Below are 107,199 nucleotides of genomic sequence, written 5' to 3' on the forward strand. Positions count from 1 at the left end.
CAAACATTGTGATTGCAATCATAAAAAATATTCAGTAGGAACAAAAAATAACCTAATGACAATACACACACACACACACACAATCAACAGTTTTATAGAGGATCATGGATAACTTTCTATTACATTTTGAAAACACTGTATAAAGTAGTTATATAAATTTACTTTCAATTTTATCTATTTATAATAATGTGATTTGAACACAAGACTTTGCACATGCAAAGCTTTATTCTATCAGCCTAGTTAAAAAAAATCTAAAAAGGTGATTTTTTAAAGGCTATTTAGTAATAAGGAAAGCTGTTCATGTAACACTCAAAAACTAGAATAAAAGTAATAATTTTATGTGTCTGCAATAATATAAAATAGAAATATCAGCAGATATGATGGTACACGTCTTTGATTCCAGCACTTTAGTGGTAGAGCAAAGAGTATCTCTGTGAGTTCTAGGCCAGCCTGGTTCACATAGTGAGTTTTAGGCCTGCCAGGGCTACATACTGTGCCAAAATGATCATAGTCTGATTCAACTAGGAAGCAGACTCCAAGAGAGTGGGTCAGATGGCCAAGGAACATCCCTGCTTGGGAGGAAGGGAAATCAGGACCACACAGGGTTATCCCCTATGGCACTGGGACACACAGACAGTAGTACTAAGCCAGTCAGTGAGCCCCTGGGTGCAGCCACACAGGTAGAGGAGCCAGCTGCCGTCTGGCAGGGTCTGCCCTCTAGTGGTAAACCTGACAAGACTCCTGTAGCTGAGGCTACAGGTCCTTTCTTGATAAGTCACATATCCATAGCTTAGATAAATATGCAAATAGTATGTATAGAATAACAAGATAAAGTATCATCCAAAAGCTGTTTCAAGATACTTCTAATTTTGCTGCATCTTTTTATTCTAATTTTACAGCACTGTTGTGAAGATTAAATGGGACAACAGAAAGCAATAGCGATTGTCACAAAGTACTCAATAATAGGGCTTGTGTGTCACAAAGTACTCAGTGGTTTCCCTGGTCTTTGTTTTCAACTGTTTCCTAACATGCTCCCCTCTAAGAGCTACACCATCTCTTCACTTCCTGTGTTTCATTACCCTCTCCCACTGCAGCACGAGCTCTTGTATTCCTGCTTGCTGGCATTGGAAGTCACCTAAGGACAGGCTGCTGGGATCTGAAGCTTGAGAATTAATCATGACAAGCAAGAAGATGACAGACCAAGCCTGTAAGGAAGAGGGGATGATAACGGATCCTGAGACTCCTTGATAAGTAAGCAGTAAGTACCTTCCTGATATAAGCCTCTTACTTGGGCCTTGCTACTGAAGGCCACAAACGCTGCTGACTAACATAGTGGGAGGTCAAGAGAGACAGAAGACAGGGAAGGAAGTATCACATGAAGCAGATAAATTAGCTTGAGTTCCATAAGATACAGGGGCTGTGTAAATATAAGAACATAATATCTAATGATAACTAATGATGTAGTCAATGTGATGATGTCTTTTGTCTAACTGATTCACAGTTTAATCTTCGGGCTCTCTCCTTTCCTGGGAAAGAAAGGAAATGAACCTCTCCTTTGCTGCCAAGCTGGAGCAGGACTGTGGGAAAAGGAGAGAATTTTAATGAGATTTCTTGTTTACTACTGTCTACCAAGGTGACTGAAGAAAATGAACAGCAGCCAAATAGCACCTTAATTCAGTGAACCATGGCTCCTACCACTTCTGCAAGAAGGCATGAACTCTGAAAATCTCTAGTATTACCAATGACTGAAAAATATAAATGACTCTTCCTCTTTTATTATTTAGCAAGTAGGATCCCCATGGAGCCACAGGAAGGCGAATCTATCTCTATTTCCAATAGAAGCTTTGGGCACATGACACACCCACTGACTGGCTCTGGATCACAGGGACAGATGTGTAGTGACTGGTGTGAATATCCCTCTCTGGGATCCTCCCAGTGAGAACTGGGAAGAGGGAAGCCTGCAGTGCATCTGAACTCCTGTCCTTCATCTTAGCTCCCAGTGAGTACTTGACGGAGGTAAAGCTGGGCTCTCTATTGTCTGTCTTGTATATTAAAAGAAGCAGTGTCAGAAACGAGAGAGTTTACAAATTCTCAGTGTAGGAGCATTTGGAGAACTCCAGGGCTTTGCATTGGAACTGTACGAAAGCTGCTGCTGGACACGGCTTCTAAGAATGGGCAGACACAGCTCATGCTGTTTGTACCACAAACTCAGTGAGGCACACAGGGTTGGAGCATCAAGGTGTGCCTTAAATCAAGAGCTGCCAATCGCGGAAGGCATCTAAAATACAAATCAACAGTGGCAAAAGCTCTGCCTTCCTCTCATCTCCTCCAACACCTCTGCCTACGTCAGACTTTGTAAACAACTATTATAAGATGAATTTTTAGACCATTTATGTCCCTGTTGTGGTTTTAGGTATGTGTGTATCTAAACTTTACATGTTATGCAAAAGCTGTACAGTTAAAGGCATAAATTCAACACATTCAAAGTAACACAATATGCATCGTATCTGGACTCTTGACATAAAAAACAGCCAAGGAAATTCTCTTGATGTTTCTGCATCAAGCATCATTCATCATTCAGATGAGAAGCTGTTGTGTGAACCCCTGTTCTATGTCTATTTACTATGATTGAAGAAGCATCTTGTTATTGTGCCCATGAGATGTACTCGTGTTAGGAAACGAGTCTCTTTATGGTAACTAGCACCATTCCATAGCTTTGCAAGAAGGCTACAGTTATGCTTGTTTCTTCAGTACAGTAGATTCATTGTGATATTGAGCTAAAGGCTCACATTTTTTTCTTTGAATCAAAAGTAGAGACTGAGGTGCTGTGTGGAAGCCTTCAGTGCAGTTCTGCAGTGGAATGCTGCTAACAGTGACTGGTTTCTTCATATGTTCAGTGCGTGTGTGTCCTCTCTGGATTATACAAGTATGCACCTCAGAAGAACACTTTGCCAAGATGGTGGCATATAAAGTAGAATTGTTATTGCTGGCAACCTTTCTAAGACTTGTGCTCACAGGATCCCAACTGTATCATGATCACTTTCTTTAAGATCATCAGACTTGCCCTAATACTCCAAGCCATGCTTGCTAATAAGTGAAAGATGTTGGACACTGGATGCGTGTCCAACAGAGCTTGCTGGAGTCCAAGTTCTGACCCCAATAGCTCTGCTAATCCAGCCATCCATGTTCCTGTTGGTAAACTCCTTAGTTCTTTGCTCTCTCAGCAGCTTGCCCCTTCGTATACAAATTGCCAAATGTCATCTGTGCAGTTACGAAGAGAGGCAGAGTCAGTTGCTGAGGTGTGTGGACTGCTCAGTTCACCATCCATTGGCAAATGCAGTGATCTTTCCCCAGTCTTGCTAATGATTGCCCATTCTTAGTGACTTTGAGTCAGTGGTACACAAAATATGATGAGAAAACACATATGAGACTTAATGATTTTTTTTCCCACAGTGGCTGGGCCCTATCTCTAGGGCATAATAATTCTGGAGATTTCCTAGGCTTCTGGTGATTTTATAAGATGATTGTTCCTTTATTCCCTGCTCTGAAGAAGAACATTCTCCTCATTAACATCCCATAAAAAATTAAGCACATCTGTACTCCAGGTTCTGTAGCTTCAAGGGAAAAAAGAAAGGTTTGCAACTGAATTAGAAATGATTTGACATGTCTGTTGAGATAATGTGACTAGCTCAAATGTGTAACAATCACCTGCATCTCTTACACAGATGTTAGCCATAGATTACAGACCGATAACAGACAGCCTAGTCACGGGGACTTCACAGTGTCTGAAGAGAGTGTACGAGGTTGCAAGGATTAGTTGGTCATTTTAAGTAGGGTAAGTTACCTAGCATACATGACTTACAGTATAATTCAGAGACGTTTATTCCCAGTATTAACTTATTTTCTTATTACCTTTCTCAGTTTTGTTTTTGTAAATACTGCCCTTGGGAGGATGAGTTATTTTTAGCTTACCAACTGCCAAATAATTGTTTGTAAGGTAGTTGTTTTGTTTGTCCAGATGTGGAAGACTTTTCTAGGTAGGCTTTCTGTGTCAAGATGCAGACAAGTGAGACTCGGGAGGGAGGGATGAAGCTAACAAGCAGGCACTCAGCTCCAGGGGCTGCTCACTGGCATCGTCAGTTCCTGGCAGAGAGGCTACAGCCTTGGACTCCCACCTGCCCTGGGTCTGAAAGGCTTCTAAGGTCAGCCAGCCAAGCTGTGCTAACTTATCTATGAGTGTAATGGGCATTCATAAGGATGCCACTATGTGCAGGTGCCATTCTAATCACTTACCTAAGTCTCCCTGGCTTAGTTCTCAACAATAGCCCGTTTGCACCGACAGCTTCAGAGCCTTCCTTAAGCTCATCCATGTAGGAGGCAGTCGGTAGCCATGAGCCTCTTCTCTTCCTCCTACCTCATGCTGCTTCCAGGAAAAGCCCTCAAGACATGATGGGCCATACCGTGGACCATAGCAGAGTCTGGGAAGATCAGATGTAGAAAGTCAAGATGGGTAGAACAAAAGGTATGTGGGAGGGGACCACAAGGCGGCTGCAGGCAACCCAGTGTCACTTCAGGAATTATCTACCGAACTAGACATGGCTCCTGACATGGTGCATGCTGGGAGTCTCTTTATTTCTCACTTATCATATAAGTATACAGCAGAATTTGTTCTTTTAAGTAAGAATCCAACTGCTCATTATTCTTCATGTGTATTGCCAGTTAGTTGTTTAACACACATATTTTTAAATAAGTTTTTTCATATAATTCATTTTGATCATGTTTCCCCTTTTAATAATAATAATAATAATAGGCCACAACATATTTGAAATTATCTGAAAATGTTCATCTGCATAAGACCCAGCATAGTAAACTGCATCGTCTTTTATCATCTCTCATGATCTAGAAAGCGGGCACGTGGCTTCTACTGCTTCTTCATCTCATTTGCATTTTGGCGAGGACTTTTTTCTTCTTATAGGTTAGAAAACGCTATTTTGCCAGTTATCACGTTCTTCAGCATTCATGAGAAATCAGACTGTGGGAAATTGTGACAGCCGATTGTTGAAGCCACTTCCACTGGAAAACTAGGAGGGGCAGAGAGTCAGCTATTGATCAGCTCAGCAGACCTTTCCCTGAGGGACTAAATGTAATGCTCTGGGGCCATCAGAAAAGAAAACACATATACATACATATATACATACATACACACACACATACAAACACACACATGCATACATACATACACACATACATATGCACACACACATACAGACACATACATTCGGATGATGAATCAAGGCTCCAACAAGCTCCAACGTCTTTATTTCTTCTCCTATAGCTAATATGTCCCAGAAATATCAAGCAATATAAAAATTACAATGTGGTTCTGTTCCATTTTTCTTTAAGTGAACAATTACAAATATTATGTATGTGTGTGTAGAGAGAGAGAGAGAAAGAGAGAGACATATTCCCAATACTGTTACATGATCAAACATTTTGCATATTACAAATGAAAAAACAAATTTTCCCAAGAACCTAGGTACATTTGTGTTTAAGTAACTTGCTATTGATTAGCAAAGTGTAAGCAAGTAAGGTATTTTTTCTCAGCCATTTCTGTTACTGGTAGGCTGCAATTTACAGTTACAAAGAAAGGATCAATTATTTTATTATTTATATTGAAATGTAATCTTAAGAAAATCACAAATCTAAACTTTTATGCAAAAAACAATCAGTTCTTTTTACTTTAAATCTTCAGGGTACATATTTCCTCATCTACAACTTTTTATTAAATCATATCAGGAATCTGAGAGCAAAAATGGGTACAATAAATTGTCACTTGACCCCACCTCGACCCAGCTTAAGCAAGAAAGGCTCACCAGCTACTGCCCTTGTTCTCTGACTTCAAAAAATCCCTCACTCAGCTATCAAAAGTGTGCCTTTCTGAACTTTAAATTGTTCTCCAAGCTTTTCTACATCAAAGCCATTAAAAAAATCTTAATCTAACTTTATTAACAATCTACATCTCCAAGTTCTTTCTGAGGGTGGCTGTTGAATCATTCATTTGCTCCAGAAGCAATGCTTGAAAAAGATCAAACCCTATCATTGTCAGTGCCAATGACACTGCCCAGTGAAGGTGAAAACCCCTCAGAGCTTTCAGAAGACATCTTAGATGGGGTGGGACAGACACGATGGCTGTGGGGGCAACAAGCAGAACAGAACTCCAGAGCAGCATGTAGCCCTCGGGACACACAGTCCTCAGGGCTGTGCCTCTCCAAGGCACACCCATCTTGATTGTGCTAACCGGTAGGCCTGGCCACATCCCATGAGTTCTAAAGCTAGTTTGCTATTCCTCTTGCATGGCTCCCAACAGTCAATACTGTCAACAAGATCTAGAGTCGTCTAGGAGAGAAGCCTCCATGCGTCCCTGTGAGAGATGTTGTGGATTACTCAGCTGTGGGAAGTAACATTCAATAGGGACTGTACTAAAAGGAGGTGGAGAGCATTAGAGTTCATTGCTCTGCACCCCGACTGCAGGTACAGTGTGACCAGCAGCCTAATGTTCCCACCGTGCCCGTGCGTGGTCTTCTGCTTAAACTGTAAGTCAAACCAAACACTTCCTTCCTTCAAATTGCTTTTTAAAAGATATATTTTGATTATGCATATAAGTGTGTGTACAGGAGTGCAGGTGCCCACAGAGGCTAGAAGAGTGTGTTGACTCCCCTGAAGCTGGAGTCACAGGCAGTTATAAGTCACCTGTAGTGGGTGCGAGAAACCAGACTCAGGTCTTCTGCAGGAACAGCAAGTGCGCTTAACTGTTGAGTTATTTCTTCAGCTGTTAAACTGTTATTCTGAAGTTACTTTGTTGCAACAAAGAAAATGAATATAAGGAAGATACCAAAATGGGAAATCTCAGGCTCTGCTCCCAACTCAAAGCTTACTTAGCTACTAGCCACATGTTGGATATTTTATTTGAAAGCCTTATACTTAGGAACAAGGCTGAGACACCAATGTATGTTAATCATGGTTCTCTAGTGGAACAGAACCCATAGAATAACTCTATATATTGGGAATTTGTTAGAGTGTCCTGCAGGCTATAGTATGGCTAGCCCCAAAATGCCTGTCTCCCACTAGAACATCCAAGAATACAATCGTGGTTCAGTCCACAATTCTAGATCTCTCAGTTGGTCTTCACTATATGCCAGAATCACAAAGAAGTAAGCTCTGATACCAGTGAAGGGGGCATCTCAGTGGGGGGATTGCTAACCTGGCCAGTGAGAATGAGGGCAAGCAGGCAAAAAGCCAAAGATGTCCTTCTCCATCTTTTTATATAGCCTGTCCTCAGAAGGTGTGTTTTTGATTTAGGGAAGGCTTCCCACCTCAAATGATGCACTTAAGAAAACAATTATCAAGATTGTTCTAACTTCTCAGGTTTTACTTGATTCCAAATCTAGTCAAGTTGACAGCCAAGATTACCTATCACACCACGGATGTAAATGAACATCTCTCTGAAGAAGAATTTTATTTACAAGAACTCTAAATATAAGAAAATAATTAGGAATAAGTTAACCACAGAGTTGAAAGACTTAAATACTGAAAACTATAAAAAGCACTGAAGAACAAATAAAAGATGTTCTATGATCACAGTCTGGAAGAATTAATGTTGTTAAAATGTTCATAGGATCCATTGTGACCTAAAGATTACATGCAATTCCTTTCAAAATCCCAATGTCACATTTCATAGAAAATAGACAAGGCAGTGGCTGGAATGGGAAGCTCTGAATTCAAAACACAACACCAAAAACAAATTCTAAAATTCATATGGAGACTTTCATAACTCCCTGCCTTGCCCCCATCCACATGGCAAAAAACCAAAACCAACCAAACAAACAAAAACACAAGGAAATATAGAGGTGCTCTCTAACTTCAAACTGTTCTACCCATACACTGTACACACACACACATACACATGCACACACACACACATACGCACACACACACTCACACACACACATATACACACATGCACACACACATGCTCATAATGTCAAAACTAAAACCAGAAATCAGAAATGAACCAACACATACAGATGAGTAATCTTTTGATTTTTGACAAGGCTCACAAAACACGCTGCCACAAAGGGCAGTTCCTTCAATAAACAGAGCTGAGGAACTCGATAATCATACATTAGGAATGAAACTGCAACCTCATTATCATCACTATACTAAAAACATTAACTCAAAATGGACTAAAGGCTTCATAGACCAGAAACCATCATTTACTATAAGAAAACAAAGAGAAATTATGTAGCATTGGTCTGGGCAATTCTCTCCCTTCTTTTTCTTCTGTTGTTGTTTGTTGATAGGACTCTCTGCTGAGGAAAGGAACCAACTGAAGCTTTATCAGAAGTTAAAGGGTAGATTTATCTAAAGGCAGCTCTCAGGCCATCACTGATCTCACAGGCGGAGGTCAGGGAAGTCACAAGCCAGGGCTAAAGCCAGGGGGTTTATGGGTCTTTGGCACAGGGTGATGATGTATAAGCTAATGCCCATATAAGGTAAAGAAGCTAAGCCACGAGGTGGATACTCTTGGTTGGTGACCAGGAGAAATGATATGTTAGCCCCGAGTTTCCTTCTTGTGGTGAGTAGGGAGTGCGGAGAAGAGTAAATGAGTCTCTTAGCTTGTGCAGGGAATGAGCGGGGGTTCCAACCAAAAATTTGTTTTGTTTTATTTTTGAATTGATTCCTAAAGTATAGAAAACAAGAGAAAACTAAGCAAATGGAATTGCATCAGAATACAAAGACTTTATTTAGCAAAGGGAGCAAGACAGTAAATACTGGAGGAAGTGTTTCTAAGCCACAGATCGTCATGTTAATAAGGAAAATATATGAGGCGCCAGAGCAAGCTAATAGTAAGTGTGGTGGTTAGCGTTCTGACACTGTGACAAAGACAGTCAGATGGGAAAGACAAGGGCTTATATTTCCCCCGATTTCAGAGGTTTTAGTCCCTGATTAGTTGGCCCTGTTGCTTAGATCTGGGGTCACACACCCGAGTTGTAGTGTGTGGTAGAGAAAAATCTCACACACGGGGATAGGATCTAAAATAAGGAGGGAAAGGGTGTGCCCCACAAATCCTGGGAACAAGGCTTCCATGACCTACACACCTCCCATTAGTGTGCTATACTGGCTGGCTTTGTGTCAACTTGACACAAGCTGGAGTTATCACAGAGAAAGGAGCCTCCCTTGAGGAAATGCCTCCATGAGATCCAGCTGTAAGACATTTTCTCAATTAGTGAAGGGGAGGGCATTGTGGGTGGTGCCATCCCTGGGCTAGTGGTCCTGAGTTCTACTAGAAAGCAAGCTGAGCAAGGCAGGGGAAGCAAGCCAGTAAGCAGCACTCCTCCATGGCCTCTGCATCAGCTCCTGACTCCAAGTTCCTGCCCTGTTTGAGTTCCTATCCTGACTTCCTTTGGTGATGAACAGTAATGTGGAAGTGGAAGCTGAGTAAACACTTTCCTCACCAACTTGCTTCTTGGTCATGATGTTTCGTGCAGGAATAGAAACCCTGACTAAGACAGGTGCCTAATGGGTGCTTCATAAGGTTTCACTTCCTCTAAATGGTGCTAACCTGGAGGCCATGCCTTTGGGGGGACATTTAAGGTTTATACTGTTAAAAAAAATTAACTCAATGTAAAAAATAGACAGGACTCTCAGTAGCACATTTTCAAAAGAAGATATGCAAATGACCAAGAGATTTTAAAAAGTCCCCAACAAGACAAGCACACTGGAAATACAGATTAAAACTACAAGGAGTTACTGTCTCACACCCGCCAGAGGGTGAGGATATAGGACACCCAGTTACTATTAGCCAGTTTCCGACTATTTCAGCCATCATGGAAAGACCTCAAGAATCTGAGAATAAATCTGCCCTAGGATCCAGCAATGCCACAGCTTAGCATTTACCTAAAAGGTTTGACATCTTGTTACTGAAGAGATGTCTTGACTCTTGTGTTCATTTCAGCATAAGTCATAACTGCTGAATTATGTAATCAAACTCAGTGTCCCCTGCAGATAAGTAGATAGAAACAATATGGTAGTTATATACATTGGATGAAATTCTGTCATTTGTGACAATGTGGACAGGGGCAGAGAACATTCTCATAATAGAAATAAGCCAGGTATGCACACATATGTACTCGCTTGTAGTGAGAATGTCAAACAAAACAGAGAACAGACTGCTGGTCTCCAGAGGCTGGGCCTGGAGAGAAGGCCAGAGTGCCCACTGTGGGTAGATTGAGTTGGGTGGTGGGTGGTGAGTATGAGTTAGCATAAAGCTAACACCAGCATCATGAACATTTTGACCTGAGTTTGGATCCCAGCACCACGGGAAAGCTGAGTGCAGCAGCGCAGGCCTAGAACTGCAGCACTAGGAGAGCAGAGACGGGCAGTCCCAGGGGCTCGATGGCCAAACAGCCTCACCAGAACGGCAAATTCTAGGTAAGGTCAGGGACACTGAGGCACATAGTGGAGATGAATAGCAGTAGAGAAATATATCCACTGTCGACCTTTGGCCTTTACAAGAGTATGTATGGACACACACACATATGCCTGTGTACACATACACACACACCCCTGCACACACCCCAACATGGAAATTGTTCAGAGTAAGTTTCAACTGTTTTCAAAACAAAAATGGTAAAAAGGTAAGGTGATGATGCATTTATTAGCTCATTTGATTTATTTCATATTAATTAACACAACATCACCATCTCCTTAGTCATATATACTAAAAATCACCCCTTCAAACAATTTCATATGTTGTGCATATGTGTGGTGAAATATCACATATGCGATTCTGCACATAGAGCCCAGATGACAGCATTGGGTATGTGTTCGTTGGGTTTGTCCACTTATCTTTTTAAGAGAGAGGCAGATCTTAGAGCCTGGAACACTATTCAGGCTAGGCCAGCTGGTCAGCAAGCCTCAAGTATCTGTCTGTTTCCATTTCCACACAAAGGCTGGTTGCACCATGGTATGCTATATATAGTGAGGGTGAACAGGACCAGGCAGATGGGATAAACTTGTCTGCAAGTCTTTTGGGAGGGAGAACTTACTCATGCTAATCAGAACTTGCAAAGGCAGATATGAATGCCCAAGCACGACTGCTTCAATTTAATCTTCTGAAAGAACCATAACGGTCCACTGGCATATCATTGAGTTCTCTTGCAAATCACAGAGACAATTTGAGTAAAGCAATTATAGGTGAATAGAAGGCCAGAGCTGAAGCAAGTACAGGCTCAGCTCTGTCATATCATAGACGGGAAAATCGGGCTCCAGCCCTGTGGGGAGGGCTCCCCGAGTGTGTGTGTGTGTGTGTGTGTGTGTGTGGTGAGAGTCATCTGGGAAAGAGAATGAGGTTGAACTCTTACTTTTAGGAGTCCTGACCTTGACAGACGACAACGATGACAATGCCAATGTCTTACTCTCCTCTCCACCTGTCCCTATTCTCTTACCAAACCCCGCTGTGAGCGGCTCACCACAGGCTCCAGCCTGCTGTTACCCTGGTGCACAGCAAGATCCCTGCTTCCTTCTGAAACACCATCTCATTCTTCTATGACCTGTGACTAAGTCTCAGGGCAGAGGTACATCTGTGCCTGTGCTTATTAGTGTCAATTTCAGAGGGGAAAAAAAAATTTCATTTCCCGGCTCTTGTGTACAGGCACTGCTGAATCTGTTGTTGATTCCTTTTCTTTTCTGAAACAGATTCTCTGGATGCAACTGGCTGTGTCACTGAAGATGACCTTTAAATTCCGGTCTTCCTGCTTCCGCATCACAAGTGCTAGGGTCACACATTCATACTAGGGTTGAGCTCAGGGCATTGTGCATGCTGGGAGGGAGGCACTGTGTCCTCTGAGCTACAACCCAACCTGTACTTCCTGTCTCTGTGGCCTTGCTGTAAAGTTCCCCACTGGAAAGAAATAAACACAGATACTTTGTTCTATTTGTTGCCCCTCCCACCCAAAAATTAAGTCATTGCTTAAGTCTACAAAATGTAAAGCAAAATAGTACTATGGAATGTGGCTGATTTGTTATCTCAAAGCTCTTGGAAACAGCTGGAGTCTGAACTAGGTTTATCCAGAAGAATGCAGGAGTGGAGGGCTGTATGTAAGACAGGGAGGAAGGCAGGGGAGAGAGAGAGAGAGACAGAGAGACAGAGAGACAGAGAGACAGAGAGAGACAGAGACAGAGAGAGACAGAGACACAGAGTCAGAGACACAGAGACAGAGACAGAAAGACAGAAAGACACACAGAGAGACAGACAGACAGACAGACACACACACACAGATTCTTCATTCACAGCAGACCACCCTGGGCTCCATAGCTTTTCCGAAGTCCTGACCATTACAATCTTTCATTCTAACAAAGGTTATCTCAAATATTAAACCTGCTAGAAATATTTTTCAATTCTCATAATCTAAAATGACCCCCCAACCCAGAGAATAGTTTCCTCACTATCTGTAGAAGCTCCTCCTGCCTGACAGGTGGCTCTCACAGGTGCTCTCTGCCTTCCAGAAGAGAACACAGTTAGGACATCCTCAGAGCAGGCCAAAATGCTTCCTCATGTCACACAGCCCGGGAACTGGGAAGCCAGAGGAGTCCTCAAAATCACCAAACGGCTTGGAGAGTAAGTTTTAACTTAAAAAGCACTTGCCACTGACAGAGCCCATTAGTAGGTGGGGCAGATCTTAGGGGGCTAGCTTTCCAGCCTCTCCCTCACTCCCATAGGGCAAAATAAGGGGTTAGCTTCCCTCAGTTACTCAGTTGTGGGTAGGGGAAGCAGTGTGGGCTCTCAAGTCCGAAGATCTGCTATGATTCTGACTGCCAGCCTCACCCAAGCCCAGACGCTCTGCAGTCTCCGACAGTATCTACCCACCTGAACATAGCGTGTGAATAGCTAACACAGTGGGTGCAGCCGTGGGAATTAGTGGAGCATAGGTGATACATGTTTTGCAGCTCAGGGTTCCGTTAGCTCTCTGGTGCTTTTGAGACTACATCACCCATCTGCCACAGCAGCCAAAGTGCCTCAGAGTCACATAGGATGAAGGAGCAGGTCTCGCCATATACATAGGGGTTTTCTTTTTCCAGGGTACTAGCCTCGAAGCTACTTTTGAAACAGAGCGTTCTTTCAGTAGAATGTGTAGGTTTCCTGCTTTGAAGCGCCTCCGGCAGGTCATCGAGCTAATCAGCTAGCGTGGCTCTCATGTCCTGGAGTCACGGTTCTCAATCTGCAGCTCTTGAGAATCAAGAATCAAACGACCTTTTCACAGGAGCCACCTAACACAACTCTGAGAAAACGCAGATCTTTACATTAAGATTCCTAACAGTAACAAAAGTACAGTGATGCAGTAGCAATGGAAATCATTTTGTGTTTGGAGGTCGCCACAGCATAAGGAACCGCATTGACGGGCTGCAGCACTAGGCAGGTTGAGAACCACTGTCCTAGAGCCTGTCCTTTTCTGACTCACTCGGCCCGGGTCTGTCTCCAACCTCCTGCTCTGTACCCGTGGGGTTCCTGCCTAGAAATGATGAAGAGGTGAGGTCAGTCAAGGAAATGGTTTAGATGTGGAGAGAAATCAAAATCACTGCTCTGTGAGCACAGGTGGGAAGGAGGCCAGGCAGGGGAGGGAGCGGGTGCTAATGCTTGCAACAGGTCGGAATGAGGGAGGCTGTGGGATTTTGCACAGAGGTGAGAGCTAAGAGCTGGATGTGCATCTTTATGCTGGAGAGCACCACTGACATTCAATTAAAATACTCACCAGGGTGCTCCTTCTTGTCCTCCCCTGCCCCAGAATGTTCTAGAGAATGAGAATTCTGGCTCCCACGCGCGTGGGCCTGGCCTCACTGCCTCCACAGAGCCCTAACCAGCATCTTTCCTCTCTGGCCAAGCTCCCCTTACCCATTCTGAAAGTTTTCCGTTTGCCTCAGAATCCAAGCTTCAATTCCTCCTCCAGGGCCTTGGTAGACATGCTGATTGCATGTTCTGCTTTACCACCCTCTTTATGTGTGCCTAATTTAATACTTATTATCTTGCACCCAAATGGATGCTCTACTTATTTATGTGCCTTGTTGGCCAGGGGGGCTTCTTTTAAAATAGAATTGGCATTGGAAAAGGGGATGGTTTTCACAAAGACATTTTCATACAGGTGTATCGCGTATTTTAACCATATTCTTGATTAAAACGGAGAGGCTCCATTACACAGGGATAGAGACATCAGCTCAGAGTCTGGTCACTAAAGGGACCAAATTGGTGGGTGATGGTAATGACAAAACAGTCCTTCCGGTCTGTTTGTGCACGCAAACGCTGGAGACAGGGAAACCCTGCTCTCACTTGTGTGAGATGTGACAACAGCACGACAGCTCACGGTGGCTTGTTAGGGAACAGTTAGGGAGCATGGTAGATGCGGAATGAACCCCTCTGCCTTCCAAAAGTGACTTATACAGAAATGACTCAGCGTTCTTCTCTTCTCCTTCATCCGCTGTGCCGTGCTGTAGCATCCGCAAGGTAAGTCAGGGCATTTAAAGAAAACAGAAAATCCTTTTCCTCTTGCCCCGATGTTGCATAGAAATTTGCTATGCAATAAAAAAGTAATATTCCCTTAAGGTATTCCCCTAGAACATAGCTTGTAGGACTGTCCAAATAGCACACACACACACACACACACACACACACGTACATGCACATGCACGCATACACACACACACACACAAAATTGAAACACTTTTTCTTGAGGGGCAGGAGAGACAGCTCAGTGGTTAAATGCACTGGATGTTCTTCCAGAGGATCTGGGTTTGACCCCCAGCACCCATAGGGCATCTCAGGACCACCTGGAATTCCAGTTCCAGGGGATCAGATACCCTCTTCTGGCCTCTGTGGATAAAGTATGGACACAGCACACTGAAATACATACAGGTAAAAGGGCCACACACAGAAAGTAAACTAAAATGAGAAAAAAAATAGAACAAAACAGCTTGAGTCCAGCCCTTCCCAGAGGAAATGACACCCTCTGTTTTCCTGAGCTTAATCTTAATTCAAATATATTACACATTCTTTCTCCCCCTCTTATCCTTCTCTGGGAGAACAGGAGTCCTTTGAGCAGCCACAGTTGGTAGAAAATAACAGCAAAGGAATGAGGGGAATACTTTAAAGTTCCGACAGAGCCAGAGATCAGGTCTTCAAAAACCACGAACATCAATGCAGATGGGAAAGAGGATGGGTCAAATTCCTACTAGCTGCGTAGTACTCCATTGTGTAAATGAACCACATTTTCTGTACCCTTTCTTCTGTTGTGGGACATCTGGGTTTTTTCCAGCCTCTGGTTATCACAAAGAAGGTCTCTGTGAACATAATGGAATACATTCCCCTGTGGCATGGTGGGGCATCTTTTGGGTATATGCCCAAGAGTGTCATAGCTGGGTCTCCTAGTAGCTCTATTTCCAATTTTCTGAGGAACCTGCAGATTGATTTCCAGAGTGGTTGTACTGGTTTGCACTCCTACCAGCAATGGAGGAGTGTTCCTCTTGCTCCACATTCTCAACAACACATGCTGTCATGAGTTTTTGATCTTAGCCATTCTGATTGGTGGAAGGTGGAATCTCAGGGTCGTTTTGATTTGCATTTCCCTGATGACTAAGGACTTTGCACATTTCTTTAAGTGCTTCTTGGCCATTTGCGATTCCTCTGTTGTGAATTCTCTATTTAGTTCAATACCCCATTTTTTGATTGGGTTTTTTGGTTTTATAGGATGTTAGCTTCTGAAAGGAGGTCCAGTGACTGGCACAAATTGGGATCCAGCTCAAGGGGAAGCTCCAAGGCCTGACACTATTATGGTGTGCTTACAGGCAGGAGCCTAGCATGGCTGCCCTCCGAAAGGCCCAACACACAGCTGAAAGAGCCAGATGCAGATACTTTACCCAACCAATGGACAGAAGCAGGGGAACCCTGTGGTCCAATTAGGGAAAGGCTGGAAGAAGCTGAGGAGGAGGGCGACCCCACAGGAGGACCAGCAGTCTCAACTAACCTGGACTCCCGAGATCCCTTAGGTACTGAGCCGCCAACCAGGCAGCATACACCAGCTGATATGAGGTCTCCAACACATATACAGCAGACCTGGTGGCAGACCTAACCCTCAAGAGGCTTGAGGCCCCAGGGAGTGGGGAGGTCTGGTGGAGTGGGGCTGGGGTGGAGACATCTTCTTGGAGACTGGAGGGAGTCAGGGGGAGGAGGAATGGGATGAGGAACTGTCAGAGGGTGGACCAGGAGGGAGTTAAGGACTGGACTATAAAAAAATGATTAAATAATAATAATAATAACAACGATGATGAAAAAAGAAAGAGAGAATGGGTCAAATGGCCTCAGCTGCCTGGAGGCCACACTACAGCCAAAATATCAGCAAACAGACACAATGGGAGCAACAACACAGCTGCTCTGTGTGTGTGTGTGTGTGTGTGTGTGTGTGTGTGTGTGTGTGTGTATACATGTATTTCTGTCATTCTGGGGGTTGAACCCAGGGCCTTTCACCTTGTTAGGTAAGAACTCTACTACTGAGTTACATTCTTGGCCCTTAAAAATAAGAAAATACTTTTAATAATTTCCCTCAGTTCATTAGAAAGGTGAGATGAAACAAATCATTTTCTAAATAAATAATACCTTAGCAAAACTGACTCAAAAGTAGAAAATGCAAAACCACACAAAACCAGATAGACTTTAAATATTAAAGAAAATAAATCAAGGTTTAAAAATATTGATGAAATAGTTATTTAGGTGATATTCACTAGCTACTAAGGAACAAGCAGATCTCTGTTGGAAGAACTATATCATAAATAGAAGTAGACAATTACACACCCAAAAATACATGTCATGTAGCCGATATGACTTTGGTATCAAAATCAGGTTAGGGTGGTAAAAGAAAGAAAATAACATTCAGGCCACTTTACTGTACATTAAGAAAAAAATAATAGTAAATAACTCAAATGCTAAAACTTCTTCATGGTAGTATTTGCATCCTCCTGAGTTTATTCAATATACATTATATTAGATACACACATACACACATACACACACACATATATAAATACACATACACGCATACATACATACAGGCATGGCCTGATTTAGAACAATCAATTTTATGTGTTTTACTTATTAGCATATTAGATTCATGAAGGAGGAAGAGCTCAGCACACACACACACACACACACACACACATACACACATAAAAACCTCCTTCATAGATTGGAGATGTCATCCACTTGTCTGCCTATCTCTGCTGTTAGCTGCTTGCCGGTGCCTGTCTCTCTGCCTGCCTGCTAAAGACCCGTTGAAAACGGTTTTCCTAATCAAAAAGAATTACATAAACACTAGCTGTTATTAAATATTCCACAGGCAGGAGGAGCAAGAGTGGGCTGTTCAGTCTGAACCCTGCTCCCACCCACAGGAATACTATGCCGTATCTCTGGGAGGCTGTGTGCACATACATGATGTCTTTCCTGTTTGAAGGAAACTGTCATTTTTGTGTGCTTGGGCATGGTCACGTGGGCCAGTGTCCCTTCAGTGTGCTTCCCCAGACGCCCATGGGTGCTAGGACCTCTGGCTGGGGAATTCTTCCTTCCCTCTGGCCTGGCCATGAGCCATCGCAGCTTCTTCTGCTGATTTGTGTACAGATGCTCCCACCCCACGTGTAGCTTGGAATAATAAATCCTAGGTTTTAAAACATAAGTGTACGTGTTAATAAAACACGGAATGTAGCAGTGCGAAGAAGCCTAGGTGCTCTGCTGGGATTTTCTGATTTGTTTCTCAAGGCTAGCCTTCAAACTGCCTGCTGAAGGTTTTGTACAATAAAATATTAACTTGCTCAGAATGTGGGGAGTCTTTATCATGACAAGCACCTGAATGTGCTTCACTGAAAAATTCAGAAGGCCTTTCCTGCAGACTCATTTAAACAGCCATTGTGAAACAGAAAAAACTGCTCTTCACAGCATGTTCTAAATGGGAGGAAACAGACTTGTAAAGGGGTCCACATAGGCCGCCTCCGAAGACACAATAAACACAGGAGAATGAACACACTCCCCCACTGTCTAATCCCCGTAGATTAACACAGCCAATGACAGCATCTAGAAACAGAGCACAGCTCTGTGATGGGGACAACATTGTTAGCTGGCTCTTTCTCAGGCTCACCTCCAAGTCCCCAGTGATTCCAAAATAATGGACAAAAAGTACAGTGTTGACATGGTCTGTTCCTCCTTCAGAGCCATGCGCACACAAAGCTTCAAGGTTTTTATTTGCTTTTGTGCTGAGAACTATAACGTCTACGATTTCGCCTGTATTTCACTAAACCACATGAAAGTGTCTACACATTCATAACCCTGTGTGTGTCATTAACCACCTGCTTAGCCCCCTCTAAGACGTCTTTATTTAAAGGATAAAGAATATATGGGATAAAAATTCACAAAACTGAATTCTCTTCATTCACGAAGCTCACCATTTTGGTTCCTATGAGTCCAATGGTTAGACTCCATGGCGTGGTATGCTCCGAGTTTGCTTATGACTACATGGGTAGGAGCATGAACTATGGTAGGTATCCTGTCTACTGTATCAGAAATAGAGATATTCACAGGGAACTGGCTTAGTGATCAAAACTATGGATTTGAATGTTCACAAACCATATTTTGTTCTAATTGAATGCTTGAACATTGTATTAAAGCCCTAAAGCTATCAGGAGCCATGTTAGTAAATTCACTTTAGGTCACAGATAATCAAAGTGAACTTGTTATGCAGCTCTGTCTGTGAGAAGATAGACTTTCCTAGTGTGGTACACACCTGCAATCTCAGCCCTCTGCATGCAAGGGCTTGAAGATGGAGCATCTGAATGCAGCCTGGGCTACAAAGTAAGGGAGTGAAATCTGCTGCCCCTTTGTGCATGCATGCACGAATGATCTTTGTGCACCTGTGTATCATTGTTGTTTAATTTGTATGAGTTCTTGTCTTTAACTCTTATCTCCCACCCTCTGGGATGGGAACATCTGTAGTTTTTGCTTCTGTTTTTGTCTAAGTAACTGTGTCTGCAAAGGTTCTCATGTATTCTGTTGGAAAGTTAAAGTATGGCCTTATAATAAATCCCATATAAGTATGGGTTTATCTAAAGAGCTAGATTAACCCTGAACAATGAGTGACTGTTGCAGTAGTTGTTTAATCTACTCAAACTTCGTTTCTTGCTACCCACCCCAATGTTCTAGATTCCCCAATGAAAGTCTCTCTCTCTCTCTCTCTCTCTCTCTCTCTCTCTCTCTCTCACACACACACACACACACACACACACACACACACACACAGAGGCACAAGCCCTTATATATTTATGCCTTAATCAGCTCACTGGCTGGGCCACTCCCAAACTTCCATGTGGCTCACCCCTTCCCTCTGATACTCCTGAGTTATTTCTTACTAAAATCTATATTCTATCCTTGCTACCCTAGATCCAATTAGGGATGCCCCCTGGGGCCACTCTTCCCTGCTCCTATATGATTAGTATCTCTCTCATTCAGTTCCCAAGCCTGGGTCTTATTCCTTTCCTGGCTTGGTGATTCTCTTTCTTCCTTCCTTGGTTCCCTTGCCCACAAATCCTAAGTCTCTCCTCTGCCTCCCTACACAGACATTAGCCACCAGCAACTTTATTTACCAATCAGAACCATGGGCAAGGACCCTCAGTGTCTTACATACAGATTCTCATGCAATTTTGGGAACCCAAATAACATAATGCAAGCATTAAACTAAATCCACAAGTGACTGCAGTTTTTCAAAGCAAGATTGTGATTAAAAGGGTAGCATGCGATCTGACTTCCAAGAGACAACTCACTTTTAGGGCAGACTCCTGTAAGTGTAGCTGGTCAAGGTATATCTCTGCTCACCTGAGGCCCTTCTCCCTGTAACAACCCCAGATGGCCTCTCTGTTGTATGGTTAACTAACACAGAGAAAGAACACTTCATTTCTACTAGTGACCCAAGTCAGAGTTGGCACGCTGGAGTAAGAAACAAGCCCAGTCCTCTACAGAGCTTATTTTCATTGTGTGGCCAAACCTCATGGAGACAGGATACACATGGCTTAAAGTCAGTAATCTTATTAGGAAGCAGGGGTGAGGGTGTGTGACTCACGTGAGCTTGGAAAGTGCCCAGTTCTTATCCATCCCAGTGACTTTGAGGAGGGGCAAGATTAGAACCTCGGAGATCAGCAGACATGTTAGTCCTTAAGACGTGCCTTAGGAAGACAATGGAGGGACTCTGGCCAGCTCAAGTATGGCTAGCATGGCCCTGGCAGGCTTTGCCCTCCTCTCCCATGTCCCTGCCTTGCTAAAAACCTTTAAATTATATTCCTAAAGCTAGCCCGGAAAGTCTACTCCCTTATTTGGCCACTTCCTCCTTGTCCCTCTGGGGCAAATAAATCTCTTTTGTGCTGAGATCTTGAGTCTTGGGAGTCCTGAGCTGATTCTTTTGCTGTCAGGCAGTTACACAGGTGATTTATGAACTAAGTAATTTGGCAGAGCTGGCCTTAAGAACTGGGGAATAGTGGAGTCTGTCTTGACAGTAGGGTTTGGGTAAATCCTAAATAGAACTTTTAAGTTTACTTAGTCTTGAAAGAAAAATAACCAGCCCAGACTGGTCCTTAGGAACAGATGAAGTAGGTGAATAGCTGTGGTGCCTGTTATTTATTTGAAAATTGGTCTAATGCCTTCTCAGAGTAACACCTGGGGATCTATACTCACGCCTCTGGACTCTTTCCAGAACTTTGTTGGTATATCAGTCGAGGTTCTTTAAAGGAATAGAACTGATGGGACACACACACACACACACACACAGAGAGAGAGAGAGAGAGAGACAGAGACAGAGAGACAGAGAGAGAGAGACAGAGACAGGGAGAGAGACACAGAGAGAGACAAGATAAGAACTTACTAAGTCAATTTTAAGTTAAGTAACAGCTGAGTTATACCTGAGAGGCCAGCAGTTGCTTAGTCCTTGAAGCTGGTCTCCAGCACTGGAGTTGTCTGTCCCACAGCAGCTGTCTGTCACTCTGCAGAGAAGGCCAAGAGCCTGGTAGTCACTCAATCCACAAGGCTGGGTGTGTCAGCAGTCTCAGTCTGTCACTGAAAACCTGGAAGTTTCCTGGAGACCCAAAGATCTTGAGTTTCTTCCTTGCTTCCTTACTTCTCTCTTTCATTCATTTATTTAATGTATATGAGTACACTGTCACTGTCTTCAGACACACCAGAAGAGGATGTCAGATCACACTGCAGATGGTTGTGAGCCACCCTGTGGTTGCTGGGAAATGAACTCCGGACCTTCAGAAGAGCAGCCAATGCTCTTAACCCCTGAGCCATTTCACCAGCCCTGATCTTGAGTTTCAACATGCTGGTTTGGACATTAGCAAAAAAGCTCACTGCAGCAACGTGGCAAACCAATTCTATGTGTGGGACAAGCTGGACTGCTGAAAGGTGCCACCTACACCCAGAGGGCCTTGGGCAAGAGATGAGGCGGTCAGGACAGGTCTTCTGGTGAGGGGCCAATTCAGAAGATTCTAATTTATGGCAAGTTGGCATTAAAACCAGCTGTAATGCTTTGGTTTTATTTAGTTCCGCACAGATCATCACTATCACCAGCAGCAGCAGCAGCAGCAGTGGCAGCACCTTGAGCAAGGTCTGTGTAGCCCAGGCTGGCCTGAAACTCACTAGGCATTTCAAGATGGCCTTGCACTCATGAGCCTCCCAGAGCTGAAATTATTGATGTGTCCCATCAATAATTCAATTGCTTAGATTATTTTTGAATATTTTCTCTCAGGTCTGACACTGGTTAAAGCTGAAGGCATATACACTGGGAGCCAGGACGCCCTGCTCCTGCCCTAGAGAGCCTCTCTTAGGGACCCCTGTACATAGATGCTCTTTGCCCTGAAAATCTCCCCTTGGTCCATAAATACTTGTTTTCGGAGTTAACAGTCTTTAGGTGAAGAAGTGATTGCCCCCAAGAGCCAGTGTCAGCTATGGAGATAAGCCAGTGGGTAGAGGCACTTGCCACCAAGCTTGAGTTCAAGCCCCAGCCCCACATGTTGAAAGTGAGACAGACTCCTACAAGTTATCCTCCTGGCTGCAAGCACACATCTACCTGCGTGAGTGTGAATGTGCACACATTTGCACACACATATGCACACACATAAAGTTTGAGTGAAGCAGTGCTGTGGACCCTTGATTACAGTCTTCTCAGATTTTTAATAAAAACTCACAAAGTTGAACAACAATTTGATGGAAAAGAACTGGTTTTAATCTACTTCAGTAGGTAGATTGGGAAGGTATTATGGGAAATAGAGGCTGAGACTAAAAGATATTTTAAAAACCGGATCTACCTCATTCCACATGCTCAAAATCACAATATCAACTACCACAGGAATTGCTGACGAGTTTCTTTTTAAAGGCATCATTCCTTCCTTGTTCGACTGAATGAGATGTCTAGTTCAGACTGGCCTTGAGCTCTATGGAGTAAAGGATGGGCCTGATGCTCTCAGCTCCTGCGTGCAGAGACAACAGACATGTGTCACCATGCGTGCTGTTTCTATGCTGCTGAGGACGGAACCCAGGCCCTGCATCTGCTAGGCTGGCGCTCTACCAACGGCACTACAACCCTAGCGCCGTGCTCCCTCACTCATCTTCAGGTTACCCTCCTGTGTCTGGCCTCAGTCCCTCAGGGTTAATGCACCCACAGCCTGTGTTTGAATGCTGCAATCTTTATCTAATCGTCCTCTTGTAGGTGCCTTAGGGGAGGCTTCTGGAAACAGGGTCGGTCCATGTTCCCCTCACTCCAGCTTTCCCTCACTTCCAGCAAGAAGTGTTTTCCTGTGGTTCTGATGGGTACATTTCCTTTTTCCAAAAACTGTTTTCTGCTGCTGTCTTCCCATGTGCTGTGTGGTGCTGGGGATCAAACCCAAGCAACGCCTCGTCCATGCTAGGTGGAGACTCTTCCACAGAGCTGCAGCTACTGAAAAGCCCAACGGGATGACGATCCCGTTTCTTTCGCCTCAAGTCAGGAGCTTTAGGTAACTTTTATTTTCATGGCTGAGTAAAGCTTCTCCAGCGTTCGTCATTCTCCCGAACCTTGGTGCTGCTCCTTCAAGGTTCACTTCAGTATTTTGGTTGTTAATTTATGAAGCTTTCTTGCTTGCAGTCTATCGTTTTCCGTGCTTATTGTTTTTACGTGACTGTCACTCTCTGGTAGACATTCTTCACTGTCTTCAGGGTTTACTTCTTTGACCTTTAGATCGTAAAGACTTTCTTCATTTTCTCTTTAAGAACACTTTAAAAAAGTTTTGTCCACTCTTATTTTCTTTCTAGTTTAGTTTATTAAAAGCATTCCTTCTTGAGATGTAGTTCTCATACTATTCAATTTGTCTACTTAAATTTGAGCCCATATTCACAAATATGTCAACTTTAGAAAACTTGCATCAAGACTAAAACAACCTAATACGTTTCATCTTCTGCTCTTGTACTCCATGACAGCCATGGCCCCTCCAGCTCCATAGATCTGCCTTCCTAGAGCTCCATGTCAAAGAATAATAGAGGTGACAAGCTGCAGGAGCTGGTTCTCTGTCAGCCTACACTCAGCATGTGGTAAGGCTCATCCGGTACTTCCTTCCTTTTTATGGCTAAATGTTTCATTATACATATATTATCTTTTTATCAATACATCCACAGGTGAGTATCTGGGTTGTTTCCACCATTTGGCTTTATGAATAAGCACTTTACCCTCACCTGACTATACATCCACCAAATATATTCCTTCTCCCTTATATTTTTTAGAAAACAGTGAATGTATAGAATATACAGTTTATTTTAAAAAAAAAAAAAAGCACCTGATGAACAAATGATCCAATCAACAAGTTGGCAAAAATCTATAATAGTCATCAAAATCTATCGATGGACCAATTCTCAAATTAGACTACAACTTGGGAACGAAGATGTAAACTAATATGTGCACAGAGATTATTCAAAGGGTGCTTCTGGGTTTTCTTTTGCTCTTAAATACAAAGGAGGAGGAGGAGGAGGAGGAGGAGGAGGAGGAGGAGGAGGAGGAGGAGGAGGAGGAGGAGGAGGAGGAGCAAAGAAGAGATATAAGGACAGAGGGAAACTGCTTGAAGTAACCAGAACAGGACTGGAGGAGAAAGAAACAAGCTTTTCATGTAAAAATAATACTATTCATGTAAGTTAATCAACATATTACCAATGAATTACTGAAAATAATTAAAAAGACACACCTCCTCCCAGTAGAAAAAGATGGCAGGGAGTTGGGGGGGGGGGGCATGTAGTTGAAGTCCTGTGAGCAGCAGGGCTGCAGGTGGACAGCTAGAGTCCCACCTCAGAAAAGGGAGACACAGCAACACTGGGTGTTCAAGCAGTCATTTGCCAGCAGAGGCTTCAGAAGCTGCGTGCTGGTCTTTGGAAAATGCTAATGCTGCACCAGAGTTAGTTGGGCCAGGCCAGTCTTTCTAGGACAGGGTAGCTATTTACAAAACCATGCGTGGACTCCACCCCATTCTGTCTGAGTAAACACTGCTGCTGGATGGATTAGGACAGAATAATCCTGTAGGTGCTTCAGCAACCTCTGCTATTAACATACCCTTCAGAAAAGCAGCTCTTGATAGCTCTGCTGAATTCTAGGTTTACAGGGATTGAAAGCTGCCTGCACCAGCGCTCCCCACTGATCTGCCAGCTGCTGGGGAGGCAGCCAGAGTAGAAAGACACCTTCAGGACACAATGGTCCTCTCTTCCAGCTGGTGTGGAAGGCCTGCAGAAGGACTAATTATCTCAGGCCCTGGGCTAGATGCCACACTTCAATCTTTGCTAATACCTTTGGTCTGGACTGATAGTTGCTAGTGTTTCTGCAATATCTTTAAACACACCTAGTCCCAGTCTGCAAGTGTGAAGAATTTCTAATACTTTTTTATTGGTATCATAAAAATTTTAGAGATAATATTTCTCTAGTGCCTGTGTTTGTGTGTTGGTGCACCACCACCATGTGCATGTCGAGAATATCTTGCAGAGTCAGATCTCTTCTTCCACCTTCTGGAGATTGGAAATTGAACTCTACTGGTGTCTTTAAATTTTCCTTTAAGTTCAGGTATGGTAGCACACACCTGTAATCCCAACCCCTGAAAGTAGAAGCAGGAAGTCTAGGCCAGCCTGGTGTGTGTGTGTGTGTGTGTGTGTGTGTATGTATATAATTTCAGTCTAACCAAAGTTATGAAGTGAGACTAAAAAAATAATTAGTACATAAATAAAATTCCCTTTAAGATAACCACTCTAGGTGTTACCTTCAGCCACACGTCCACCACAGGGAGTAAAAAGTATGGAAGTATAGTTTTATTCTATCTGTATCAATGCCATGGACACCCACAACACTGGACCACCAATAGTTACAGCATTCCGTGTTTTAAGATTAATAAGGACATATACCATCAATTCCTGAGTAAACAGTGCAGTGTAAAATTTAATCTGTATTGCTCAGAAGATATCTTGCAGCATAAAAAGTGACCAAAATGATTGCTTAATTTATCATGTCATAAAATACAAGTGTTTCCTGAAGAACAGTGATACAGTTTCAGTGGCGAGGAGACCTGCAGCTCCTAACAAGGCTCCTGTGCACATACTGCCATGACTGACGGGCCAGGGCAGGCGACAGCAGGAAGTAAGTCCTGGTCAACATGAACTGAAGACACAAGACTTCACTCCAGAAACCGAAGCCTGGATTCTAATTAATCTTCTGTACATACAAAAATTCTTTTAAAAAATCCTAGGCAATCACAAATACAAACTAGTTGAGTAAAAGACACTGGTAGCTTTTTCTTATGCTGTAAAACCGTGAATCTCATCATCAGAAAAGTTAAGATCATGCAGCAACCTGAAAAACACAACATATATGACTTTTAGGGAAGATGTTTACAAATAAAGTCATGAGATCAAAGCTTACAAACATACCCTCCTCATTTTCTCAAGTCATGTTTGTTAAGAACACAATAACCAGACCAGAAACTTACTTACTAAACAGCATCAGCTATTTAGTCACTGTTCAATTTTTTTTAACAGTTTCATAAATGCCACTAATTTTAAATGATTTGAGTTCAGATAGATTATGATTCACTTCTTGTAAATGGCAGACACGCTCTTAGATACATTTGCTAAGATTCTTCTTTCCCTTTTGCTCCCATCTCTGCCATGTTCTGCAGTTTATCTGCTGAAAACCACAATATTTTTATTTTGGACTATTCCACAGTCCTCTCTGCTGCAGTCCTATGACATTCTTCAATAGCATGGCCCTGTAACCTCTATCCCTCACACTAAATTAAATGTATGGCGTCTAGGGCTTTATTACATATAGATTGAATTCTCTGTCTCCCTCATACAGAGCCTTACTACTGTATGGTAATGCATGGCTGCCTCTTTTATTAGATGCCAGCAACCACTGGTGACCTATGAAATCTGAGATTCTACTTCCATCATTCCTTCCTCACTGATCAACTGAAGGGTTCTATAAAGAAAGCCTGCTCCGTGTTACGTGACTAGCCAGCATCTAGCTCATACAGAAAAGGCAGAGCAAATGCTTTATTTTCCCACCTTTACTCACCAGTTTTTAAAGTGAGGGATAGGAAAACACACGGCTGAAATACATTTCTGCTTGGAAAACCATACAGAGCCTGAGACCACAGACATGGCTGCTGAAGATGATCATTCAGCACCATCTGTCCAGAGCAGACATTCAGAGCACGGGCTCGTGTGGCACAGCGTTAGGACACAGCAGGCAAGCCTCTCACTCTGGGGTCCTCTCCTACTTTGGTAGACATGTATACTGTCTCCCCCAGGGAAGGGCCACTGTAAGCAGCCTACTCATCTGTAACACACCCAGTTCTCTCTGCCCTTCTACTCGTTCTGACTGGATTGCGTGTGTTGCTTTAAGTGAGCCCTGGACCGTACATATGAGAAGCAGACATCCTAACCCTGAGCCGCATCCCGAGCCTTTCTTCCATCTGTATATAGAGCTCAGACTGTCCTGGAATCCCCATCTTCCCGCTCTGCCTCCAGAAGACTGGGCTATGGGTGTTCACATCACACACAGCTCGGAACCGTGGCAGTCTACATTCATAACTTCATAGGTCCTTTATGGCCACATGACTGGTGTCCTCGAAACACACCCCTAGGTGACAGTACCTGACTATCTATGGTGCTCCAAGCTATATTTCAGTCACTTGTCTCATCACAGGACAGCGTGAACCTCCGAAGTTGAGCCTACTTATCCATGGCACACGGTAGTGAGTAGATCAAAGTATCACTATCAGCTGTTTGTTTTTAAAGTACAGGCTTCTAAACCTTTATTACACAAATTGACAAGTACTCATGAAAGGAGGAGGGCATGCTTGGATATAGCTAGTTACTAGCTAGTACTGGGAGAGCTTGGATCTAGGCCTACCCATGGGCACCACAGTCTGTAGACCCTTCTGACCCTCATAAAATGGAAGTGTATATGTGTCGTATGTATGTACATCTCCCAAGACACTTTAAATTACCTTAGACTAGCTACAATACAGCAGTTACGTTGTTACATCAAACAACGTAACTGCTGTATAGCTATGCTGTGCTGCCCAGGAAGTGATGACTGTGCAGTGCCAGGGCAGTGTCTTAGAGTATTCTTGAGCCACAGCTTGATGAGGAAGTAGAAGAAATGGAGAACTGACTTTTGTGCAGCATGCAGCAGACATGAGATTAAATCTGGAGGTCTTTGTAATGAGGATGGCAAAGGCCTTTATTTTACAGAACACAACTATGATAAAATAAGAGCCTCTTGTCACTTCTGATATGAAAGGCACATTAACTGGACACGATGCCTTAACCACAGCACCCAGGAGGTAGAGGCAGGCAGATTTCTAAGTCTGAGGTCAGCCAGGGATACATACTGAGACCTGGTCACAAACAGAAAGACACATTCCATGAAGATGGTAATGACAGGAAATCAAGGAAATGAGTCACAAGGGAGATGCTATGAAGTGCCAATACTGATCTGGGTCAAGTCACCTTGACAGGCAGATCCATCAGCTTGTTAGGGGAGGTAATCTCAGGAAGACATGGGAATGGCTAGCATCCCTTCTGAGCTTCCTAGTCAAGCAAGCTCAGTATTGGAAAATTAGTTTTGAGGCAAAGTTGAGAAATTGTAGAGATTACAGTTGCTTTATAGCATGTGAAGATCCTACAGTCAGGACAACCTACTACTTAACGAGCAGATCAAGTGGCTCCAGTCTACACCCAGTGGCTAAGAGGTGCAGAACCAAATGAATGAAAATGAAGAAGACATGGCCCCAGCTCCAGCAGACCACAGTCGTCGGGGAGGAATGGAGTTCTGCTAGGATGGGTGTGCGGTCTTTCCATGCTAAGGTTTGAAGTCTCCACTGCCTACAGTATCACTGCAGCCTAAAGACGTCCCAGACACTTGGGCCACTCAGCCTTCGCTTCCAATACAAAAGAATGCGTCTTTAAAACTGGGAGTCAGAGTTTCTGTAAATAAATTTTATAATAAAATTAAACTCAAATTATGTAGAAAATGTTAGGTTTATAGAAAACAAACTTAAGGAGTTTCTAATCTAGAAATCCAGTACATACTACATTTAACCAAATATTTTAAAGTATCAGATATGGTGGTTTCATTGTGTAGTCTGGCATGGGTCTTGCTTGCTTATGTAGCAATCTAGCATCTTCCTTTGACTTGCTGCTTGACTTGGGGTCACTGTTTTATTTACCAACTCCTACACAGCTGCAGAGAATAAAGACCACACTGAAATGAAAATGGCTTACTTGTAATTATTTACATTGGACGTGGTAAAGATGAGATGGAGAGCCCCACATTCCACATAAGACTCTTGACAGCCACGGAGAGATGACAGTGACTGCGGCATGTAATGCTAAGCACAGCCAAGCCCCAACCTCTGCCCCTAGGATGGAGACTAGCACTCCCCGACTCTCACGGCAACCATGGATTTTAGTGTGTGATGGCACGGCAGAGGAGCCAAAGGCTGGCCACATGCTCCCTGTGTGAGCTCCCGCTGCAGGGCTTCTGCTCCCCTACTGCCACTCACCTTATCCCCTCCTCTGTAAATGGTGTTGGTCCACAGATGCAAAGGAAGACCCTAGAGTTTTCTAAACTTCTTTGCAAAAATTCAGAGAGAAGAGCTCGTGACACGTGTCCCTGTTTGCCATTCCATTCTGGAGAAGGTGCCGAGAGAACAAATTCAACATGAAATCTAGGACAAGAAAACAGTTTTCAAAGTCTGTCATTTCAAATCCATTATTGTCACATTTCAAGGTCAGTAAGACTCCTTTCCCAAAGGACAGCTTTTAAAGTCTGGTTAGGTTCTAAGTAAACATTTAACAAAGACACACAAATGAATAGAAATTCACTGAGGATTGGTTTTGCCATGGGTAGGGGCAATGCTAGGATTAGCCTTGCTATGAAGAGAGCAGTGATTTGATTGCTTTATGTTTTGTTTTGTTTTCTTGAATGCATTAGCAAGAGGCCTCCATGGGATCTCAGAGGCTGTTATACTGGCATTAATAACTGCCTGTGTGAGCCTCAGGAAAGTGCAATTCCAGAGACAGGTTTTTTTAATCCCTGCTTAAATCTGCACCACAAATTTCAATATGGACAATATGGTTAGGAAGCCTATGTGACTTCTTACCCCTAAGTGTAGTTTCGAATCAGGGAGAGATCTGTAGTCTCCATGTCCAGAGCCCGGTACCAGCCCTGTGAATGGCACTTGTTCACCTGGTTGTGTGAGGCAGAAGCTTAGCCCTCCTCTCGGAAGCCTCTCCTTCCCCCCTTCATATACTGCCCTGGCTCCAGCCTTCAGTCTCCGCCACATGACACTGGCTACTCAGTCTTCCTGCCATGATGCTACTCCGGGCCCCACTCTTCTGGTCTTAGCTCAAGCCTCATGTCCATCAGCAAGTTCCATGACCAGCCCTACTTACTGGTCTTGGCTCCTTCACCCTGTGGCTGTGGAAATGGTAGCTTTGTCTTTTCTTCACAGCCCTTACTTCAGGTTGCAAGCGTGTAGTCCCCGAGGTAACTACTTCACTGTCCACTTCCCCTTCAAACCCTAAACTCCACGAAGGCAGGGATGAGGTGAGCTTTGGCTACGGTATCCCTAGTGACCAAAATACAGGAGTACTAACGTCATGGAACCAGAAACACAGAAACTAAAGAAAGAGCACACAATTTAGTGAACTACCAAGTGAACTGCTGGCCAAAAGCCAGAAAACCAAAGTGATGGCACCTGGCACACTGCCATCTGGACAGCACCAGGTCACTGGGCTCTTAACAGCCTATCCCTTTCTGAAGAGCAGCAGGCCCTGCTCACACATCAGCCTAAGCCTGTCTGGGGATGCTCCGAGAGGATTATGGGGTGACTAGACTACAGCTGGTGCTGTAGCCTTAATGTGGCTGTGTTGGCGGCTGAGACTCCCAAGAACTGACAGGCCAGGTGCAGCTGCAGACCAAGTAAGGGCACCAGCCAGTCAGCAGCCAGAGGACTAGCCCAGCTCTGCCCATAGGCCCTGCCTCACTGGTTTCCTAGTGCATTCACTGGACTTGGTGAGGAAACTTGAGGATCAATCACATTTCTCAAAATACCTGAGAATCGGGTAGTTTTTCCCATCAAGATTCCCATTTAAGTCTACACAGCAAGTCTAACCTGTGCTTAGAACTGCCTCCCCAAACCCAGGGGACGAACACTCCAAAACTGCAACTCAAAACGTTCAAACATCACAAACTTTGAGTGACCACAGGACACTTATCATGTTCTACTGGATTCTGGAGCACTAGGATTTCACCCAGTTGGTGAAGTCTATGCAAACCCTGGGGAACTCTCAAACTCTGAATCTGGAAGGACTTCTGGTTCCTGGCATTCTGGATAATGGATCCTCAACCTGTACTTTGTTTCACTAAATCTTTTACCGAATGTCTTTCTACCATGGTGAACCAAAAGCCACAGATGGCCTTTTATGGCTCTATTTCCAATGGACCTTTTACTAAAATAAAACTGCTAAGATATAAAGTAAAGAGCCAATTGGCCAAAAGCTGCAATGGATACTTGTTCTTAACCTTCCTTTACTGGTATGCTTTTAAAGAAGGCTAACCATTTCTACGAACATCTACTTAGACAACGATGAGACCCTGAGCACTCTACACTTTTCACGCCTTTTGTACCCAGTCACATACTGGTTCCTTGCCTAAAGTCTGGTACTCAATGGACAGAGTGAAAAGGCAACACAGATCATTTAAGGTTACTGTGAAGATGCGGCTGTCCTAGCTGAGAGAAGGGCTTGACCCAGAATGGGGGCAAGTCTACAGTAAGATAGAATGAATGATGTCATGTCTCAAATCACTGTGGTGTCTTCTCTGGGAATCTTCAGTTGACACAATTACAGCACTAAGCCCCTCAAGGCTGAAGAGGTCATCTTTAAACCCTGACCCAATGAAAAAATTAAGATCCTTGAAAGGTTTACTTGAAAACAAATTCAGACAACCCACAAGAGGCAAAGTGACAAGGAGAGAAGAGCATGGGTAGGGACCTGGACATGTTCCTTCAGAGTTCACATGTGGTGAGACCACAACAGAAGACTATCCCTTACAGGTTAACAGCTCTGTTTGCAGTTAGAAGAGGTTCCCAGTTATGCTGTTTGACCCAGAAGCACTGGATGTGTTTGCTCACATGTGGCTGGAGGCACACAGGCAGGAAAGACGCCAGGATGTGTGCTTGCTTCACACTGCACCTGGGAAATGTGGGGAATTCTAGGCTGTGCCTTCATAAGTCCCTGCAGAAACAGGACTCGTGGCCATTTTCTGGGAACCCAGAGATCCATCCTCCCAGTATTAATTTGAAGTTTGCTTTAAACTTGACTTAAGATTGTAGTAGTGGTCTTTTTCTCAGCTGGTGGGATTAACAGTGGACCAAAAAGTCACTGGGAATAAACAAATCTATTGAAAAAATTTAAAGTGGACAACAGTGTTCACTCTAACATATACAGAGTCCATCTATCTAGCAACTAATTTCTTTCTCCTGCTTTCAAAATAGCTTTCAAAACATATCTCCTCCTTCCTGTTTCTCACTCTTGTCCACGCCACTTCCCTATCTACTGCCACAGCTTCATGTAGGACCCTCAAACTTAGATCTGTCTGATACATCACAGTCATATTAACTCTCCTAAAACCTGGGAGGGTCTCTCTTGTCTACAGATTAGCAATTCAAAGTCCTTGGTGTCCCAGGTGTATGTGTCATACAGAAAAATATGCTTCTTTATTGAAGTACTGGAACATTCTGGGCTTGAAGTATCTAGTTACTAGAGTTTTATTCACAGAAATGCTGATTTGTTTCCTAAAATCCAGGTCATAATCCCGTGCTCCTGGAAGCCCTGCATCCCTTCTCCCAAGAATGGGATCGATGGCCAGGTGTGCTGGAGCAATTTTCAGACATCACAGCAATGCAGTAATGCAGATGTTCCTCTACATTTGTGATCCAGTCCTGAGCTGCCAGGATTCTTTTCTTTCTCTATTCTAGTGGAAAACTATTAAATGATGTTGCTGACTGGCTGGGGTCGGGGGTGGGGGGGAGTAGTGACTTTCGCCAACAGCTTCACAGCCCAAGAACATTTTCATCTGTGACTCTTCAGTACTTTAATCCTGAGTACTTAGGGGAGTACAGAAGAAATTCTCACCATGCCATACAACACAGGCTAGTTAAATAAACCATGGTATCTTCACATCACAGAACTCAGTGCTATTATTAAAAATCACGGTATAATACATGGCTTTCCAGCCCACACTTCTGGCATTTTGAGCCATTCCTGGCTGTGATGGTTTGTATATACTTAGCCCAGGGAGTGGCACTGTTAGGAAGTATTGCCTTGTTGGAGGAACTGTGTCACTGTGGCTTGGGCTTTAAGACCCTTGTTCTACTTCCACTAGCAGTCTTCAGATGAAGATGTAGAACTCTCGGCTCAGGCTGCATCATGTCTATCTGGATGCTGTCCTGCTCCCACCTTGATGGTAATGGACTGAACCTCTGAACCTGTAAGCCAGCCCCAATTAAATGTTGTCCTTATAAGAGTTGCCTTGGTCATGATGTCTGCTCACGGCAGTAAAACCCTAAGACACTGGCCTTTAATAACTACATGTCAGTAGCCCCTCCTTCTCCAGTTGTGACCATCAAAAAAAACCCCACAAACAAACAAACAAATAAGCAAACAAACCCTCCAGGGGCTAGAGATGGCTCAGCAGTTAAGAACTGCTTTCTGCTTTTACACAGAACCCCATTCTTTTCCCAGCACCTACACAGTACTTAACAACCATCTATAACCCTATTCCTAGGGAATCTAATGCCTTCTGGCCTCTTTGTGCACCAGGTAATGCATGTGGCACACTTACATATATAAAAGGAAAACACTTATACATATAAAATAAATAAATATTTTAAAATGTAACAACAAAACCCATCTCCAAACAGAAGCATCCCTGAGGATGATTGATGGGGAGACCCGGGTTGACAGAATATATTCTATGATAAGATACACCAAAGAGAAGATACAGTTATAAAAAGTACAGTCAGTATGACTATATTTTCTTCAATATAAAGGGTTGTGTGCACACATATACATGACAGAGTATAAAGATATAGGTTATAAAGTTTATTGCTCTTTGGAGAGTAGAAACTTTAGCAATTTTGTTCACTATTCTCTGCTATACTTTCTATGTAAGCATGCACCAACTTCATAAATATAAGGAAAAAAAATCACACCAAGTGGTACTTATAGAAAGAATGTATCACCCATTCTCTCTAAAGCAGGGCTTCTCAACCTAATGCTGTGACCCTATAATTCAGTGACTCAAGTTGTGGTGACCCCCATCCAAAAAATTATTTTCATTGCTACTTCATAACTGTGATTTTGCTACTGTTATGAACTGTAATATAAATATCTGTTATGTAGAATGGTCTTGGGTGACCACTTGTAAAAGGGTCATTCAACTCCCAAAGCAGTCAAGACCCACATGTTAAGAACTGTTCTAAAGAAAAGTATTGACACCAAAGATGAGTGCTTTGAAGGGGAAGGAAATACTTGTACTATAAGCACATTCCAGAGTGGTGACCAGAAACTAACCTGCCATCACTAACTGCCCCACTCCTGAGATCTCACGCTATGGAGGCAGCAGCAGAACCCCAGAGTCAGTGCATTTTGCTAGTGATGGGGAGGACAGGGCCACGCTACAGCAGAGGCACACAGTTCACAATGACACACACTGGAGAAACGGTAACATTCAACTTGGGTTCCAGTAATCAGCTAATTTACTTCTGTTATTTGCCTACTGCTGTTCTTTTTTCCAGATCGCCACTAAGAGAGACAGAGAGTCAGATAGACAGATAGACAGGCAGATAGACAGAGAGAGAGAGAGAGAGAGAGAGAGGGGGGGGGGGAGAGAGAGAGCGCAAAGGTCATCTTTCTGAGGAAACTGAAGCCTTGGAGAAATGGTGCAGGCAGAGGAGGGTCAGAGGTGGTCAAAGCCGCACCTGACACCCCAGCACAGTCCTGAGCAAACTGAGAGGCTCACTCAGCTGCTGAGTAGTCATGGCAGCAAAAAACCAAATCCTCAGTACTGTAGTCTAAGCAACCAGCAACCCAATCAGGAAGAGCGAACTAAAAAGCAAGGCACTTCATGTGCACAGGTACAGTGTTCCTTCATGACAGCTGATCCAAATGAACTCCTAATAAAGACTGAGCTGGTGCCTGATCATTGAAATAAATCTCTTCAATTTTATAAAATTTCTCTTTAAGGAATTTAAAACTTCTGCCAAAATTTACTAGAAACTAGTCAGTTTTTTGCTACTTTGTAAGTTCTTTTTCTTCAACCCATTTAACCCCTTAACACTAGATAAGAGAGAAAAAATGTTAGAGAGGAAAGGAAAGAGTCCCTGAATCAAGTCAGGGGTTGGGAATAGGGTGGCGTTATCATTAGAGTATTTCCTGCAGATTAGGGGCATTGAGCTCCCTTGGGACAAGTTTGATTTTCACCATCAGGATATCTAACTTCTTGTTTCTTCTTTAAGCATGAATGATTACTTAACAAACCACAACCAAAATCCCATCCCACCTTTGGGGCCCTAGCAGTTATCTACCCTCTTAAACATCCCCAGAATTCCAAATATCACACAATTTCAGAAACTATCTGTGGCTGGCAAAATCACACCCCTGCTAGAGCAACAGGTAAATCACAGTCAGCTGCTGTGGATGCTCTGAAGCAGCCCCACATCTCATACCTGGGATTAACATGAAATCATATTCTTATATTTCTGTTTTAAAGACACCAAAACTCCTAAATTGTCACCACACCTACCCGTCTGTTTAAAATCTTTTAAAGGTTTGTGAAATAGGAACTCTAATAAAACAAACCATTCTCTCCTCCAGAAGGCCTCTAACCGAGTCTAAACACCCCAGAGACGGCTCCCTAGTTCCCAAAGTGTTTACATGGCCTTCCCCAAACCTCCCAGCTGCCGTTTAGTGAAGCAAGCAGAATAAGCACCACTGTTTGACTCTGAATATAGAGACACCGACCCATGAAGGTGAGCAATTTTTAAAGAGTTCAAGCGATAAGCCTTTTTTTTTTATTCAAAAATTTTAAGATTTTTTTTTCTATAAATGAGTGTTTTGCCTGTGTGCACACATATCTATCATGTGCATGTCTGGTGCCTGTGAAGGTCAGAAGAGGACACTGGGAACCCTGGAAGCAGAATTACAGATGAGTCCTCTGCAACAGCCACCAGAGCTCTTACTGAATCACTAAAGCTGAGGACACGGGAACTAGGGTTTGCTCTACACTATTCCTGCTCAATGTTTGCCAGCGCAAAAGCTCGGAACTCGGCCACCTGTGTTTCTTGAACTCATCCTCTGCTGCCTCAGTAGAATGAATATGCCCCAGTGGAGGCTTCAGCCAGGTTAAGAACAGTAGTGCTTCAAGGGTAAGCATGCTAGGTCACAGCGTTGACTTATGAGTCACTCACTGAAGGAGACAGGATGTAGGAAGTGACAGAGAGCAGAGCAAAGAGCCCTTTATTACTGTCAGTCCAGGACCCGTGCGTGAGCCCGTAGGGATGGTGGCATCTAAGAGTGTTCAGGTTTTTCAAGGACTGGCCATTTTTGATTGATGAGACTATATAAACATAAGTAACCACCTCAGATAGTCTATGCAACTTAGAAAGTCCTAGCAATCTTAGAAATAGATGACTACAGAAATGTTCTAGAAAGTATGGTAGCCCATCTAGCTCAATATTCCTGAATTTGTACTGCTTTCAGCTGACTGCTACACTGTTGTTCTTTTTAATGGCAAGCTCTTGCTCTGCTACTCTTTCTCCCTGAGTTCATCTTGATAAGATTTGTTTTCTATTGGTAATACCAGCCTAAGAAGAAAACCAGCAAGAGGGCTATTAATACGCATTAACTCAGTCAACCGAGAATGGAGCCAGTGTGCTGCACACGGAGACACGCCTCTCCCAGACAGCACACAGGCAGACTCACTAGGGGCCTGAGACACGCAGCCATTGACCTGCGCGTCAGCTGTCCACAGGACAGTATGCACAAACACTTCGATTTGAGTTTGCAGGTGCAATACCTTTTATCTTTTGATGCCAATTTCTCTAGCTGACATCTCCAAATTATATCGTCCTCTGTTTTATTGAAGAACATCAACTTCACCTTCCTTAAAAGGAAAAAAAAAGGAAAGCTTATATTACGTAAGCCACTCTGACATTTTCAATACGCACAGGTGGAAATGCTCAAGTGACCCTGGTGGATGCTCCTAGGAAACCCGCATTATGAAACCTGAACCGAGAGCGAGGTACTAAGCTCTGGGTGGGCAGGCGAGGAGGAGGCAAGGAGCTCGGCGCTCAGCTTCAGTGAACTGCCCGTGTACGAAGGGCGCCTTGTACTCAAAGCCTCCCAAATAACAGTCAGCAGAAACAAGGGAACATACCTGAGGCTGGACACATGAGCCAAAGCGTAATTCAGTACAGTAACCATGGGTGTGAAGCCTGTTCCAGCTGCCAATAAAAAGAGATCTTCTACTTCCTGAAGTTTGGATACTTTAAAATTTCCCTCAGGACCACTTACAGAAATTAAATCTCCTAAAGAAATAAACAAAATAAATAAAATCAGAAAACAAATGAAATGAGAAGCCTAGAAGGGACACGGGGACAGAGCACTGGGTGGGACAGGGTGGACCTGGGACTGCCACACCCATCTCTACAGTAGGAGAGGAGCAGCAGAGGCAGTCATCAGATACTAACTACGTCAGATTAATGGGTAAGTGATACAAGGTTAGTAGAGAATAGGCATTAGTAACCACAGGGTCAGGCTTAGCAGGAGAGAAATTCGGAACAAATGTATTGTGAAGCCGTACACTGGGAAGTGTCATAAACTTCTCTAGTAATATTTGAAAAGATGGACCAACTGAAACCAGATGAGCCATTGTGAGTTTAGTTCCTAGGAAAACAGCAGCTGTAAAATGAGTGCCCAGTTTCTGTGGTGACGGGCTGACAGACAGTACACACCGCTCTCATAAAGACACTGCCACCAGGCTACATTCAGAAATCTCCAATGCAACTTGAAAAATAAAAGACCAAACCTATTCGTTACTTTGAACTTACTTCAAATACTGTAATTTAATATGCTTGAGTGCTTATAATTTCCTATGTTTTCCACCACAGGCTAGTAATGGTAGTTTAAGGGACAATCATACTATATATAGGTGGATGTCTAAGTTAACTTTCAGAAGTCACATAAAGACGTCCGTGAGAGGCTGCCCTGCTGCCCCGGTGTGAGTTGATGTTGATGCAGGCAGAGGAAGGACACTTCTGCCAGTAAGAGAAAAAAATCACAATGAGATGGAGAAAATGAGAAAACACAGAGAAAGGATTAGAAACAAGATGGAAAGTTTTTGAACCTTCAGAGACATTATAATATGTTACCCAGTCTTTCAAGGTCCATGTTCTGATAGCCTAGTATGTATGTGCCAAATAAGGTGAACACGACAGTCTCTACCTGTAAGTGGCCATCTTACAAACAAGCTGGGCGCTTACAACCCTCATCACAGAGCACAAGGAACTGTTATAAGTGATTCAGAGGAGAAGGGGGCTTTGTAACTAAAGTGCCATTTCATCGAGTCTGTACAGGAAGGAATATAGCACAGGAAGGGCTGATGGGCATCCAGATGAGGCTCTGACAGGAACCTAAGAATGAGGATAACAAACCGGTTTCAAGGAGCACAAAAGCTATTGAGCCTCCCGGGTCCTGGTAAGCCTTGTGGGGGGAGTGGTCAGCACAGCTAAAGCAGATCTGCCCAGAGGCTTCAAAACTGGGGAGCAACGAAAGTAAATCTACCTTCAGAGATGCTTGGAGAAGTTCCTGGACAATGCAGATGAAGAGAAAGACACCAGGTAGAGTCATGTGTGAGAGATTGTTAGAGGACAAAACAGAAAGGATGAAGGCTTGCTTTCAGGGCATAGGAGGAAAAATGACATCAAACACGTACGTGGCTGACTAGATTCAGGGACTGAACAAGTCTCCAGAGAAGGGCACAAATGAATAGAGATGCTGCAAATAATAAAGATGGAGGACATGGAGCACAAGACAAAGAGAGGATGACTTCTACTGCTGAGATACTTAATGGGCTCCCACATGGGGAGGGATACCAGAGGGTGTCTATCCAGTCTATAGCACAAACAAGGCTACAAACGCAACTTTACTAACCAATCTGAAGACGATCAAGCTCTGGTGTGAAGAGTCCAGCAGGATAGATTTTGATCAAAAAGTAGATGTATTTATTTGGGGAAAGAGCTGGTTCCTTAAAATCTGAGAGTAAGGAATCAGACACGGGTGTATATGGCTTTACTATTTCTGCACCTGGAAAAAAGATCAAAACAAAGAAAAGTATAATATTTAAGAGCTCTTAATAAAGATAAGAATACAAACCTTAGGATGCTATTAGTGTGTGCACACAAGTAATATACACACACCTCTAAAGAGATGTCCTACACCCATATTTTACTTACACTTACATATATCTCAAGGCTATAATTTTAGCAAACTAATGGTTATTATGTAAAGTACTTTTTTATTATTTATTAAGTATGGTCTATAACAATAAATCTAGAAAAGTGTATGAGCTTTGTAATGTGCTACAATAAAATGACATCAAAATTTTTCCATGGAAATGTAATAATAGAGAAAATTCCAATTATAAGCCACATATTTATCAACAGTAAGTGGTCACCAATGTGATCACTAGAGAAAGAATGGAGACATCTCACCATTAATTTTATATATTTTGAACTGTTTTAATGTTCTAAATTATTATTTTGGCAGCTAAATAAAAGGAACAATAATCCTATTATCTCATAGGATATATTATTTTTTAAAAGTAAAATGAAAGCATGTGATACAGATTTTACCAGATTCCAGAGGAAAAAAGCCACCAAATATTTGGAAGACCAAAATTTTATACATGGCTCTACTTAGCTCATATGGATCCTAAAACTCAGTGTTTAAAAACTATGCTGAGGAAGATGGCAGCTCATGCACATCGGTCTGGTGTCAGTGAAGATGGAGAGACATAACGGTGCCATTGCAGAACACTGCCTCTACCAAATCTCAGAAGGGAGGAGTCTACAAGATGGAGCACGGCAACACAGGCTGAGGTAAGGATTCTGCAGCTTCAGAGGCCAAGAAAATGGTGACTCTCAATAAAAAACGGGAGCAATTTAAATGAGTAGAAGAAAATTAGGATGAAATAACGGGGAAAACGTGCTCACATAGCAAGGGACACAGTGCTGTGCTCCGTGTACTAAGTACCGTTACCCGCTCCCTCTGCGTGTTACTGCCTCACTCTCACGCTGGCGGCAGCCCCATTGGTAGGAGACGCCAACACCCCGTGTCTGTTTCCATGTGCGCCTTCTCTACACCCGAGGCAAGCTGCTCCACGTGGTCAGCAGCACAGACGTAGTCCCACACTCGCTCCATCCGCAAGCCCAGTGGCTTCCGTCTCCCTTACCTGTGACACTGAGCTTGAGGTAAACATGTTGCCCAACTGGCACCTGAAGGTGAGTACTTGGAGGCAGCTTCAGACAGAAAAGCCTCGTATCATGAGTAACATCTTCCTTGGCAATTAGCTGGCACTGTCTGTAGTGCAAGCCTGGAAGGCAGGGCAGGGAAGTCACTAGGAGGAAGCTCGAACTCTTTTAGAACTTCAACTTCACTACTAACAGCTCTAAAACTCATTAATTTTACAAGGTTACTTTCTATTTCATTTCCTAAGATATTTTATAAACATATAAACACAGCTATAATTTGAAAAAAGAGTAGTATTATAATTTAATGAGTATTATTTCTTCACACCTGTTTAAAAAGATGTCTCAAGACACTAATATCCAATTTCTTCTTAAACTTACTTTGTAAGAAACTCTATTTTAAGGTTTATATTTACAATGGCATTAATTTTACATGTGAAAAATATTTGATAAACATACTAAGGTTTTTTCTTTTCCAGTGAAAAAGTTTTGAAAGCTGAGTACTTGGAATTTAACAATATTATCAATGTTAAACAGGCTTAGCAACACACTCTAATAAAAGAAAGAAAAATTGTATTATGTCTGTTTGTATATATGAATTATACATGCATATGAATAACAAGACATCTTAACTCTCTAAATTATTAAACAAAAAAACTTTATTTTAGCTGAAGGCAATAGGTTTATGGTGTACACTATATGCCACTTTTTCTTTCAGTAAAAGAAATCAAGTATTTCTATAAATACTGAAAATATTTAAATAGCCATGCTTCTAAAATACTTTATACTACACAAAACAGTTAACATTAAAGACTTGTTATAAGAATTCTAAAAACAGTGTCAGTTATAAATTCTCTTTTGACTACAAATAGTTTACTCCTAAAGACTGATCATCATTTATCTCCTCTCTCAGGAAATAGTATTTACAGAAACAGAACTGATCAGTAACACATTCATCCTGATTATTATTTTCTCTCTTTTCCCCTCTCTCATCTAATAGCATTTAACTTGGTATGGAAAGATTTACTCCAGATCATAGGAAGCGAAAGCTGCCCAAACCAACAATCACTGGTTAATAGAAAACTAGAATTCACACACAACTTTCAGAAATAATTTTGGCCACAATTAAATCAAGTTCTCATTTTCCCGTGGCCCCCAAAGACCTTGTCAGCCAAACTTTCTACCTGTTACCCTGGTAACTCAGGAGGTACACAAAGGTACAGCCACCTAACTATAGCACCAGGGAATTTGGTTTGGTTACAGCTAGGAATATCACTCTAAAGTTATCCTGGAAGGCCTAACTAGTTCTGGACTAATGACAGGTTCAAATGACAAAGCTCACCAACAGGTAAAATGAAAGTTCAAACTGTCTCTTTTTCCCTTTCTCTAGACCAGTGGCTCTCAGCCTATGTTATCAACCCATTTGGGGTTGGAAAGACCCTTCCTTCCTTCATAAGGGCTACCTACAATAATCAGAAAACAGTTATTTAGACTATAGTTCATAATGGCAGCAAATTAGTTATGAAGTAGCAAAGAAAATAATTTTATGGTTGGGGTCACCATAACGTAAGTAGCTGTATTAAAGGGTCACAGCATTAAGAAGGTTGAGAACCACTGCTCTAGACCTTTCTTGACCCCAAAGAGAGAATACAACCAAAGGCTCAGATGTCTAAATAGTCGAAAATTATACATCAGACAGAAACTGTCACATGTAATAGTTCTGTGTTGCATCTTGAAAACACATGACTTTATAAAGTTTAGTGGGCTCCAGGTCAGCATTCTTTAGCTTCTCAGAGCATGACACGGGGAGATAGCTGAGGCCTACAGCCCAAGTCTGCTCTCTTTTCTTTTTTCATCGTCATTTGTCACCAAGTAGGTTTATACAGCAATGTATGCATGAACCTGTATGTTCAAGCTCATCCAAGTTCTTCCATCAACAGTCCTGGGCACTCTTTGGATACAACTGGATTTGGGACCATTGGGCAGGCAATTTTAAGGTTTCAGATCCTAGGAGAATGGTGATGAAGAACAGAAAGCAAAGTCCAGGGACCCATATCTTAGCCTTGCCCATTCCTGCTATGTGGGAATGGTATGATTAAATGGACGACAGCCCTATGGGCTCCCCAAGTGAGGAGCGCCAAGGGCAGGTGACTTCCTTTTTTGCCCAGGCATAAAAGCCACAGTGTTTGATGAAAACTATCCATCTTGAACTTGCCAGTTTCTACACTGGCCACATGAATTTGCTATAGTAAGTGTACCTTTCTTCATCTGTGTGGAACCTACTAGGGAATGTGGGTTACTGTGACTTACAGACTTCCATGTGAACAGCATGGGTACAGTATTCTTGCCATTTGACCCTATTAAGATAACCAACAACCAGCAGGCACAATTTCACATGAACTTCCTCAATATAGGTCCTACAACTTAAAAGAGAAACTCAGACTTCATCTTGCAGTAGTCCTGTGGGCCGGCCAGACAGGATGAAGAGATTGGAGCCGTGGAGGAGTGAGATGCAGGCAGAGCAAATGGTCCAAACTATGTCTGTGGGGCAACAGCGTTTCTCACCTGTCAAGCTCCTGGCTTCGTAAGAACAGATGCTGACTTAAGAAAATGTGCAGCTGAAACTCATGTAAGATAGTAAAACAAAAACTTCTGTTCCAAGTACCTAACCTCTTTTTACAAAATACATATAATGTTGACATATTCAAGGTAAACTAAAGTATGAAAAATAAGATAACTAAAGATTTTTTTGTCTAACATTGAAAATAAATTATATTTTTCATTCTTAAAAATAGGATTTCACAAAACTAAAACAGAAAACACCAACAAGTCTTCAATAGAGGACAAACAGAAGCAACTTTGGACTAAGGGTCTGCACTACCTTGGTCAAGGCCAGCTTCTTACCCTTCACAGACTTTTATTCCCTCAGGTCAATCTTATTTTCCCTGATGGGAACAAAGCCCAATGTAAGTTTAAAAGTTTGCCTAAAGTCACCAGGCAGCTGGCAAAGATGGGAGACATGAGATGGAACATGAAGTTATTAGCTATCCCAACTTGATAGGCCTTTGCAAGATGCTTGTGACCAGAGCAGATGGTTCTTAGTGTCTTCCCAAGTGTAACAAGGTACAGATTTACAGATTGTCCTCCAGTCTGTGACTTCATCCTGACCACACTGTCCCAAAGCATTCTTTGTCCAGTTACCTAAATACTTTCTCATCTCCTAATTTATAATCTTGATCATTCATTCCTAACAAGAACTTCTTGAACCAATGTAGGACTTCTGATTATTACACATTTAAAAATAAAGTTTATAGAAAATAACTCAAAATATACTGACATAAACTTTAAAACCTAAGCATGCGCATGCCCCAACACCCATATTCCTACAGCATGCAGCACAAGAAGACGCTCCTGTCAGAACTCGTCCCATCCTACAGTGGTCAGGCCAGCTTCGCCTTCTAGTCTGTGTCTAAGGAAGTGACCAATGAGAAGTGAGCCTGACTGCAGGGCACAGAGTCCTGAACCTATGAGAACAAACTAATCACATGTCATGAATGCTTATTAGAATTTGGAGACTGATAAAACAACTCACTCATGAGGTCATCAGCATGTTATTGCATACTAAAGAAACAAAGGTTGAAGTCTTTATATACACTTTCACAAAAATTAAATTACTGAATATATTCTGCTATTAATTATTCAACTTATGAATTATTCACTAATTTTCAAAAGTCTTCATTTAACTTCTTGTAGTAGTACAGTGTCAGTACATTATATCAAATCTCTCACAAATGATAGGAATCTAATCACAATACATCTTTAAGCACAAAGAATGAAGGCACATACCAATTAACATATCGGGATAAAACATGATGAAAAAGGATGTTCAAGAGTGAAATTTTTCATATATAATTTAAAAATTAGCACTATTAAATTGATTCTTCTTTGTTTTAACTAGTATTGTTTAAAAAATATACCTGTCTGGTTTTCTAAAGGGCAGTGACAAACCATGTCTTAAAAAATACTCCTAAAGCCTACTAAAATGTTTTATTACTGTAAATGGATGGATAAGAACTGATTCCTTCAGTTATGGCTTTATATTTAAATACTGGTCTCAAACCACGGGGCTGAGGGTGTCTTTCTTGAAGGCTTGATTTAATAGGACCTCAGCAGCAGAACTCTGTAACAAGACTGGCAGGAATCTGAGTCCTTCTATGTCCTCCATGCCAACACCACTGTACTAAACTGCTAAGTCCTTTCAGTCCTACCTGTTTAAACTCTTGTTTCACACTATAATATAGTAGAGATTTTTAATTTACACACAGTCTCATCCGTTTGAATTGTGCTGATTTCATATTTGGGAAATTCTCACAGAAAGGGAAACAGGCTGGCAAGATCCAAAAGCAGATCCACGTTTCCTTGCAAAGAAGAGCTCTCAGCTAAGCTGAGCAGCTCAGACAGCTCAGACAGTACAGCACAGGGAAACGGCTCAGACTGTACTCATTTCTAGTAACTGTGAATGTTTTTCAAGGCGGTAGGAAAACGTGGATGATTAGGCAAGGGCTGGGGGAGGTCCAGGGTCCAGGCCCAAGAGAAAGGATGCTCACTATGTTCCAGCAAGCATCTTCACAGGTGCACCTCCATGGTGCACACGTGTGTCCGCCATTAAGAAGCCCTGGTGAAACTATATGAACTATATGAAAATACCAGCAATTTCATATAGTTCAACCTGAATTTAAGGTATGTGTGTGTGTGTGCATGTGAGCGCGCGCGCGCGCGCGCGCGCACACACACACACACACACACGCATGCATACACATGCATACACATGCATAGGTTAATCTAAAGGCTCACAATGCTGTTGACATATCAAAATTATGACATGATTAAAAATATTTTTTGCTTAATACCAATTTTATGGGTTGTTTATTGACATCTTTATTATAGGAAAAAGCAAATAAAACGAGATTACATAAATAAAATAGTTAATGTGTCCATGTATACACTCACATATACATACATACACATACATACAACTATTCATTCATTCAAAATCTTCATTCTGGGGAAGAAAAATACAGTTAGAAGTACCACACAATTGAAACTGTTAACAACTGCATTGGATTAAAGGTAAACAATGGAATACTTTTCCTTCTCCGAGTCATGTGTTTGACTACATCTGAATCTTTGATGGCCAAAAATATTTGACATGACAACACATTGTACTACAGATTTTTAACTGACATGATTGTTTTCAGACTAAAATTATTTTACCTAAGAAACATACTAATCTTAAAAAGTCAATAATTTTAATTAATACATAACAAAACCTAGGAACCATATGGTGATTGCCTTGTCAATGCAAGGTGGACTGACAGCAAGTCAATAATGCACAGGTAAGATAAGAATTCAGCTCTACTACAGTTTCAATCATGATTTAAGGAAAGGAAAGGCAGAAGCAGAAATTGTCTTTGCTCATTTGTCAAAGAAAATGGCCACTTAACCACTGAGCTATCTCCAAAGCAGTAAATCTACCATGCACCTCCCCCAGTTCCAGTGTCATACAAGAACATGGCTGAAGCTTTCCTGCTTGATTTTCCTCTCCTTCCCTTCCTCCCACGTCCCCCTTCCTTTCTTCCTTTTTAAAAATTCCAGCTTTTCTTTTTTCTGTTTTTGTTTTTGTTTTTTTGAGACAGGGTTTCTCTGTGTAGCTCTGGCTATCTTGGAACTCACTCTGTAGACCATGCTGGCCTCAAACTCAGAAATCCACCTGCCTCTGCCTCCCAAGTGCTGGGATTAAAGGCATGCGCCCACCACTGCCTAGCTGAACTTTCTTCTTTTTAATGGTGGCTCAGAACTAAAAGAAACTTATAGTGGGGATAAGAGAGCTCACAGAATGCCTCAGAAAATTACAGGGAAAACCAGTTAAATGACAGTCATTCATCTCCAGAGGCCAGCCTTGATTTTCAGTACCACTGATTTGACTAAGCTTGTATCTGGCTGGCTAGGCCTCTTCCATACTAAGTAGCCAGGTACTCCTGGGCAATAGGCTTCATCCTCTTAGTCGAGCTTTTCACTCACAGTGACTGACTCCTAGTTTCTGTTGGTTTGCTGGATCAGGCCATGTTGCCATGCCACGTTTTCTTCTTACCTTACACTACAAGGCTCATACCACACCTCCGGAAATGGCAAAATCAATTGGCTTAAATATCCCCAAATATTGCTCACCCTTTGTTTCCTCTACGACCTGTAAAACAGCTGGTACAGGACAGGCAGAGATGATGTAGAGCTCTCCACCAAAGTTCTCTGAAGACTGTTGCTTTTGTGAAAGCTATGGATCCTGCTGTCAAAATACTTGAGTCTACTTTCTTCACGTAGTCATTTAAGACCAAATCCACTGTCAGATCACGTGAGGCTCCCTTACAATGTGCTGTGTTTGGACTACATAGCTCACCTTTGTTGGCTTATTTCTTCATAAGAGTTTATCTTATTCTTATATAGGTTCTCGGTCCTTCCTTGGAATATAATTTCTGCTTCTGTTTCATAGCATGGTGGCTAAAAGAAATAGTATTTCTTTCCAGTAAGAGTGCTGCCCTTTGAAGATGAGAAAAGCTAAGATACACACAAACACAGGACTGTCACTCAGGCCAAGGAGGGAGGCCTCAGAAGTGTCTAATCCTGCCAATTCTATGGATGGACTTAAAAATCCCACGAGTAAGATAAAAACAAATTTCTGATCTTAAGTCACATGGTTAGCAGTCATTACAGTATCTTAACTGTATTCTAGAGAAGGAAATAGTATTCTAGAGAAGGAAAAGAAATACAAAACAAAACAATGAAAACTTCTTGAGTTCTTTATATATATTGGATATTAGCCCTCTATCTGATGTAGGATTGGTGAAGATCTTTTCCCAATTTGTTGGTTGCCGATCTGTCCTCTTGATGGTGTCCTTTGCCTTACAGAAACTCTGTAACCTTATGAGGTCCCATTTGTCAATTCTTGCTCTTAGAGCATACGCTATTGGTGTTCTGTTCAGAAACTTTCTCCCTGTACCGATGTCCTCAAGGGTCTTCCCCAGTTTCTTTTCTATTAGCTTCAGAGTGTCTGGCTTTATGTGGAGGTCCTTGATCCATTTGGATTTGAGCTTAGTACAAGGAGACAAGGATGGATCAATTCGCATTCTTCTGCATGCTGACCTCCAGTTGAACCAGCACCATTTGTTGAAAAGGCTATCTTTTTTCCATTGGATGTTTTCAGCCTCTTTGTCGAGGATCAAGTGGCCATAGGTGTGTGGGTTCATTTCTGGATCTTCAATCCTGTTCCATTGATCCTCCTGCCTGTCACTGTACCAATACCATGCAGATAGAGGGCTAATATCCAATATATATAAAGAACTCAAGAAGTTAGACTCCAGAAAACCGAACAACCCTATTAAAAAATGGGGTACAGAGTTAAACAAAGAATTCTCACCTGAAGAACTTCGGATGGCGGAGAAGCATCTTAAAAAATGCTCAACTTCATTAGTCATTAGGGAAATGCAAATCAAAACAACCCTAAGATTTCATCTTACACCAGTCAGAATGGCTAAGATTAAAAATTCAGGAGACAGCAGGTGTTGGAGAGGGTGCGGAGAAAGAGGAACCCTCCTCCACTGCTGGTGGGGTTGCAAATGGGTACAACCACTCTGGAAAGCAGTCTGGCGGTTCCTCCGAAAACTGGGCACCTCACTTCCAGAAGATCCTGCTATACCACTCCTGGGCATATACCCAGAGGATTCCCCACCATGTAATAAGGATACATGCTCTACTATGTTCATAGCAGCCCTATTTATAATTGCCAGATGCTGGAAAGAACCCAGGTATCCCTCAACAGAAGAGTGGATGCAAAAAATGTGGTATATCTACACAATGGAGTACTATTCAGCCATTAGAAACAATGAATTCATGAAATTCTTAGGCAAATGGATGGAGCTAGAGAACATCATACTAAGTGAGGTAACCCAGACTCAAAAGGTGAATCATGGTATGCACTCACTAATAAGTGGATATTAACCTAGAAAACTGGAATACCCAAAACATAATCCACACATCAAATGAGATACAAGAAGAAAGGAGGAGTGGCCCTTGGTTCTGGAAAGACTCAGTGAAACATTATTCAGCAAAACCAGAACGGGGAACTGGGAAGGGGTGGGAGGGAGGACAGGGGAAGAGAAGGGGGCTTACGGGACTTTCGGGGAGTGGGGGGGCTAGAAAAGGGAAAATCATTTGAAATGTAAATAAATTATATCGAATAAAAAAAAAAAACAATGAAAACAAAAACGGGAAAGAAAAGGATGAGGCTAAGTCACATTTAGAGAACTGCGGCTTTCTTTGCATACAAAGCTTGAATACTGTTCCCTCCAGAGGCTCACAAATCCTGGCATCAGACGTCTCCTTAGAGAAAACACTCAACTGTACAGGGGATACACTGGCAACAAACCCAACCTTTCATGTACAGCTGCTAATCAGCTGAAACATGAGCAGACACTTGAGAATCAGAAATATCAAAGACAGCATCTGGTATGAAACATCAAAACAAAGGACAAACAAGACTGTAAGACAGACAAGTCACAGAGGGGAAAAAAGAAACCCCTAGAATCCCATCTGTCATTCTGTAAAAAGATGGGCTAGTGGGATAGCCCAGTGGTTAAAGGTGCTTGCAGCCAAACCTGACAACCTGCATTTGATCCCCAGTACTTAAGGGCAGAAGAGAAGCAGCTCATGCAAACTGTCCCCTCACTTCTACATATAAGCCAGCCACCTGGCACACACACACACACACACACACACACACACACACACACACCAAACGAACAAACAATCAATCAAAAACCTTTAAAAGAAAACACGAGGAACAAGAGTACTGCATACCTGTATCTTTCTTTGGAATAAAGGAATTGTGTTTCTCCAGGGGATCACCAAGATATTTCCAAGAAACATTTTCTTTCTTTTGTAGGACAATCTCTATTTTTCCAACATTTTCAATTACCCGTACTGAAATGAAGAGGAATTCCATTTGTTTCAGTAACATTAAATGTGAGATTTTATTTTAAAATTAACCTTTTTCATACATGCAGTATGCTATTATTACATAGTGATGCTGATAATTAGTAGAAAAATAAGATTTTGTTCACTTAGTAAAATTGATTTTTATTTTATCTGATGTTAAATCAGTTTATTTTTAGATTCAGATTGGCTTTTTTCAAACCAACTTATCAAGGCCAGATACTGTATATGTGGCTTTCAAAGGGCACAGATCCAGTCGTGGACACAGATCTAGCCAACAACTTGAAACACATCACACTGAATGGACCCACAAAACCAAATCTGGTGTGCTCCCTTTTCATATTCTTAGCTAAAGCTCAGAAGCCTATATATGTGAATTCAGAACAACACTGAGCCTAAAAATGTACGAACAGACTCAGAAGACTCAGCACCTAGGCAGAACACGAGAGCCCTCGGGAGTCTCTGGTCACTGAAAACCGTCTTCTTGGTGACTGCAAGAACTCCACATGTGGGTCAGTAATAAACGTGGGTCTGATGAGGTGAACATGCTTTTACAGTTGTAGCACACTCTACTTCCCTCTGCAGCTCACTGTCTGAGTGAGTCTGTGGAACGTGTTCCCGTCTGTGTGCCAATGAGCTGCATGTAAGGAACAGGCAGAGAGGAGGCACACAAAGGAGACAGGAAGACTTTTTAAAAGGAAATAAAAATAAAAGAAGAAAGAAAAAAAGAGAGATAAGAAGACTAAGGAAAAAGAAAACAGGAAAACATAGAAACGAGAGCATCTTTTAAAATTAATGTATTTTATGACATGAAAATAAATATAATGTAAGAAAAATAAAATAAAGGCCTGGATTTCTTTCTTCCTATGAGTGTGTGTGTATCTATTCATCTATATCTATATATACATAATTCATTTCTGGTTTTTGGTACTTACCAGAAAAATTTTCTTGAACTTCATGGCTTAGCCCTGAGATTATTTAAGAAAAAAAAAGTTTATCATTACCACTAAAATTCAATTCACAAAATTCTATCTGTAAGGTCATTTTTAATGTACTATTTCAAAATTATCAGGACTAGAAAAATGAGAGACTAAAAGAAAATGAATGTTCCAAATTACTTAAAGTTCTTCCATTTTCCCCTATCTCTTTCTGCTAACTGAGGAGTAAACATCTAAGCATCACAAGCTGGTAACCCACTCTCCACACCGACAGTCCTACAGTGAAGGGAGCAGAGCAGGTGAGAGAGAAAGCGACACTGGGATTCCGGCCTCATTGTGCAGTCTGGGCCCTGTTCACACAGGCAGGCAGCCAACTTAGCTGCCCCACCTCTTTCTTATAGTTAAACATCCATTCAGTGCCCTAAAACAATTTGTGGGGGGGATCTATAAGCAACCACACACTTTCCAGGTATTATGGACATAATGGTTAACATGAGACAGACTTTGCACTTGGTAACATCTATTCTAGAAAAGGAAAATGCAAGGTGTGGCTTTACCAGTCTGCTCTAAATCTCATGTTAATGTGATTATCTGGCATATGAATTCTACAGTGCTTCAGTATTTCCCATATAGCACTGGCATCCGAGCATTGCTTACTTTTTATTAATTTTGTTCTTTGACAATGTTATACGTATATAAATGTACTGAGTACCTGTACCTTCTCTCCCTCTCCTCCCTTCCCTGTCCACCTGTCCTCTCCCCTCTCAGCTCTTTCTCACATTCATGTCTTTTGTTTGTATCTCTCTGGGTTGGATCATAGTCGTCTATGCGATCTTTCCACTGGAACAATCCACTGGAGTCTGGTGGGTTCACTCGTGTGCACACAACTCAAGATAGTGGCTCCCTCTTGCCCAGGCCCTATCAGAAGCCTATACTTCAGTAGCAAGGGATAGGGTCCCACGGCCCCTCCCTTACCTCCATGTCCCACCCATGAATGCCTGTTGAGAAAGCCTATGCTGTGTAGATCCAAACCAAGTTAACTGCAGTGGCTGTGAGTTCATAATTAGATGGGTTATATCAATTAGAGAATGAATTTCACTCCACGTATTCTTAAATTTCCTCTGTCCCCCTTCCACAGGGTTCCCTGAGCCTCAGGAGGAGTAATAAAAATGACTTCTTTAGGGCTAATCCTGTATCTGTCACTTACACTCATCATCTTGGATAGCCAAATGTCTCTGTATTCACCACCATTCACTAGGAATGGACATTCACTACGAATGGAAGCTTTTCTAGTCAGAGCTGACATTTGCCTATCTATAAGATTATGAACATAAATATTTAGAAGGCACTGGGACTTTATGCCTACTTAGCTGAACAGGTAGTAATTTCACCACAGGCCTATGACATATGTCGTTTTGGGACAGCTTTACAGCACCAGGTGTGGTGTCCCTTCTATGGACCCAATCCAATCAGGGACAGGTTGATTATCCCTATCAGAGTTATACCACTATTCCTGGCAGGTTGAAGCTTGTGTGTGGTTCATAGAGTTCACTGCTAGGGAAAACCCTTGCTCCTTTCTCCCTCCGCAGCCCACATAACACTTCTGGTACTCTGAAAGCTAGAAAGAAGGGAAGAGGTTTCCAGCTCAATTCTACCTTGAATGTATATGTTGAATTGCATAATTCTTTACTGGGAATTTTTGCTTTTTATATGTGTGCAAGTGAGACCCCCTCCAATACAAATCCAGTTTCTCCAACCTCATCTGTCCTGTAGTATATAAAGTACCTTGATGACCATGGAATCCAGCCAGTGACATGTTTTCCTTTATGGTCTTGAAGTCAATCAGTCTCAATACTCTGAAAGATGCTGCTGTCCCACGGGCCAAAACATCTTAAAGTAGCTATAGCCCTGAGCCACGTTTCCCAAATCCTCATATAAGCTCCTCAATTTGACTTCTCTGCAACACTATAGTTATAACAAGGTATAAAATCCCATTCTTTAACAGTCACCCCATGATGTGGTATAGCCCCTGAACTAAGTTTTCTAATGTGTGTCTAGACAAGACTTTGACGGTTAGGGATTCCTTCTCTGAAGAATATCATTTAGGACAGTATGGAGACACTTGATTTGGGAACTCCTATCAGCACTGCTTTGGGGATAACTCTAGTTACAACTCAGTTAGAAAATCAAGATAGGCTGCTGACTACAATAAGGACTAAGTTGTGTGTGTGTGTGTGTGTGTGTGTGTGTGTGTGTGCTGGCTAAGTGAGTGCTAATGACTACGGTTAGCTTTTCTAGTGTAATTAGTCTCTCCCATAAGAGGCAAATAGGCTGTATGCTAGTAAAAAAGACAAGTAGGGGTTGGAGAGATGGCTGAAGAAGGCTCCCTGCTTTTCTAGAGGACCCGGTTAGTTACCAGCACCTAGGTTGGACTGCTCACAATCACTTGTATGTCCAACTTTATGGGATTTGATGCCATCTTCTGGCCTCTGGGGGAACCCCCCCCCCACACACTGTGGGAACCCACACACTTATAAAGAGCCATACACACATATGTAAAAACAAAAACAAATCTCTTAAAAAACTTTAATGAGAGAAGAACTAAGCACTCTATGGGGAAGGCCAGATTCCAAGAAAAAAAAAAAAAAAAAACTTAGAACACAGTGGTTCTAATCTTCCAAATACTGTGTCCCTTTAATACAGTTTCTCATGTTATGGTGACCACCACCAACAAAATTATTTTCACTGCTAACTCCTAACAGTATTTTTGCTACTGTTATGAGTCCTAGTGTAAATATCTGTTATACAAGTCCTGTGGGGTCATGACACGTAGTCTGAGAACAACTGCTTTGGAGGTTTGAAGTTAGGCATCTACTGAATGAGGCTGGGGCTGGGGGTGGGGAGTTGGTAAAGAAAAAAAATAGTAAATTCTGACTGAATTCAGATTAAAGGAGCTTCTCTTCATTGATAAAACACAGACTTCTGAGAGCTGGGAACTTCAGCCTGTACTCGGCCAGCTGGCACGTTGAAAGCATTGGTGGGGGTTGGGAGGATGGCTCACAGGGTGCTTTGTTAACTGTATCTCTTGTTCTTCTGTAGTAATCCTTGTTTCTGAGGCCGACTGCCTCAGTCTGCTGACCTAGGCCTACTCCCGAAAGCTTCTAGCCTCTGTACAATCTTATCTGGGGCTAGAACATTTTCAGGCTGAGGCTTGCTTTCTAGCTCTTTCTGGGCTCTGACTGGCTGTCAACTCAGCTATTCTGGCTCAAAATTCCTCTCCATGCTGACTGATTCAGTCTGGCTTCTCTCGGTTTCTCCTGAACTGCTCTGCTCTGCTTGGCCTTAAACTAACTGGCTTCTGTTCTAATGTTCTTGCTCCTTTTCATTCTCTGGCTCATTCTGGCTTTACCTTGTCTAGCTTGTTCTCTCTCTTCGGCCTGTCTCTGTGAAACTCTTCCAGTGAAACTGCCTCTCCTCACCCCTGCACTGCTCCCTCTTACAGCTTTCATCTCTCAAGAGTTGGGCACATCCTATCCTGTCAAATCTTTCTTTGATTTGTCACTTTGTCTACCACGCAACTAGACATCACTTTTACACATAGATGCTGCCTACTACAAAATAACTTTGCCTTCATCATTTGGGATAAAAGGTGTGTTTCTAAGGCTGGGCCACACAACTAGAAACAGAGTTTTCAGTACACAGTCTCACAGTATGATCAAATATCCTGCAACACTCTTGGATTAAAGGTGTGTGCTAGGGCTGAGCCACACCTAACCAGAGACAGGTTTTCCCAGGACCCAGTCTCGGGTTCACAGTATGAGCAGACATCTGAAATAGTGCTTGCAGGCAAGCCTGACAACCCGAGTTCCTGTCCTGGAACCCATGTAAGAGTCGAAAGGAGAGGAACCAACCCACAGACTTTAACCTCCATACATGTATGCCATGGCACTTACACATACACATCAAGCACAGATACACAATAACAACTTATTTTAAAACACTAATATATATTTGCTATTGTTTGGGAATATTTTTGTGTGTGTCATATCTATTTTCCAACTAGAAATACATCATAGTCATAAGAGGAGAAAACAATGAAATTCTAGACTCAAACTTGTTATAAGTAGGAAACAGGATCCAACATTGGGTATCTTTGGTTTCAGACTTCAGTGCTGACTTGTTGATTGTGACAGACCAAAATCAGCAAGGCTTATCTCTGGGCTGTGAGGAGATGGGCAACTTAGGGACACAATATGAACTTGTAGTTCAGGGTGTTTGGTCTCTGCCTTTGACCTCCTGTGGCAGAGCTGGCAAGGCCTGGGCATCCCAGTAAGGAATGGTGGTCAGATGGTGACTAAAGGTCTCCAGGGACTTATTTATAGATATCAATTATGAGAGACTTTTATGATGGATTCTGACCATATGTGATTATTTAAAATCAGGGATCTGTCATGCAAAGAACAGCACATTAGACTTCTGATTGCTTAAAGTTGGAAAGGGGATCACATTTTCATTTGTCTTAGCATGAAGGAAAACAGTAACAGAAAAAAGGATCAGAAATGACAACCCAAAGCAACAATAGCAAATAAAATATTACAGCATTCTCGACTGCAGAGCATGCTGTTGCCATAATGAAAGGAAGCAAACTATTCCCATGAATAAGAATGAGGTACTCACCAATATGTATAAGGTAAGAATGATCCTTGATGACTGCTTCTGCTCTCAAGGAGTCATCCTGGAGGTCAACAATTACTGAGTCTAAATTGATATTCTTAAAAGGAAGTAAAAGCAGAAAGATTAAAACATGAGAACTGGCCCCAACAACCCCATTTGTGGGGTGGTGAGTGACACTTTCACATACTGCTTTATAGATGTCCAACAATATAAATATTACTCCTGGTTCTCATTTCTTTCTCATCCATAGCAATTCTACATAGCATACTGTAATTCTACAAAGGTAGGACTAGCACTAAGCAGACATGTGCTCTGTTCAATATTCACCATGGCCTTTGTCTTGAAGTCATGAACCCTTGGGACTATCTGTAGAGCATCTATTAGTTGCTCAAGAATATTTTTTTGAGAAACAATGCAGCAAAAAATAAAAATATAAGCCAGAAATCAACAACTTTAGTTAGGAAAAACTTTAATTTTAGTTTTTCCACTACTGTGTGATGTTAGAGAAGTACATAACCTATTAACCTCACCTATGAAAAGTTTACTCAGGGATGGACGTCGTAGACATCTTTAGTTTCTATGTAGACTTAGTGAAAGTGTGTGGCACTTACTACCTATGCCATGCATGGACTCTATCATCCTTTGGTAATCTCCCCTTTCCTTGGTCACCACCATGGTCTTCAAACTCCATGGGGATTCCTGCAGAGCAGATCCCAGCTTCTCCGGGGCTGCCCTCTTGCTTTTAAGCTGTGGATGAGGAAACAAGAGCTAGAGGGAAGAGCACATAGGGCTAGCGGTGTGTAGGTCAACTTAACTGTTATCAGGCAGAGGGTGGCCACTCCAGCAGAGTGTTCAAATCCCCGCTACAGGAGAAAGGAGGCCCCTGCTCAGATGAGGCTCTGCACATCTTTAAAAGTAGCTTGAACTATTGAAAATCCCAGGGATTTTCTTTAGATTGCCTTTAGATCCACAATGTTCAAATGTGGCAGCGCAACAGGAGTTGGACTCTGTGTCTGAAGACATCTAATGGTGCCTCCTATAGAATAGGTGCCACTCAAAGACCCATAAATGAATGAGGTCCTTTAGCTCAGGTTAGCTCCCTAACCTCTGTTACACAGGGGTGCCTGAAGGCTATAAACAGCTCAAGCATATTAAGCCTCAGCTGTATAATTTTTCTAATCTCAGAAGATGTAATCTTATGGCAAAGTCAGCTGGAAAGCACACACAATGCTTAAGAGGTTTAAATGCTGCACAGCATCTGCCAGGTAGGAGCCAGAATACCTAAGTTCCAAACACAAATTAATCCTTCTTTGTAAAATGGGAGAACAGTGCTTTCAACCTTGGGGTTGTTGTGGAGAATGAATAGGTTAATATAAGAAAAGATTGTAGAAAAGGACCTCATATAAATAAACTAATTCTTACTATTTGTTTTCAACAGATGTGTACCTTTTGTTTGGTGTATATAACAATGGTGACTGCAGACTCTGTTTGGAACCAATCATAGCTGTAAGACAATAAGAGTGAAAAATACTCAGAATGATATGCAAGAACACATGAAGTCAATCAATGTTTAAAATTCACAGTGAGAAATATATTTCTCCAGATAAAACTCTTTTCTAAATGGTAGTCTTAAGATGTTGCAGCTGTCATGATATTTAAATAACAATACCTCCATGTATTTGAATAAAACCACCAAATGGGCAAAATAAAGGTTATATATTTTTCTACTAAAATCTGTCAGAGTAATAACAGAATACATACATGTGTTGTTAAGGAGCATGAAGAGCCTGCATGCACCTCAACTTCCTGTCTATAATGAAAATATCACTACTAAAGAAATTCATTATTGACCTGGGAAGATGGCTCAGTGGTAAAAATGCTTGCTGAATAAATGTGAGGACATGAGTTCAAAGCCGAATGGCCCACATAAAACCTGATGTGGGACTGCACATCTCTAATCCCAGTGTTCCTGTGGCAAGATAGAAGGCGGAGGCAGGAGAATCCCTGAAAGTTCACAGACCAGCTGCCTTTGGCACATGTGGTGGCAAAGGACAGGGAATAAAAGATCCTGTTTCCAACAAGGCAGAAGGAAAGCACTCATGCCAAAGGTGGTCAAGACCTTTACACACACCATGCCGCATGTGCACACACACAATTTTTAAAAAGAAATTCATTCTTCAAGGTAATGGGTTAGTAATGAAAGTTAAGGAAAAGCTGATCAAGTCAATACCAATTACCTATGTAACGACAGCCACGTGGAGGCATGCTTAGCCCCTTCACAACCTCCACTAACTTATTTAACCCTACGTATAGCAAGGTGCTTCTGTTAGAGCAGCATAGACCAGCGGAGGGGAAAAGAGTAACAAAAAAGAAGCCTGAGTGAATTTAAGGCACCATGAACAAACATTTGGTATTAATCAGTTAGGAAAATTAGTGTTCAAAACATTTTAAAAGTATTTCCATTAAGATTTATTTTTTAAAAAACTCCACCAAAATAGGTATATAAAGATTGAATACTAAGATAAATGGTGGAATGGTTATGTGATCAAATAAGAAAAAATGCTTTCACAGAAAACTAACAACAGATACTGCTCACAGGCAAGACCGTAACCGTAATCTGAATACAGTGTGGACAGGTGTGCCTAAGTCAGGAAAGCACAGTGTTAGGCATCTATGTCTAAGGCTAATGGGGTTACAACTGTTTTTCCAGTTTCTATGTTTTCTAAACTTTCTATACTTAATATACATTTTATCATTAGAAAAAAATTCAGACAGTGTTCTAAAGTGTTTAACATGGACCCAGCTTTGGTTGCTTCCCATCTGTTCCTGGGACAGCTCCCTGTGCTCTGCAGCTGATAAACAAGGCACTGCAGTTCATGCTCTAAGCAAGACTGACTGACAGGAAGCAGTAAACCTACCCTTTGGCTCTTTCCTATAATGTTTGTGGGCTTGTGCAGAACTGCTCTCACTCTGAAATGTAAAAAGAGTGCATACCTTGGAGAACTAGGGCCTTCCCTGGGCAGTATGTCTGTCACTTGGCTCTTGGGAAGCATGCCTTCACAAAAACAAAACAAAACAAAACAGTAACTTATCTACATCACACGTTGTTTTAACATACATACATAAAGGACATAAGTAATAAATGTGCTACTAAAAGCATTTTTATAAGGCAGAAAGACCCTTGTCACCAGTTTGTTCTTTATGTGCTTTCCATAATTCACTACTGTGTTTTATGACACCAGACTAGCTTTAAATTGGTGGACATGTATTAATGACACTATTTACTATATAGAGAAGAGATCATACGACACAGTGTCCTTTGGTCTGGCTTTTCTATCTACCTTTATACACATTACAGTTCTAATGAGTCAAACCTACCACAGCACAAAGGAGATCAATTTCAGATACCTTTTCAAACTCAAGAGAGCAGCACAGAATACAGCTTATGAGAAGAGGGCAATGCCAAACTTAACAGAATCTATCTCAATTTCAACATGTACAAGAAAAAACCATAAACAAATCTTACATGACATCCTTCTGGGAACAGGGGGTAAGCCCAAGTTAGAGCAGCGTAAATTAGTATGGTGGCCCAAAAGAATGCTCTCCCTCTCAACAGTGCTATCTGACGAAATGACGTCAGTTTAAGGGATCTGGGCCCTACTGCACAACAAAACTCATCTAACCCATTCAGGATTTTAATCAGCTGTTGGAATAATGACACAAAAAGCAGGCACATTACATATTTGCAAATATAGAATTACCATATAGACTTAGCTGAGTAAAATGTAAGACATTACAAAATATAAATATATACATATGTACATAGATAGGTACACAAAACCAAATACATATGTACCTCACTGCTATACAGGACCCAAATCACAGCATGCGATGGCTCCACAAGGAAGCATGCTGTCACATTTAAGGCTATCTTTAATGGAAACGTTACACAGAGTGCACCGAAGTAAAGACGCTGAAAGCCACACGTGGTAGGCAAGAGGGATGATTATTTCTGCAGCATCATAGAAAAGTCGACCATCAGATGAAGCCCAAGGTCAGCCCTGCATTTACTGCAGTCTCACACCATAACAACTTCAAACATCATAAATGGCAAATTACAGACTATTTTCTCACTTAAAAAGTAGGTAATTCTACTGAAAACCTAGTTTGCTAACTCTATTTCTATAACTTTGTTTTATAAACAGGGAGGGAAAATATCTGAATCTGCAGGTACAATAACATGATTTAGAGGATCTCTGTGCATTTCATGAATCAGTACTGACTACCGCACCACTCTTGGATGTGAAAGGGGCAGTGCCAACCTTGAAGAGGTCCATACACCAGAGGTGACCTCACATGCCTAAGAGACCACTGTAGCCTGGTATAGTCACTATAAGCATTTATGCATTGGGCTCAGAGATTTCATGGAAGCAATTATTTTAAGAGGAAGAGTTAAAATAAGAGGCCCATAATGTTCTAGTAAATCCCTTAAGTTGGGCTAAGCAACAGCAGCTTTTGCATTAAAAAGGAAAATCTGAATAACCCAGACAATTCCATGTAGCAATATCACACATGAACATGTAAATATGTGTAATTTTAATTATTAATTTATATGACTTACCATTTAAGACTCTCTTTCCTTCCTGACAGTCTGTATTTGAAAAGGAAAAAGTCAGATAAGAATACTATAACATGAAAGAGAACATCAAGTCATTTTTATTGGTTAACCATGTTATTGTTAAACAAATAGAATAGAAATTCCAAGAATAGAAATGGGGCTATGAAATGAAGGCCTTTCTTTCAAGTCATTTTAGTAGAGACCATCAGCCCATTTCTCCAGATAAGTGTGTGTGTGGGGGGGGGGGGGGTGTACACACACGAACGCATGCATGCATACATCTGTGCATTCCCCTCACAGTATTTTGGTAAATATATTTCTTGACCCCTATTCCCAAGTGCTAGCACTCAATCTGTGGACTCTGAGAACTCATAACACAGGTTCTACCACTAAGTCACATCCACATCCTAAGAACACTTACCCCCCCCAAGCTTTGTCTGAGATGTCATATTCTAAATTAATATAAAGAAAACATAATTTACTAATTAATATTCTACAAAATACAAATATTAACACTCCAAAGAGATTTTATTATCTATTATCAGTCTGTCAGTCTATCACTATACCTATACTGTAATAAGCACAAAGTCACCAAAATGAGGCAAATATGTTAAGATTTTCATATATACATATAATACAATTATTAGAGTTAAAACCCAGAAAAATTCTTTCAGGTATATTTTTCAGGATAGCAGTCAACTCATAAAAGTTTAATATATTTTAATAACCACAGAAGTACTATACAATTATCATCAAAATAATCCCCTCAGCAATTAGTAGCTGTTAGTAGCTTTAAAAAGTTTTAAAAAATAACAAACTAAATAACATATTCAAAATGTCAAAGCTATCCCGAGGTGGTGCCCCCTCCCACTAGCCTCAGGATCCCTAGACGTGTGGCCCTTCTTTCCTAACCTCCCAAGTGCTGGAGTTACATGTGCATGACATGCTTGGCTTTAAAATTTTCTGTCTCCTAATTTCTAATAATCGAAACTCCTATAAGCACCTTTAATTCACTCACCCGACACAGTGATCATAACTAAGAAAACCAGACTGTCATCTTTCCCCCTTTTAATCAAACTAATTCTATAACTGGAAGGACTCTTACAATATGCAACAAACTACTGCCTTTCTCTTCCTCAAGGATGCACAGCTCCTTAGCAAAGCCAAGACGTATAATCTGTCTCCCCTGAAACCCCGCCCTACTTTTCTTGACATACTGTTGTTTAATACTTCCTAAAAACATACAGGACTTAAAACATGATAAACGTTGTACCTCAAATGCCTGTTGCTTATCACTGCCAAAGAACAGCACTTGCCATTTGTAAGGGAGCCCTGACGTCCACTGCCTGGTCCTAACTGTCCTCCATCAGGGCTACCTGTTATGGCTACTGCAGCTGGGATCATCTGTATTTCCTAAAGGAAACAGCGAGTTCACAGTAGTGTAAATTAAAGCCATCTCTGTGTATGTTAGAGCCACGGCCTAATAAATTTCATTTGTCATGAAAAAAATCTGTTTTTACCCAAGGCTCTCATGGATTTTGAAAAATTACTCTAGGTAATTTGTTTTTAGAAAAAAAATTACATCAGAGGACTATTTTGCCTAATGTGTTCTGACCTCAATCTGCCATAACTTTGTGGATTTTTTTCAGAAGTAACTCCCCCACTGCCCATTTTTTAATATAAGAAAATTCCAGTATGAAGAAAGCTTCCTCTTAAATTATCTAAATTACCTTCACAATTATACTAGCCTAAGTTTTAAAAAGCTGAGTCATATAAAACTCTTCCCCATGTGTTAAGCACATTTACATCATTTTAGTTGGAAGAGGAACGTTTTTCCCTAAGAAGAAATTCAGTATTCTTGGTCGAAAACTAGTTAGTTGCATCATTTGAAAGACTATGAAAAACCAAACTGATATCCTTTCCTAATGTTGGCTAAATGGCAATACTCTGCCTGGCTAAAGCCTCTCTTCTGGAAAAGTTCAGTTAGTCAGAGACCACCCTGCCAGTCAGGTGCGTTCAGTTCTTCAGCACAGTGGTTGGGGGGGGGGAGGGGGATAGCTGGGAGAGGGGAAAAGGTCAGCTCTTAAGTCTAGTTGTAATGACAGCAGCCAATTCACAAAACTCTAATATATTTTAATAACCACAAAGTGCTATACAATTGTGATCAAAATAATCTCAGCAAGTTGTTAGGAGCTGTTTAAAGTTTTAAAGAATAATAAATAAAATAACATCCACATTTTCAAACTGAAATATGTCTGTCACAAGGTAGGGTTCCCCTTCATACTAGCTTAAGATCCCTCAAACTTGTGGTAAACAGACAGACAGACAGACAGACAGACACACACACACACACACACACACACACACACACGTGAGTGCCAACTGGGTCCCATGAAATACTGCAGGCTGTTGCGAGGATTATTGGCTACTCTCCACAGTCTGATGGTAAGGTCTTACTGATGGATACAACACTACGTCATTAAACTCTGAGAAGTTGAGCTGGTGCCCAACTAAAAGTTTCACCCTCACTGACTGACATTCATGGTACTGAAAAGTACTGTGCATACCACAGGAGGAAAAAGGAACTTACCAATATCTCCCAGCCACAGGCCCTGCAATCTACAACAGTGCTCTGCCTTTAAGATACACAGCTGCAATAGTGGCACAAGTGGCACAAACATAACCAACCACTTTTTTTTTAAAAGAAATTAAGGCCCACACTTGCCACTGCTAACGTGACCAAGAGCCTGACACAAGCCTAAAGACCCACTGGTGCTATTCTGTTAAAAGATCACAGCAGTAAAATGACTCCTAATATATTACTATCCCTATAGAATGGTCATCAGAGAAGCTTCTGGCAATAGATGCGAATTGACCCAGAGACCCAAAACCAGTCAATGTGAAGAGAGTAAGAACTTTGGGGCACTCAGTCCTGAATAAGATGTCTGTGTTAAGCCCCTCCCCACAAAGGCTCATGGATCTATGCAGAAGAAAAGAAGAATCAAAGGTGATTGGTGACTCCTAAGACAACATCTTCTAGGCAAAATGGGACCGGTATACATGAACTTGAAGAGACTGTGACAGAGCACAAAGCACCTGCACAAGTTCAAGCCAGACAGGGTACCAGCACTGAGAAGGAGAAGCAGACACAGGATTCTACCCCTCACCAAGAAGCTATTTGCAACTGATAGACACAGATTAGGAAAAAAAAAATCAGTTTTCTCCAATGTAGTATCACTAGGTATATCAATCACACTCCAGGGTAGGTAGGCTCCATGCCCAAGAGTAGTTGGCTGACACAAAACAATCTGCATGTTTTGTTTGTTTGTTGGTTGTTTTGTGGACTTTCCCATTCATATATATGTTTATATTGTTTTATTTGTAATTGTAATGTAATCTGTGAAGCAGTGCATTGCCCTCCTATACTTATATTGAGAACCCCCAAACTCTCCTTTCTGACCAATCAACAACTTGCTTTTCCCTTCTCTTCCTATGAATCTCCCACTGCCACTTACATGGGAGACAAATCTGAGTTAAAGAGCACCTGGCCTCCTTGCTGAGCTGGAGATACAATGAAGATTTTCTTTTAATAAAAGCCAAATTCTAAAATATTGCCTTCAATGAACACCAGGAAGCACACCCTCACTACCATGAGCACTGTGTCAGATTCTTGCAGGAAATTCTTTCTTGTCCTTAATCACCAAAAAGGTTGAGACAGACATGAAAGTCCAGTATCTCCCTTTACTGTTATACATGTTTCCTCTAAATACACAGTTCTACCAAGTCTAGGGCATAAGCAGGAGCTTGGTTCCAACTTCCTCTCTTTTATAGATCCAAGTCCCTATCCCTACCTCTATGTGACCATAGACATTCCTTTGTGGATCTAAACTCCCAGGACCTACACAGCAGGTTACTGAGAGAAGCTTCCAGCAGCAAAGCCTTGAATTACAAAATTCACTGAACTAAGTAGTCAAAGATTCTGTTTGGATAGACCGTTCATTCTGAATGAGAGCCAGAGTCACGAGACACTGAACAGAAACGGCTCTGTCCCTTCTCAGAAAGGGGCTATATGAAGATTCCTGCTTCTGCAATTTCACGCAAACTCCAAGAGGCACTCTTATGAAAGATGGTCGGGAACAGCCGTCAGGAGAGCTCCAGCTCAGAGGTAGTTAGACTTTAAGAAGCTTAACAAAGGAGACTATATTGGTGAAGAGACAAGAAGAGTCAAGATAAATGGGGGACAAAGGCAGAAGGCAACACTGTACTGTATCACTTCTTAAAGTCTGTGTGTGTGTGTGTGTGTGTGTGAGAGAGAGGGGGGGGGGGGGAAAGAAATCAAACCAGTTAAGTTATAAGCTGAGCATGGGGCCAGACACCTGCCACTAAGGAAAAGGGGCCATGAGTTTGACTATAGCCTGGAATAGCAGAGTGAGGTGCCAACTTTAAAATTAATTTTAAAAAATTAAATGTAAAACCTCAAGACTAAAACAGTTCAGCCAACACCTGTAGCCAGTATTGTCCCTAATCTGCTTAGCTAATGACAGCGTGTGAAACTACTGAAAACCAGGAACCAGGAAGCAAACAAAGGTTTCCTTTCTGTGCAATTTTTACTCCTTACAATTTTCTACAAAATACATCATTTTTTTAAAAGAGGAAAACATACAGAATTCTTTATTTTTTATTTTCTCCATTTTCGTGTGTGTGTGTGCGTGTGTGTGCATTCTTACATCTGTAGGTAGGTATGCACATGCGTGTGGAGACCCAAGGTTGAATGAAACCTTCAAAGCAGATACAATAGAAGACCAATAAAATTGGGGAAAGTACTGTGACTTACTTATGCCCATTCACTGAAATTCAATTTTATTTTCAAAAGATACTCTCTGTTTTACTCACCTTTTGGAACAGCAGGCTTCACAGCCATCCTGCCAACCAGGCATTCTTTCAGCATGGACTCATAATTGACCCAACGATGAACCTAGCATGGGAGATGAATGGCCAATAGGCAACATGACTACCACCAGAGGATGTTCTTGTTTTGTGATGAGTAGAGTTAAAACTTTATACACTGCTCTGAAGCAGATTTAATTAGCCAGCATGAGATAAAGAATGTTAGGAGAGTATTTTCAATGTGTTGTCCATACTACTGTCAGGTGTCCTCAAAGTCCCAACAAGTTCAAAAGAACACTCAGATGTAATTTATCCTTTTTATTTCTTTGCCATTTGCAATACAATTAAAAGCATCACAGACTGGGAGTAGGCATTAGTGTTCACAATGTATGAAAATTACTGTCATATTCTTCCTATATAGTAAAACAGAAAATCTGAACTCAGGCTGGTCTGGAACAAACTAGGTACCCCCTAACTCACAGATATCCTCCTGCCTCAACCTCCTGAGTGATAGAATTATAGGTATGCATCACTATGTTAGAAGTATAATACTGTTTAAATTAGCAAAACCTTTAAAAAATAATTTAAATTTTCAATTGTAAGAAGATTGGAAAGAACACAATATTTAAAAAAATCAGTAAAAGAAAATCAATTATATTACTCAATATCAGTCATAATACATTGTTGAAATGCTTAAAAAAAGGTCAAACTTAATAATCTTGAGGAAATAAATAACACTAAATAACAAATACATTACAAAATGGGCACACACTTATTATTAATAGAAACTGACATTTTATTTGCAGTTACTCACAATGCACCCACTACTGAGTGAAGCCTGCCTTTGGCATGTAAGAACACAGGTAATTTAAGCAGACAGATAAAAAGACAGAGACCCAAGGAGGCAAGGGCTAGGGCTTTTTGTCAATTACAAGTCTCTAAACAGCAGGCCAGCACTTATGTACCGTCAAAGGGGAGGTTTCACTCTACTCAAGGTCTCAAAGACAAGGCAGATGACTAACTTCATTCATTTCACTGTTAGTAATGACCACGTAGAGCTGAGTAGCAGGATGTTGCTTAGACAATCATCCTTAAGAAGATGAATATATTTGCTGTTACCCAAACTACACCTGAACAGAAAGCTATCTGGGCATGATGGGAAAAGACAAAGACTACTTAGCAGCTCAGTCCCTTTCTCTGGAAACTGACACCAGGAAACAGAGAGACAGTAAGGCAGTGTGATCACAGGAGACTGGACTGGAAGACCAACAGGCCATCTCAGTCCATCAGTTATGAGAAATGATAAACTCCACATAACTGTCCATCTGTAGTGTCAAGCAGTGCAATCAAAACTGGAAACAAAGACCACAAGGACATGAACCAATACATTCTTTGTACAACTCAAATATGGGGTATAGGGAAAACTTTATAGTGAAAGTTAGTTTCTAGAAGAAGTTTCTAGAATATACCAGAAGCTTCTAAAACACAAAACTGTTTATTTCCATAGGGAGTAACAGTCATAAAAATAAACTTTGCTGGCTCATTAAAGCTATAGGATGCAGCAATGTGTTTAGCACAGCACCACCATTCTCACACACAGCCCAGGTAAACTCAGTGCTGAGGAGTAAACTATGTAGGCTGTAAACTATGAGACCTCAAACTTTATTTTTTATTGAGAAATCTTCTGCTGAAGAGGTACATTCAACCAGAGGACATGGCGAGATTCAAGAGAATCTCCAGCAGATAAATTAGGCATGAACTGACTTGGTTTGCACTGCTAGAAATGAACAAACAGCAGAGGGAACATGTCTTAAAGAAGCAAGAAGACTCCAGAGAAGGCTAATGCACCCAGTGAGCCAATGGGACTTTGCATCAGAGCACACATGTCCCATTATTAAAGCAGACACAGCTAAGGATTTTTTTTTTTAGGTATTTTTTCTTGGATATATTCTTTATTTACATTTCAAATATTTTCCCTTTTCCAGGTCTCCCTTTCGGAAACTCCCTATCCTATCCTCCATCCCCCTGCCTCCATGAGGGTGCTTACCCACCCACTCACCCACCCACTCCCATCCTCCCACACTGGCATTCCCCTGCACTGGAGCATCCAGAGACTGCCCCACCTGGGGCTCCATCTCATACACAGCCACCAAAACCAGACACTTTTGTGGATGCCTGGAAGTGCTTGCTGATGGGTGCCTAATATGGCTGTCTCCTGAGAGGTTCTGCCAGAGCCTGACAAAGACAGAGGCGGATGCTCTCAGCCAATCATTGTACTGAGCTTGGGGGTCCCCAATGGAGGAGTTGGAGAAGGGACTGAAGGAGCTGAGGGGGTTTGTAGCCTCATGGAGGGAACAACAGTGTCAGCAGGCCAGCCCTCCCGGGGACCGGACCACCATCCACACATGTGGCCGAGGACGGCCTTGTTGGACATCAGTGAGAGGAGAGGTCCTACAACTAAGTATTTTTAAACATAAAGCAAACTACATTTCTCACAGCCTGATCAAAAAATAACTACCTATAATATCAGAAATAAAGAAAAAGTTTTAAGAAAAAAAAAAACCAACATAACAGAAAACAAGAGAACCAGAAATCAAATTATGTTTGATCAAAACAACCATAAAATACCCCAATCCAATTCAGGTTTTTTAAATAGTAAAAGCCTAAAATTATATAACATGGTTAGTTATCATTAAAATACAAAATGAAATGTGAAACAAAGGCAAATTACTAAACTTCTAATGACTATGATGTCAGAATAGCCATTAACAAATTGATAGTAATTAACATATTTTATGGAACTTTTAAATAATGAGGAAATTAATGTTTGTTTATAAATTTGGAGTAAAAGGTACTGATGTAAACATCTTTTGAAATGCATGTGGACCCCTCTCCTATTAGTTTAGGAAAAATAAGTTTCCTATTCATTAATCAAATTATCTAACTTTCTCCAAGATGTATGGGTGTCACACAGTAACACAGATTGGATGTACAACTATCTCTTTATGAAAAAATAAGAAGGCTATATGCTAACTAAAAAAAATTTTAACTTAATTTAAAAACTACAGTAATTTGTAACAGCAGCTCCACCTGTCTGTCCCTTCTCCCACTGACAGTGTTTACTGTAAGCCAATTACCATCATTACTAAAAGAATATTTATCAAGATGAATACAAGTCTTGCCAGTGGAGGAAACAGCACATGCCATGTCTTGAGACCAACTCTAGAATGTTAATAAAGTAATTAGAGAAATCTCATGAACAGCTGCCACCTGTGACATCTGCCTACATTTCAGAGTTCAAGCCCACCCATCTCAAATGAATGCAAGCATTTTCTTCCTGCAAATGCCTCACTGCTAAATCCATGCCAGGACATTCTGATCACCTGAAGCAACTTACCTCATTAAAAAGATCTGTTCCATCCGTTCCTGCGGCTCTCATAAGTTCATCCTCCCCACCAGGATGGTACTCCATATATGGGCTGACATTGTAAACAAACCCTGCATCAAAGCAAGAAGAAAGGATGTCCAAATGACCTTCTTACAAATTGTAAGGCTTATAAATATAAGTTCTGCTAACTCTCTCCCACCATTTCATTTAGGAGTTCATTCTTTCAAAGTAGTGAGAGCTGTGAAGTCTGAAATCCCACTGATCTTATGAGCTAGCTAACTAACCTGTCAGTTTTCTGGTCTCTCTTAAATAACATGGGACTTGTTGCTTAAGACAAGAAATTTAATACTTGCATCAATACCTGCAACTAGAAAAGCAACATTCCCATCAGCTCCTTGCCTCCGAGTTCCCACAGAGCTATGTGAAGAGGGAGGGCCCTGAGACCAGCACACTCCTATCCCTCCAGGAGAGGAACCTGAACAAAGAAACTCAGGTCCTTCCTAAATGCCAAAGTGCCAGCTCTCTGCTGTAGGGCAGCCATGATCTTTATGAAGCTGACCCATGAGTAAACTTATTGGCCAAAATAGTGTCTCTGCTCATAAAACATAAAGAAATGCAAAAGACCACACAGACTTGCCTTCCAACATGAAGAAACTATATAGAATATGTGTACACATATGTGCATGCATGTGTGCACACATGCACACACACAAAGAAAGAGAGAAATCAACTTTCATCCCACTGCTATCTACCAACCTGATAAAAATCTGCTGAGAAAGACGTCTATCTTCTTCCTGAGTCAGCTCTCCAGTAAGTAAGCAAGGATGAGCACCCAGGCAGGCTCTGTAGAAGGCCTGCCTCATCGCTGCACTTACCCAAGGATCTGTTCATGCAGTCAACTACATTTTTATCTTTTAAAAAAGAATGCCAAACAACAAACCCAGGAAATGCTGCCTCCAGGCTTCACGCATGAAGGAAGCAAGCTTTCTGTATCTGCACTGGAAAGCTAACAGTAGACAAATCCGGCTAGAACAACCCAAAGGTGCAGCGAGAACTGGGTTTTGTTGTTGTTGTTGTTTTTTAAGATCTAAAATTGATTCTTCATTTAGGAAGACTTCCAAACATTTAACCCCAAATAACATAAAATGTTCATTTGATATACTTATTAATCGTGGAGGGAAGAGAAGGCTGTTGCTAATTATGAAGAAAACCAATTGATCCCCTTTGATACAGAGACTTATACCCAACCTGTCTAAACTTCTTCTAAAAAGCATTTCCTAACAAAAAACAAAACTCTTGACTGTGACACGAGAAATCAGCAGCAGATCTGAGACCTCAGGGCCTAGTACTAGAAATAAATGCTGTTTGTGGCCAGCGTAATCCATGCCTGTTGCTGTGAAACAATATCCTGACAAAAGCAACTCAAGAGAAACAGTTTAATTCGGCTCGCAATTCCAACTTACAGTCCATCACTGCTGAGAAGTCAAGGAAGCAGGGCCCTGAGGCAACTAGTCAAGTCACACACAGCCAAGAGCAGAGCGCAACGAACAAATGCAGGGATGCATGCGCTCAGCTTGCTCTCCTGTGCAGTTCAGAGCTCAGCCTAGGAAAGGATAGTTCCCACATTCAGGGTGGGTCTTCTCAGCTCAAGTAATCCAATTAACACACACACACACACAATCTAGACAATTCATCACTGACACCCCCTTCCCAGGTAATTCTATATCGTGTCAAGTCAGCAATCAAAACTATCAAGAGGCTGGAAAGATCACTTATCAGTTAAGAGCCCATGATGTTCTTACAGGGGACCCAGGTTCAGAGATGGAAACCATCCTTAATACTGCCCAGGTAGCCAAGAACAGAGACTAGACAGGCTATAGTCTAGCAGAAAAACAAATACTACTGTTCTGCTAAAGACCACAGCAATAAAACGACTCCTTATGGCACTCTGCTATTCTCACACTCATACGTTTGTTGTTCAACCATCATCAGAGAAGCTTCCTCCTGCAGGAGGAACAGACTCACAAACAGACCCACAACTACACAATGTGCAAAGAGTAACAGGTCTTGGGACACTCAGCCCCAAATGTGATGTCTCCATCAACTCCTTCCCTGCAGAAGAGGAAGCAGAGTGACTGATAGAAGAGCCAATGAGGTGGAAGATGCCAAGGGAACAAGACCTTCTAAGCACAACAGCACCAATGCACGTGTGAACTCACAGAGATGCTGGCGGCACACACGGGGCCTGCACAGGACTAAGCCATATGGGGTCCCAATGCTGAGAGGGGAGTTAACACAGACCCTCAATCCCTGACCCACAGGCCGCTTCCACTTGACAACCACTTACAAAGAAGAAATTGATTTTCTCCAATAGCGTCTCACTGGACTTTGCAAACATGCGCATGGGCAGGCCCCATGGCCAGCAGATGGCCAACACAGAATGAACTCAATAGTATTTTTGGTGGGTTCTGTCTCATAATGTTTTGTCTGGACATTTTTTTTAACTTTACAGATCTTTTGTTTATATATTATAGTTTAAAATTTATTTATGTGTGAATGTGGGAATGAGTGTATCTCGGGGTCTATATGTATTTCTTAATGCTTTCCCTTTCGCTCTTTTTTTATGTGTGTTTGTTTTGTCCTACCCAGGTTTTATCTTTCATTATGTTGTTAGTAGTAGTAGTACTATGATGATAATGATGTTAGATGCCTATTTGTATTCTAATGAGAGAAAGAAAGTGTGGATTTAGGTGGGTGGAGAAATAGGGAGGATCTGGGAGAAGTCAGGGAAGGGTTAAATATTGTATGGAAAAACAGTATTTTTAATTTAAAAAAAGATAAGCTAAAACCAGGAGACATAATTCATTAAAAGGAAAAAGTTCTCTTGATTCTGCCAAGAATCAGGAATCCTTGTAAGAGGACCCTGCCTACACAATGATAATAATAAACAGCATAATAAACAGTCATAATAAACAGCATACAAAAACACCCTCTCAGTAGCATTCTCCATTTCTCCTTCACAGACACAAGAAAGCATTCTGTCTGGATAGGTTTGTTTATCCACACAAGTGCAATCATACAAAACAATCTTTTGCAGCCCTAAGGATGCTTTGGTTTTATGGTTAGGTAACATCCATGTGGATAAGTCAAATTTGGTTCATCCACTCATTACTAGATGGGCTTTTATGTTGTGTTCCTATATATGAGTTGTGTGGACACACATGATTTCACTAATTGTAGATATACACATCTAGGAAGAAATATAATAAACAGTCATATAGCGTTATACTTTGGACCCCCGAATGTCCCTTAAGGATCTGTGTTGATGTTTGGGTACTAGCCCACGGTGCCATTGGCATTTTATGCGCCCTTCCAGTTGGCTGGGCCTAGTGGAAGGAATGAGTTCATCAAGGAAGACCCCCCAACCTCCCACCCACACCCACCTCCCCACCCATACCCACCCCCCACCCACACCCATGTCGGTCTTCCTAGCTCTTGGCTATGAGCCGGGCAGTTTCCTCTGCCTGCATTCTCGCCATCTTGTGACACCTTGCCTCTGTATCAAAGCCTTGCGGCCAGATGACCATGGACTGAAATCTTTAAAAGCATCGGCCAAATAAAACCTTTGTAGAAGTTGTTTCTCTTGGGTATTTTGTTCATGAAAGAAATTATTCATACAGAGTTTTCTAGGCTTGGTGGTTTGAAGAACAGCAGGACTTCAAGACCCAAAGTCTGGCAGCACTCACAGAAATAAAGGAAACATATTAAAGGCTGAATTTTGGTTCTCATATTCAAATAAATATTAAAATTGCAGATATTCATTTAATAAATCTATTTACTATATAGACGTACCAAGAATTATGTCAATTTTTCCTCTCTCAATGGTAATTTTGAAAGTCCTAATTGTTGAAAGCTTGTTTTTTAGTTATATCTCAAATTCTCTAGAGACAAGAAAAGCTTTTACCACCCTGCAGAACCTGAATCAGGCCACCCCATCTAAAGAAGAAGTCTAGATTCAGAACTGCAGCACACTCCTCCGTAATTTCCAGCCGAGACCTACGTGATGGCGCCCTCAGTCCCATCTTTGACCCACATGGGTTGGTGCCTATGTCTGTTTGTCTTTCCAGGTGAAGGTGCCAGAGTGTCCAGGCTAGGTAACTAACTATGCATGTGAATGACCATGGCTCACCATACAGAATTAAGGGCATCCCCGTGCTTTGGGCCACATGCTCACTGACTGGAAATCTTTCATTTCTTTTGTATTCTCTTCTGTAAGTTAGAGTCTCATGGTAGAGCCCAAGGACTCCAGAGGATGCTCAAGAAAGGCACTTCTGGTGGTACAAGGTGAAGCTTTTTTATCAATAAAACTAAAATACTATGTTTAAAATTCTTGTTCTTTCATAAATGTGGGGTTTTCTAGAAGCAACATGGACATGTGATATGAGACTAGAGACAGAAACAAAACAATACACATGAACTGTCATCTAATAAGCTATATACTAGAGATAGTTACCAAATTCGAAAATCATTTATTCCTGTATTTTTTACTTAGAAAAGTTATTTTAATAAACATAAGTACTAGTATAACATATAGTAGTTTTATTAAATTAATTTTAAATATTCTTTACATTTCTTAATTTTAATTAATGGTAATGTCAAGAGACGTCATGTAAACAAAAGCCTTTTAGTATTCTCAATAATTGTTAAAAGATTAGGGGGTTATTTCAAGACTCCAAAAAAGTCTGAAAGCACTCAGGTAATTAAAAGTAAACATATTAAAAACTAATTTTTGGTTTTAACATTCAAACAAATATTAAAGTTCTAGATTACATTTAATAAATGAATTTAATGTCTATATGTATGAGCAAGTATTATATGCCCTTATAGAACAGCATTTTTACTTACTTAAAATTTTTACCATTGTTAATGATATTAGCCTCAAAATATATAATAGGAAAAAATATGCTTATAAGGTAAAAACATGGAGTAATTCACCATTTTTCAACTATATAGGAGTTGCTCTAAGCCTTAGAATCTAAGGACTGGGATGACTTCGCCATCTTGTGTTCAATAAAGAAACTGCACCCCCAATTTCATTATGTCTACAGATGCTTATCTGGTTTTAACAACTGCTGAAGGGGATTAAAATCTACAACTTTGAATGACAATTATAATTCTATTCCTTGGTTCTTCTAATGTCTGTTATGTGCTTTGAAGCATTGTTACCACACATCAATACAGTGTTCCTAAGGAACTGTTCTTTGTGTAAGTGTGTGAGTGTGGGTGCATGCATGGGAGCAGGTAGGTGTACATGTATGTGGAAGCCAGAAGTTAACTTCAGCTGTCTCCTCATTATGCTTAACGGCAGTCTCTCACTGAATCCAAGGCTCATCGCCCTCTGGTCTCCACAGACACACATGGACCAGTGTTCTCCTGAGTGAGCATGTATGTATACAAGCACATGGATATGCACATACAAATATGTATAGGTGCATACAACATACACACATGGTTTACTTTAGAGTCTCAAAGTCTTTTCTCTAACAGCATTCAATCACAAGGCTCTGGGACGGGCAGTTATGCCATATACTGGGTGCCCCTGAAAGTTTTAACTGCATCACCTTAGTATTAAATTTCTTGGCAAACACCTGCTTCCTTTCAAAGGGAATGCAACATAAGGATGCTACAAAAGACTTCCATCCCATTAGGTCTCTGTCTTCTGCATCAAAATGTAAAACGTTATATAAGGAAAGATACTGTCCAAAGTGAGAACAACATTATTTATGATCCAGTAAGGCAAGTTGTCACAAGTCTGAAAGCCCAGGCAAGTCTCTGAAACTTGGAGCAGGTGCCGCTTACCTCTTATGCAGATCCAACAGTCGTCTTTCTTGTTGTGCTTCTTAAGCTCTTCTTCAGTCACTTCAATCAACTGGCCCTTCAATCCTGTCAGGTCCTTTCCACTCTTGGTCAGTCGGATCCAATCCATAAGACTCCTGCCTTGTTTTAAAGGTACCTAAAGAACGGAAAACAAAAGTTACGTCTGGCTCTAAGTTGGCTGCCTCCCTCCCCTCCTCCACCTATTTGCCTTTGGACCACTTCCATCCATTTATCAGCATTTTAAAAGAAATTTCTGGGAAGTATAGCAAGTTTGAGGACATCCTAGACTACACAGTAAGATGCCATCTCAAAAAAATTGAGTAAAATAATACAACTAAAACCCAACAACTCTATAACTTCTCTCACCATGGGGGTGGGGGATGCTCTACTGCATTAGAAGTTTATTTTATCTACTGTTTTCAACAAGGAAGGTCCTGCTTTGGTGCAGCTAAGGTTGGTGACAAAGCCGGCAGTCATCAATCCTCCTGAGTACTGGTGTCACAAAAGTAAGCTGTCATGCCTGGCTTTTTCTTTCTTTAAAAAAAAAAAACTTTTAAATTTAATTTCCGTTTTATTTAACTTTTATTTTTTTAATGTTTGATTAACTTTAATTGACTTATATTTTATTTTTATTACAGGAAGGGGACTCTTTCATCTAGTTCAAGATGTCCAGGAAATTTAGATGCCCAGAATCTTAAACAAATTATTATTTAAGATACTAACTTTGAGATAGGACTTAGAAATTCTGTCTCACAAATTTTCTTCATAATGGTGGTAAGGTATAATAGACACAATATTGAATCTAAAGCCAGAAATTGAGAATGTCCAGGTCCTAGCTTTGTTACTAATTATGTTATCATTGCCATTTTGAACCAAAATTTGTGACCTTAACAATCAAGAGATTTGACAGAAGATATGCCAAAGATTGACTAAAGTGGATCCACCCTTTCTGAATTATCAATATAAACTGAAAACCAGAACTTAAGGTGCAAGTGTTTTCTACAAACCCACTGATAAAGTATACCAAGCTCAGGAAAATACTCTGAGGACAGGTATGGGGAGGAGAGGGAGCCCTACATGACTGTGTGTGGTCGACATGAGCACGGTACAGCCACACCCAGGACTTCCATGCCTAGCAGAGAGGAACTGGCACAGGGGTCTTCTAGTGTTGAGTGTGAATGTTGACAGTGTTTGTAGAAACTATCAACCACAGCTTCCTCCTCTGGATGGCTGCTCGCCTATAGAGACCTCCCACTAAGATAAGCTAAACATTTCTCAGAAACAACCTGAAACCAAGGCCACCACCAAACACCCTATGGTGGATACTGTATTTCCCCCCTTACACATTCCTTTTTCCTTCACAATTCTTGGAAACTTGTTTTTACTGTAGGTATTAGTGACCTTGGCATGATTTTTTTTTTCGTATTAAGAACTCTCACATTTCCACTCACAGGAAGCATTTCATGGCTTCTCTTAGACATATAAGAATTTCCACTATTGTTAGTCCGACACTTGGACCATTACTAAGTAAATTAATGGTGACTTGAAGACATGTACTTCCATTTTCCAACTATCTATCTGGAAACAAAAAAAATAGCTACCAGGTGACTACGGGATGGACAGTACATGCACCTTAGACATAGGAAAACAAGACAATTCATGCAGCTGACTGTAGATAACAGGAAAGATGGGACATGAAGTCATGAACGAGGGAAGATTACTGTGTTTATAATGGTGCCCTCTGCAGAAAATATCTACTAATTACACCTACATGATTCAGTGACAGGACACTCGGAGCTCTGTTTTCTTTTATAAAATACATTTTCAAGATTTTAAGGTGAAAGATTGGATGGTCAGAATGTGCTCCCCCGCCAAAAACACACATAATAAACCTGTTCTGCAAGGTGGGGTACACCAGGAAGTGTTTAAGTCCTGAGAGTTAATGTAATTTAAAATGGCCTTGAAGCTATTTTTAATTTACATGAACTGAAGTTCTCCTGTGTTCTTTATTGCCCTGTGATGCCTTCCACCATGTTCAAACAAAGCAATAAGGCTTGGCCAGATATGAACACTCCTCATCTCATAAATAAGCCTGTCCTTTATCCATTATCCACTCTGAGTATTCTCTTACAGTGTACAGGGTACTAAGTGTATTAACATGGGTATACGAGTATTTTAATTAGTTAGGATGATTTAGTGGAAAATTTCAAGCCCTGGTATTGCACAGGGCCACTCTTGTCCAATGAGCTCCTTCCAAAGTACCAGGAGAACAGTACTGCAAACCCAAGTACACTGGAGGACGCTGGCACAACTCACTTTCTAGAGTCATATCTAATTTAGGCATTCATTTACCCCAGAGTAAATAGGTCAGTACCTGTGGGGTAAACTCCATCATCTAATTCAACCCTCTGCTTCTGACCACTGGTGGAACTCTTCTGGTGACTAGATCCCACCCAAAGAATAAAAAGTGAGAAAAACAATTCCTATTCCAGAGAAAAATCACTGGGCTCTCTCTCTCCATTCAATAATTTCTGGGGCAGTAAATCTTGGAAATGCAACTTGAGTAATAAATCTTCCTTCTCCAGTGTCCCCTTACTCTTCAACTGTTAGTCAGACCCTCCATAATCCGGTCACAGTTTGCATTCCTAGATCCACGTTTTAGCCTCAGCTTTCTATCAAAAGCTTTGGCCATCATGATGGGCACAGAGTCCCCGTTGGTGTCAAGCACTTGCCCAGAGTATTTGCTCCAATCTAACTCCAATTCTCTTTTGGTGCTAACACCCTACTGAAGTAATGACTATAACTGTCTGCTTTCTTCTCTGTGCTGCCTGTGAAACTAAGTTCCTTGAAATCAGAGACTATCTACCCTTCAACACACCATACTGTCTTAGTTTCCTTTGGCTGCTATGATAAAACGCCATGACTAGAATCAACTTACAGAAGAAAGGGTTTGTTTTGGCTTATGGTTCCACAAGGGGAGTCCATAACGGCAAGGCAGGCGTGGTATCAGGCACCCAGAGCACGGCGCTGACTACAACTGCACACAGAAAGAACAAACTGAAAGTGGGGTGAGGCTGTAAACCCTCAAGGCCTCCCCCAAAGTGACATACTGTTTCCAACAAAGTCAACCCTCCCCTAAAGGTTTCATAACATTCCAAGACAGCATCATCAACTGGGAACCCCATGGTCAAATGCCTTAGCATATATAGGACACTATAGTCTTTCAATAACCACTGAACAGCTATTGCATAAGGAATCTGTCTCTGTGTTGGATTCAAATTAATGAGATTTGAATAAAAGGCGTATGGTAATATTTGCTGAGTGCATAACAATGTTGTGTTATGAAAAAATATCATCTCAGTCCTATGAACAAGACAACAACAACAAAAACCAGTCATCCCTTCATACACCTGAGCCAGAATGTGATTGAGATGAAATAGTGGGCCTTGGAAAGACATCTCTTTCCTACTTCAAAGTCTATACTTTTAACAATTTAACAATCAGCCTCTCTGGCGGTGTTGCATTTTTGAAAACTTTATCTGATGGTTTCATGAAGTCCTAACTCAGCTTATTACGGTTCAAGACTGTCTCATTTATAACCAAAAAATTAATCCCACCTAAGGTTCCTATTAAATTACACAAAGATCTTACTTTGACCTCTTTTGCAACAACAAAACTCAACTTCTGCTACCACATCTAAGGAACTTGTTGTCTTTGCCTAGAAGTTTTCTTCTTTAAATGAATGCTGAGAAAATGGCCGTTTTAATGAAGAAAGGCAGTTACTGGCTTTCTCATTCTGCAAAGGGCAACCATTGATTGCTTTAAACTTTAAGCATTTAGCTTAAAGAGAGCAAGATACACAATTGATGGCTGTCGAGCAGACGCACGCGCGCGCACACACACAAACACACAAACACACACAAACAGCAATGAAGTAACCACAACCTTATGTGACTGATGGTAGACTTCCATTAACCTATTTCTTTTTAACCAGAATGTAGACTTCCATTAACCTATTTCTTTTTACCCAGAATGAAAATAGTAAACGCCCCCATCTTCAAGGTAACTGTGAAGATTCAATGGACACAGGAAAAGGACTCAAGATACACATGGCCATCAGTGAGCCCACAAAACATCTTAGTACTATGTATGATTAAAGCTGGGGACAGACGCTTTTGAAAAATAAATAAACCCTTAATTCCTTTTCTGATTTAAGGTCAAAACCTCAGATCTAAGTGGAGAAAAATAGAAATATTCAGCGAAAGTCTTAAAATCATATAAAATAAAACTCGAAAAAGAAATCGAGTAGCCCAAGAAGATAGAAGTCTCAAAACAAAATATCAAGATATGGTTTTAGAATAAGGGACTACCAAAATAACATAAAACAAATAGCACCAAAATAACATAAACCTTGCAATGAACACACTACACAATTTTTATTGAATTTTGTAAATCTATATCTGTATTTCCACCTGCTGCTGACAGTAACCATATTCAACAAATAGACAAGAGCATGGTACCAGATTCAAAATCAACCAGGGATGTCTACAGATGAGGCAGTGCTGGGACAATTGGCTATCGTATACATGGAGGAGTGTGGCTTGGAGAGGTAGCACTAAATCTGATGGCAGGTTTGCAGACTCCAAGTCTTCCCTAGCCACCGCCGCTGTTCAGCCTTGTTCTTCTGACTGTAAAGAACAAAAGACTGGAGGGGACAGCTTGAGGCAGAAAACCAACCACGCCAGAAGCAGGGTGCCGAGTAGACCTACCGAGGCCAACCAACTTCAGCAGCTCCAACAAATTTAGGGCGTTCGAGTCAGTAGACGAACAAACGGCGTCGCCACTTACCTTGCTGCGTCCCTGGGAGGCGACGCGCTGCTGGGAGCCGGGGGCCGGGAACGCCTGGGAAGGGACGTTCAGCATTCTGGGCCCCCGGCTCGGGCCGCATCCAGGCTCCGCCACGGGACAGGATCGCCTGGTGGGACCCCAGCGGCCACCACCGTCAGTGCCGGCTCCTTGGCCTGGCCGAGGCCAAGCCCCCGACCCACTTCCGGGGTCGCCAGCGGTCAGGCGCGTCATGACGCAATCACGCTCACGGGAGGTGGGGCGGGGGCGGAGTCAGAGAAAAGGCACTTGCTCTGCGAGACCGGTCGCCGGGCTTGGGAGGGGTGGCTGTGCGGGGGCGGGGGGGGGGGGTTGGGGGCAGGGCAGCGCATGCTCGGTTAAGCTTTAGTCCTAAACTTCAGCACCACAAGGAAATGACAGCTTTCTGATGAAAGATCAAAGAGTGAAGCTGTTCCCCAGCCCTGGTGCTGATAGAGGCCGAGGGTGGCAGAAGAACAACTGTGCCTGTCACTTGATAAATACCACCATCAGACTGCTTAAATACGGAAGAAAATAATACTATCGAAACGTTCAGACTGCTGAATAGTTCTCTCCTATAAAATACTAAGTTCTAGGAAAGAGGACTTCACAACTTCATGAGCTAAGAAGCCGAACTCAAGCAGCCTCTGCTGTGGGTCAAGAAGAAAACTCCACCTTTGGGAAACCTGTCTGGAAAACGAGAAAAATACGTTTCCAGCCTTCTGTATATTCCACACACTCACACATCCTTCCTCCTCCAATAACTTTTCACTTTCCCTGAAATCTTCAAGTAGATCACTCCTAAATAGAGTGATTTGGCTTTGGTGTCATCCTTGTACTTAATGGTTTATGCAAGTTACTTTAGTTTATTAAAGGAATATTTTTGTCTGTCTGAACAGGCTTGGGTTTCTGTAAGAAGTAAATATAGCTAAACCTTAAACTGTATATATAGCACCTATACTACCCTAATTTGTTAACAAGAGAAGCACCTAATGTTGTGGGCACATGTTTGTGATTCACTGTGCTCTCTTTTGCATGTCTCAGGAAGAAGACACAGATCCACAGAGTAGAATCCAATAGAAAGAGAACATTTTCCCAAAGAACAGCTCTAAATAACCCTATCTATTCTCTGTGGGGTACTAATTTTTCTGACTCTGGACTCAACATCTATTTCAGTTATGTAGTTTCCAGAATTCCTGGGAGTCAAAGTTGTGATAATGTGGTTTAATATTATAAGAGAAAGTCTGTGGAGCAGTAGTGGTGCACGCTTTTAATCCCAGCACTCGGGAGGCAGAGGCAGGCGGATTTCTGAGTTCGAGGCCAGCCTGGTCTACAGAGTAAGTTCTAGGACAGCCAGGGCTATACAGAGAAACCCTGTCTTGAAAAACAGGGTTTAGTGGATGCGTTTAGTCACTCAAGCAAGAGGCATTTCTTAGCTAGCTAATTACCTCTCATCTCCACCTTTATCCATTTTTATTCTGGAACACTGCAGGAAAATATTTTTGGTATATTGCCAGGCAAGCACTGAACTTGAAGTTCTCCTGCCTCATTCTGACGAGTAGTTCAGATTATAGGTTAATAAAAATATGTTTGTTTGCAATGGAACTGCTGACCAGATGATTATATAAAAACTAAAAAGACTCCGTGATCATAATTTACTGTGTCACCCTAACCATGCAGATTGTCCACTGTCCTTCTCATTAAAGGATGTGGCAAGTTTTCTTCTGTGATGGCTACAGAAGAAAAAAACAGTCACTGAGAATTTATTTTACTCCCCATAAGAAAATGTTTCTGTGGGAATACTGTGAGCAGGAAACTAAAACAAAAGGAAAGTGGATAATGTTGAATTTTATGTCTTCCAAATCTTAGCTTTATCCAGGAGAGAGAGAGAGAGAGAGAGAGAGAGAGAGAGAGAGAGAGAGAGAGAGAATACTTTCATCGTCTCAACATTTTTAGGCTCCATACAAATAATTCAAATTTAAACCTTTTTTGAAAATTATAGGAATCCCTCAACATATACAGAATGTAGTGAACACCAGAATAAAGACAACACGAGAGTATCAGAGGGGGAGTCACACTACTCAACACTTAATTACAGTCCTTAAGATTTAAGAGACACAAGAGTGTTTTTCCTTCTCAATTATAATTACTTAAAGCATGTTCACTATAAGCTAGCAAACAAATACTAATATGTGTGAGAATAGTAGCAGGCACCCAATTTTCTTCACTCATTGCCAAAATTATATCATCTGTAACTAATCCAATTGAGAGCAACAGAAAACACCAGATATTACAAGAGTCAGTCTTTAAAAAAAAACCAAATAGTTCTTTGAAAAATTATAACTAAAGATAAATTTGCAATATAATAAAGGATATCACAAATATCCTTTGTGAACCACAAATATTTATAACACAATCAGGACAATTGTACACAATGTCTATCTCAAAATCCCAACATTTAATTCTAGTGTAGGGACAAAGAGAAGCCCAAATACTGTAGTTATTACAAAATATTTTATTAATAATGTATATACAAATAAATTAGTTTTAAAAATGTATGGTACATTCATATACAGAATTCAAATTCTACACAGCTCAATTGTCAACAGAAAAAACTAATTAGATGGGTTTTCACAGGCCAGACCCTCTATTTCATCTTCACTATCAGAATCTTCATAAAATGAAATTGTAGCTTGAATTGGGAAATTTTTCAGAAGAGTTTCTGCTTCTTGATATAAGTAGTCGTAACACTTGGACTTGGGCCAGAATAGTCTGAAAGAAGCAGACAACATATGATCCATATGTTTTCACGCTTGGGATCCTGTCACCGAAAACTGACTTCCACAAGCTCTCCCTGCTTAATAATTAGTTTACACATTTTAGAGGCAGAGTTTAAAGCTGTAGCTACTGTTGTTACAGCTCACAAGGACTCTGCTTGCCAGTGTACAAATAAATGGTTGCCTTTTCTACTACTCTCTAAATTTCTTTAGAAGACAAATAACACACGTGGATGACAGCCAAATATATACAGAGAGGGCAGAGCGTGTGCACTCTGAACAGGCTTTAATCACCCACTGTCCAGCAGAAAAACTTTAGATGTAGCCCTTAGTTATAGATGCAGTCGATATGCTTGATCAGATATATATGAGAGCAGCGGCTTTAAGGTCTACGCCTTCACAGCTCACTAGGCGGAAAAGCTGCTCCAACACAGACCTTTATTCCCAATGCATCTCCTCTCCCACCTGACCAATCTGGGGCCACTCTATCAGTGTATTGAGAATGATAGAGGTTTTATAAAATTAATTTGCATGTAAGCATCATTATCTCAGAATTTTAAACTTCTGACCCCTATTCATCTGGCCTGATGACCTTCTTTTATTTCTCATACAAAGAAAAGAAATAGATAAGGCTGAGCTGACAACTAGCCTGAAGTCACTGTAGTATAGGGCAAAGAACTCTGTCTACATATGATCGAGTGACTCTAACCAAGGAAAGATCATATCATGTGCAGTGTGCTGTTTTAAAAGTGTGCTTAGAAAGTTGGGCAACAGAGTTTACATATATTTCTAGTAAGTCACATTAAAAGCATATAATCTGGATACTTCAGCGAGTAGCTATCAATTACACATGCAATAGATGCACTGGGGAGTGCTTGTACCAACACAATCTGCCAATCAAACAGAATACACCGTGAATTCTATCCGCAAAGAAGTGACCACTGAACACAAATCATAAGACGCACGATACAAGTCGAGATAGAAATGAATAAAAATTAACTAAGAAAGCCACAATTAAATTGTTTGGCAGAGAAAGGAATTGTTTACAAAAATTACCAAGGTATTTTCTAATATGTAATTGCAATTGCCAATCCCCTCAAAATGTTGTTCGGTTGGTATCACAATGAGTGGTCAGAATATCTCACTGTGGACAGTTCTTCTCTGAGTTCCCTGTTATGACTCTTTAGTCTCCTTGGAGACTTACTTCATTACCAGGTAGAGGCTCGCCCTTCCTCTAGGCCTTCCATGAGAATTCCCACCACTTCTCTGTGCACTTCCTCAAGATCACCTTACCTGCTGCCTTTCATACTCACAGACCTCACACCAGTGCTTGCAGTGAAGGTTTGCAGCCTGTCTCATGACTTATATGTGACCCTCTCCCTAAAGCATATGCAATGCAAAGAAGAACAATCACACCCCTTTCCTCACTCCCCAAGTCTGCATCCTCACAGAGCGGCACTCACCTGGTCAGCAGCTACAAATCTGGGAGGCATTCTGGCTTTTTAGCCGTTCTTCACCCACTTTCCCAGTATATTACAAAGTCCTGCTTTGTCTCCTAAGGACTTGGGACATCCACTAAGTCCCAACTCCTTTTCTGATGTCATCGAAAAGCTCCCTTTTGCCTGGCGTGGTGGTGCACGCCTTTAATCCCAGCACTTGGGAGGTAGAGGCAGGCGGATTTCTGAGTTCGAGGCCAGCCTGGTCTACAGAGTGAGTTCCAGGACAGCTAGGGCTACACAGAGAAACCCTGTCTAAAAGAAAGAAAGAAAGAAAGAAAGAAAGAAAGAAAGAAAGAAAGAAAGAAAGAAAGAAAGAAAGAAAGAAAGAAAGAAAGAAAGAAAGAAAGAAAGAAAGAAGGAAGGAAGGAAGGAAGGAAGGAAGGAAGGAAGGAAGGAAGGAAGGAAGGAAGGAAGGAAGGAAGGAAGGAAGGAAAGAAGACGAAAGAAGGAAGGAAGGAAGGAAGGAAGAAAGAAAGAAAGAAAGAAAGAAAGAAAGAAAGAAAGAAAGAAAGAAAAGAAAAGAAAAGAAAACAAGACTTCTAGAAAAGCTCCCTTTTGTATCTTACTTGTAACTACTTTCAATTTTGCTTTGAGTCTTTATTCCAGTCCCTTAGTGATTTTCTGAAATACTGATCAGATCATACCCTTATTCTGGCTACAAATCTATAACCATCAACACATTCTGCAGAGAAAAGCCCATAGGTTTCTGAACAAACTCTGGATGGAGGTGTATAAGCTCCGGCCTTTTACTACCTTGCAGCCACCATTGCAGCTACACACATCCAAGTTCCCGGTCCCTGGAGCTCCAGCAGGAACTATGCTGACCCAAGTCCTGATATCTCTTTTCCCATATCCTTTCTTTGGATTAAAAAACAAAAGTGTCAGCTCATCTGACTCTCAGAGACTCATCAATAGTACCCCTGACTAACTCATGTTGTGTGAGCTTTCCCTAACCTTTCAAAAGTAACATATTTCATGCGCTGGTCTCACTTTGAAACTAATCAAAGTCAGGCCAGAGAGATGGCTTAGTGGTTAAGAACACTGGCTGTTCTTCCAGGGACCTTGGTTCTGGTCCCAGCATCCATATAACAGCTTATAACCATTAGAAACTCCAGTTTCGTGGGATCCTACTTCCTCTTCTGACCTCTGTGGACACAGGCACACACAAAGTGCAAATACACACACAGGCAAAATACTCAGACACATAAAAATAAAAATGTGACCACGGCAAACTAAATTCCACTTATCAATTGCTTTCCCTGTGTCTTTCAATTACTTTTAGCATATGTAGGTAACCAATATGTATCAACTATTGCACACTGCTTATAAACACATAGAAATAGATCAGGGCTTCTTTAACACAGTCAAACAAGTCTTCTTTTAGCAGTCCTGAGAACACCACACTGTCATAAACATTTTGTCTCAAATTAAAGCTACAAAGAATCTTATAGAAAGGCTGGCTTCCTACAGCAAAAAAAAAAAAAAAAAAAAAAAAAAAAAAAAAAGTAAAATGAACAACAAAACAGTAAAAACAAACAAAAACAGTGAACAGCTGGACCAGCTTTGGGAACTGTAAAGTGTCAAGCTTGTTCTGCTACAAATCTGTTACTGTCCATCCTATTCCTTCTTTTTGCTTGCAAGAAAGTAATACATGCACTCTGCATGCTGAGAAGCCAGTTTTACATACCCTTTTAGGATTAAAAATAATAAAAACCCAAAACAACCTTTCGGGCGTAAGATGCCTCCCATTTTATAAGCCAGAGCCTCCTTGAGGTCAGGTAAACACCCTGCCAGCGAGCTACAGCCCCAATCAGTCCTGTCTGCTTTCTCTCTTTTTAGCCAGTTGTGTTAGCATTTACTCACTATCCACCAATTGACAGTTGTCTTATGTGACAACTCCTGTATTTTCCCATTATGTGAGTAAGTGAATCCTCAGAGTGGGATCACAGAGTAACTAAGGGCAGATTTTTCAAGAGAAACCGGGGTGCCAGTTATTAAACCAAGCTGTAAGATCATGCCTCATCTCCTTCCTCCTTAGGACTGGAGTTGTAGGAGACCCCCAGGAAGGCCTGTCCGTAAGGCCTGCCACTCACCTGACGGGGTGTTGGTATTGCAAAGGCTTCCCAGAAGCTTCTGTCATTCCTGGGCCACTGGGCAACTAGGAAGGAAAGGAGTAATCGCAGTCACCACGCATCTCATTATGGAAATTGGGAAGGTGTGTGACCCAGCGCCTCTGGTTCAGGTAGGGGTTGTAACCCTGAGCCTCTCTGCAACCCATCTCTTCAGCTGCAAGTGATTGCATCATCACAACAAATGTCCCAGTCTCAGCCCGCGTTCATACCCAAAGGGTGTGGGGCAGGAGTACTGTTAAGCACTGGGCAGATCGGGAGCATAAGCCACTCGGGCCCTTCCTCCCCAGGTCCGGATTGGGGGTCAGGAGTGGGGATGCTCTGCAGCCTGAACCGCAGCGGGCAACACTGTCACTCACCGCCTCTGCAGCAAGGGGCTTTGTCCGCTCCTCTCTCTCGCCAGGAGTTCGAACCCACGGTCTCCAGAAGCCCTCCGACCTGCAGGGTGGCAAGCGCAAGCTGCGCACAGAGAACGCGAGCCGAGCCACCAGACTCAACTCGGACTTAGCAAGGGCACCGGGCACGGGCCAAGGCAAGGGCGGCGGGTACAGGGCAAGGGCTGAGGTAGAGGGCGCACGGGGACGAGCCGGGGCCAGGCGGTCCTCGGGCTCCGTGGGCGGCGGACACGGGGCGAGGGTGGAGACTGCGCGGGGCCAGATCCGGGCTGATAGGTACCCCGGCTGCGCGGGCTGCGGGCAGCGGCTGCGCGAGGGCGAGCTTGCTGGGCTGTGCGCGCTCTCGGCACTCTCCGTGGTATCCATGGCAGGACGACTGCTTCGGTGTCGCAGCCCGGCTTTATCTAGCCCTGGCAGACCTTCACACCCAGGCCGCCCTCGCTCCGCATAAACAAAACGGCAACGCGTGAAGGCGCCGCGGGCCGCGTGCGGGTGTGAACGCGTGCAACATCCCAAATGGCCCGGGAACAGGCTGCTGGAGCGAGTGTTAATAGCCCCTTGACACACGGCCTGGGAGAAAAACAGCATGCGCCCAAGCAGCCAATTTCCATGTGAAGAGGTTAGGAGGGGATGGAATTAAACGATTCTACACGTTTTTGTGTATTTCTGCAAAAATGCCCAGAGCTGGTAATTGCTTGACACTTGGCTTGGCGTTTTGGCCTTCAACAAATGCAGCTGGCTCTGTGGTAGCCTGTGTTCTACAAACTGGATATGGAAGAAGAAGAAGAAGAAAAAAAAAAAGAATCCACTTAACAGAGGTGGGTGGTGCTGGGTCAGGCAAAGCCAAGATCACAGCAGACCCAGAGCACAAGAGATACTTCCATATTTCAGTTTTTCAAATGACCCAGAGAAGAAAAAGAAAATAATAAATTTTATACTGGTTTGTCAATCAATCAGGATAGACCAGGCAATATTGGCAATAAGAAATAGTTCTAAAATTTCACTGGATTAACACGGCAGAAGTGATTTCCCAGTCACCCTGTAGACATTCTGTTTTGTCTAGTGGAAGGCTGGTTTTTAAGCTTGGCTCTTGAAGGCAAGCTGATGAAGTTTGATATCTCTGGACCGTTGCTGGTTATTACAACAGGGAGATACAAGTAAAATTGTGTGTCTAAAGTGACGCACATCAGCTCCAAAACAACCCAAGCTAGTGAAATGACATATTCGTCTCAGAGGAGAAGGGAAATACATTTCCACTGTATTCCCCAAAGAGGAGAAAGAGACACAAACAGCACAGGAGAGCAGCACCTTTCCCTGCTGCTGCTGAATGGATATTCAGTTCATGGTCCTTCCTGGGGGAGTAGGAATGGTCACACTGAGGACAAGAACTCAGATGGACCTAGTGGCTTCTGAGAACATAGATGGAGACACCCAAAGAACAACCAGAGATATGAGAACTTAAAATGAATTTGAGCATCAACCCAAAAAAGTGAGCAACAATATAGAAACTAATTAGTTTCCTACGGAAATGTTGTGGCTTGTGAGGGCAAACCAAAGCCAGAGCTGTGCAGGCTGACATTTCTTACATGAGCCAGAATTAAAACAAATCACTGCAGAGGACCAGTGGCAAATAGGACTGATCAGGCTCAAGACTTCTCCCAGTAAGGCAGAAGAGAGCCAAACACAGTGACGACAGATAGTCATCGGATTCAGCAACTAAAGTGTTCTACATGACTTTAGAAGTCATCATTTGGACACATATGGACAGAAGCTTTTTCCTGGAAGTTGGTTTATAGACTCAAGCTATAGAAGAAGAGAATGTTTGAGATACTCTCTGGAGAAGAAACAGTGAATGGGAATGCAGAGCAGGAGAGGAGGGTCCTCTGGGGAGGAGGGACTGCATGATGGGAATGGTTTCCAAGGAGGAAGGTTGAAATGAGTCAGCATCTCTGGGGGAAGATCTCATAAAGTGGGAAATAACTGCTAATCGCAATCAATAACTGAGAGGTTGGCAGTCCAAGGGAATCGCTCTGGCATGGAGAAGGAGGGGCATCGTGTGGCCATGACATACATAAACCTGAGAGAACACTGCAGCCCTAGCAGGAAAGGTGAGAGCCAGTTAATATGAATATACCAAGAATAATGTTTGATCAAGTTTATTTTAAACTTAGAGGTAAAAATATAGATAACTAGGACGACCAAAATCCCAAACCTTCCATTTCTACACTGATTTCATTGCAGGGACAAAGTACTATTATTTTTTTATTTATGCCTTTTTTTCTGCACAGCTTATCATTTTCAACAAATAGGCTCACACAGATAAATCAAATAAATCATGAAAAGGAGCATCACTTTTAAGATGTTTCAGAAGACAAGAACACTTTTCAGGAGCATCATATTTACTACTTTAGAAGAGATGCACATACTTCTTAAGGTTGACTCAGCACGGGGATACAAAGTCTTATAAACTAGCCAGAGAGCTGCCAAGATGGCACAGGCAGAGGCTGAGTTCAGTGACTTCGATCCCTGGGACTCACATGGTGGAAGTGGAGAAGCCAACTGTCCTCAGACCTTCACAATGTGCACTGTGGCACACAGACGTATGAATCATGCACACACACAATTAAAATGCAATAGAATTTCAAATAAGTTAGAAAGAAATACAAATCTATAATACAGTCTGTGGTCTAACATAATATGTTATAGCTAGGTTTTAGCGTTTCATGTTGGTCCCTAGCAGTACGTTTGCAGTGCATGCTTTCCATAACATATTAAACATATTCTTCCAAACATACTCATGATCTAGAGACCAACTTCCACAAGCTGTTAAGACTAAAATATTAAAAACTTCGCTTATTCAAGTATTTACTGGACGGACACCCACTATGTATGCAATCCCCACAACTTGGGCTCCAGTCACAAAGAGCCACCACTAACACACATGAGGAAACAATATTTTTGCATACTTCCAAGCCACCAAGCTCCATATTCTACTAGAGCAAAGCTATACAGTTACCTTACATGTGCGTGCTAAACATGCTTTCTTGTTTCTCTATTATTGCAAGACTCATGCAAGCAAGAAAGGGAGTGTATCCCAGAGGAGAAGAGCGAGGTGATGGCCCCCAAGGAGGGAGTCAGGAAGAAGCAAGATCACACTTTCAACAGAATGAGCATCAATAGTGTCTGGAAAACACAAACAAGAAGATAAAAATAGAATCTGAACTAACCAGCCATTTTGATTGTGTTCCGCTGTGGCACGACACTTCCCAAGGGACAAGATGACCTCAGAGGATATGACTTATTCCCCACTTAGAAATGGAGCTGAAAAGAGACTTGCGAAGAACTAGGACAGCGCCATGCCTCACTGCTGCTTGCCACCGTGTGCCTCCAGACAATGCCAGCTTCACTTGTGATCAGAGGCCACTTCATACTCATCGATTCAATGATTTTATGAAGACTTTACAGTCAAGAAAGAATGTATAACTGTCTAAAACAACTAGATTTTGTTTGAACATTGCACATATAAAATGTGTCTTGCCAGGCAAATTACTCAGTTCTATCTGAACACATCTGAAATGTAAAATTTATTAATATTTTTGGTATTCTGTTTTAATTGCATAATTATTGTTTCCTTCCCCCACCCACAAAAAAAAAAAAAACTATGAGAAATCAGATACAAACCCCTAAATCTAATGTCTGTAAAGAAGGATTGGGATGTTGTAAAATGGATCTGTGGTGAGGGGTGCACAGTTCTGTGAATTAATTCAATGTTGTTAACTTGTATCATTATATGATTTAGTCATATGAAAAATGCTAAACCTTAAAGGACAGATTCTTCTTTCTTGGCTGTTCTCAGGTTAGGCCTGATGAACTAAACAATTAGATCTGTTTTAAATATTGCAGATTTGCAAGTTTTTTAAACATTCGTCTCAGGAGCTGGAGAGATATCTCAGTGGTGAGAGCACTTGCTGTTCTTCCAAGAGGACCTGTGTACCAGTTTCCAGCCCATGACTGGTGGCTTACAATCACCTATAACTCCATCTCCAGGGATTTAGGTCCCTTTTTGGCCTCTTCAAGCACCTGAGCATATACACAAATATACACATGAATAAAAGTTAAAATATCTCCCCCCCCCCCCCTTTTCAAGATCAGAGATCACATCTTTGGTAGAGAACATGGTCATAACACCTGTGATGACATTAGCATTTGTTTCAAAGCATAGCCTGTGTTTGTGCTGGTCTCCTGGCAGTTCTAGGAGCCTTCGCTGTAGCACACTGACTGGAGGCTCTACATGAATTGCCTGATTTGTCATGGACAAGTCCTTCATGTTGAGGGTATTGGGTCTGCAGCAAAGAACTTGGTCTCCAATCAGAGCAGCTCATTATTCACTGCCAAGTCTTGTCAATCAAGCCTCCATTATTGCTGACTTGACCTCTAACCAAGACTACCCTCATGAGAGAAGCATTTATACCAGTCTGCAGCTTGCTAGGGCGTTAAACACATGAAAATGTCTGAAACGCACTTGTCCAACCAAAATGTTCCCCTTTCTTCCCCTTTTATCAATGAGATGGAGTTTTTGTGATCAGCATTTTATGCCAATAACATTTCATTTGAGATAATTGATTTAATGAAGGTCCTTTTTCAGCTGGAGGCCCATGTTCTTCACCAAAGGTGGCATTCACAAGCCATTAGACACTGAAGAATGTTCCCAGGTTTAAGAGGAAGATAACAGTTGTGACAAAAACTGACTTAGAACTGAGCAGAGCTGGCGTGTGTTGTTTTAAAGCAAGAAGGTGCTCACAGATGGCGCAGGGAGAGATTTAGCAAGTCTGTGCTAATCACACTCACGCATGGGAATGCCTCCACCAGAAACAGCCACGTTTCCCTGGGCTCTTTTTTTTGGGTGGGGGTGGGGGTGAGAGTTCTTATTCAGTTAATAACTACAAGAAGGAATAGTTATTGAAGACCTGAAATATCTAATGCTTCATACTATAGTTACAACTATAGTATATTATTATATTATTCAGACCTCTAAGACAAAGAGACTGTCTGTGAGCAGTGGTTATAATCCAAAGTTTATTAAGATTAAAAACAACTTTTAGAAGTTCAATTTTGAACAGAAAAATAAGTGTGTGTTTTTGAAGGCTTTACTTCTAGACAGTTTTCAACTTCTCGCTTGGTCTCAGATTAATTTTCCATACATAACAAATTATTTATAATATAACACAGTACCTTCAAAAATCTACCCACAGACATTAATAGAAACTTGTCTTTCCTACTATGAAGCTATATTTTATTGGTTTTGTTACATCTGATATTTTCTTCTAAATGTCTACTAATGGTATAAATTTAAAAACCCAATGCCACTAGGTATCATTAATCAAAATAGGATATATACCAGGATATTTTTATTTTAAAGTTTGTTTTCAGTACACAACACAAGGTGTTTCAATGAAAGACAATTCAGAAAAGTAGATCCAATTACTGGATAATTACTGACCAGCCACGAAGTGTGGCACTCAGTAAGTGCCAGGAGGAAACCAACATGTCGGTCCTTACATCCCTCTAGTCCACTGGTTCTCAGCCGTCCTAATGCTGCGACCCTTTAGTACAGTTCCTCATTTTGTAGTGACCCCCCAACCATAAAACTATTTCACTGCCATTTCATAACTGTAATTTTGATGCTGTTATGAATTGTAATATAAATATCTGATACGCAGAATATCTGACATGTGACCCCCAATGGGGTCAAGACCCACAGGTTGAGATCCACTGGTTTAGTGAGAAGATGGGAGGTACACAAATGTACACCAACAATTACAGATCCATAAGAGTTTTATGGACAGAATTAGACAAGATTTGATAGGAAGTAACCAGAGGATAATATCTTATTCTATACAGGGTACTCAGGGAAGATTCCCAAAGACATTTTAGCTGAGATCTGAAGGAAACTGACCAAGGACCATTTCCTAAATGATCTATACATTATTGCAAAAAAATCATCATAGAAAATATGTTCCTTTTCTGGTTGGCTCATATTAGTAGATGAGACAGATGGTGTGTGGGTTGTTGCAGGAAAAAAAAAACAAGGCTGTATTGAATAATGTATTTCTATGTTTGTTTCTGACTTTTATTAGTGACCCAAACTAGAGAGTTGTTTGGGTTATAGAATAAAATTTATATTCCTTAAATGAGTAAATAACTCTGCTTTTAGCTGAAAGCGGTATATTTAAAGGAAGGGGATGTGTCAGCAGTGACAACCACAGGATGCTTTAAGTAAGTAAACAAAGGTGTGCTAGTGTGAGACTAAGTGGAAGCATGCTTTATGGTGAATACTATAAGTTAGGAGTTGACATTGATGTGCTAGAGCATTTAAAGAAACACGACTGCATGCTGTGACGTTCTGAGGCACGCTTTGGCTCTTCGTGATTTCTGAGTCACAGGCAGCTTTCATCATGCTAACACTGGGGGGGGGGGGGGGACTTTGCCCAGTGTTTTGTGGTAGTGTTAGTCACCACAATGAGGCATCTCATCTGTGACAACAGCAGAATAAGATCTTATTATTCAGCTATCCAATTGCAATTCCCCGACCCTCTTGCTAAGCGAACCCCAATTCTGTGTGAATATCAAAGAATCACGTGGCTTTGGGAAGGCTGCTTCCCCAGCTACAGAAAGGGAGGTGCAGTTGTGGTGATTTTGATACCAGGAGTGGGGTTCAGGCGAGAAGCCAGCTTCCTGGGCTGGCTTGCTGTGAGTGAAAGATAGGGAGGAGGTAAAAGTCTCCAGACTGTGTGGACACAGCTGAGCTATGGAATCGCCATATCTGGTACCTGTGCTTCTCGGCAGATGAGAATACGAATTTGCTTATTTTAATGTTTCAACTTTAATGAATTTCCTATTTGCTTTATATATCCCAACCAACAGTTAATTTTAGCCAAATATTATTCAGAAGAGTAACTGAACAAACTTCTTATAATAGAAAAATGCAATTGATTTGGTATTGCAGCACAGATGGTCAAACTGTCTTCCCACCAATTGGGTGTGTCTTCACAATGATCCTGTCTTTATAAACACAAGGGTTTTTTCTCACTTATCTTGGTAAGCTCCACAAAGATAATGTTATCTACTATTTTCTCCTTTGTTAAAGCTGTAATTGACCAAAGAAGTTATTACCTAAGAAAATGGTTCCCAAACCTTTTAAATTCTTTTTTAAAAAAATTGAGGATAATTATTCCAAACCGTAAAAAAAAATATACTAAGGATACCCAAACTCCAAGGATTAATGTAGATTATCAAAATAGAGAAAAGTTTAAATTATATTTATTTTCTAATGTCTGCAAAATAATAGGATTTGTTATAGTATATATATATATATATATATATAAATGTTTTATATAAACATTATATAAAAATGTTTTATATATTACAAAAAAATTTTAGAGCTAATTTCTATAGCAAATGTCTTTAACTTTTGAATTAAAAAAGATGCCTGTGTTTCATGTCTTCGTATTTGGCCTGCTACAATATGTCATCTTGCTTTAAGGACGGAGAAAATCTGTTCTCAGATTTGACTGGCTCCTAAATTATGTTCTGGAGAACCCCCCAAGAGCCCTGTCTACTTCTCCTGCATATCTAAGATAACACATCAGACTACACCAGCGAAGCACTAACATGACTTGACGTTATCATCAGATATTCACAAGCAAATGCAGCTGAATAGGAGCCCTTGGTCCAATCTGCTAGCACCTCAAGAGAACTTCCCTTCCTAGAACCATAACAAAACACAGCTGGATAATTCTACTAATCAAGAAATCTGTTAGCTTTATAAACAACTGAGAACAAACTCAGAAGAAGGCTGACGCGGGAAGTCCAGAGTTCACCATCATTGCGAAGCGTTGTACCTGGAGGTCAGAGGAGTGCTCCACGTTCTAACATCTTCACTCTGTGTATGAAGTAGTGTTTTATTTCCTGACCTCCTGGGTCTAATTTTAGCCTACAAAATATTAGCAGAAGTGGGATGTCTCACTCCTCTCTAGAAGTGTTAAGAAGCCATGGGCGCAGGGCCAGAGAGCTAGCAAGTGGGTGAGAGAGCTTTCTGGGCTAGGATGACAGGCATTTTTCCTGAGGTGATAAAGAGTTGGAGGTAATGTTTCAGTGAACTGTAAGAGACCCTGTCTCAAAAGTATAAGGTGGAGGGTGATTGAGAAGACACCTGTAAAAATGTAGCCCAGGATATTCATGCCTGTGATTCAGCCAGCCTAGGCAAATAGTGAGCTTCTGGTTCAGTGACAGGCCATCCATATGTGTGTGCATGCACGTGTGCGCGCGCACACACACACACACACACACACACCTGGGGGAAGAGAAAGACACACACACAGAGACATCAAGGAGAAAGAGAGAGAGGGAGGGAGAGAGACAGCAAGGAGAAAGGAGAGGGAGGGAGAGAGAGAGGGAGAGAAAGAAAACAACAGTGGGCAGTTTGCCATGTTTCCTTCCCTATCTGGATAAAGGAGATGGCATCAGTTTCAATAAAGATGATGTGGAACAGATGCCCCAACTAAGTTGAAATAAATCTCGTAGGCAATGCCAGGTCAGATGTTTTAGCATTATTCACCTTATTTTCTGAGACAGGATGCCTTGGTGAATCTGGAGCTTACCAGCTGGTCCAGGCATCCATCCAGAGAGCTCCCGGCTGCATCTTCTCTCTCCGTCTTTGGTGCAGAGCAGGCACCAGTCACAGTGGACTCACCTTTCCACGTGGACACTGGGGAGTGAACTCAGGCCTTCATGCTTGCGCAGCAAGCGCTGTATTAACTGAGCCATCTCTCTTGCCACAAATCTCTGCTTCTATAAGCCAGTGGGATCCGCTCAGCCTGTCCTGCTGAGTCATGTTATTTCATTACCTGCTGAATTGTGATACTTCATTATCCTTTACTTAAGAATACTGTGGAAGTAAAAGTATAATCAGAAAGTTTACAATTTAAGCAAACTGAAAGACCAGAAAAAGTCAAATAGTACATTTACTGTAATATTTTTTGGCAAGCACAACTTTAGGTTGAATTTCTATAGGTTACAGGTTTACATCTTGAAGTCATTTTTTATAAAAAAAAAAAAAAAAAAAAAAAAAAAAAAAAGAATCCTTGTTAGTTCCAAAAACATGTTCCTCAACTGAAAGTCTGTGAAGGCAATGATGCTCAGGAGGGCACCCCATGGCAGCCTCCCTCCAGGAGCGAACCTCCTGAACGCCACAGAGATTACGATGCTAGGTGAGTCCTGGGTTCTTCAATGTTACTTGTTTGGTGACAACTGGAACTTAGAGGGACTTAAGAAAAATTGTTTATTCTTCCCTCATATAAATTAATCATCACACATGTGCAGGGAAGTGAATTCAGGAAGACAACAATGAAGAAGCTAGATTTAATATTGCATAAGTGTGTGCGTGCGTGCGTGCGTGTGTGCGTGTGTGTGTGTGTGTGTGTGTGTGTGTGTCTGTCTGTCTGTCTGTCTGTCTGTCTGTCTTAGGGTTTCATTGCTGTGAAGAGATACCATGACCATGACAACTCTTATGAAGGACAACATTTAACTGAGGCTGACCTACAGTTCATAGGTTAGGTCCATTATCATTATTGCAGGAAGTATGGCAGCCTCCAGGCAGGCATTGTTGGGGTTTTGTCTAAGCTCCACCCCACACCTACCTGGCAATAGCCAGGTATGCCCCGCCCAGAGATCTGGCCCACTATAAGAGGGGCTACTTGCTCCTCCTCTCCCTCTTTGCTCTCTGCTCTCCCACACTCTCTCACCTCTCTGCCCCTGGAGCTCTTCCCCCCTCCACGTGGTCTTGGCCGGCCTCCACTCCACTCTCTTTATTCTCTCTCTCTCTCTCTCTCTCTCTCTCTCTCTCTCTCTCTCTCTCTCTCTCTCTCTCTCCACTAACTCCCATCCTCTACTCTGAATAAACTCTATTCTATACTATGCCTGTGTGTGTGTGTGTGGTCCCTCAGGGGCAGAGGTGCCCAGACAAGGGCCTGCCTGGACACCTTCCCCCACGCCGCCTAGCCACACTCACCTAACCCCCTATACTCTCCCCCTTTTAAGCCCTTTCATCTTGGTGCCGAAAGCCCTTTCAGGCATGGCATTGGAGAAGCTGATAGATCGATCTCTTGTTCTGAAGGCAGCTAGGAGAAAACTGACTCCCATGTGGCTAGGAGGGTCTCAAAGCCCAACCCCACAGTGACACACTTCCTTCAACAAGTCTTCACCTACTCCAACAAGGCTATACCTCCTCCTAATAGTGCTACTCCCTGGACACACACACACACACACTAAAGATTGCCTTTATGTAACAAGGACTAGGTCTTCCAACAATGGTCATCTATGTGCTAGAGAGTCAGAGACCTCTGTGGAAGCTTAGCCCACACAGCTGGATACCTCAGCAGTCTAAATCTGATGCTGAACTCCTCATTCCTAAGGATCAATGATGTTCCACACAGGAAGGCAAAAGAAGCTGGTGTCTGGGGCCAGCATAGAATGGTACTAATATCAGAAGAAGCAGCAGCAGCAGCAGCAGCAGTGGCAGTAGCAGCAGCAGCAGCAGCAGCAGTAGCAGCAGCAGCAGCAAAGAAGCATTCTCACTCATGAACAAGTGAAGGCAGGCAAAAATAAGGTGAGCCAACACATGCGGAAGTAGGTTGTCTTAGCAGACAACTGGTAGATTTAAGTTTGGTCTCAAGCAACATGACTCCAGGACCGGGTTTTATAGTCACCGTATCATAAGTAACCAACAGCCAGTATGGAACCCTGGGATACTCTCTGGAAGGTACAGCTTCCAGAGAGAGCCTGCAGAGAGCCAGGCTCCTTTCCTATGGTTCATGGTCACAAACTCTTCTAGGTCTCAGAGAGGAGTTGTTCTTGGTTCTAGAGACCCTGAAATTGTATTTATAACTGTTATCTAAGAGCAATGATATGGGAGTAGGATAACTAGAGTGTTGTCAGGTTTCATTGCCAAGACAAATTGAGATAACAAAATGATAAGGAGGAAGGTTGCTTTCCCTTATAACGCCAAAGGTTTCATTCAATGTCCAGGAGACCTATGACTTGTGGGCATGTGGCAAGAGACACATGGTGCATGGAAGCAAAGAGAGAAGGAAGAGGAGGACGAGGAAGAGGAGGAGGAAGAGGAAGAGGAGGAGGAAGAGAAGAAGAAGGACTAAGGTCTTGACACCTTTAAGGGCATACTCCCAGGAACCTAACTTCCTGTCACTGGGTCTCAACTCTTAACATTTTACCACATCCCTGTGCACCAAAAGATGGTGACCAAGCCTTCAAAGTGTGAATCCTCAGGGGATATTTTTGACCTCAACAATTGTAGCACTTAGGTACTGAAAATTCTGAAATGTGTATGACAACTGACTCTCCATAGTATAGCTGAATTTGAGTGTGTGTTGCTTGCTTGGGATGGGTTACTAGTGACCCCATCATTTCACGATAGTGGTTAACTAATGACCCTACTATCTCAGGACAAGACCTCAGCTGTGCCTGCTGTGCTCGGACCCAGAGAGCTATCAGAGTTGACCTTCTCGGTGTGCTGCTGTGGTGAACAGTGGGGAATTTTCCTATTTTATGGGGCAAGGTATCTAACCATGGCAACTACACTCTCATCTTATTCTATTTAAATGTCTCCCCCAATTCTCGTTTTCCCAGGAACCCCGAAGCTCCCTTCTTGAGTCTCCCCAGAGTTCTGCAGGGTGAGCTAGCTTGTTTTTGTCTCCCACTGCTGGCTCAGGTGTCAGTTTTCCTCACAGTGATGAGTCAGTCACAGCCCGCCATCCCCTCCTCTTCCCTTTGTGTCTGTGCGCATGGCCTATTTTGGTTTCTTTACCATCCTTTGAGCAGCATTTATGAGGGAACTGAGAAAAGCACTGCTGTTCAATCTGCGTTTCTAGACTCTCTCTTTTTTATATCATTAAGCTTAAGTCATATTAGAGCCGAACCAAGAGAATCTCTAGATCAGTACATCTGGATCAGAACTGGATGCTCTTTCTAATCTGATCATGCTGACATATTGCCAAAGAAGAAATTAGAGAGGATGTTTTTCCATCCTTAATAATGTTAATCACAATAAGTTTACTATATGCAGGAGTATGTCACACACAATGCTTTCTGGGGGTTATTATACAAATTGATAGGATTCACAAGAGAATATGAAAACTGAATTTTCTTTTTTTCTTTTTATTTATTCTTCTCTCATATTTTATGTTCTTCCCTTCCCTCCCCAATCTCTCCTCCAGACTTTCTCTCCCTCCGCCACCTCCATCACAAGATCCGACCCACTTCACCTCCCTCAGAAAAGAGCAGGCCTTCTAAGGAAATCAACTAAGTACAGCATAACAAGCTAAATAAGACTGGGCACATATTCTCACATCAAGCCTGGACAAGGAGAGCCAGTATTAGAAAAAGCATCACAAAGACAAGCAAAAGAGTCAGAGACAGCTCCTGCTCCCACTGTCAGGAATCCCACAAGAACAGAGATACACAACCATAACATATGCAGAGGACCTAGATGAGACCCACAGAGGCTCCCTGATATCATGAACTCACTTGAGTCCCGGTCAGTTGATTTTGTGGACCATGATCTTGCGGTGTCCTTGATCCCTATGGGTCCTCCCATCCTTCTTCCCATTCTTCCCCGGGACTTCCTGAGCTTTACATAATGTTTGGCCGTGGGACTCTGCATCTGCTACCATCAGCTGCTGGAAGAGGTCTGTCTGGTCTCTTTGATGATGGTTATGCTAGGCTCTGGTCCAGCACATCCTGTAGGCAGGATAAATTGTAGGTAGGAGGGTTTGTGGTTGGGTTGGTGTTCCAATTCCTCCACCGGAGGCCTTACCTTGTTTTAGAGGATGGCTGATTTGGACACTGTGCTCCCCATTACTAGGAAACTTTGGGGGTGTTATCCCTTCTAGACTCCAGAGTTTTCCATCACACCAGGCTTCTCTACCTTGCTCCCGAACCGCCCCCCCATTCCAGTCATCTCTCCCACTATTCTCCCCTTCCATCCCCAGCCACCTGAAAGCCAACATCTTTTACTAGGTGAGGACATTGCTTCTCCCTGCTCCACTTGTAGCTTTCTTCCTATCTTGTCACCAATTACTCCATCAAAGTTGTGTTATTGATTACCAGAGAGAATTTGCCAGAAGCACAAACTGAAGGTGGCAGAAAAGCATTAGGTAGAGAATGGTGAGACCTAAGGAGACTTGAAGAACTGGAGCAAGGGTAACAGCCGATGCAAAGGGTCAGAGTGCTGAGGGCATTGCTATGCCAGGCCCATTGTCAGATGGCCTGGGCTCACTCCAGGCTCAAGATGTAAGACCTGTAGTTATCCTACATCTCAGGCCAGCCACTGCAAGGGGATATAGCTCAGCAGTTAAGAGCATATGCTGTTCTTTTAGGGAACCCAGGTTCAGTTCCCTGTACCCATCAGATGGCTCACAATCACCTGTACCTCTAACTGTAAGACCAGGACTCTGATGTCTCTGGTCTCTAAGAGCAACCACAATCATGTCCTCTGGGTAATGTGATGGTTAGTGCTAATTATTATCTTGGCAAAATCTGGAATCACTTGGGAGATGTGTTTCTGGATGTCTGCCAGGATTATCTTAATTAGTCAATTGTGTTGGAAGACATCATAACTGCCAGCAGGATACATCTTGATTGGGCACACTGGACTGTATAAAATGGAGAAAGCCCTCAGCATTTTATTCATGGTCCCTGCTTCCCAGCTGTCATTGTTGCCTGGCTTCTTCTTCTGCTTCTGTGACTTCCTCACTGTGGTGAACTGTACCCTCAAACTGTGAACCAAAATACACTTTTCCTTCCTTAGGTTATTTATGTTAGAGCATTTTTTCACAGGAACAATAAAGATGAGAAGCGTACATGGAGACTGGATTTATCCTGTCCTGTGTATATACTTCAGAAGTATATACGACTTGTCTCTTGGTGTTATCCATTCACCAAGATGATGGGCTGAAGTCAGGCAGATCTGCACCCTCATGTTTCAACTTCTGGGAAATGGGAGGACAGAGCTAGGAATTTTGTCTGACCTCCAAGAATTCTCCAGGAGGAGATGAGGCTGCTGTCAGGGAGAAGCTGTGTGTTGGACGCCTGCAGAGCCCTGACTCACAAGCACCCAGCCTCAGCTTTGACTTCAGCTTTGGCTTTGGCATCTGGGTATTAATCATGACAAGTTAAGCTGTGCCACGTTCACAAATAAATCCCCAGCTCCAGCAGCTGCATATATTCCAAGTTGATTTGACTTGGGGGAAGGCAGAGCTAGGGCAAAACCAGGTACAAACAGGATTTCATGTTCCAGGTCTGAAAGTGGCTCTCATTACTTCAACCTGTGGCCCTTTGGTAATGTCATTCATGCCGTTAGAGATCTCTGGGTCTGAAAGCCCCTGTGTGTGCAGAAGGAAAACAATATGACTAGGTGAGACCAGAAATATGTATGTTGTATGCCAGGAAGATTTTTCTAGGTGATCATGGCCATCAAAGAAGAGGACTCCACTCCCCAGACCCACTCTCTTAGAGCTCACCCCAGATCAGTTTCTCAGCACCTCCGGTCCTGTCTGGTATTGTCTTTGTTTGTTTGTTTGTTTGTTTGTTTTTATTTCCTTAGTCTTCCTTCACCCTACAAACTCTTAGTCTCTCTCCTTGCACCCTCCCAGGAGACTTCTGCAGCTCATTAAGTCTGGAGCATAGATCAAAGCTGCAGGAAGAGACAGTTTCCTTTCTTCAAGGGCATGAGGGCTCAGTCTTTGAAAACTCCCAGAGAGTGAGGAAATAATTACACACCAACCCCTTAAGTTGGCAAAGAAAGAAGAAAGAATAAAATATTTCATAACTCAAATGACTACCTATCCATGTTCTGCTGAAAATTTAATGTCATTATTCCTCATCCACATTGACGTCTAATAGACCAAGACCTCTACCATCTTCATATATACTGTTCCAAGTCTAGTGTTTCATTCTACAGAGGTAATGTGCTAAAATAGAAAACTGATCCAAGTGCTTCATCATTTATAAACCTGTAATCCAGGAGTCCTCACCCAGCATGATACCCATGCTTACCAATAACAGCATCCAAATTCAAATCCTCTAAAACCTATGACTGTATTTACACACATGCTGTGCAGATGTGATGAAGAATTTCCAGCTGGAAGGCCACCCTGGGTTATTGGGACAAGGTAATAATTACATATTCTTGGGTAAGCGGGAGGCTAAAAGTAGGAGATGTAATAATAGACATAGTGCTATGGTGAGGTGAGGAAGGGGCCATGGACTAAAGGAAAAGTTACTCCTTTAGAAGTACATTTAGACAATGAAATGTAGATATATACTTATTTTGTTCTCATTTTCCCAGAAATTACCTATTACTAAATTCAGAAGGGGAGGGGCTGGAAAGATGGCTGAGTAGTTAAGATCACTAGCTGTTCATCCAGAGGACCCGGGTTTAATTCTCGGCACTCACATGACAGATCACAGCTGTCTGTAATTCTCATTCTATGGGATTTTCCACCCTCATACAGGTATACATGAAAACAAAAACACCAATGCACATGAAAGTTTTAAAAAAATAAATAAAATCAAGGGGGAGTTTTAGTCAAGCAGATGTAAATTCTAATGAAAGTCTATAAAAAGTCAACAGTAATGTCTTTATGTTAGAGATTATTGACACTTTCTGCTGGCGGTGCTATAGTTTGGATCTTACATGTCCCTCTGTTGTCTGAAACTACTGGGGATACTTGAACAAAGTATCTCTATTGACCCCAGTCAAGAAAGTGATAACACACCGAAGCATGGATGACAGTAAAGTCCAACTTGGTGAACCAATGACTGATGGGGTTACTTACAGGAACAGAAATGTTTCAAAGACATCTGCATCTCCAAAACCAACCTCAATATGGTTGATAAGCTCATGAAATCTGGAAACTCTGATCTACCAGATAGCTTTACAGGTTGAAGAGTGTCCTTTCTAAATAGATCAGGTGGTCTGAGCCTCTTCCAAGGAATTCAGCTCATCTGAAATCTTGCAAACTTCTTCCAAGCAGTTTGCCTGGTCTCTGTTTCTATCAGGTGACATAGCTGATCAGAGCCGCTTCTAGTCAGCTTGAATCCTCACTGTGAATCTGGCCAGTTTCAGGGATTTCCTGACGCTTTTGAGTTGTTCACTTCCTGCCCTAATGAGCTTCCCTACAGGATGGGATGTTTCACCTCCTCTCAGCACATCCTGTTGTCTCTCCCTCCTCTTAACATCCTGTGTCTTAATGAGCTTCCCTCCAAGATGGAAGGAGAAACTGTTATACAATCCTCCCACCCACCGGCCTATGCTTTAAAGGCTTATTCTCTAAAGTGGTACTGTCAGGAGATAGTGGAAATTTGAAGACTTAAGAATGGAGCCTAGGTGGAGGCTTGCTGTTGAAAGGGATAGTGGCTTGGATGGGAACCTCTTTCCAGTTCCACCGCAAGCTGCTTCTCAGCTACGACATATATGCCCCACTGTGCATTCCTAGTTGGACCCTTCTGCATTATATGTGGTTCAGGAGATCAAACTCAGGTTTTCATGATAGCATGGCAAGCAATTTACTGGCTACACTGTTTCTGCATCCCTGGGTCTTTTTTTTTAAACGCTCAAAGCACATCTACTCACATTGTATAAAGTCTGCGACCCATATACAGGTAGGTATACAGAAGGTAAATTTCAATGCTGAGATAATAATTTCCCAGCATCACACTCCTCTTCTGGATAACATGGAATGTTTGACTATTTCAGAATCAAAATCTGCTGGTATTTTGTTGTGAATCTCTGGCCTCCTCTAGTTGGAGAACTGATAGTCAACTTTGCAGGGATTTCCACAGCTGCCATTGCTAGCTTCAAAATTAACAGGGAGGGGGGTGTTTATACTATGAAAATTAGTGAATTCTAAAAATCAGGGCCTGAAGAGATGGCTTGGAGGTTAAGAACACTTTCTGCTCTTAACCTGAGAATCAAAACCTGGGTTTGATTCTCAGCTCCTACATGATGTCTCACAAACATCTGTAACAGCAGTTTTAGGGGATTTGATGCCCTCCTTTGAGTTCCTTAGGCACTGCCTGTACGTGGTACACATAGATATGTGCAGGCAAAACATTCAAATACATGAAAATAGAATAAATAAATATTTTTAAAAAATTAAAATCTCATATATATAAACACATATACACTGAATTAGTATATCATGGCATACATGGGTATGAATATTGAACAAGCATACTCTGTAATTTAAAAAAAATGCCCATAGTTAAGACAAAGGCTTACCATTTGCTTTTATCAATAGGTTATCAAATCATTCTGTTACTTAAACTGATGAGTAAAACACTCATATACATAAGAAATAAAATAAATCTTTAAAAGGCCAATTAAAAATCATTTCTCATTCTTTCTCTCTCTTGATTCTTTTCCCTCTTCCTCCTTCTTCTCTTACTACCTCTGCCTCTCTTTACAAAGGGACAAAAGTCTACACTGTACATACTCTACCCCAGCTTCAAACACTCACAGTTCTTTATGGTGGACATGGCACAGAGCTGAGTATGGAGTCAACTGTTTCGTTTCTTCTACTTCTTTATTTTTTTTAATTTTCAATGAAATGTTCCTATACAAAATATTTACTCATATTCTTTCCCCTTCCCCAACTTCTCCCAGAGCCTCTCCACCTATGGTTGTCCCCCATCACCCTCTCTTGCTCGCATGCTCTGTCTCTCCAAGGAACTGCTACAGAGAGGTTTTTTGCCTATTCTAAGTTACTTGAGATTTGATAGAAAGTCATGATGTCTAGTCCCTGGAATGTGTAGTGCATATTTCATGAGACTTACATTTCCAATTGGATATATCTTTGTGGATTTTTCTTAAATCTTTCATTGGTTTTTAAGATACCAATATACAGAACTGACTCCCAAAATATCTAGGGGCTTTTGGTCCCTCCTTGAAGGCCCTCTACCTCCACCATCAACTTTACACCTGGAGGTGCCTGTCTCCAGATGAGTGTTATGCCAATGCTCATACCATAGGAAGTTATGAAGCAGTGGGTGTGTTCATGGATGGGTTCATGTGTCTTTCTCCCTGGAGGCAGAGCAAACTGGTATGTACAGAGTAGGAGATCTTACAGGGCTAGCTTGGCAGCTTCTGTGTTCTCTTGGGCTCTGGAGGATTTTTAGTGCGGAGATATTTCCTGGAAGCAGAAACCAAGAGCCCACCATTTATGTTGAGTTTTAGGGTTTCTTATGCTAGAACAGGGGCAACCTTGTCCCATGTGTGGCCAGCATAGTCTGTTTAATAGTTCTATGAACTCAGCAGTGGACAGGCTGTGGCATAGAGCCTCAGTTCTCTCTCTTCCCCTAGTTCTGTGACAACACTGCTTATGTTTCTTGACTCTGGTGGGAAGGGGCTAAAGAATCACTTCTCTCTCTCTCTCTCTCTCTCTCTCTCTCTCTCTCTCTCTCTCTCTCTCTCTCTCTCTCTCTCCCTCTCCCTTCCCTCTCCCTCCCCCTCTCTCCTTCTCTCCCTCTCTTCCTCCCTCTCTCCCTTCTTCCCTTCTTCCCTGTCTTTTCCTCCATCCCTTTCATCTCTTACTTCCAATAACAATCCATATTCTACATCAAATTAGATTCACAGCAATCGATCAAAGCCTTATGCATGATGCACACGAGACATGTAGACAGGCTGTGCACAGATATATAGTGAGATGAACAACATCGCATGCAAGTTTCAGAACTGAGGGCTTTTGAGTGAAGATCATCACGGAAATGACAAATGAATAAAGAATGTACATTTTTGGTTTGTTCCTTTGTTTTTGACAGCCTCAGAAAGCCCAAGTTGGCCTTTAAACTTTCTACATAAGCCAATTGGAACATCTCATCTCCCTGCCTCTAATCTCCAAGTTCCAGGGTTACAGGTATGTGCCATGATACTCCATGAGTCTGGGACATATTTATTTACAGGTGGGAAAAATACCATTTCTACTGTGTAATTACTTAGACACAAAAAGAGCAAATTAAAGGAATATTGAGTTGCTTTTTCTATTTTTGCACAAATCTTTGGAAACCATTTAGGGTGCTAAAACACTGCGTAGGTATGGAGTGCAGGAGAATGTGGCAGAGTCTTCACAGATGCCAACAGCATGTTCATTCAGAGCAGAGAGGGCAGAGTTTACTATGAACTTTTATGAGTTGCGCCTTTATATTTTATACATCATTTCTTATTCTAGTAACCGAATGAAGGCAGTCATCAAAGAGCTATGTCAAAGGGTATGCAGAAAAATACTTAGTAGTCATAAGACCAAAACTTGTACTCATCTAATGATCCTGAGTCATTCAAAGCCCTGTGGCCAGGAGTTGGCTCAGTAAAGAAAATGCCTCCTATGCAAGCCTGATGACCTAAGTTCAGAGCCCAAGCAGCCATGAAAAAGTCAGGCATGGCAGTGCACATCTGTAATCACAGAAGTGGGGTGGGAGGGTACATGAAAATCCTGGAACTTCCTGCTCCCCAGTCCAACCAAACTGGTTTAAGGAAGCCACCTTATCTCAGAAAGTATGCTGAAACATGATATAGGGAGATACTAAAGGTTGACTCCTAGTATCCATAGGTGTACACTCAGGTAAACACAACCCTTCTCAAGCACACACATGTTTCTATTACACAAGTGCAATCAAAACACAACACCCCAAACAGAAAACAAAAAACTAAGTCATATGCCCAAAGAATATTGAGTGAAAGATTTCATTTTATAACGTTTAATGCAAATAGAAATAAGAAATATACGGTGTGATCTCAGTTCTGTAAGTAAATCAATGTCTAGAGATTACACACATGCATTTATACAACCATAGACAAGAGATTATTTTTTTAAAGGTCAAAATATTAAAACCTTGTTGTAGCTAGGGTTGCAATCGCCATTTTTTTATTTAAAATGGTCTATTTTTCAACATTAATCATGTTTTTTTCAAGAACAAAAACATGAATGAAGTTAAAAACTATAAAAAGCTAGATCCTAAGGACATAAGTCTGGGGGAAATCCTGCATTGTGTGGCTAAGAACCTGGGGCCAATCCCCATCACCAAAAAAGTGAAAACTCCCCATCCAGTCTCAGGCAGCCAAGCACTTGGTACATTTCCACTGTGCTACTCCTTAGTGTTCTATGCTTTAAGGGAAAAAGGATGTAAAAAAAAGTCAGTAATGTCTACATTTTCTAACTTCTTCTATGTGGGATTCCTTATGAGTTCTTTTGAACTTGGATTTGTACACACACACACACACACACACACACACAACTCCAATATAGGTGGGGTCATCTGAGAACACTTTCTACATCCCAATTAGTCTTAAATAAAAAGATCATGTTCTGAAATGCTTGTGCCCTTGGGAGTCAGCTCCATGTCTGGCAAAGTCCTGTGCAGGGTTTAGCAGTGTCTCTGGAAGATCTCACCTTATCTCAGGCTGCTCTCCAGGAAACAAATGCTACAGATACAGTCAGGACATCAGCAAATGCTGCCCAGTTGTCTCCACCAGTGCCTGTCTCTGTGCAAATGTGACTTTTGCTTGGGACTTTATTTTTCTAAATATGAGGAAAGAAGATTCTTGGAGCAAATGTTTTTTAAAAACACAGTTGCCTGAGAAAAAGAAAAGGACAACAAAAAGTCCATATTGTTTGAAATATTTTTTTTCTTAAAAGCACCAGTCTATATTATAGATAGGTCAGCATACGGTCACCATGTCTGGTAGAAAACTTCCCACCAATTTCTTTATTCTTTGGAACTTGGAGATCCGAGGAGAAAGAGTTGGAACTGAGCCTCAACATTTCTGCTCCCAATTGTTGTATTCACAGAGAAACACACTTAGGTACATAACAGAAAGCAGAGACAGGCTAAGTTTGGTAAACATCTGTACTTTGCACTTCCTTTAAAGTAAACAGAAAGCCCTAGTGCTGCTGGAGGTTTGCCTCAGTGTGCTAAGGAAAACACCCACAAGGACCAGGGCAACGTGACAGGCCAGTGTTACTAACGGGGTCCCCAAGGAAATGCAGAACAGAGGCAGCAAGCTAAGTCCCAGGAAATTGGCTTCTCCACACACTTTAAAGTTACCTGACTCTTACTTAATCTTTGTCTAAACCCAGTGAGCACTGATTTTCTTTACTCCTGACCTACAGAGTCCTTCCATCTACCACTTTAATTCTCAAAATGCATAAAGGACCATGCAGTGTTGGGGCTAAAGGAGTCTTGAAACTGAAAATTACATCACACTTTTCCGAGTCCCCTGTAACATCAGGCTCCTTTTTATGGGAAATTCTCTGGAATTTTCACAGTCACTCCATGAGAACTCTTGCTACAGTGCCTTGATGATTTCCCCAGTGATGGTCAATGCAAGAATAATATCAAGGTATGTGTGATGTCTTAGTGGTTAACGATGACTGTGATGTGGCCATTGTGTGCCACAGTATAATGTCCGCATATGTAATTCAGGTGATCTGAGTGTGTGCTCAGGCACCTCGCTCGTCAGCTGCTGGACCAGGTAATGGATAGAAAAGCACTAGCTCCCAGAACTGTGTTCTCTGTTCACTGTTTTATCTCAGTGATCTACCTATTCGTACCTGAGTAGAAGCTCTTTGAAACCTCTTGGATTCCGTTCCCGATAGGTTATTTATGTCTAACTTCATCTTTTCATATTCGGATCACAGAGTGCTAACTAACCAAATAAAAAGGCATTTTCTGAAAGGTAGTAAACCTTGATGTAGTTAGGACAAGCTAGTTCTTTTTGAAAATAAAGATAGAGGTTTCTGGTGTCCC

General features: G+C 41.8%; 2 protein-coding genes across 6 annotated transcripts; both read right to left on the reverse strand.

Annotated features, from left to right (window-relative positions):
* Window positions 1–25,422: 25,422 nt before the first annotated feature.
* On the reverse strand, window positions 25,423–78,742 carry LOC127688752 (cytochrome b5 reductase 4). 2 transcript variants are annotated; one of them, XM_052187695.1, is made up of 17 exons: window positions 78,509–78,597; window positions 76,599–76,697; window positions 73,643–73,796; window positions 67,793–67,893; window positions 64,402–64,483; window positions 59,512–59,541; window positions 57,885–57,945; window positions 56,337–56,394; window positions 54,894–54,987; window positions 50,214–50,246; window positions 49,144–49,266; window positions 40,218–40,358; window positions 38,918–39,070; window positions 37,143–37,293; window positions 36,783–36,869; window positions 29,203–29,367; window positions 25,423–25,982 (listed from the first exon to the last, which is right to left on the reverse strand). In XM_052187695.1, the coding sequence occupies exons 3-17, from the start codon at window positions 73,767–73,769 to the stop codon at window positions 25,928–25,930; spliced, it is 1,461 nt and encodes a 486-aa protein (XP_052043655.1). In that variant the 5' UTR covers window positions 73,770–73,796; window positions 76,599–76,697; window positions 78,509–78,597; the 3' UTR covers window positions 25,423–25,927. The 2 variants fall into 2 exon arrangements, with proteins under 2 accessions (XP_052043655.1, XP_052043654.1); XM_052187694.1 differs by lacking the exon at window positions 76,599–76,697 and having other exon boundaries at window positions 78,509–78,742.
* Window positions 78,743–81,138: 2,396 nt separating this feature from the next.
* Window positions 81,139–85,689, reverse strand: Ripply2 (ripply transcriptional repressor 2). Of its 4 annotated transcripts, XM_052187698.1 has the most exons (4): window positions 85,604–85,689; window positions 85,288–85,366; window positions 84,893–84,957; window positions 81,139–81,295 (listed from the first exon to the last, which is right to left on the reverse strand). In XM_052187698.1, exons 1-4 carry the CDS (start codon window positions 85,687–85,689, stop codon window positions 81,139–81,141), a joined length of 387 nt encoding a protein of 128 aa, XP_052043658.1. The 4 variants fall into 4 exon arrangements, with proteins under 4 accessions (XP_052043658.1, XP_052043656.1, XP_052043660.1 ...); XM_052187696.1 differs by having other exon boundaries at window positions 85,288–85,689; XM_052187700.1 differs by lacking the exon at window positions 84,893–84,957 and having other exon boundaries at window positions 81,197–81,295.
* Between the last annotated feature and the right edge of the window lie 21,510 nt (window positions 85,690–107,199).

The sequence above is a fragment of the Apodemus sylvaticus genome, chromosome 7 (assembly GCF_947179515.1).
Source record: "Apodemus sylvaticus chromosome 7, mApoSyl1.1, whole genome shotgun sequence".
In the NCBI taxonomy this organism is placed as follows: Eukaryota; Metazoa; Chordata; class Mammalia; order Rodentia; family Muridae; genus Apodemus; species Apodemus sylvaticus.

What these genes read in the sequence shown, in the direction of transcription:
- LOC127688752 (XM_052187694.1), bottom strand. Translation starts at nt 78,739, where the DNA reads ATGACGCGCCTGACCGCTGGCGACCCCGGAAGTGGGTCGGGGGCTTGG. An exon ending in GAACAGATCTTTTTAATGAG is followed by an intron (nt 64,484 to 67,792) that starts GTAAGTTGCTTC and finishes CTCCCATGCTAG; the next exon opens with GTTCATCGTTGGGTCAATTA. An exon ending in CCTCAAGCTCAGTGTCACAG is followed by an intron (nt 39,071 to 40,217) that starts GTAAGGGAGACG and finishes TCTTTTTTCCAG; the next exon opens with GTGCAGAAATAGTAAAGCCA.
- Ripply2 (XM_052187696.1), bottom strand. Translation starts at nt 85,689, where the DNA reads ATGGATACCACGGAGAGTGCCGAGAGCGCGCACAGCCCAGCAAGCTCG. An exon ending in AGCCCCTTGCTGCAGAGGCG is followed by an intron (nt 84,958 to 85,287) that starts GTGAGTGACAGT and finishes TTTCCTTCCTAG; the next exon opens with TTGCCCAGTGGCCCAGGAAT. An exon ending in CAATACCAACACCCCGTCAG is followed by an intron (nt 81,296 to 84,892) that starts GTGAGTGGCAGG and finishes TGCTTCTTTCAG; the next exon opens with ACTATTCTGGCCCAAGTCCA.